General features: G+C 34.5%; 1 protein-coding gene and 1 long non-coding RNA gene across 3 annotated transcripts; both read left to right on the plus strand.

Moving 5' to 3' along the window:
* The first annotated feature begins 29,519 nt into the window (after positions 1–29,519).
* LOC149535106 (uncharacterized) lies at positions 29,520–102,827 on the plus strand. Of its 2 annotated transcripts, none has more exons than XM_089804732.1 (3): positions 29,520–30,016; positions 51,818–52,147; positions 102,220–102,827. In XM_089804732.1, exons 1-3 carry the CDS (start codon positions 29,936–29,938, stop codon positions 102,481–102,483), a joined length of 675 nt encoding a protein of 224 aa, XP_089660858.1. In that variant the 5' UTR covers positions 29,520–29,935; the 3' UTR covers positions 102,484–102,827. The 2 variants fall into 2 exon arrangements, with proteins under 2 accessions (XP_089660858.1, XP_089660857.1); XM_089804731.1 differs by having other exon boundaries at positions 29,524–30,016; positions 51,810–52,147.
* Positions 52,158–100,937, plus strand: LOC149535107 (uncharacterized). Its single transcript, XR_016357056.1, has 2 exons — positions 52,158–54,821; positions 100,484–100,937. It is a non-coding gene; the product is annotated as an uncharacterized LOC149535107 (long non-coding RNA).
* Positions 102,828–144,179: the final 41,352 nt, after the last annotated feature.

A 144,179-nucleotide genomic window follows, 5' to 3' on the forward strand; every position in this document is an offset into this window, starting at 1 on the left:
GTGCTAATAATATTGTTCTTACAAAAAGGTGTTGATTAGGAAAAGGGAAAGGAAAAAGTAGCCTATGAGGAGCCACACGATGAGCAGGATCAGTTCATTATTGATTTTGTGTCTACTATTGATCCTATGATTGCACTGCAAAAGGTGCTCATTCACTATCAAGAGCATTAATGCAAATAGCATTAATTAGACCTCAAACTCCTCAAATACAATAGAGACAGGATGAGTTGATGCACCTAGTTGAGACTTATACAGTAAGTATTAATGTAGTTTTTAATTATAACAAAAGTTCAATAATTATTTTTATAGTATACTCTGTTATTTATGTCATTAAATAAAATGCATGCATTATTTTTATAGAGGATGTTAAACAGGTTAGAGGACCATGCCCTAGATGATGATACTTCAGGTGGTTCAAGTACATCGCATGTTCTATCCTACACTTGTGTTTTGCTCGAACAATAATTTTTTTAATGGCTCTAACAATCTTGTTTTTTGTGCTCTAACAATCTTATTTTTTAGCTCCTAGCATTGATCCTATCTTCACTACGTCGCCCGCTACAAGGAATAGAAATAAAGAGGTAATGCCAACTGCAATGTGAAGAAACACATAGCATGGCCATAGATGCGATGGCAATGCCTATTGGTAAGTAGATTCCTCTTTTTATCTCTCATTTTTATGTGTTTATTTCTGTTGAACTATTATTCCTTAGGGGGCATTTTGTAAGATTGGATTCATTTTATGTCGGAGGCGATGAGGACATTCATGGATGTACCGATGTTAGATGTCTAGTAACACTAAAGAATTATGATCAATTGCTCATGATCAATAAAGATGGACTTCCCCTGAGAGTAGCCCAACTTCCAAGTACTTTAAAGATTGATCCTTTATTTTACTATACAATATTAAACTCATAATCAAATGCACTAACCTCTCGTGCAATCCCTTGCGATAACAACTAATCCCATTATTATTTTACATGGAATAATCTATTTTATGAAAAACTTAATAATGAATATTTGCGCATATTTGGGCTGACCATATGCACATAGTATCATAGTTTGATTTCATTACTAGATCAGATCTCCTTTGATCCATTTCTTGAAGTAAATTAAAAGGTAGCTTCAATTCATTTATGAGTCTAATAGTTTTTTTTTTCTTAAAAGGTGGAATTTACAAACTAAAGAGTTAAAGGATAAACTCATTGATGCTATGACAACACTTTTGGACCCAATGTCTTTCAAAGACTTAGGCTCCTTGAAAAAGTGGGCCAAGATTTGAAGTATATTAGGTACAAATACATGACCCAAATGTGAACCAACCATTATTATGAGCAACCCCCTATATTCCTATTATTGATTGGGAGAATCTTTAAAAAGATGCCACTGAGGAAAGTGCAAGACATGGTGGAGAAATAGTACCACCCGAGGAAAGAAGGTATTTCATAATTTTAAGAATGAAATTATGTACTAATTACTCTTAATACTTATGTGATCTAACAAATTTGAAACTTCCCATAGGTTGTCTGACACATCAAAGGCAACAGAAGCAAGAAAACAAAAGCACGAGCAACACAAGCTCAACTAGGGTGGATACTCAAAACTTGTTGCACAAATTGGTCACAACTTACGCTTCTCCAGTTCCTGGTTTGGTAGTAGCACCACAATTATAGTTCTAATTACAGCCATTGATCCTTATATTATAGGCCCGGATGGACCTCGTGCTGTTATTGGGTTGGTCATCCTGCATCCCTACCGATGCCCATATATTTAGAAGGGGCAAGTATAAGTAAATGAAAAAGTATATGCAAATATTTATAAATTGTAGAAAAATTGGTCTTGATGAAATTGATTACAAAAAAATCAAGATACAAGCAAAAATGTAGGCCTTGGAGTTTTAAAAAATAACTTTTGAAGAGGACAATAAATTAGCCTATAGACAAGGCTATACAGTCATGGTTGAACAACTCTGAGCAATGAGTGTGCAAGGTTCTTCTATTGGATCTATCAATGAGGTAAATAAGTCAATTGATTTTTATTTCAAATTGAATACTTTGGCAATTACTGTATTTGATATTAGGTTCCAAAAATATAAGTCGATATATTTGTTTTAAGTAAGGAAACAATTATTATATATTTGTTTAAAAATTTAAGTGAATATATTTATATGTATTAAAATGAATGATTAACATTTCTTAGTATGTTTCTTGTATTTATATGCATATATTATTGATAAATGCACTAATTATTTATATTGGATTGTAACCTCAGTGCACATTCAAATCGATGCCTCCATGGTGCTTGACTGGTGTATTAGGATTAGCAGGCTGCCAATCTAGATACACCAACCGAGCACCGTGGAGGCATCGATTCAAATGTGCATTGTAGTACTGAAGATATATATTTTCTATTCAATTTTTTATTTTTGGATTATTAATACAAGTAAACATTTTAAATTGAATTTGGTGCAGTAATACAAATTTAACTATAATGTGTGTTGGGATTAAGAAAACATCTTGTATTACAATTGCAGGGGATGTAGAGGTTGTTCCTAATGGGTGTGTTGAGGTTCAAGCCGTCAGGCAAGATGATGTGGTTGGACAAGGTAAAGAGTGCTAAAATGTTCTTTAAAGTCTTTAAAGTCTCAATTTTTTTTAATTTGACCCTTTTACTTGTTATTGCAGAGGAGCTACCTTTGCAAAGGACAACGAGATCACATCCACGGGTAAGAAGAAATGTCGATAATGACATGGATATGCCTCTACCACAATATAGGGAAGGATAAAAAAAGAAAAACACAAAAAGGAAACAATTCTCATTTATGTAACTTATTTGATAATGACTAATGTTTATGTCTAGATGTTTTAATTATGTTCTATTGAATGTTCTAATGGATCTTATGTTTTAATGTTAATGTGAATGTGGTAATGAATGTTATCATGTGATAATTCATGAATGTTACATTCTATAAATAGAATGAATGCATTTTAGATGTTAATAGAGAATTTAGATGTTAGGGGGAAGGCAAATGAGCTTCCATCTTCATGTGATTGGCCTTGATTAGTAGATAATATTAAACTATTCTCTAAACCAAGTAAAGCTCAACATTAACCTATGATTGTGATGAGAGCCATTTACAACCTATTTAATGCCATATTTTAATCCATTTCATTTAGTTTCATACTCACTTCCCTATTCCATTTCTATTATGTTTCATCCCATTTCAATATTTTATGTTGCATATGATCTAATATATAAGTAATATTTAATCTAGTTTTCAAATGGAATATGTGAATAAATAGATGAGATTTTATTTATCTCACATGTTGATTATGTGTTATGGATCTTCCTCTCACCTACTATGCATCTTCTTGTAGCCATTTCACTAATACAAAGCTCCATCAACTTTGAAATGAATTGCACTTACTTCCAAGGCAATATTAGTCGGTGAGGATTATAATATTAAAGAGGAAGGATGCAAGCCTTACTTTGTATTTCCTATTGTTTCTTGTTGGCATAGAGATACATTTTATGCAAATATCATCCACAATACATGAACACGTGGAGAGGACATCAAGGAGGTTTACGTGCCATAATATGGAAATCAAATTGGTTTGAAATCAACCATTTTTCATTGCTGAGAATTTGGCCTGTAATGAGTAAAGATTGGGTAGTTTGGATGCATTTCCATATATCATATGGATAGGAAACTCAACGATCAAATTTTTTGTATCTTTGTCTTATGTTATAACCAAAACCATGGCTCCAAAACTACGGATGAAGACAATATTATTTTGCTGTAATGATAACAATAAGATGCCTATTCTTGGCATGAAACCAATTTCTATTATATTGTTACATATTATTTATTGTTTGTATGATGTATATTATCAAAATGGTCATAAAAACTATTATAGTTATGCATATAAAAGCGGCATAAGATATAGGAAAAAGGGAGATATACATTTTTTTTTGGTAGAGGAAACTACTCTACATAGATCCAAACTGTATTATTCTACAATGAATAAAAATATCATTTTCCCATGATTGAAATAACATAAGGTTCTTTTGTTCTTTATTCATCATGTGAGTCAAGGAGTAAGGGCTCGCTCTTTGGCAAAACATGATGGTATTTGTATATAGTGTAGTTTTTGTTATGTAGTATTTAAGAGTTTTATTTCGTACTCATACATTCAGGTAAATTAGATTTTCATGTTTTAATCTTATTTCCAGATTAGTAAATACAAAAATTGTGTCAATTTAACTATGTCAATCTTGTGGTTTCAGACAATGCAGAAGGAGGCCATAGTTCAATATGCAATCTCAATTCATATGCATACGACATCAGGTGGAGTAGAAAAATGCAACAGGTTGCATTTTTGTTGAAGGTCTTTAATTAGGTTTGCACTTTTGTAGGTTTGAAAACCTTTTTTGTTATATTTTGTCACACATATCCACATGAATATTAATAATTTTAAAGAAAACTAATTTTATTCTCTAAGAATTTTAGATTTTCTAAAAGAATTAGTAAAAATTTAAACAAATGACTGTTAATGAAATTGAATACAATACATATGCACCTAATTTATATATCATCAAATATCAACACAATCCTCACTATCATAATAAATATTGCATTCTTATGATAAAACAAAACACTAAATAAAACTCATGTGAGTACTGAGTCTCTATTATAAATATCCAAAATAGTGAGCTCTTGAATCCCTAATTTTATAAGAGGGGACATATACCAAAAATAATATAACTGCCTTATTTCACAAATTTTAATGAGGCAACATAGTCAATGTAGTAGTTTTTAATCTCACCATCCTTCACATGTGTAACGTACATATCACAAGAATATTGTTGAGTAGCTAGACCCTTTTCACACTCCAAACTCTCCCCATCAAATTCTATCAAACCATCCATGTCATTCACTATATACGGACAAAAAAGAGCATCAAAATCGATAATATAAATAATCTCCTTGAGTTGAAGTATGACATAGAAAGGATTCTTCCTTAATTTCAAGGAGTCCTCTACTCTAATCACAATTTATCTTCAAGATAAAGAGATTTTATGTAAATTTTAGGGATAGGAATTCAATCCATTATCTTTCTTCTATGATGTCCATGCTCTTCCTTCGCACGGACTTGGCTTTTTATAGTGAGGATCTCTAAGTGATTAATTTTGATTTTGGTTTTATAAACATTAATTCTAAGGTGAATATCTAAATATTTTAGTGAATATGTGTTGGTTTGATTCAATCAATTAAAGTTTCAATATACCTTTCTTCCTCTTTTTGCATTAGAATCCTTTTTTTTCTTCCTTAATTCCAAGACCCAACAACAAAGGTTATAGTTGACTGATAGGCTTGAATTTGTGGCTCACCCTTACGGTCTTGGGTTTGATTCTACCTCCAAGTACAAATGGTGAGAGTGGCTTGGGCCCAACTATTCTTCACCCATGGGAGACTAGTCTTGCCCTAAGCTCACATCCATGGGTACTATCTCATCCACTATTGTAGCTAATTGGTTCTTATGTATTATCGTAGGTGTAGAAATACTAGGAGAGTCCATAGGATTATGTTATGGAAGGTTGGGTGAAAACTTACCATCTACAAAATAAGTGGAAGGCATGTACACCTCCAACAAAATTAGCAAAGTGAGACTATACGATGTTCATTAGATGACTCTCAGTGCATTCCAAAACAAAAGCATACAAGTAACAATGGGAGTCCCAAATGAGGAGCTCCCTAATAATGCATCAATCCAAGCCACTACAAGGCAATGGGTTGCAGACAACATTCAACCCCAAAATACATCTCAGTGGGGAATGAGATATTACCTGATACACCCTACACCATCCAACTTCTTCCTTGCCATGAAAAATATCTACAATGCACTCCAAGCCATCAACTTACACAACCAAATCAAGCATATTCATGTTCATATTCTTTGAAGTGAGACTTCTCTACTTTTCATTGGTTGCAATGCATTTTCTATTTACTCATAGCATCTATAACTATTCCATTGGAAATTAGATGCTCATTATATCCATTACTTTTCCATTGAATTTATTTTCCTTGAATAGTAACTGAGTTGGAAAAATACATTCTCACTATTCTGATTGATATCAAAATTGAGGTCATTGTGGATGATAGTGTAGGCCTTATATACAACTATGCCTTTGGATATATTAGTCATAGTATTGGTTGGATATTTCTATAGTAGTACAACTTTTCTTTCAGATGGAAAGTTCACCCAAGTTGAACAAAAAACATTCTCTTTTTTTTGGGTCAAACAAGTCTTTGGGTTTTCTCAATTCTAGTTAACTAGTTAGTTCTAGGAGTAGGTTTTCATGAACATGATTAAAGATGAAAAAAATTCCTTGTCTTAGATACATCCTCATCATTGCATAGTAGTGTTTTTTTACTGTGGTGATGGATGATGATCTCAAGGGATCATAATCAATCAAGAATGGTGACCATGAACATCAGGAATCTCCAAATGATCAACCTCCCCAAGACTAATGCCTTGCTCTAGTAATTCATATATCCTCACCTCACCAAAGTAGTCCTCTCTATACCTCCAAGCTACCCATACTCATAGACTCCTTGTGTGCAAAAAGAGGTAGATTTGAGTCTCTACTTCCAGAGGCATCAAGTGCTAAGAGAGGTAGATACAAGTCTCCATGGAGAGTGGTTTCCAATCCTACACAAGCAATGGTCTTTCCACCATCTTTGTCACCTTCATATTTCAATGTGAACTAGCAGAATAATCTCTCTTCACCATCACATTTCACCATGCAGCTGAACAATATCTCTCCTTCAACTTTGTCACATTCACATTACACTTTGCAACAAAACAATCCTCCTTCATCATCTCCATCAACTTAGCATCATTAGCAATCATCTTCACCATATAGCTCAACTAAATCTTAGCCACCATAGGGAGGCCAAGATAACAACAACAACAATGCAGTTGCACTGAGAGAGGGAAAATTTCCCAATTTGGAAGCCTCGTGAGATGCTATGGTTGGCGAGAGCATGGAGAATACAATACCTTGGTGACTCATCTAAACCATCATAGCAATAAGAGTCAATAGATGGTAATAACTGCCTAGCTGATACATTTACATCATCTCATTCTTGTAAATTAAACAAGTACAAATTAGTTAAAGATGGAGAGGTGGCAAAGTTTTTGAACAAGCATGGTGTTAACAGGGATGCTAAAACTATTGGAACAAAATGGGACAACATGTTGGGAGAGTTCAAGAAGGTCTATGAATGGGAAAAGGGCCCTAAAAAAGAACGAGGTAGTAAGAGCTATTTTAGACTCTCACCATATGAGAGAAAATTTCATCGTTTTCCAGTCTCCTTTGATGAGGAAGTATATGAAGAATTAGCTCAGTTCATGGGTCCGAGATATAGATCATCTCCTAGAAACGTGCAACACACAAGTAAACCAATTGCAAGAGAGCCCATAATAGTGGAGAAGAAAGAGACCCATAAACCCAAAGAAACCAAAGATGATGATACAAGTAATAATATCTAAGGCCTTATAAGCACTATTTTCCAATGATTTACACATAGTTAAAAAGATTTTTATATGCCTTTTGGGTGAAGAGTTGAACCACTCATGGTTTTTTACTTTTTGGATGAAAGTATTCATGCTCAGCTATATCAGATGCACTCCAAAATTTATTAGTTAATGTTTTTTGCGTTTTAATGTCATTTTTATGAATAAAAATTAGCTACCCAAGTATGATATAAAATGAAAAACAAAAGTTAATGATGTAAACTTTGGTGGGCATAAGAGTTTAGCTCTCTATAAATTGGTCAATATAAATAGCATTACTATGGGTGGGATTGTACCTATAAATTGGTCACTATAAATAGTATGATATAAGAATCCATGAATATGAACATGAACATGCATTACAATGACACAAAAGCAACAAAAAAATGTAATCATTCAACTAGTCCTCACAATTACAACGGTCTATTCTAACGATTAGCCATCCCTTGCACAACACATCTATTGAAACAACTTCATAACTATGATGGAAAGATTCAATGGTTAATAGTCTCTTGTATAGTGTCACTATCACATACACATCACAATTGTGATGACTGACTAAAAGTTTAAACTATCATAATTAAGATGGAGTATTGTCGCAATTGAACATCATGAACATGAACTCTTGTCCCTCCCTTCTTCGAAGTTATGACAATGTTAGTCATCGCCATTATGGTAGATGCCCTCACCATCACAACTTCCAACAAAAAAAGTTTGAAAGTCATCTGATAGGGGCCAATTCATGGTTTTGTCACAAGGGTGATGGATAGACATCGCAATTGCGAGGGCCTGCCATCACCAAATAGGTCCAAATGTAGTAGTGATTTTACCCTTCTAATTTTCTGATTGGTTAATCTGACTTTCTATGGATTAATGCCTTCTAAAAAACACATAATTAAATCCTTAACTATCTCTACAATCCATAAATGTCCTCTAGAAGCTAGCCAAAATAATTTACATAAGTGTTTGTGTCATTACAAACACATATGCCAAAACTAGTTTGCTCAACAATTGAATATTCTGATGCTTGGTCATAACTAACATTCATGTTGTTGCTTGGCTTTTATAGACTCAACACATATTGACTCACTCAATGTAAGTTATATGTACATTGCTTGATCTTTATAAGATTTTCTTGGCATGTATTATAGCTCAGTCTATACTCGGGTGCTCAACAACCTTTGACTTGCTCGACATGTAGTGAAATATAAACAAGTCCATGTACTCGACCTTCTCTAGATGGCTCAGTCACAATGATGACTGACCAATGTTGCCTAGAAAATAACTAAGTGTTGGACACTAATAGGAAACAAGGCTTAGAGATCAACAAGTCTATGGTGCCATAGCCCTATTTCAGAATCTACATCAATTGTTTGATGTTATTCCTATTTGACTGCAATAACCATTCCTAAATATTGATTTGTATTTATAACAATTAAAGTAGAAGGAACGATATGACCTTTACAAATATATAAGGTGCCTACTTTTTAAAAAAAATCTACTACTAAGGAACCTTTTGAAACCTTCCAATTTGTATCATTAAAAGTAACCAGATAACCCTTGTCACCCAATTTCCCCATAGAAATCAAATTCCTACTCAACCTTGGAACATGTCTCACCTCTTGTATTTTCTAATGATTTCCATTCTTCAACTTAATCTTAATTTTCTCCTTCCCAAAAAGCTGACAAGGTTCATTAACTCCCAAATAAACTAGCCTGAAATCTCCTTGGACATAATTAAGAAAATAGCTTTTATGGGGTGTAGCATAAAATGAAGCCTGTGAATCTATAACCCATGAATCATCAACATTTTCTAAAGGAAAGAAGAAAAGCATACTCTTTGGACTTATTACTCACCAAATTTGGCTCCTTGTTTCCTTCTTGTTTCTCTCTTTCATTGTTCTTCCAAGACCAACATATTTCTTCTTATGCCCTAGTTTCCCATTGTAATAGAAATCTCTTGGTCCTTTGAATTAATACCTACTTTCCTTTGATTTTCCTCTTGATTTCCCACAATGTCTAAAATCATTTCCTCTCTCATTGTTTGTGCCTCTACTTTGTGTGCTCTATATCCTTCCTGATGTAGATCCACCTCATCACACTAATAACATCATCAAATTTTAGGGTATTAGAACTAGAAACATAATTACTCACAACTATGACCAAGCCATTCTAGATTTCAAGAAAAGAACATAGAATTGAGAGAGACTTGATTTCTTCATCAAGATTTTCATTTACAAATAAGACAACTAACTAGTAATTGTATTAAAATTATTTAAATGATTTGCAATAGATTTTCCTTCTACCATCTTCATATTAAATAAATGCTTCATGAAAAATACCCTGTTTGAAGTGAAAGACTTTTAATACAACTTTGCTAGGGTTTAGATAAGGTCTTCAGTCATCTTTACTTTTGTATATTTAATTCCATTGATTATGTCAAGCATAAACAAATACTTCCAAGTTCCTTTTTGTCCAAAATATATTTTTCCTCTTTTGTCATATTTGCATCTTTCTAGGCCTTTCCTCCTAATGATCACCAGAAATCCTTATGATAAAGATAGTCCTCCATTTGTATTTTCTATAATTGAAATTTCTACTCATTAAACTTCTCAACCTCTATCTTACCCTCATCTTTCATTAATCCCATTCAATCATGAGACCTTCCTAGAGAGGATAACTGAAAACAACCTTATTCTAATACCATTTGTTAGGATTAAAGAGACATAAATAACAATTACATGCAAATATAACCAATATCATAAATAAATAAAGCACACAAGAGTGAACACAAGACAAAGATTTAACATGGTTCACCCAATCCTTGGGCTACATCCACCAAACAATGAGTCCAATATTCTCATTATCCAGTGATTTCAACCTAATCACGATTCCCACTCCCTTTCAAATCAATACCACTAGAAGAAGCTACTATCTCATCATCATATTAAAAAAAATTCCCTAACCCTCAGCCATTTTATAGAAGCTTGTATCAGTTACAACATGTTGCCCGCCCCCCCCTCGAAAAATTAGCTAGAAAAATAGCCCAAAATAATTTCTTCGAGGCCGCTCTAGTTCTGGTCTATCCTTGAATCCCTGATGAGGATACATGGCAAGTGTACAATACTTAATTGATCATTCACAACAAGCTAACAAGTAGGACTGATTATTTTTGGTCTCCATGTTACCATCCCAAAAAGACTCTTATGTGTATCTCTTTCATGCTTTCTGTTAGCATGAATGTTGATGGTATCCCTTTGGGGGAGTATCCTAAGCATTGAAGAGCATATGGTAGTATTGACGTGTTGCATTCATGACTATGTTTGTCATTGATGTCAACATAACAGTAATTCTGTAAAGACTTGCAGAATAGTAGACAGAGATCGTGGTCGTACGGATAGAGTTTTGATGATCAACTGATGTGAAGTTAAGGACATGTTCCATAGTATGTCTTGATGTTGATGTTAAGTTCACATAACGTAAGTTACAAACAAAGATAGTTATAAGTGATTTACAGATAACAGTGCAAAAATAAAGTACCTATGAAACAGTTTCTGATTATTGTATTATATCTTCTAATAGAGATATAATCTTGATATGAGAATTTATACAGTGACAAAGGGCAATTTGATGACGATGTCAGTAAGTGCACAAATCCTGAAGTCACACATTTGAGAAGCTATGTAAATTGTGAGCCAACAATCCTATTGTAATTGTGAAAGAATTGATAATCTTATTGTGGTCATATTATAATTAACTCGAAAAGCCTCAAGGAATTGTTTGAGGATGTGGTATAAAGGAAAGTAATTTCCTTGATTGTAAAGTATGTGTGGAATGTGAAGTGATCAAGGAATTGTGAATAAGAGTAGAGTATTTTGAAAATACAAGTAAGTGATCCAAGGGATTATAGGATGCAAAGTTTCTGATCTAGTATCGAGATCAGAAGAAGTTGAAGTCTGGTTGGCAAGACAAAGAAAGAGGAAGGAGCAATACAGTTCAATTCTATTATTCTATAAGGAATAGTATAGAGATCATTTGGACAATGGGTTCATTGGTCTTGCACCTGAAGTCGTTTAAACAATGGGTCCATCTGCCTTCTACAACTCCTAATAGGGTTGGAATCTCCTAAAATGGATTCAAAGTCTCCTAACAAGGACTACTATGTACTAAATGTTTTCATAGACTCCTAACAGGGTCCATCCTCTAACAAGGAATATTTATATTAGTACATCATCTTGTGGGTAACATCCCCACTGGAATTTTCCCTCTGATCAAGGGTTCTCTAGGTAACATATTTGGTGTTATTGTGCATGAGTATCTTGTTGTGGTTTTTTATTATATTTCTCATATGGTTAAGATTTAATAAGGTTGATAATTGTGATAATAGTTGGATAACTGATTCGCCACCCCCCTCCCCCCTCTCAGTTATATTGGTGGACTATATATTCTAACAATTATTATCAAAGCATCAGGTCCTTGGAGAGAAAGCTTAACATCTTTGGGAGATCCATGGTGAGTCATTTTAGAAAGGATAGTCCTAAGTTTGATGGGGTTAACTATGATAGCTAGAAAAAGAAAATGAAGACTCCTGTATTGTGTATGGGTCTAGGTTATTGGCTCTTGACAAAAGACAACAACAAGATTGTGGAAGAAGCCAAGATTGAAGAATGCAATGAAGCAGAAAGAAATATGTTCATGTGCAATATGAGAGCCAAAGAAGCCTTACTATCAGCTCTTCCTATAAATGAATATAGTTAGGTAAAATCACTAGATTTATCTTGTAAAATTTGGAAAGCTTTAGAATCTAATTTTGAAGGTGATACACATACAAAAAGGATAAGATTGCAGAGTTGGATATGTTTATTTCAAGATGCTAAAATGATGGAAGATGAATCTATAAGAATCTATGTTGGTAGGATATCTAAGATTGCTGCAGGAATCAAGTTATATGGTGGAACCAAGGAAGAAGATGAGGTTATGTGGAAAATTTTGAAAACTTTGACACCACCATTCAAGCAAGTAGCACAGATGATTGAAATTTTGACACCCTATATTGATAAGTTCACTAGGGAAACTTTGCTTGGAAGATTGGAAGCAACAAAAGAAGGTTTAAGACAATCTGGAGAATTGACAAGAGTGGAGACAAATTTTAGTGCCTTACGTGTTTAGTCATGTCTATCTAGTCGAAGTGCAAGCACTCATGGAGATTTCACTAGCAGTAGTAGAACCAAACTTGATGAAGATGAGGAATCTGAAAAAAGAATTTAGAGTGAAAATGATGATGAGATAGGATTTGTAGTAATCAAAGAAGATGATCTTGACATAGAAATTAGAGAGGAGAAAGCTCTAGTTTCTCAAGTTGAAAATAAATATGATTGGATAATAGATAGTGGATGTTCACATCACATGACTAGTGATATGAACAAGTTTGTTAAATTTAGGAATCATGATGGAGTTATTGTTAGAGTTGGTAACATTGTAGCCTATCACATTACTGGGATATGATCTAGTACTCTTGATGGAAAGACTAAAACTGATGATGTTTACTTTGTTGATGGTTTAAAGCATAACTTGTTGAGTGTTGGACATTTGGTGGATAAGGGTTATCAATTACAATTCATAGAAAAGACTTTAATTATCAAAGATAAAGATGGTAAGTTGATTGGAACAGGTACAAGATCCAGATGTAATGTATTTTAGTTGAATCCTACTAAGATGATATGTTTGGTTGCTAAAGTGGATAACAATTGGTTATGGCATGGAAGATTTTGTCATATAAACTTTGATAACATTATGAAGGTTAGTAGCACATTTGCAGTTAGAGATTTGCCTTAGATAATAAAGCCTACTAATATTATTTGCATAATTTGTATCATGGTTAAATAGAAGAAACTATCATTTCCCAGCAAGAAGTTCACTAATACAAAGAAGTTGGAGATTGTTCATACATATTTGAGTGGCCCTACCAAGAATAGAAGATTCTATGGAGAATATTTCATATTTTTTGTTGATGATTTCATGAGAATGATGTGGGTAGCATTTCTTAAAGAGAAATCTGAAGCATTTGAGAAGTTTAAGATATTTAAAAATAGAGTTGAGAATGAATCTGGTGTTAAGATAAAATGTTTGAGATAAGATAGAGGAGAATTTACCTCTAGAGAATTTAACATGTTTTGTGAAGAGATTGGAATTAAGAGACAATTATCTTCACCCAAGACCCTTGAGTAGAATGAGATTAAAGAAAGAAGAAATAGATCAGTATCAAAGGTAGCAAGAGCAATGATGTTTAAGAATAATGTATCTAAGACATTTTGGAGAGAAGTAGTCAATACAAAAATGTACACCATGAACAAGGTATAAATCAGAAAAGGTATGAATAAGACCCCTTATGAATTATTGTTTGGTCATTCACCTTAAGTGAAATATGTCAAAATCTTTGGAAGCAAGTGTTACATAAAGAGAGATGATGATGTTGGTAAGTTTTATCCGAGAAGAGATGAAGGTATTTACTTGGTTATTCATTGGAAATAAAAGCTTATAGATGTTTTAATAATAGAACCAAAACAATAGTTGAATGTGCAAATGTAAAATTTGATGAAAATTTTGGAATTAAGGAAAAGATGATGGATTACAATTTTGATGAAGAAGAGGATAATACTGGAATTGTTAGACAAAATGTAGAAGTTTTCTTTGAGACTAATAATGATCTGCAAAATGATGTGCAATTTTTTTAGCAAAGAGGAGAAAGATTTTAACCAAGCGAAGAGATAAGAGTTGAGATAGAAACTCCTACCTATAATAGGAACATGACAAAGAATCACCCTCTAGAGAAGATAATTGGGAGCAAAGACAAAGGAGCGATGACAAGAAACATAGTTAATGAGGAACTACGTTTGATTTCTCAAGTTGAACTTAAGAGTAAAGATGAAACATGTAAATATGATCATTGGATTTAAGAAATGAAGGAAGAATTAGATCAAATTGTGAAGAATGACACATGGGAATCAGTTCCAAGACCTAAAGATAAGAATGTTATTGGAACAAAATGGGTATTCAGAAACAAGCTGAATGAACAAGGTTAAGTTGTAAGAAACAAGGCTATACTTGTATGCAAAGGATATTCACAACAAGAAGGAATAGATTATGAGGAGACATATGCCCTTGTAGTCATAATGGAAGCAGTAAGAATGTTCTTGGCTTATGCAATGAATAAAAAGCTCAAAGTGTATCAGATGGATGTCAAATTAGCCTTCTTAAATGGAGAATTTGAAGAAGAGGTATACATTGAACAACTTGAAGGTTTCCTTCTGACAGAAGAGAAAGATATGGTGTATAGATTGAAGAAAGCTCTATATGGTCTAAAGCAAGCACCTAGAACTTGGTATGCAAGGTTGGACAAGTATTTGGGAAAGCTTGGATTTGCTGAAGGTATGACAGACAATAATTTATACTTGAAAGAAATTGAGAATATTCATTGATGACATAATTTTTGGAGGTAATGATGAAGTGAGTGATAAGTTTGTTGAAGAAATGAAGAATGAGTTTGAAATGAACATGATAGGAGAGATGAAGTTCTTTCTAGGTTTGCAAATTGTGCAAAATAGTGATGGTATTTTCATTTCACAAGCGAACTTTTTGAAGGACTTGTTGAAGAGATCTGGCTTGGAAAGTTGTAAGCCTATTAGCACACCAATAATAATTGGTCACAAGTTATCTAGCAAAGATGAGTCACCTACAATTGAGCTGGAAAAAGTATAGATCCATGATTGGAGGTTTTCAATGTCTGACTCACACTAAACCAGATATACCAAATGTAGTTGGGATTATAGCTAGATTTTAAGCTAATCCTAAGGAGTATCACTATGTAGCAATAAAGAGGATATTTAGATATTTAAAGGGAACATCTAACTATGGAATATGGTATGATAGATCAAGTGATTTCACTCTATGTGCTTATATTGATGTGGATTGGACAGGTAGTATGGATGATAGAAAAAACACCAGTAGTGGAACATTCTTTCTTGGAGGAACATTGATTTCTTGGCTAAATAAGAAACAAGATTGTATTTCATAGAGTACAATTGAGGGTAAATATGTGGCAACAACAAATAACTATAATCAAGTTATGTGGATGAAGAAGATGCTGAAAGATATTGGGATAGAATTTTTAGAACCTATTATTGACAAAACAAGTACAATAAGTATGTCTAAGAATATTGTGTTGCATTCTAATACTAAGCATATATCTATTAAGTATCATGTCTTGAGAGAGAAGGTTGCAGAAAAGGAAATTGGATTGGAGTATGTGAGAACTAAAGATCAAATTGCAAATATCTTTACAAAGCCCTTACCTAAAGATACATTTGAGTACTTGAGAGGAATGCTTGGCATTATGACACTACCTACTTCAGAGTAGATGATGCAGAGATTGCATCAGTTTAGTGGTACAAAGCACTATTGTTTGACTCGATTAAATGTTTTAGATTAAAGTAAAAGCAGGTTTTGAAGGGACCAAAAACCGTGAACAACAAAAAAAAGATATTCAACTAAGCACACTAGGAGAGTACGCTCCTAAAACCCCAAAAAAAAACACAAAATCAAGTTTTACAAGGACCTGAAACCACAAAATGTAACCAAAAAACACTACCAAGTTTTACAAGGACCTAGAACCTACAAGTTACAAAGTTTTCAAAATGAAGACACAAAACATAAATAAAAGGAAACCAGAACACTACTGCAGTTCCTTGATTATCTTAGCAACCTCCTTACCCACATCAGCTGTACTAAGAATAGTATCAGCAGGGGTAAGACCAGTACTAGCAACATCCTCAACAACATTTTTCTGTGAGCTTAATCTGGTCCTTTTACTTGGTCCTCTAGGAGATACAACCTCATTAGTCTTCTGCCTCAAACTTGTCACAGCCGCACATAGATTGGAAGTCACTTGCTCCATTTTGTTGCCACTTTCCTTGATTAGGTGCTAGAGACCTTGTTCATAGTCCTTCAATTTTCCAGGTATATTTCCCACTTGGGCTTCCAACATCATAAGTTTGGCCCGGTCATTCTCATGGTCCTTCTGCACTTTACCCAAATTTTTCTTTAGTTTCATAATCCTCATTGTAAATCTAGGAGTCACCTCAAAGAGAGGAATTGACTTTCATCTTAGTAGTATCAAGGAAGGTAATCATAGCCCCCATAGTTGGGTCATCTATCTTCTTATCCTTAGGGTGCTCCATACCCTTAGCTTCTTCTTTTCCTAAATCTTTCTCCTTACCCACCTCCTCCTCCACATTTTCCTCTCCATCAATGCCCTGGTAGTAACCTCATTACCAATATTGTATGACCCTTCATTATTATCTAGACTTTCATCCTCATCATTCTTTCCAATATCATCTTTACTAGATTAAATGTTGATTCTTCCTAAGTGGGCAAGTATTTGTAATGAATAGAGTCATTAAGGACTCTTGGTAATAAGTTTTGAACAATGTCTTTCGACACTTGAGTTAGATGAAGACTTGAAATAGTTGATTGACAATATGAGGCCTTTGCTATTGATGTCAATGGGGGAGAAATGTACATGGAAAACATCATCTAGGTGTATGGGCGAGAGACAGTTAAATGATGAGAGATGAGCACATCCTTATTCTTTATATGGGAGATTTAGTAAGATTCATATATCTATGGAGAGATATACAAAATGAAGAGTTATGATTAAGAAGATGCAGAACAGAGAAGTATTCCAGATGATTTCAAATTTGATTAATGAAGAGGATTTGGAAAGATGAGAGAAACAACAACATCAAATTATTGTTTGGTCTTCTTGGAACCAAGATGTTTTTAATCTATGTTGTCATCAATGACAAAGGGGGAGATTGTTAGCATGAATGCTGATGGTATTCCTTTGGGGGAGTATCCTGAGCATTGAAGAGCATGTGGCAGTATTGACATGTTGCATTCATGACTATGTTTTTCATTGATGTCAACATAATAGTAATTCTATAAAGATTGGCAGAATAGCAGACAGAGATAGTGGTTGTACGAACATAGTTTTGATGATCAGGTGATGTGAAGTTAAGGAAATATTCCACATTGTGTCCTAATGATGAGGTTAATTTTGCATAATGTAAGTCAAAGACATACGACAGTTATAAGTGATTTATAGAGAGCAATGTAGAAATAGAGTACTTATGAAACAATTTTTGATGATTGTATTATATCTTCTAACATAGATATAATCTGGATATGCAAATTTATACAGTCGTAGATGACAGTCTAATGATGATGTCAGTAAGTGCGTAAGTACTAAAGTTGCACATATGAGAAGTTGTGTAGATTGTGAGTCGACAGTTCTATTGTAACTATGAAATAATTAATTATCTTATTGTGGTCCTATTATAATTAACTCAGAAAGCCTCAAGGCCAACTTGAGGAATTGTTCGAGGATGTGGTATAAAGGAAACTATTTTTCTTGATTGTAAAGTGGGTGTGGAATGTGAAGTGATCAAGGAAGTCCATTTAAGAGAACGATATTTTGTAAGTGTGAGTAAGTGATCTAAGGATATTGGGTGTGAAGTTTGTGATCTGGTATCAAGATTGGAAGAAATTGAAGTCTAGTTGATAGGAAAGAGAAAGAGGAAGGAGCGGTATAGTTAAATTCTATTATTCGACAAGGAATAATACAAAGATCATTTGGATAGTGGGTTCATTGGTCTTGCCCCTGAAGCTATTTGGACAATGGGTCCATCTACCTTCTACAACTCCTAATAGGGTTGGACTCTGCTAACGAGAATTTAAAGTCTCCTAATAGGGACTGATATGTACTAAATGTTTTCATAGATTCCTAATAGGGTCCACCATCTAATAAGGAATATTTATATTAGTACATCATCTTGTGGGTACCATCTCCACTAGGGTTTTCCCTCTAATCAAGGGTTCCCCTAGTTAACATATTTGGTGTTATTGTGCATGAGTATCTTATTATGGTTTTTGATTATATTTCTCATATGGTTAAGATTTAATAAGGTTGATAATTGTGATAATAGCTGGATAACTGATTCACCCCCCCCCCCTCTTAGTTATATTGGTGGACTATATATTTTAACACTTTTTCTCTGTTGTGTTGTAATTCTACTTACTTTGGAGAAAGATGACATTTTATAATTGATATAATATTACATATTATCGTATGATCATACTAACCCCCAAATTTAGTAGATCCCTCGTGCTCTCTTTTTTTCATATGTTTTTCCCTTGAAGTTTTCTATATTGGGGGCATTTCATAGAAGAAAATTTTCTAGTGGATGCATGTATGCTTATGTTAAATTCATTTCTCACATTAAGGAATTTGAAATCTCTTTAATGTAGGGATATACAATCCCCTCACTTGTTCACATATGCATTTTGACAATTTGATTTCCTCTATTGAACTATTTATAGTTCATGGGGGATTGAAATGTGTTGCTCTTTCTGATCTCTCTTTAGACTATTACTAGTATGAGAGGATCAATTCTTACTTTTCATCCCTCTTTAGATTGCTAACAATCTGGGATTCCTGATTATTGTTTGATCCTTCTTTAGACTATTAATAATTTGGAAATCTTGATCTTGTTTACAATCCCTTAAGGACATACACATCCTTATGCCTGGGTCATTTTTTATTTCTTCTCTTGGGACATGTTGTTTCCTTGAGAATGAATATTTTTGATGGATTGAGTAGCACACCATACATACTTTCTAGACCATTGAATGCATCTTTGATGGATTGACTACCATACCAAATACACTTTCTAGACCATTCAACACTATATTTTGTCATAACACACCTTTCTTTTTTGTATAGTTGACAATGCAGAGTGCAAAACTTATTGAATCAATTGGCTATATTTTTTCTTGTTAGTGACATCTCTCTTTCTATGATTTTGGATATGATTAAGACTCAATTCTATTGGGGGCTTGATGGTTTCTTAGTCTCCTTGGTCATGATAAGATCAACTTTGCTTTTGATTTACTTTACTATGAGTTTGAGGCAACTAGTAGTTTCACCAAAGTGGGGGCTAAATGTACCATCATAAAATGGAGGCACCCATAATTTAAGGCCTTTTAACTCCTTTCCTTTAGTGACCTTATGAAACATGGATGGATTTATGCTCAATCAACTCTTTCTCCTATTTTATCTCACATCTTCCATTTTCATCAATGTTGTATCTGAGACCTTAGGGTTGGTTCCTTGTGGGTCAACCATAGAATAGATTGACACAGTTTAATCTATTTTAGACTAGGTCAACCCAGGCCAACTAATTCCTTGAGGATTTTAAATCCCATGGCCATTGTTGTCTTAGGGTTGTAAATTAGAAAATTGGGTGATGTCATCAACTTGCTTTATTTTTCCACGCAAAAACTACTATAAAAGGAAGCCTAAGCCCCTCATTTTCATATCCACAATCATTATAGAAATCACACATGCAAAGTCAAGCATGCAAGCATTCAAGCAAGACATTTTTTATCAAGCATTCAAGACATTCAAAGATTCAAGGATCCTTTGTGAGAATTTCCTCTTCAAGATCTAGCATTTTATTGGCCATCGAGAGTGGAGATATTCATTGAGGCATTCACCATCTTCTTCGTTGATTCATAGTTATATCCATTTCTCCATGATGTAGTTTTGATAGATCCATAATATTTGTGGACACTTCCTACAATCCTTATTACAAATTCAATATCTACAATATACAAGCATTGCAAATTTTTATTGGCAAGGGTTTCTACAAGCAAGGTAAATACTTACATTTAAAAAAAAAATTCCTTACATATTTTACATTCCAATTTCAAGGTTGATTCCTCAATCTAAGGCTTAACCAAGGAAATCCCTCATCAAACCATAATAAATACCAAGTTTTAAATTTTGTAGGAGAAGGATAGCCAAATTATGACCATAGATATGGAAACTACTTCCTAAAAATTTCAGAAGAAGTTAGGTCAACTTTGCTTTGTGTCCTAGGAATACGATGTTAGAAAGTAAAATTCAATGAAGTAAATAAGAGTGGGGGGCTATATCAGTTATATGCTTTAAACAACTTTCACCAACTTTAACAAGTTTGAAACATGTAAACAAGAGATATAATAACCACAAGATAATAACCATGCAAAGTGACACAAGATATGGTAACCAGGGAAACCCTTGATTTGAGGGAAAACACTTGTGGGAATGATGCCCACAAGATAATGTACTAATATAGAAAGTTCCCTGTGAAAGTGTGTGACCCTATTAGAGGTCAATTCAATATAATCAGTACATACAAGTCCTTATTAGGAGACTTTGAATCCTTGCTAAAAGATTCCAACCCTGTTAGGAGTTGTTCTAACCCTGTTGGGAGTTGTTCCAACCCTGTTAGGAGTTGATAAGAAGACAACTGAACCTACTATCCAAATTGTTTTAGAATTTTTCTTAGTACATAATTAAGGATAACCTATCCAAAAAAATTAACTGACCAAAACAAAAACTTATCTTGCCAATACAGTTCCTTTGAAGTTCATAACTTATCGTCAACATCAATCACTGCTCTAACCTTAGTAAATTCACATCCAAAGCTTGCATATAATACATATGACACACTGCCAAACTTACAACCAAGGAAACATCTTTCCTTTATACCAAGTCCTAATAACTAATTGAGTCAACTTTAAGGCTTTCCCAATGTACAATGAATAATATAGGACCATCATAAGATATTGTAATTTGGTTCCACACATCACAAATCACATTACATCAATTATAAAATCTAGTTGATATGCACTAAACATGTAACACATTTCACTTCACTGATCATCACAAAATGATCCTCTGGTTCTGCTACCTCAAACATATCTCTGACAAAAATCTAAGCTCATCGAACAAGATTCAACCTTGCTAAAATGATAGAATATGAATAACACAATTTCTTACAAACTATCCTATAACTAGTCCTTTGCAAATATTATGTAACTCACTTAAAACTTCATAACTCTTTCCACAAAAATAGACATAACATCTATTATGCATTCAAGAACACACTCCTAACCTTTCTAAAAGCAACTCAACAACCTCTGACCTCTTCAAACACAACTATCTTTGTTGCTCTACTAGAACTATCTAGAAAGATGATACATTGACATCAATGACAAAAAAAGTCATGAATACAACACATAAGCACTCAATCATCTCAAAACACTTCTTACAGTCTCCTCAACAACATTCATCAATCTCCCATAGGAATTCATGCCAATAATCTCCCCCTCTGGCATTGATGCCAATATACAATGAAAAACATCAAAGTACCATGAATACCAAATATATTTCTTGCTCATCTTCCTTTACTCCCCTATTCATGTTTCTCCCCATGAATGTATATCTCTCCTCATAATTAAGCATGTCTCTCTACCATAGATATAGATGAGTTCTAAAGAGTTTTTCATGTTCTAATCTCCCTCGTTGATCAATAATTTGTTTCATGTATGTCTCTCCCCCATTGGCATCAATGAAAAAGGTTACATTATGTCAAAAATCATTTCCAAAACAATATGAAAAAGATCACCAAGTGTCAAAAGGCACTTTTAAACAATGCTCAAAGAGTTCTTAGTAATTCTGCCAAAAGTGATTACTCCCCCAAGGAAGCATCACCAACATACAGTTCAAATGTAAGAATAGGCTCTGAATATACTAGAATGATGCAATCCTACATCAACTACTTTAAAGAGGGTTTGGGCATAACCCTAAGCATGCCTCTTAAGTACTCAAATATATCCTTAGCCAAAGGTTTTGTGATTTTTTTTTTTGCAATATGTTTCTTTGTGCTAACATACTCCAATATGATTTCCTTCACTATTACCTTCTCTCTCAAGTCATGATATTATATTGCAATGCGCTTTGTCTTTGTATGTAACACTATATTCTTTAACAAATTGACTGATTTTATGTCATCACAGTGAATGATAATAGGTTCAGTGAACTCAATACCAATATATTGTAATATTTTCTTCATCCAAATAATTTGACTAAAATTATTTGTTGTTGCTACATAATATGCTTCTGCTTTAGTTTGTGATATGTAATTTTTTTCTTACTTAGTCATGATACCAATCTTCCTGCCAAAAGAATGCTCCACCACTTGTACTTTTCCTGTCATCAACATTTCCTGCCCAGTCTACATCAACATATGCACATAAGGTCAAGTCATGTGATTTGTCATACCATAAGCCATAATCAGGTGTACCCTTCAGATATATAAATATTCTCTTTACTGTTGTAAAATTTGTCATCCTAACTACATTAGATATATTGGGTCTTGTATGAGTCAGATACTATAATCCCCCTATCACAAATCTATATCTTGCTTTTATCTGCACTAGAAGATTTGTCCTTACTTGATAATTTGCATCTTGTAACCATAGGTGTCCCAACTGTCTTACAATTTTCTAAACCAAACTCTGTCAACAAATCCTTGAGATATTTAGTCTGTGATATGAAAATGCCATCCTCATTCTGATTTATTTGCAAACCCAAGAAATCCTTCATTTCGCCATCATACTCATTTTAAATCCATTCTTTATTTCTTTTGAGAATAGCTTCATCATTTCCTCCAAAAATAATGGCATCAAAAAATGCAACAATAATTAGTAGTTCATCATCATTCTCTCATAGATATATGTTACTATTCACATTATCTTTCTTGAATCCCAAATTTTGTAAATGTTTATCCGATCTTGCATACTAAGCTCTAGGTGCTTGTTTCAATCCATACAATACTTTCTTCAATATGGAAACCATATCCTTGTCTTCTATTAGGGGAAGTCCATCAAGTTGTTCAATGTATACTTATTTCTCAAGATCTCAATCAAGAAAAGTCAACTTAACATCTATTTGATAAACCTTAAAATGATTGTTAGTTGCATATGCCAAACAAATTCTTATTGCTTCCAATCTAGAAACATGGGCAAAAGTTTCCTCAAAATCAATTCCTTCTTGTTCTAAATAACCTTTGCATACTAACTTTGATTTGTTCCTTGCCACTTCACCTTGCTCATTCATTTTTCTTGTGAATACCCACTTTGTTCCAATAACATTCTTATCTTTTGGTCGAGGGACTAATTCCCAAGTCTTATTCTTTTCAATATGCTCAAGTTCTTCTTGCATAGCCTTTATCCCAAATTCATCTTTACAAGCTTCATCTACAGTCTTAAATTCAACTTGAGATATCAAACACAGTTCTTCGCTTACCTTGTTTCTTGTTATCACTCCTTTATTTACACTTCTAATTATTTGATTCACAGGGTGATTTCTTGAAACATAACCAGGTATTGCTTTCTCTATTTTGATTTATGCTCTAGGTTCTTCTCTCTATTCTTCTCTTTGTAATTCAATTTGCAAATCAGTGTTAGTCTCATTAAATAACTTGTTCTCAACATTCTGATTATTAGTCCTTCAATTAGTATTGTCTTTAGAGTTATAATCAAGTATTCTTTGCTAAATTCTGAACTTCTTATTAACTTTCACATTAGCATTCTCAACAATATTATTCAATCTCTAACTAAAAAATTTATATGCCTTACTCTTCAATGAATATCCAATGAGCATACTTTCATCACTTCTAGAGTCAAATCTCCCAATATCACCATCTCTTTTGATATAAAACTTACTTCCAAAGATTCTAAAGTACTTCACAGAAGGTGTATGTCCAAACCAAAGTTCATAGGGTGTCTTACCAATACGTTGTCTAATCTATACTTTTCTTATTGTGTACACTATAGTGTTCACTACTTCTCTCCAAAATATATGTGAAACATTATTCTCAAACAACAATTTTCTAGCTACTTCTCCAACTGATTTGTTTCCCCTTTCTGCTATCTCATTCTGTTGTGGTATCTTAGGGGCTAAAAGTTGTCATTTTATTCCATTATCCTCACAAAATATGTTAACCTCATTTGAAATGAATTATCCTCCCCTCTCTAATATCAAAAATTTAATCTTCAATCTAGATTCATATGATCTCAACTCTATTATCAAATAACTTGAACTTCTCAAAAGATTCAAACTTTTCTCTAATAATGCTCTTGTTCTTGTAGGACCACTCAAATATGTTTGTACAATCTCCAACATCATTGATGTACTAAATAATTTTCTTGGAAATTAAGTATTCTTCTTTTTTTCCATCACACATTCCTTGAAAATCATGTTAGAGGGTTTAATAATCTTAGGCAAGTCTCTAACTGTAGGTATAGTGCTAATCTTCACAATATTATCAAAGTTAATGTGATAAAATATCTTATGCCACAACCAACTGTCATCCACTTTTACAACCAAACATGTCATCTCAATAGGATTCAATTGAAATATGTTACCTATTGTCCTTGTACGTGTACCAACCAACTTACCATCTTTATCCTTGATTACACAAGTCTTCTTTGTGAATTGCAACTGATATCCTTTGTCCACAAGTTATCCAATGCTCAAAAGACCATGTTTCAAACCATCAACAAAATAAACATCCTCAATGTTAGTCTTCCATCAAGTATAATGGATTATTTTCCTTTAATCTAACATGGTGCATTATTTCCAACTCTAACTACTACACCATCATAACTGTTAAACTCAAAATAAAATTTATTGGTATCTTTTGTAATCTAGTGAGAACAACCACTTTTGATTATCCAATCAAACTCTTTATCCTCAACATGTGCCACTAATGCTTTCTCTTTTATTACTTCTCCTTTCACTTCTATTTCAGGACTCTCTTCTTCAATGACAAAAAAACCAAGTTCATTATCCTCATCATCACTTTCTAAGAAATTTTCCACCTTAAAATTGAATTCATAATCTTCATCAACATAGGAGCAATCTTACGCAAACTTTGACTTATAAGGCTTCCTAGGTCTTGTCTTCTTTACTCTTTTAGAACACTGAGATGAAAAATGACCAAGTTACTTGCAGGTCCAACAAGAAAAGTTTCTCTTACCTTTAGGCTCTCTCTTCATAAGCAATGCAAGTCCATCATCAATCTTCTTATCTTCCTCTTGTTTGATTTTTTATTCTCTAGCATAATCTTCACTTGTGATCCCACTCCTTATAAGTTTATCTTTGTCTTTTTGTACACTAAATGTTTTCTCTTTCCTTACAACTCCTTGGTTCTACTTCAAAGCTTGTTTAAGTGCTTGCAACTTCCCAAGTAATGTATCTCTAGTGAAATCGTGTGTCATAGAAATAATTTCTTCAATGATCTCAACTTTGTGTGCATATTCAAAGATCAAAGATTTTAATATCTTCCATACTACTTCATCTTTTGTCATTGTTCCTTCACAACTCTTGATTCCTTCTACAATCTTATATATTCTACCAAAATATGCTTTGATAGATTCATCTTCCATTATTCTAGCATTACTCAAGATATTCTTCCAATTATGTATTCTAGACTTCTTTGCAAATTCATCTCCTTTAAATAAATTTTGTAACTTAATCCAAATTTCATGTGCAAGTTATATACCTTTTATGTCAACATACTCTGGTTCAGGAACAACTGATAACAATGCTTCTATAGAATACATATTGTACATGAATAGATCTTTATCTTCTTCTAAACCTGATTTTAAGCCCTTACTTCTATCAATCAATAATCTTCTCCCATGCATATCAAGTGAGTCTTCATCCTTTCCTTCCAGTTGTCATAATTCACTCCATCAAACTTCAAACTTTCTTTCCTAAATGTAGCCATTGATCTCCTCAAGCTATCAACATTTCTCTTCAAGGACCTAATGCTCTGATACCAGTTGTTAGAAGGTAAGGTCCAGCAATATAAATGACAGGGGAGTGGGGAGGGGCGGGGTGTGTGTGGAGAGTGAATTAGTTATATGCTCTAAACAACTTTTATCAACTTTAACAAATATGAAACACGTAAAGAAGAGATATAATAAACCACAAGATAATAACATGCAAACTGACACAAGATATGTTAACTAGGGAAACCCTGAGAATGGTGTGACCCTATTAGGAGTTAATTCAATATAATTAGTGCATATGAGTCCCAGTTAGGAGACTTTGAATCCCTACTAAAAGATTCCAACCCTGATATTCACACAGTTAAATCCTGATATTCACATCACGATTCCAACCCTGTTAGGAGTTGATAACAAGACAATTGAACCTAGTATCCAAATTGCTTCAGAATTGTTTTCATTAAACAATTCAAGATAATCTACCCAAGAAAATGATCTAACTAAAACAACAACTTTATTTGCCAATATAGTTCCTTTTAAGTTCATAACTTGTCTTCAACATCAATCACTGCTACAACCTTAACAAATTCACATCCAAAGCTCACATATAATACACATGACACATTGTTAAACTTACAACTGAGAAAACATATTTCCTTTATACCAAGTCCTAATAACTAATTGAATTAGCCTTGAGGCTTCCTCAATGTGTAATGAATAGTATAGGACCATCATAAGATATTACAATTTGGTTCCAAATGTTACAAACATATTACATCAATTACATAATCTAGTTGACTTGATAGTGAACATGTAACATGTTTCACTTCAATGACCATCACAAAATGATCCTCTTATTCTGCTTCCTCAAACATAGCTTCACCAACATGTCTCTAACCAAAATTCAAGCTCGCTGAACAAGATTCAACCTCGCCAAAAAGATACAACATGAATAATTCAACATATAGTTTCCTACAAACGGTTCTGCAACCAATCCCTGTGAACATAGAAATATCATCTATAAGCATTCAAGAATATACTGCCAACCCCACTAAAAACAACTCAGCAACCTTTGACCTCGCCAAACAAAATTATCTCTGTTGCATTGGCAAAACTGTCCAAAAAGCTAATATGTTGACACCAATGACAAACTAAGTCATGAATGCAACATATAAGCACTCAATAATCTCCAAAATGCTTCTTACAATCTCCTCAACAACATCCATCAATCTCCCATAGGCATTCATTCCAACACATGTCCCTCTTCTCATAAAGTGCTTGGACACTTTACCACCAAGTCAACATCTTCCTCAAGGCCTAAGAAAAATAATATTTTCTTGATTTTTTGTTGTGATCATGAATTTGCAGTTGAAAGTTTAGCCACAATCTTAGATCCATGATTTTTCAAAGTAAAAATGCATATTTCCTTGCATATTTTGAAGTAAGTACTTTATTATTCATTTCTCTTCTTAGTCTATACCTATTTCCATGTCTTAATTGGATTGATTGCATATATTTAGCACCTAGATCCATCTTACACTTCTCATTTAATCAATTAGCTCAATTTCACATTTAGATTTGCATTCTTTAATCAAATTTAACATTGCATGAGAGAGGACTTGCTTGCGTACTTTGTTGATATAATTTCGGTTCAACATTGGCATCCCTATATTCCTTTAGATTTTGCTAATCTAAGATGATTTATATTGAGACTTATGTTTGGAAGCTCCTCTTTCGAACTTGTATTTTAAATTTTAACATGGAAGTGGTAGTTAATGAATCTATCTCACATAGTTTATATTTGTTGAATTAATTATCCCTCTTTTCACCACAAAACACTTCCAAAGGTGAGTGGATAAACAAGACCAATGGTGAGGGGGTGCAGCTGGCCCACTTCGTGATAAGATTGCTCTTATATGCAGATGATCTCATAATTCTTGCTAGAACAGCTAAAGGTTTGAAAGCGCACTTGAAAGCACTAGAATTTTTTTGCCATGATGTAGGAATGCAAGTTAACACTAGCAAAACCAAAATTATGATCTTCTCACTAAAGAAGAATAGGGGCATACAAGACAAGTTCCTGTTTGAAAATAGCCCCCTTGAGATTGTGGAAGAGTACAAATACTTGGGCATCGATTTTCATAACAAACTCAACTGGGATACTTGTAGATCGAAAAGAATCCAAGGGGGCTGGAAGGCGTTATACTCTTTACAAAACAAGTGCAGGAACGCAGAATTATGGGATTGGACGACCATGAAAACTCTGTTTGGTTTGCTGGTCACTCCGGTTATTCTATACGGATGTGAAGTGTGGGGCGGTAGTATGTCCAAACAGAAATGGCGGCAAGTAGAAAGAATTCAAAAACACTTTATCACATGCAATCTTAAAGTCAAGACCACAGTTTCGTATGAAATCCTTTTGGCGGAGGTGGGTTCCTTTCCATTAGAAGCCGTCGCATTGACCCGAATGCTAAGCTATTTAAAGAAAACCCAAGGTCTAGAAACACATCGTTGGCCCAAGTTGGTAATAGAGGAAAAATTTGTGAGGCGGAAAAGCACATGGATGAAACAAAATGACAAATGGATGCAAAAATGGGATATCAACATCCAAGCTTGCCCGGATAACATTAAAGAAATAAAAAAGTTTGTCAATGAAAAATTTCGCAATATTCTGTGGACAAGACACATAGGGAGGAAAAAATCTTATTACATTAAAGAATTTAATCCCACTTCTAGTCATGATGAAAAGGCCTATATAAGGGCACCTATTAACTGGAAAGCAAAAATGTTGATGGCACAAATTAGAACTAGTTCACATCAGCTGCGATGTGAAACTGGTAGATGGCAAGTTCCAAAGGAAGAGTGGGCAGACAGAACATGTTTATTTTGCAATATGGGAACAGTGGAGACAGAGCAACACTTTGTCATGGAATGCTTGGCTTACAACGACATCAGATCTGATTATACAAAAATTCTGCAGAACAAAGACTTCAACTATTTATTTGAGGAAGATCAAGTGAAGAGAACAGCGGAGTTGATTATCAAAATTCAGAGCAGAAGAGACAAGTTAACCAAAACTTTGCAACTGACTAGTTTGGCTCCTGACTCGGGAGGGCGATTGCATGGGTCCCATAGACTACTTTAGTCTCGTGGACGTCATTAAAATCTATCATATCATATCATATCAAAGAAAGATGACACTCAACAAATCTGTGTCTTCGTCAACCGAAAAAACCAAAAAAATCATCCAATCCAAAAATATATAGCGGCACGATCCATCTCATTTGCAGAGACATTGTTTAATCCGCCACACACAGCTTCCAACAGCTTCCAACTTATCCCGTTTGACGCTTCCGTGCTCGACCTCCAATCCGTACATCACGATAGGGGTTCTGCACAGCTCTTTTCGAAAAGATTGCCGGATAGAAGCTCGCGCCCACCGTGGAGATTTGTGGCAAGGATTATTAAAACATAGCGTAGTTTCGGAAATCAAATTTTGTTTTCTATAGTAGTTCATCTCGTTCAGACCACAATGAAGTACTGAACGACCTCTCAAAGAGGTTACAAGCTAACTGCATGCTGAGTGATAGAGGCAGGGTAAAAGCTTAATTGATATGTCATGGCAAAACTCTTTCCTCAGCCTCAGGCAATTCTCCGCAACGAGGCGCGCTTCCTCCTTTCTGCTCCCTCGGCAGGTGTTATTCACATTTTTCGACATTTCTATTTCTTTTTAACATTGCAACAAAACATGTTTGTCATTCAATACAAATGCTTTGTTTAAATAGTCAATCCGTTTTGCTCATTAAAAATCGCAAGTTGGAGGAGTAATAGATAAAATTACCCTGTCCCTATGTTTTTTTCAAGGTCACTCAGAAGGATAAGTCAACTTGGCATTGGTTTATTGAAAAGAGGTTAGGCGGAGCCGGTTTCGAATCCTTTGATTTGGGATACCTATCGGATGCTCAGGGTTATTTGATGGAATTCGTTTTCAAACCGTATGTCCATGGAATAATAAACTAAGTTTGTAAATAAACAGGTCTTTGTAGATCTTACAGATCAATCTGGCCTAATTGACTTTGAAAGTGATCTTATTTTAGTGGCGTACTTTGTTGGAAATGAAACAATTAAAAACGAAAGAAGATGCTTGATTTTGAGACGAGGGCGATCGGGGCTAAAATGTTAGCCCTTACTTACTAGGATTCATGAGCTCAGGGACAGGCTGTTGAGATTTTCCAATTAGTGTTTATTTGCACTGGTCACCGAAAGTTGGGTGATCCCACTGACCCCAGATTTTATCCAATTACGAAAATTTATCACAGTTCTGCAAATGTCAAATGATGATTTTCTCACATGCTTGAATCCCAGGCTGAAGATTTGACCTATCTAAGTGGGTCTCGCTCACAACTATAATTGAAGCTTAATAAAGTGACAAAGCTTGATCGGGAAGGGGTCCGTATTTTTATTGTGATTGGTAATGAATTCAATTCATATCTAGGTGATAAACAAAAACCATCTGCACATGGTTTGAACCCATGGTAAATTGCTGGGGATCGACATCCTTAGGGATACTGCACAGTAGCAATGGGTAGACTAGAAAAACTAGGTTGGAAAAAATGGAAACTAGGAAAATGTGTAATTGCTGATGTGCCAAGCAGAAAAGAGGAATCTGCTACATTGATTACAAGTAACTACTTCATGGTCACAGCAGTGTACCCATGTCTATTTACGCACAACTTTGATTTAATTTTCCAGGAAAATAAGCAGACTCAGTTCTTGCCACTTGGTCATATTGTTGCCGAGTTTTCTTTAAAGCTAATTTTGCTAATTTTTTTTTTAGTGTTAAGTTCTTTTTGAATGCTATTTGCCTAATTTTGCCTCATGTAATCAAAATAAACACAATGAATCATATAAATTGACAAATACTATTATGTTAATGATTTGTGTACTATAACCATGATGTTGGCTTATTTAATAGATACTTTTTTTGCCCACTCTTATATCTATTTTATGGATTTTCATGGAGTAATATTTCCAGGTAGAGTCAAAGCCTAAAGGTACTTTATTAGGGCTACCAAGTGAGATATGAAATTCACTTATATGACTAGCCTTGTGTAAACCCCAAGGGGATTGCTTTTCCATTTACCTCTTTTTTCAATAAAGTTGATAACCATACCCACTTCAGAGTTTAAACACGTGCTTTGCTCTATGGAGTTCACATATCGTTGCCTTCACACTTGCATAAATATACTTCACTGGATCTGAGCTCCACAATTGCACAGGCACACATACAATGGGATGCTAGATTTAACCACCTGTGAACCAAACGTACAGGCTATATGGGCAAGGCTGAGCCTAATGTCCTAGCCTTTCTATTGGCACAAAGTTGTCAGAAAACGTAATAAAAGTGAAACTACAGTTCAAATCCTTCTCCTTAGCCATTGTTGTATTTTAACTATCCTCCTCTTTGAGCATGGGATCAATTAGTTTCCCTCTTTCCTGTTGAAGTGCATGTAAGATTTCTCTGAAGAAATCCTTAAAAATCGTCTTTGCTTCTGCAACTAGGAGCTCTTGGCTATTCTTCATCATGTATATTTCTTCTTCGATAAACTTATGAGGTTTGGGCATCCTCCAAATCTTACCCTTGAGAATCTCATTACATTGTGCTTCGACAAACTTCTAGAGATTAGGGATTTTTCTGTAGCAGCTCGCCTGACCTATAAAAAAGCACTGGCTCCTTTCTTTCCTATGTCTCTTGCAGCCTCTTTATGGATCTTTTTCTTATTTCCCAAATTAAATATTCATGCAGCTTCTCGCTTGATTTTTTTTTAATTTCCTAAAATGTTTTCATGCTGAACAAGATTGACATCCATATCATTCTCCTGTAATCGATTCTTTTACGAGACAAATGATTTTTTGTAGGATGGGCTAGAATAGAGGTTCAAAGTAGCTCATATTTTGATTAAACTACAAAAGTTCTGGGCCTAGCCTTTCCATTGCTTCCTATTTGGAATACATTTTCTTTTGGTACTCATTGCTAAACTCTGAGATTTGTGCATCCTTTCTCTACTCCCTTGCAACTGCATTCCTCGATCACTGCTGCTTTCATCTGTTCTGTTGCATTGATTCTTGTAAAGATGGGAATTCTGTCTGCCTCTTGCCTCTCCTGAAATTCCTAACATAGGCACGAACCTTGTCATTGGCTTCTGAGGGTTTGACCAGCATCTGATCTTTCTCATCTTGCCCAGGATCTGATTGTTGAATTCTCTTCTCATCAATATCTAGGGAACATTAAAGGTTGAACAGAGCGAGGCTATATTTTTCTAAGAAGCGCCATTGTCCTTATGGTATGTTTTCTCCCTTGCTTTTCCTCTGTAACACAATAATATACAAGCTTTGTTCTACAATGTTGATAAACAACTTGCTACTGGACTTTCAATTCAATATGTTGTGCTCAAAGGTGGTCTTTAAAGCAGACATACCTCTAGAAACTGGTCCTCTTCTCTCAGATTTCTAAAAGAGAGCTCTTTGAACAAGAGATCCCTCAAAACCCACATTTTTTCTCATAGCCAATCCTTGAGGTTAATGGAATTATGAAAATCTTCCAAGGTTTCTCATCATCTAGGTGCTTTTAGCGAAATCTAGTAGTTCCATTTAGATCCAGCCTCATTATAGATTCTTTAAACTAGTCTTGCACATGGAGCTATGTTAACCATTTCACAGCTTAACCTTGCCTCTAAAAATATAAGGCACAGTCTTGTTATCTCCTTAAAGATCTTCCTAGGGGCCTGCCACAAGGAAAGGCAATACATTGGAATTGATTCGAGAGACGATTTAGTCAGGTTTAAGCAACTTGCTTGCACTTCCCTTCTAAGCTTGTATATTTCTTTTGTTTCAATCAACTAAGCTTGACTACATGCTGTCCTTCCCTATGCCTGGGATCCTAAGGTATGGTCTGGGAGTTGACCTATCTTGCATCCTGAGAATTGGTCAGGCGATTTGGTCTTTTGATCTCAACATTAAAGGAAACCATAGTTTTCCTAATCAATTAACCCAAGGCAGATGCATGCGATTCTTTTCACAATTTTTCTGAGGATTGACACTTCACCTCATCCGCATCAATTAGGTCTTCAAAATACCTAACCACTTTGTCATCTTTATCTTCATTATTGTGGATGATTTCCCCTCAAGGATTCTCACATTCATGGATTTTGGCGCCTTCTCATAATGATTGTTTGATGGAAGAACCTAGTAGTCCTGACTCCTTGTCCCTCTTATAGATCTCTTCCAACATTCCCAAAGATTCTTCTTCTTTCGCTTTTGACCCTAATCTAGAATGTGGTGTTGGATGGTCATGCACTATCCTTGCTTTATTTTCAATTTTTTTCGTTGCAAGGTTTTAGATATTTCCTCTTTAATCGACTTTTTGTTTTCCTTGGAGAATTTTCCTTGCACAGCGCACACCTTTGATTCTTGATCTCCAATTGTTTGCTGTCATCATTTAATCACCAAGTCATCAAATTTTGAATGTTATAGCAACATCTTACTAAATTGGAAAACAGTGTTACTGGGCATCAGGTGATCTGCAAGGATTTGGAAAAGGCTAAGAACACCCAGTAAGATGAATCCAAAAGTGATCACCAAGAAAAGCCTTTGAGTTTTCCCTACAAAAAGAAATCACCTATTTTTGACAGTTGCAGTTATGAAACTTCCCCTACATGTGGAAACCTTTGGCTAAGGATTACTAGGAGGTGTTTTTTCGCAATTGGTGTAAACAAAAATTTAAAACAAAGAGCTGCCTCTTTGACTTCCAATTCTGTTTGAGGAATCTTCTAGTGCACAGGGAAGGTTCTTGAGTAGCTAGAAATAAGGGTTAAGTGTATGGTTTACATCATTGGAGGCTTGAGTAATTTTTGTGTCGATCAAAGGAGTTCATGCAGCCATGTCTTGAGCTTGACAATGAATGTAGAAGCAACTTTAGTTGCATCAGTTTTGTTTAAGTGTTCTTGAGCACGTAATATTTAGGTAGACAAGCAATTGCTGCTATCAAGTTGGGTTTTCCCCTTAGGGAGCTTCAAGGTTAACCTTTCCAAGGTTTTAAGTTGACTTCTTTTCTTTTCCAGCATTGTTTCTCTTTGTTTTTGGCAATGTATACTCCTCTGATCTGTCAGTTGTATAAGCAAGTTAAACAGTATTTTAATTTGTGTTCTAGTCAACTCTACATAGGATATCGAGACTTTAACCATAAAAGCCCCCGTGGGATATTTACTCCAGATTTTCCAAACATTCCACAGAAATTTAAACGAACATTTTTGCATGTAAATGATTTCTTCAAAACCAACAGATTACATTGAGAAATCATGCAATATGTTACATCCCAATTTTTGACCTAATTTAAAATATAGCTGGTGAGGTTCACATGAAGTCAATTAGTAGTTTAATTTGTTATAATCTTGCAAAATGGTAAGATGGGTAGTTGCTATAATTTCAAGTAAAGATAACAAGCTAGTTGATCATTTATTATGAATTCATGGAATTGAGAAGATGGTTAACCGTTATGATTAAAATATATAATTTAATTACGAAGAATTTCCTTGCAGAAAACACGTCGAAAGGGTGGAAGCATTGTCAGAAAAGAATTAGGCATAGGAGCATCACCATCACTGGACAGACGGGTTGAGAACCTAGTGATTTGAAACAGGATACATTTGTGGGACCCGCATGAGCTATTTAAATAAATAATTTGAGAAACATAAATAATTGAGTTAAAATATAAAACGTACCTTAAAGGATTTAATATGATCTTTCACCTTATTATTATAATAGATATATTTATATACGTGCATATAAATATAAAAATAATATGGCACCATTCTATTATAATAATTTAATAAAGTGATGTTACCCTGTTAATATATTTACATGTACATAAATAAATATAAGATTATAATAATATTCAAAATATAATAACATTTGAATTATAATCTTCCAGCTCTATTCTTTCCATTTAAATATCTTCCATTTAAATTTCTTGCTTTTAACCGATTAACACCTGGCATGAAAATCAATTTAATATTTAGCCATTCGAATTGTATTATAATCTTTCCAACTTCTCTTCCAACCTTTTTATTTTCTTTTCCCTCTCTTTTTCCAATTGATTTAATACTTGGAATTCGAATGGGCGAATAATCTTTTTGTAACCGATGGGAGCCAAGAAATCACGACTTGTTCCTTTATATGGAAGTCAAGAGAAGTGTCAGACACATTACCTCCATAGTTCCGGATTCCTTCTGCAGTTTTATTTCCAGATTTCTTTAGCCGACTTCATAGCAACATACAGTGATTTACCCTTGCAAATATCGATTAATAACTTGAAGAAACAAAGCGATATCTATTCCTTGCCGTGCGAGTAATTTCGGCTGAGATTCACGGTTGAGAGCACTAAAGGTATCGTCTCAAGCAGCTAAAGAGATTGAATAGAGTTCAATATCATCAAAACATTTTCGAATCATTGACAGGTCATGGGATTACCATTCCATTATGTTTATTTATTTCTATAGCAGCCGGCTAGGCTCAGGATTATCTTTCTTACCCATGATTATTTTATAGGCTTGCTGAATAATCCATGATATGATTAATGAATCTTCTTACTTCATAGTTTCCTGATTCATCATAAAAGAGTCAAATAGTATCTCTTATGGGAGAGTTTTCCAATGCAATAAACCTGAAATAAAAAGTACAATAACATTGAATTTCATAGCAGCAATTCTCAGCATTTATCATGATGATATCTTGTTTGAATTTATAGATTGACCTTCTTTAAATTTAACCTTGTTCATGGCAAGTGAAAGTTAAGTAACCATGGTATGGATCCATAAATTATTATGCCAATGGATATTAGAATCAATTCTGGAATCTTTAAAGAACATAATCATGTAATCATAGATTGTGAAATGCTGGATGCATGTAATCTTCTTGTATAATTGACAAAGCTGATTGCTCTGAGATCCGAACACCTAAGATTCACCGGTTGTATGGCCATGGAAAAGGGTGAAGAGGTGAGATGGAGTTTGTAATGACTTAGAAAATGAAAGTTAGATATGATACATTAATCTAAAATAATATCATTTAATAGCTCATGCATGGTCATGTTATTGTAATCTCCTGCTGTCAAGTCGAGTGGTATAGATACCAGGATTGCTTGGTAGATGACAAATGTTCCAAGTCCAATTCCAGGTAGGGAGGGCCTTTCTCATTAGAGATTGTGTGGAGAATAAAGTTATGGTTCGAGGTTGGGTGGTTAAGCCCCTGACAATTTTTCACCTCTCCTCAAGTTGTCAGACATACAACAGATGAAGATAAGCTATGCATTCAATTGTTTTCGGAAACAGGTAGTTTTACTTTTATGAAGTATATCCAAGAAGAGGGTAAGATCAATTGAGATTTCTCATCATTACAATTATTTTACATTTAGATGCGAGAGAAAGATTTATCTAATGGATTGTTATATCAATCTTTCAATTATATGAATAATAAATATGAGCATATCTTCTAATCTTATGTTATTGCCACAGTTAAGCAATTGGAAGGAAAAGAAATGATACAGTGGTATCTGAAGCCCTAATTGAATCAGTGGTATCTAAAGCACTAAGTGATACAATGGTATCTGAAGCCCTAAATAGTACAGTGGTATCTGAAATCCTAAGTGATATAGTGGTATCAAGAGCCCTAAATGATCCAGTGGTAATCGATGCCCTAATTGATACAGTGTAAAGATTTGAAATTATATCTTGAACATTTGAAATTATATCTCATAAGCTAGTATAAGCCATTGTCAAACATTTGAAATTATATCTCGAGATTTATGTTGGAAATCTATTTTTGGTTGGAGTGTATGGATTCTTCATGTACAAGGCAACCTCCTTGTCTGATGGGAGCAAGCTTCCGTTGAAAACACGTCATGGGTGGCTTGTCTCTTTCAATTCTTGGAGCTTTGCTAGACACTGTGCTTAAATTGGCATTGGGAGATTAATGCTTTGTAGCGAGTAATGATCACAGAGGTGTTGACTATAGTCTTAGACCTGGCAAGGACCATCAGTTACAACTGCCCAAGATGGTATCTACGCTGCCTATGCTCAGAAAATGACAAACTCAAATGGTTGTGTTCATTTCAATTGTCGCCTATATTTCCTAATCACTATTGGCTGCCGTTTAAGCATTATATATGTATTCCTATTCTTCCAGCAACATTGGTTCATTTTTGATTTTCATTTGCTATCTCTATCCTGGAAATAGATCAATCTTATAACTGTCGAGTTTTTTTTATCCTTTATCGGTTACATTTATATCCCATCGGTTATTCAGTACTTGGAATTGTAAAGATTTTTTTTTTATCACTATGAGTTGTATATAGAAGTTATGAGTATAGGCACGAGCAGAAAGATGGTATCTCGTTCATCTTTCCTCAAAATGTTTTGTTTAAGGCATTGGAAGTAAATGCACTTGATGGTCATCGATTATCTTTCAACGGCTCCTCTTTCTTCCTCGTTTGAATAAGCCAGAAGGCAAAAATAAGAACTACGACTGAAGGATCATTTGTTGGGCAAGTGAATTCTTGTTGTGTTTTGTTGAAATCGTTATTGAGATCGAGATTTTGCATGCCTCTTCCTGCCATGGATATGGTGCTCAAAGACTGAATCCTCAATCAATCCATTTAATAGCCAGTATATTCATCTTCGCAATGTCTGTTCACATTAATAAAAGATGATGGAAAAGTGCGGTTATGGGAAGGATGGAATATTCAAATCCTCTGACTTCCATTGGCACTTCTGAATTACGAGCATGCAAACTTAGTCTCTTTCATGTTTAGGACTTCAACAAATTATGCTCACAAAATAGCATTGATTGATTATAATTCTGGGGAGAAACTCTCTCTCAAAGATTTCTAGGACAGAGTGCACTAGGTGGGTAGTGGATTATACCAACTTGGTATCAAGAAGGGAGATGTGGTTCTCATATTTGCCCCAAATTCCATTAATTATCCCTTGTGCAATTGTAATGAGTTCAGTGGGAGTTTATAGTGAACACATAAGACTACCGTGGTGTCATGTAAGGATGCAAGATTGGCCTATGAAAAGATCAAGTTCCTTTTGTTGGATATGAAGCATAAGAATGTTTTATTGTAGACTTGAATTCTTATTCATTCAAACATCAAAGATAAGTCTTCGATTTACTTGAATTTTGATCATGAATTTTATGTTACTAGAAATAGTATGCCTTTGATATTGATATATATGTTAGATTTATCTCTCTTGGTTGCAGGATGCAACAAGATAAGGATTATAGCCCCAGAGGGAGATGTTGAGCTTTAGATGGAAATTTGAGGTTAAGAGGGAGGCTTCATAATTAAGAGGGAGTGTTTATGGAATCCCTATAATTCTCATATATGCTTGTAATGCTTGTGGTATTTGTAAAATTTGAGACTGAAATGGAACTAAGTCTTGATTTTGTTATGCCTATTTCTATTCTCATGTGAATAAGTACGATTGTAAGAATCAGCTATGACAACTCTTTTATGTTGGGAGTGATCATCATGTAGAGAGAATCCACGATGACATCACGTGGAGAGAATCTATGATGGGAGTTGGATGTCATATTGAGTAATTCCATGACAGTTCACGTGGAGAGAATCCGTGATTAAAGGCTTAGTTGGGATTCTTACAAATCTATCATGTTGAGTGATTCCATAAGTAAATTGTGCTCTTAGTGTCATAAGAGAATCTGGTTGTATTTCTTGCAAGATTTTCATGTAGAGTGATTCCGTGTAATTTTATAGGATCTATGTGAGTAGATTTAATAATTGACGTTTTGGTTGCAGCGTTGTCTGATTGCTTAGCTAAAGATTTCTCTCTCGCTAAGAGGGAGCGTTGGAGTCTGTAGCTGTGATAGAAATCTTTATCTCTAGACATTAATTCCGTTATAGTCATCTTTAGCTGAAAAGGTCGTTGATGATAATTGTCATAGTTTAAAAACTTGGTATTGACAATATCTTGGCCTACCCAAATTTTTTTGAAAAACTCAGAATTGGCAAAAACTTGACCGAAAAATTCGGCAATAAATCAACACTTTTATCGAACATTTGAAAATATAAAATTTCTTAAAATATTCTTAAAAATGCATACACACCAAATTTTTAGAATATATAATAATTTGAAAATTATAATAAAATATTATTAAATATTAAGTAGTAATACAATATTACAATTAATATTAGAAAATTATTTGCTGTTTACTCATATCCTTATCAAATTTATATTAGTATAATTTATAAATTATAATAACCAGTTTATATAAAATTAAAATTAAAATTTGTTCATCCCTAGTATATCTTCTTCGATCCTTCGTGCCGAAGACCAATACCAATCCGCGAGAGGAAATGGCCTAGTTTGCGGCTGCTGAGTAGAGTTGAGTCTTGACCATATACCTAAAACTCGTCTTTATGCGATGATGTGCACACTGCATTCTAAACCAATTTTTTTGTCATTTTGTGTTGACCGACCATTTTAATTGTTGGCTTTTGTGGTTACTCGCGATTTTAATAAAAAAACACGCCGCTATTTATTGGAAATACCATTGTTGATTTTTTCGGCGTTTAAATCTTTTTTCCTGTTGACTTGCGATAACTCGCGATTTTGGCATTATTTCGCCTTTATTTTAAACTATGATAATTGTAATATTAAAAATGAAGACGTGTCATTTAGCATGTGCTAATGCATGGAAATTTAAAGAGTTGTATTTGTGATAAGGAGTCATATTGTTGGGAATTTCAAGAGACCTTTAGTTGTAAAGTGAAGAGTCTCTCTCTGTTATATGTATCACATCTAGCGAATGACGTTGTACACTTGAACATTTTTATGATGAATAAAATGATATTTTGTTGTGTGGTTGGGTTTTTCCCTTCATTCTAAAAGGGTTTTTCCAAAGTATTTCTGGTGTTGATTTTATCTGTTTCGGTTAGTCCTTGTTGCTGTTTATCACTGATTACTGGGTTCATATCTAACATAAAGCAAGGCAAAAGTTGTAGACGGTTCTTGAAGGATGCATATTGACTATTGGAACTTGAATAAAATCATCATTAAGAATAAATATTTTCTTCCAAGGAGAGATTACTTGTTGGACACAATACAACATGCATAGTTTTCCACAAAGTTAGATCTCCGATAGAATTATTTCCGAATATGGAAGAAGAAGATATGGAAGACCAATTTCAAAACAAGGCAGGGTCTCAACAAATAGTTAGTTCTCTTTGGATTTGATATGCATCCACATTTTTCATGAGTAATTGTATATTTGGATGATATGCAAAGAACATCACATCCATATCAAGCGAGTCTTGCAAGTCTCAAAACAAGAAGAACTTGTGAAGTTATGTGAAAGAGTGAGTTTGGACGAGAGTCATTGACATACTTAGGATATGTATTTGAAGGGGAGGAGTTGAACATAGATCCTTCTAACATGGAAACTATTGTGATTTGGCCCACACCCAAGAGTACCATAGAGATAAGGGGCTTTGTAGGGAAAGCACAATACATGAGAAAGTATGTAGATGAAGTGGGATGTTTATAAAATATGTAGATGAAGTGAATGTTGATATAATATGTAGATGAATTTTAGTTTGGAGTAGTGCATAATATGTCTAGATGAAGTGGATGTTGATATAAATCCTTTTGATTTCTTTGATATAGTTTCGAGTAGACCTTGCTAATATGTTAGGGGCACAAATTGTATGAGAAGGGATAACATTAGATGGTCAAGGATGGAATTAAATACACCATATAAGGACACCAAAGAAAGACAAAAGTTGCTATAGTAATTTCCAATCACATTGCTAGATTCATTCGAGAAATTAAGTAATTTTGTCAGCAAGAGGATGAATTGAGTATTTCTATAATGACTAAAATTTAAAATGCTTGGATGAAGTTTTGTCATCTTTTCAAGAAGTGTTCCATGAATCCAAGGCATTGCTAACAACGAGAAGGAAACTAGAGCATGAGATTCAACTCCCTCTTGAATCTCATCTACCGAACATTGACTTGTATCAACAATGACTTCTAGAGAGGAAGAAGGTCAATAAGTAATTTCAAGATCGATTGAAGCAAGGGGACAATTTACTCTAGTACTACCATGTGCTTGCCTATTGTGATGGTATGCAAGAAAGATTGTTCTTTGAGAATTTGTGATTGCTATTGGGCCTTGAATAAAATCATCATTAAGAATAGATATCTTCTTACAAGGATAGATGATTTGTTGGACCGATTGCATCATGCATAATAATTCACAAAGTTAGATCCCAACAGATACTATTACCAAATCCTTAAGAAGAAGACGCTTGGAAGACCAATTTTAAAACAAAGTAGGGTCTCTATGAATAGTTAGTTCTTCTATTTGAATTTGTCACACATCCACAATTTTCATGAGGCTAGTGAATGGTGTGCTGAAGAATTTCATAGATTCATGTTTAATTGTATATTTAGATGATTTCCTAATTTAATACGAATGTCACATCAATATCAAGTGAGCCTTGCAAGTCTCAAAAGAAAAACAGTGCGTAAAGTTATATGAAAAAATGAGTTTGGAAAATTAGTCATTGGGGTACTACAAATGCTTGTAAGCAGAGAGTCAATTCTGCAAACCCAAATATATGTAAATGTGGGGAATTGAATGAAACTACTAAGCCTACTTTGATATATAGCCCTGGCATGATTTGTTGTTTGATGTGACTTTGGTTCCTCAAACTCCTCATTGCAAACATAAGAAAATCATCATTGACTGGGGGTGTAATAGGCTACTCTCCCATGGACAATGACAGTTCCTCTTTTTTTCTCCTTAGTATTGATATATTTTAAGGCTTCAACTTGATAAATTATCTAGTGTCAAAAACAACAGAAAAATTGGTAGCTTTATGAAAGACACAATATTAGTGACTTGTTCGATACAATTTTTTAAAAATTTAATCTTCAAAGATGACTACACTCCACACAAGGTAAAATCAACAGTTATTTAAATTGCTACTGAGAATGTTAATCTTATTACAACCAAAGACTCCAGTTTATACTTAGCAACCAAGAATACCTGTTCAAAGATAGTTGAGTTGTTGACAATACCTCCAAGATCTTTTATGCATTCAGTCCTTATCAAAATTTCCAGAAAGAGCAACGGTCTATGACAGTGTTGTTTCTTTGTAATCCCTGCTAGTCGTTTAAGCACCATCAGTGATTAATCGACTGGAGGATGAGTTCTCATTTACCATTTTTTCAAGTGTATTAGAGCACTGTATCCATAGTTTCTCCATCTCTCTTACTTTCAATATATCATCCTGAGCATATCTTCCAATGCTGAAGATAGGAATGCATAACAGGACTCTGTGTCTGTAGGGGTCAAGCCTATCTACCAACATGCAAATTACTCAACATAGTCTAGATTCTTCTTCCCCTTATGAAATCAATCCCTTCCCTGCTATATTCTGCTATTTTGCAACTCCACTGTCTTCTTGCCTGCTTCCTTCCCCCATGTAGACCCATTTTCGTCTTCATATATATATATATATATATATATATATATATATATATATATATATATATATATATATATATATATATATATATATATATATATATATATATATATATATATACACTATGTCACAAGGTTCGGCGGATTTCATGAATGAAATTCGAAATCTTGCGAATTTTTAAAAACCCCAAAAAATTCGTTTTTGTTCGCCATAAATTCGTCGCTGCAACAACTCGATCTGTTGTCAGTGGCTCTGGTTCTATCATTGCCCCCCTATGCAAATAATACTACCCGATAGAAGCTTAAAAATTGTTCTTTTTCGAACAGGGTTGAAAACTGGTACACCCACACCTCTGCGTATGCGGCTTTCGCTTCTGTTCCGTCAGTTTGCGACTCTGAATGTGGCGGACGCATATAGAGTTTAATTTTTAGGGTTGTTTTTCAAAAATATTTAAGAGTATATTCTATATTTATAATGATATAATTTATAATATTTTATTTATTTTGTATTAATGTTTAATATAACCATTTCATTATCAAATATTACTGTTAACATTTCATTAACAAATATTAATGTTAACATTTCATTATTAAATTTTAATATTTTGTTATATGTCTATACATTAGTTAGTAATGTATGAAATTAACAACATTTGAATTTAAATTAAAATAATTATCTAGTCAATTTATAAATATTTTAAAATTTGTTTAGTTTATTTAATTTTAAAACCGAATTTAATTTAGTAGTTTTATTTTATCCAAAATTATGTTTAATTTTAAATTTAGTTTAATTAAATATTTGTAATTGCAATTTCTTGTGTGCGTTGTGGTTTATATTTATATTCTTGTATACATGTAATGATTTCTAATCTATTTAGCTATGTTTAATTATTTGATAATTTGGTAGATATATTATTTATATTTTAAAATAAATAAATTATACAAAGGCGAATTTAGTGTCGAATTTTTTTCGAACTTCTTACCTTGTCGAACTTCATCCGAATTTTATAGTTCCCGAATTCGAACTCGAATTCGTACCTTGTGACTTAGTATAGATATATAGCTATATATATTTATATCTATATATCTGTTAATTTAAATACTTGGATACACACACACACACACACACACACCGATGCTGGTTCTGATGATGATGCTGATGTGGGTGCGGGGTGCTGATGCAGGGGTGCACATTTTTTTGTGTGGATTTTGGATGTGTTTGGGTGCTTCCACACACACACACACACACACACACATAGATACACAAATACACGCACACACGCACACACACAATAATTTATGTATGCAAAGAAATGCAAGAAATATACAAAAGCAAACCATTCCATAGCATGATATTTCACCATTTATAGTTCACATTGAAATAACTAATTAGTAAATTACTCAAGTTCAAGATTCCAATGCAATTTGAATTACAAAATCAAAACATAGTTAATGATTCAATGTTGATCAATCAAGAGTCAAGACTCAAGATTCACAAATTAAATTCAATCAATCAGAATCATAAGGATTCTCAAAAAAATCCACATTCTCATCATCTTCTGCTGCAAGACTTGCAAGTTCACTTGAACCAAACATGGTTCCGCTTGTGCTAGATGCATGTGCCATGATGTTATCAACCTCATCATGTGTTGTTATAGTAAGATCCTGAAATGTTGCGTCCAAGCTTGCACATTCAAAGGCTACATCCCAAAGCTTAGTTGACCCTTCTTGTATCCATCCCCCTTATAAACCAAGTCCTCATCTTTCTTTGAGCTCAATTGGTTGTGCTTCACTGAATGGATATAGGAGTATGTACTCGAATTCTGTTGAGCAGCAGAAGAACTTGCAACCTAGATACTGTTCATAAAATTAAACATACAAATGAAAAACAAATTAAAGAATGTTAAACACTAAATTGTAGAATACAAATTGTTAAAAAAAATAAATAAAAAACTTGTGAGAGGATCTTGATTGCAAGAGGTTGTAGAATACAATTGTTAAACAAAAATAAATGAAAAACTTGTGAGAGGATCTTAATTGCAGGAGGTTGTAGATTCTTGAATGGTTGACCATACATGTACTACCATGTGATAGCTCCCATGTCATTTTGGTTCTTTATTGCATATGGAGTAAATTTTGATCTTAAAGCAAATAAGCTTAATTCTAGCCTCACCTTTTTGTGCATTTCATTGTCTGGAAAGAGTCTTGCAAATGCATTGTAGCACCGAGTGCCAACTTCTTCATCCACATATGGTGCAACTCTATGCAGCATAGCAAGTATTCTTGGCTGTAGTACCTTGGAGATGTGGCATATGAAAGGAGGTGCAATGGGGTAGTCATCTTTTCCCAACGATGATGAATGATTGCTTCTACCTTATTGCACAAGGCTTTACATTTTGTGTGGTCATTCTCATGTGCTTGTATGGAGAACTTTACCTTTTCTACCATGGTGTCCATGCCATCGTACACATCCCCCAAGCAAGGTGCATCTGTATCAGCAAAGTGTAGCATAGTCATGATAGGCTTGGTGAAATCCAATATAAATTGCACACAAGCCCACCAAGTGTCATCCAAGGCCAAAGCCTTGACCTTTTGGGCTCTCTGAATTTGAAGCCTTCCATATAAACCCATTGACTAGAAAAAACCATTTGGATTAATGCCCCTTGCATCTTGAGGAGTTGTCTCATAACAACATAATGAGATGCAATTCTAGTCTCAACAACCTAAGCAAGTTAACAATATAACAATAAACATTAAGCAATATTACATACAAGTAATAATTTGATAATTGAACATGAATAAAAAACATATTTAAAATAAATAAATAAATGAAACTAACTAATTACAATTTTAAATTTACCTTCAACAACTCCGACTTGGAGAATGATTTGAATATGGATTGTGACATGTGGTAGTTTGTCACAAACATTTGTATCTCCTCTCCCTCTTGGTATATTTTCTTTACCCAATCTATTTGGGTGCCAATTTGGTGCATGACCAAGTTGAGAGAATATACGGTGCATGGTGTCCAAAAGATATGGTTGTATCGAAACTCGACCAAAGCACCTGCACCCTTACAATTTTTTGGCATTATCTGTGACCACCTGGAGCACATTCTCATTGTTCATGGTCTCTATTGCCTCAATTAGAATTCTAGAAATGAATTGTGAATCCTCAACTTCTCCTTCACAATCAACTGCCCTTAAAAACGTTGCCCCTTTGGGGGACATTGCAATCACATTAATCAATGGTCGGTTTTTTGTATCTTTACATCCATCAGACACTAGCTATACTGGAAGTTTTCCAAGAAGTTCTAATTGGTTGAAGAGCTTTTTCTGTAGAAATACTTTCTTTTTGCAAAAGAGTAGTATGCACCTTATCAAACCCAGGACTAGTGTAATCAGCCGACACTTTAAGAATGGCTGCGATCATTTCCTTCCAATATGGCGATCTTACCAAGTTGAAAGGAATACCATTGGCATAAAGGAAAAGTGCAATTGCTTCATCAACAAACTCTCTTGCCTCGATTTTGATTGCTTGATCCAATGGACCTCTTTTGCGGGTAATAACTTCTACTTCTTCCTCTTACTCTCCCACTTGCAAGAATGGATGTTTGGAGGATTCAACATGATTGGTGGGCACATTCACTTTGTTCTTTGTGGATGAAGGTTTATATAAACTTGGTTTTGATTTTCTCACTAAATGATCATCAACTTATTATTCTTTTACAAATCTTGTTAATTGTGCATTGCTCATCCTTTTTCCATCTTTGCTTCCCTTGCGCAATCCTATTCCTTTACGAGTAGGGCCCATAAAATGAGCTTTGACTCGAGAATATGAGCTGTTGAATGGTTTATTATGACATACATTGCATTTCCAGATGTATGACCCACCTCCTGAAACTTGTAATAATCTTGTGGTGTCTCCATGATGGAGACACTACATCAATATTGAAGTTATCACTTTGTTCATCTTGCCCTGCTGTTGAACTCTGACTACCAGCAGTGGCCATTCTTGCACAATACAAATGATGAATCTAATAAGAAAATAAAAAATTAAATTAGAAATAATTAAATAAGCTATGAACATCAAACATACAAGTGCAAAAATACGATGCAAAAATACTAAAAAAAGATAGCTAAACTTGTTCTTTCATTTCTTAAAAAAGAAAAAGATAAAAACTTGAAAAACTCATCATCTCAAAAAAAACCAGTAAAAGATCTCATGAAGGGGATTAAATGCTTGCCTTAGATGCTTAGACATCTTTTGTTAAAGCTATTAGGCACCCTACGAATGATCCTCTTCAAAAATAATGACCTTGCTTTCAAAATGCCAAAATGGAGAGCAAATGAGAGGAGAGCCTAGCTACAATCAAAATGAGAAGAATGAGCAATGAATGGCCTCTTTTAGGGCCGTTTTAGGGTTTAGGAGCAAAAATAGAATTAAAGAAATCAATTAACAAATACAAATTCTTTTTTAAGTCACTTAAGTGACTAGGCATTAAAATAGGCATGGGTGCTCTCCAGATGCGCTTGGATGTTGACTAGGTGCTCTCCGGATGCTCTTGGAAGCATCTTGAGCACATCCATAGATGCTGGGCTATAATGTTGCCCATCTTTTAGACCCTCAACGGAGTTCTTAGCTTTTCATTCTCCGAAGGCTAAGTGGAGAAATAAGGAGAAATAAGTTAAATTAAAGTCAATAAATAAATAAATCTAAAGGTGACTTTATATTTAATTAATTTAAGTGTCTAGAAGCACAACTAATTATTGTATTGGAAAGGGGGAAGCTTCTAGAGAGTGCAATTAAATAATAAATTATTTCCTTTTAGAAGGGTGAAGGAAAAAAATAAATAGAGGCGAGAGCTTCATTGTTAGGCATCCGATTATTGTCAATTGCATTTGAATATAAACTTGAGAGAAGAAACTAAGGGTTCTTGATTTTAGTTAGCCATTGGAGAGCGTCAATTCTTCAGTGTTGCAACCATTTGAGGTGGTGAAATATCCACTGAATTTGGCATTCAAGAGAGCTTCATTTTGGAGTTCTATTTGTGCTTAAATTGGAGAATACATTTATTGCTAGCTGCTACAGTGCCCTGAACAGTACCCATGCTACAGTACTTGGCTTGATTATGATTGCAATTTCATCTCCTTCATTGGGCGATTTGTATATCAGGTTCTACAATCAATTTGCATCATTTAAATTGGTCATTTGACATTGTAAAGGTGGTTGTCATAAGTAGTTGTAGATGCCCATTTTATATCAGATTTATAATGTCATTTCTACTTAGTTTTTTTTGGGGTTGTAAAGCCAAGAGCCTTGGAATATTATGTTAAGCATTGAATTAGGAAATATCTCACTGAAGGAGTGATAAGTTGCAGGTCTATATATTTGATGTAATGTGCATATTTATATCTTCCATGGTTGACATAATAGTATGCATGCCAAGTGTTTGACAAAATACCAATTGGCTGTAAGTGCACATTTTTCATTTAGAATTCATCAATATGCATTTGAAAAGCCAAAAGAGAATTGCATATGCATTTAGTTCTTTTCTTAGATATAGTAGTAATCAATTACAGGCTTTTAGATTCACTTTAATATCATTTCAAGCAAGCATAATCAGTTTGAAACTCCGAAACAACAAGCATAGAGATCGTATTGGAAGTGTTTAACAATTTTCCTTGACCTACAAATCAACAAGTTGAGGTTCGAATTGACAAGGGATATTACAGTGGTATCAAAGCTTGCTTGCAAAGTGTTTGACAAAATGTCAAACAATTGAATTTGAGAAGGATTTGGTGTTTCACGAAGTTATAACCGGTTGGGGTTACTACAATGGTATCAGAACTTGCTTGCAAAGTGTTTGACAAAATGTCAAACAATTGAATTTGAGAAGGATTTGGTATTTCATGAAGTTATAACCGGTTGGGTTTATTACATGGGCAAGCTCCCTGTGAGAACCGGTGCAACATCCTAACACACTAGGGCATCCTAATGTGCTAGCATCAACACCCGGTGATTTCTAGGATGCACTGGTACCTTTACTTCTGTGTGTGTGTGTGCGCGCGTGCATGCGTGTGCATGCGTGTGTGTGTGCGTGGGTGTGCGTGTGTGTGCGCGTGTGCATGTGCGTGTGTGCGTGTGCGTGTGCGCGCGTGTGTGTAATTTACTAAATGCCAAAGGGGAGGCATTTAATAAATTTGATTTTGAGTTTTAGATTAGGAGGGGACATTATAGTGGGATAAGCTATGGTGTAGAATGAAGGATCTTGGTATCTTTGTGCTATTTAAAGTGCTTGTGCATAGGCTCAATGAAGAGGTTCAAGTAAAAATTAGAATTCAAATGGGCATTTCAGAAAGTTTAAGGAGTGATATTGGAGCTAAGCTAGGTTGCCCATTATCCCCTACTCATTTTGGCTTATATATTAGTAAACTGGTTGAATTTGCAAAACATTGATGATGTTTTTTTGTGAGACTATGTTGGCAGACTTCTTTTGCAAGCTCATGATCTTATTCTGATTTTTAGACTCACCCAAGGATTTGCAAGTGCATTTGTATGCCCTTGAGCACTTTTACAAAGAAGTGGGTATGCGAGTCAACGACTAGGAAGACCAAGATTATGATAGTCTCTAATAATTAAAATAAGATCAGTTTGACTTTTATCTTGAAGGAAATATCCTAAAAGAACTAAAAGAATACAAATGCCTTGGGATTGATTTCAACAAGAAGCCTAGTTGGGAAACTTGTAAAGGGAACTTCGGGAGGTTGGAGATCACTCTTTGCCCTTCAAAATAGATGTAAAAATTCACAGTTATGGGATTGGAAAAATATTTAGATTCTATTTGTATTACTAGTAATTTTTGTGGTGCTTTATGGGGTGAAATATGGGTTGGCAGCACTTAAAGAATCCAAGTGGAATTATATAAATGAGAATCCAAAAAAGTGTGATCACAAGCAAATTCAAATTAAAAACTTTGGCCTTGTACGAGATTTTTCCAGCTGAAATAGGTAATTCGTGTGGATGCCATTTGTCTGAGATTCTGATGTTTCTGTTAAGATACCAAAAAAAATGTGTGAAAAAGGTTTAGGGAGAAAGTAATAATTATTAACTTGAGGAGTTTAACCCCACTTACAACCATCGTTGAAAGACCTATTTTGCAACTAATATCCCTTGGAGAGCAAAATTATCATACCTTACTTGAGAACTAACTTGCACCGTTTTTGATGTAACATGGGTAGATGGAAAATGCTAAAAGAGGTTCAAGAAGAGAGAGTTTATTTTGGAATGGTAAAGCTTACAGTGACATCTGTATTGTCTGCAAGTAATTTAGTAGCAGCTTTGTTTGCGGGAATTGTTCAAGGAGTTGTTGGTTGAGAAATGGAGGGAATTCATTAAATTGCTTAGTAGAAGATCAACACTTGAGAAAGCTAAATTTGCACGATCCTTTGTCCCATGGGCTTTCATTGGCCTCATTGACAGATATTCTGTTCTGATCTGTGTGCCAACCATGGGTACTGTTTGTAGAGCGGCTATTCTTCTCTTGTCTTGGTCAAATTGGAGATTTCCTGGGACTGTAAAGTGTATAGGAAGTAAGAGACATGTGAAATCTGTGAGTTTGGAAGAACAATGAATGCTGTTACATATCAGTTACATCCATCAAGTAATTTCCTTTCTTCATAAATGATGTTAATTATATAGACATCCAGTTTTTTAGTGACTTTCCCTCTAGGTGCCCTGTTAACTTGTTTAACCAGATAATTGTAATGCTTACCTCATCCTTGAAATCATTTTGTAGTAAGAATTTTGGCAACCTTTTTGGCCTTTTCAACTAGGCAACTGTTTCGTCCCTAAGTCTTTATGACACTATCAAATTATCATTCTACTCTTCTTCAAATGTTCCTAGGTCATCAATTTGAGTTTCTCTATATGGCTGCAAACCTAGTGCACCTTCAAAGAAATTAGGATTGAACTTGCTCACCACTTGGTCATAAAAATTAAGGATTTCTCTTCTTTCTCTGTCATAAGGATGCACACATGCCAAATCTAATTCTCCATGTTGGATAGAAAAGGGAAAAGAAGCTAACTGTACCAATTTTAAAATTTATTGTCATTCAGTCTTTTTGCAAATTTTTCTCCCTATTTTATTGAGGTATTAGATTAAGGATTTTGATATTACTCGGATATCTTTGATAAAAGGGAATTCATTCAGTAGAAGTAATCTTGGATCCAGAACATGTTTTAGGAATTCCATTTTAAAATGTCATTCCTCTAAATAGCATGCCGTTGGCCAGCACTTACTTGGAGAATTAACAAAGTAGTTTAAATTTGAGGCCAAAAATAATGCTTCTAAGTTCTTTTTCAATTGCTACGACCAATTAAATTTGAGGACAAAAATAATGCTTCTAATACCGAGGTCGATATTCAATTTCGAAAAGGATTTCTCTCCGGTCGCATATATGCCATGTTTCAATATAACCTTGTCCACCATTTAGTTTATTGAATAGAAAGGCTGCTATCTCCTATATCAAATCAACATCAATCAAGTCCAATAAATGTTTCAATTTTTTTCCGAGCAGCAGCTCATTTGCACATTATGTATAGATCCTCTATATTCTGTATGCTTCTGTATTAGATAAAAAATATGTTTCTTTTATTGATAAATGTGTGTTATCTTAATTAATATAAATGAGCTGTTTTGGCTGGACACTTCATGCTTTCAGTGAGCAGATTGCTCCGGCTGTGCTGGGTAGTTTCTGCTGAATTTGATAGTTATGTTTGTGGTATGCATTTTCAATATATAATCATGAATAGGGAAACCTATGAGTAAATTGTTTGGTAACATTTGTTTATTACCTTTAGATGCTTGAAAGCTGTGTCAATGTGCTAGTTGCTGAAATTATTTTCTGCATCTTGTAGTGGCTCAGGAATTTGCAAAAATTACAGTTAATATCATACTCAAGGGTGATGTAGCTGCACGAGGATATGCAAAAGCTGCCAAGGCATTGCAAGTGACAGTAGATGCGGTTGATCAGGGTGTCAAAATGCTCTATGACATATTTATTATTGGATCTCAATCAAATTTCTCACCTGCTGAAATGATCAAATATCTTGAAGAACTTGGATTTCACAGTGAAACAGGAGAATGTTTGGCAGCTTATTTCACGGAACAGTTGCATGAAATTAGAAGACTGGTAGCTGTTCCAAGGCTTAATGTACCATCATACAGAAAACTGGAATGGCGGCTTGATGTGCAGGTATTGGGAATAGCCCTTTTCACATGTTGCATAAATTAGAAAGATGAACAATATGCCATAATAAACAAATTTAAGCAAGTCAGTATAATTAATGCATATTCAATTAACTGGTCTAGATCTGCAAATCATTATAGGTTATAAGGCTTCTATAAAAATGAATAACCTATATTCAATTATTATGGAAGCCTTTCAATCAGTATATATATTGATACGAGTTCATATTTTTCCCTTGTCACGATGTATCAGAGACTCAATCTTGCAAAGTCACCTTGTCAAATGTAATTGCCTTGGGGTGCAAGGAAGTAGGTTTTCCTTGTGTTGTGAAATATGGTATCACCTGACCTATTAGCCACCTGACCTCTACATCACAATCACTGTCAAAGATTGACTATTTGTTGGAGAACTTTTATTCATATTGAAATTTAACTCAAAGACCTTTTGAAATGTATTTTTCCAATTCATGATGACTTTGTCTAAGAGATGCAAGCAAAAAATTAGTCATTTTTCTATCTTCCATGATATGAATGAGAACTGAAGACCACATTTTTGGTGAAGTTGAATTAAAATCACTGAACAATAACTTGAGCCGATGATTACCAACCTAAACTATTAAAAATGAATATATTTAAGAGTTGTTAAGTTACTAGAAGAAATTTGAAAATGATCTCAATTTTCAATCACACAGGATGGCTAGAAAGCCAACTCTAATACCACTATAATTAACTCTATTGATTTTTTGAGACTTGTCCATACTTAGTTGAAACTAGCATAAATTTTATCAAACAGTCTGGAAATGGTAAAATCAATCAATAAATCTGATTTGAACAGTTTTAGAACAACTGCAACTGTCAATATTGATCACATGAACAATCGCAAATAGTTGCCATACATGAAGATAATCAATGAAATTTTTACAAATACTTGGCATTCAACAATTTAATTGCTGATCAAAATTTGTGATGCAAACACACAGTTGGAAGGTAACCTTTTGCTAATTTTGAAGTTTTGAAGATTCATATGCATCAGAAATCTGATCAGTCAGTTCTTTTTTTACCTTATACATGGTTGTAAAAGTGAATTGCCTTGGTCTGAATGGCTAATTGATGGTATTTCAGGTATGATATATGCATTCAAGAGATGTCCAAGACTCCAAAGTTCAAACCATAGTTAATCTGTATTTATAACCTGTAAACTGTTTTATAGCTAACTATGGTGAATCCTCATACTATTGCCTCCCTAAAAACTTGTGACCGCCTTTCTGCTAATGCACACCCTTCATTATGTCTCCATAAGTTCCAAAGCCACTTCTATACAAGTTGTGGTTGGCTGTAATAGACACCAAACTCTCACAAATAATATTCAATGCAACACTTAATCACTTACGACATCCTCTTCAGATAGTGACCAGCATTGGAAGCATAAGAATTTAATATGGAATGACCAACACAATAAAAATAAATCTTTCCTTACAAATTTATTATTTTCATTGCAAATCCATGATAGAATTCTTCTTTACAGCTTCTAAAAGAGCTATTTGGATATTTGACAGAATACTCTTCAAAGCTCATAACCACACACTACTGAATCAAGTGGCGTAGACATTCAGGCTTTTAGCTCCTTTGTGAATCTTATGTGACTCCGCTTTGCATTGGCTAAGGAGAAATTCCTCTACTTTGTCTTGGCTAGGGAGAAATCCATAAAAGGGTTAAAATATCATAAAAAGTAGTTTGCGTTTTTAAATAAAAACAGAAAATAAAAATAATAAATCCACTATGGAGAACACATGATATACCTGCGATCTATATTCTGGGCAGCGAATTCTATCAGGCAGCGAATTCCATCAGGCAGTGATAATTTTACTCTTGATAGTGAATTCCATCAGGCAATGATAATTGTACTCTTGGCATCCAATTTCATAAGGAAGCGATACATCTCTGCTTGTTACAGCAATTGGAATATACATACTACAGATCAGGGCTGCGAATTATTAGGTCATATCTGGACACATATCTGTGAATTATACAGTGGTGATATCTATGATTTCCTTCATTGATCAGTGATCTTCAGAAAATCAATAACTGAATGTTATGTAGTTTGATTCATAAAAGGGCAATAATAGATGATCTAATTTATAAGACAAGAATGCGAAAATGGTTCTGTGCAATAAGGTGAATTTTCCCTGCGACTGTGGGTTGCAGTGTCTTTCCAAACGGGCTTTTGTTTTCCAGAAAACTAAGTATGCAATTTGCCATGCACTTCCGGCTTTTGGGATTTGGGCTCCCCCTCCTTAGGTGGTTATTGAAGATGGTGGGACTTTGGTTACCAACTTAACGACAAAAAAAGGTCATTTTCTCATAGGAGGGTTCATGATCCACCTTATAGTAGAGTGGCTCTTTCTAATCGATTTGAATCTCTGCATTATTCTGAGGAGGGTTCCCTAAAGACGGCTCCCAAATTGCCTCCTCCGTGCACAATAAGTCCTCCCGTGGTTATGGCTAACTTCTCAAATCTGGATACTTCTAAGGCTCGTAGGCTTATGGAGATTGAGGAAAGAGATAGTATGATCGAACTTTCTCAGCGAACCTGCAAAAAGTATGGGATCATCACAAGATGGTGTGGATATGGCAGATCAGTGGAGTCAGTAGTGGATTGGTTCAAAGTGGAATTTCCTAGGGTAAGCATTATTATTTTATCTGTCTGTTTCTTGTATATTTCATGACCTTATAATTTAAAAGCTACATTTCTGAATGGGTGGTTGCCTATGTTAGAGGGTTTTCCCTTTACATTTATGGATTGGAAAGAAAATTTTAGACCTAGCAATGTGAGCAATTTCAAAATTAATAGGGCTATTTGGATCCCGGACCTCCCTATAGAATTAATTAACAAAAAATTAATTAAAGAAATTGGTAACAGATTAGGAACCATTGTAGGTTGAGAAGATAGTAGGTATCCAAAATCTGATATGTTTATGCTTGTTAATACAGACTGTAGTATTAGATCCTGTAGTTTTCAGGAGAGGGGAGAAACAATTTAAGGTTTATCCTGAATTTTTCCATGGGCCATTAAGGATATATGAAGATATAGAGAAAAGAAGTCTGGCTAATGTTAGAGATGCCCCCAATGTTAAGGTGTGCTTTCGGCAGCATGAGGACGGTTTTTAATTAAGAAATATTGAGCCTTCACCCCTTGCGGATTCAAAAGAAGGATAAATCACATTGGATAAGGTGCAGAACAACCCTAATGATGGTGGTGATGGCAATGCTTTTGAGGCTCCCATGTTATTGGAGTTAAGTAGTAGAGAAGGTAAATATGTTAGTAGGGTATCTATCTCACTAGTTAGGTCTGCAATGCTTGTGATGGATTCTAAGCCTGCAATCTGTTGGTTCCCAAAACCGCAGATTGGAATCCTAGGAGTCTTGCCAACTTGATGCTGGGATATCCAACCGGTTATGGCCAACTTGACGGAACTAAATAGTGTAGTTCGAGTTCTTTGCACTTCTGGCTCTGCAAAACCAAGGCGGGTGTACCTGATCCTGGACAACAACCTTAAATCCAAGATGCTTAAAGTAGATTTGTTAGAACACAAATACAACGAAAGTTTTCCAAATGGCAAGAATTATAGAAAACTTCAAAATTTGCAAATTATGCTTTAAGAATAAAATTAAATGGTTGTATAAATGTGATAATGTTATAAATAGAGAATAATTATAGATTAATGCAACAAATGAATATATTAATTCCTCAAAGGAAAGAAATGAAATAATTGCCAGCATATGGATTGCGAATTATGAAAAATATAAAGACCAGTGCCGAAGGGCGATAGAGTCAATATTATAAGTTTAAAACATGCAACTTTATAAAATTTTATGCACATTAATTTTAAACAATTTAGTAATCAAGATCTGTTTAAATATATAGACGCAATTTTAAAATAGTCTGAGATGTATTTTAACTCCCGTGGTTCGGAGACAAACCAGACATAGATTCGGAAACAATTAAATATTTCTCAATATCTATGATGTTCAATTTTCAAATACTATAATTGATTTGTCCACTTATCTATCATATAAATTATTTATAAAATTGAAATAATAATTATAAAGGATGAAACTATATAATATTTTGACTCTAAAACTTCATGCAAAAATAAAATAAATGTTTCTTATTGATCATGCTGGAAATAAAATTGTAGTAGAGACACTCCTTACGGATGATCCATACAATGCATTTGATTCCAAAATCGCATGTAAATATCATTCAATAATCCAAATTCACGAGCTTAGTTCAAAAATTCATTCCTTTACCTATGAAAGAATATAATATATCATAGTGCATATAGTATGCAAAAATTAGGAAGAGTCTGTTTGAATTGTATGATTTTAAATCTTATGTTTATAAATGTGCAAAGGTGCCAATATGAACCGGCACATCTCCCCGCAATTCCTAATCACAACTGCCTGAAAGGTAATAATAACTTAATGATTTACAATATGAAATAAAGGCTGCTAGGAATATAGCCTATAATAAGTTTTCAGAGATTTTTCGGTGAAACAAATCCATATTTTGAGAAAGACCTCCCATGGGGTATCCAAGACATAGGAATTTATTCATTTTATTTTCTCTGTGCATTTCCAGCCCGTGGCTAATCCGAAAATGGGAGATTAACTCATGAATTCTTGGACGCAATGGTGGACTGGGCGGCATGTGGTGTGTGAAGATATTATATTCCCATCATATCTTTGTCTGAAGCTGACTTACGATATAATTGTTGGACCATGTTTCTCCTCTCCCGCATACATCTCCAGATCTGCAAGGAACACAAAACATCATCAGATATCGAATGGTGAGAAACAATGCTCCAGCGGCCCTGCAGACATAGAAACTAAAGAGTCCCTTTATCGCTGGGAGGTGCGGGAGGATAGCTGACACATCTCTGTTGACTATGACAATGCCAATAGTTTGAAGAAACCATTATATATGTACTGTTAGGTATTCTTGGTGGTTGCATACTGCCTGCTTTAAATGGAATTCTGGAGAGCCTTTTGTGTTGGCCAAGCCGATGGATGGTGAAATACTCATAACAATTTATTGTGAGGAGCTTGTGTGTGCCTTACGTCTTTGTTTTCTCCAGTATTGGTTCACATAAGCTTTCAATATGTTGTCCGTATGCCAATCTTGCTATGCTATATGCCGGCAATCTACTAGATGGAAAAAGTAAAATATTTTCAGATGGTTTTCAATGCCATTTATGATACACCTATTTTCCCTCCCTCATGCTCCACCATCTGTCAATACTGTCTAATTATTCTGAAAATGATTATGTGAAACGTGATGTCCTGATCTGAAATTTTGACCAAAGTCCATTATGATTAAATACGGGAAATGTCTGGTATTATCATTGCAGTGAGCTTAATATGAGATAAATCTGTTGCTAACAATTATGACTGGAATGCTCCACCAGTTGTGTGTCAGATATTTGTTCTGAATTAAGAGAAGCGTCCTGTAGGTAGCTGAAAATAACTGTCAGCTATGGATGTCAAGAAATCACCAATGCCACTGCTACTTAATTTTCTTAATTAGAAGTCTCTGGTTGTAGAGAACTGAACTGCTTTTGACAACATAAAAAATCCCATTATGCAGAGCAAAAAGTTTCTTTACCAAACTGATCAGAGGTGCCTGAACAACAGTCCACATTTGCAACAACATAGTGGATTTGCTGTATCAGGGCTATCCAAGTCCTGAGAATTCATATGTTCTTGATCAACAGCAATGTCAATTCCAGAATTTCGCTGCCCAACCTTATTAAACTCACTGAGTCTTCCTTCTATTAAGAGTATATCAGTCTGTAGAGAATTGATATGTCTCTGAATCTTTGTACTGAATAGAATGTTCTGCCATTTGATCACCACAAGCATAATTGTCTGCTGTCAACCCAACATCATGGTATTTGTTCCTTCAATGTGATGAATACACACCTTTCACAGAATTAGTAATAGACCTATTTGCTACACGAGGCTTGTATCAATGTAAGGCTTTGAAACATCTGTGCATCTTGGAACCAAAATGTTGGAGAGAAAATGGATAACCCTTAGCACAGCATCATTAAAAGGTTCATCATGATATGTCTGATATCAAGGTGCTTGAATAGTGGGGTAGGTGCAAGAAGTTGGGTCTCACTTTTGGGCAAAAAGTGGAAGTGTTTTTCCTATTTTTGAAATTTTTTGTCAATTGATGTCAAAATTTGATACATTTAGAGATTGAATATAAAAAAACTTCAGAAATAAAATTTTTAGTGTTTGGAATCTACTTTTTGAATATGTAATTTATTTGTGTACCCATATGATAGATTTTGTTTTTGGTATGGATCTTTAAAAACCATTTTTCCAAAATGCCTATTTGAGGACCATACCACACTCGTGTGCGGACACCATAATTTGACACAAATAAATGAATTTTCGTAAATCCTTTTAAAGGGAGTTACTTAATACACCTAAGATTGATGACAATATTTTTCTTTAATTTTTTATTGAATAATATTTTTATTATTAATTATTAATTGACTATAAAGGTAAATTTTAAAACCTCTTGTGTATGGACACCATAATTTGATCAAAATTTCTTTTTTTTAAAACCTGAAAAGAATTGCATGTAGATTGATGACATATAAATTAATTTAAGAAAAATTATAAAATAAAAAAGTTATTAAAGTTTTAGTGAACTTCACTATTTTATATTTAGGTGCCACCTTTCATTAAAAAATAATGCAAAAATGGTAAATAAAATCATAGCACTATAAAATTTATATTTCTGAAATTAGGACGGTGAGAGCTCTAATGAGTTTTTATTTCATAAAAAAAATTGATTGGGAAGACTCTCTAAAAATTATGGCAAGGCGTGAATTTGTCAGTTTAATGCCTTAGTCAAATCTTGAGAGGTCAAAGCATAGGCTTGGTCTCACCAAGCCTATCTCGAACCAAAATCCTAGGTAGGAGGAAAAAATCTCGCCCAATGTTCTAAGAAACGGGCACCTGTTATTTAAATTCAAAAAACGGGTACTTGTTTTGAAAATGTCAAATCAACACATAAAATCCCCCCCCCCCCCCCCAAAAAAAAAAAAGATTGAATTTTTAGAAATGGTTACCCGTTTTTTACTTTTCAAAAATGGGTACCCGTTTCAAAAAAATACAATTTTTTTATGTTTTCAAAAACGGGTACCCGTTTTTTGAAAATAAAAATGTGTACTTGTTTTTTGAAAATAAAAACGGGTATTCGATTGAAAAAAAACGGTTCCCCGTTTTTTAAATTTTGGATCGAGCACCCGAGCCTAAAATGGGTACCCGTTTCTAAAAGAGTGCGATCTCAATCCGCGGAATTGAGACCCAACTTCTTACTTCTACCCAGTGTTGAAATGCGAAATGTGTGCTTATATGAAACTTCCTTTTCCATAATCTTTTGATCACGACCTTTCAGTGTTATGAAGCATATTGATTGAATATAAGTAGTGTGTAAGATTTGAAAATTCTCTTTTTGCCACGGTGCTTAGGGCTCTAAAATTTGCCAAAATTTTAGAGTTCCATCACGATCCAGTGAAATAAGGATTTGACTATTTTAGAAAAGGAAGATTTGAGTCTAGAAGAAAACAAAGAACCATTACTAGGCATTCGTAGTCAGGTAGAATTGATGAAAGAGGTTGTAGATAAGGAATTATCTTTAATAGACAATAAAGTTCCATTTGAAGGTTGGGAAGAGCTTTCAAACATAAGCGCTCTTAGGAAAGATTGGGAGGATTCCAATGGAAGAGTCAAGGATCTTAACATTGAGGAGATTAGTGAATTTGTTGGCTTATACTCACTCTTTGAAAATCTAGGTTTTAGGGAGGTTGAGGTATTGCTTGAAGAGGTGATCGGAGCAGATGATGGAGATGGTAATAAGAATGCAGAAGAGGATGTTGATACTATTAGGGAAGATGTTATTTTAGATAGCACGGATTTAGGTTTAGCCTTTCTAGAACAGGGGAAGATTCAAATGCTTGTGCCAAAAGGGCTAAGCAAAGAGGTAGGAAATCTTTGATGGAGCTTAGACTTAGAGATACAGATTCTTCAGGACAAGCCAAGATATCAACATTATATGCTAGGAAGGGGAAGAGCCTTCCCAAAGCGCCATGCAAATTATCTCATGGAATATTACAAAATACGCATAATCAAGTGCATTTTAAGAAAAACCATTTATGCTGTTTTCATTATTCAAGGAACTAAGTCAGATCGAGATGGGTTAGATGGTTGGAAAAAGAAAATAGGGGGTTGGGATATTGTTGGGGTGCCAGCTAGAGGTGCCTCAATAGGACTAGGTTTCATTTGAAATCCTAGGAAAGTTCATCTTGAGATTCTAGGAAATGGTAGATTTTGGCTCAGATATACTCTCCGAATATCTAGGTTCTAGGGAGGTTGAGGTATTGCTTGAAGAGGTGACCAGAGTAGAAGACGAAGATGGTTATAAGAATGCAGAAGAGGAAGATGATACCGTTAGGGAAGATGCTATTTTAGATAGTGCGAATTTAGGTTTAGCCTTTCTAGAACAAGGGAAGATTCTAATGGACCGTGCCAAAAGGGCTAAGAGGTAGGTGTTAGCCCCAATTTCACTAGATTGCAAATTTTTTGTTGTAGTGCCAAAAATATTTCACATTTCTGTTGATTTAGCTGGCCTTTGTAGAGAACTATTACTCAGATAGGTTTATTTTCCCAAGGCTGTTTTTATGATTTTTTACAGGGTTGGGTAAATGCGGGTGATTCTTTACTTTTATTCTGAGGCAAATATCTTTGTCAGTTTCTTTGTCATGGTCGTCATTGTTAAAAGTTTATATCCATAAATCGTAATGTGCTTGAGAAAATCATCTTGCCCAAGTCCACAAAGATCAGATCAAATAGCGCTCTGTCCCTTCTCCATGTGGCAATTTCCTATTTGATAGCATGTGCCTTTGAGAAGCAGCGGACCCACCAATGCTTTGCCCCATATGCAATTTTAATTTAAGCAAATCTGACTGTGGTAGGAATGTTGCGATAAAAACTTTCATGAGCTTTATTCATTGCGGCATCACAACATAGCACCATGTGTCCCTTGGGATCTTTTGTTATGAAGATCATATTTGGTCCAATCTAAGCAGATCAATAGTTGTCCTGATCTCGCAAACAAAAGTCACATGTGCATAAATCCATTGTGGCATTGTGACTCATTACCACATGTCTCTGGTAACCTATAGTGCGAGATAAAATGTGATCGTCAGATTAGTTTTGATCCTACGGTTGTCTTGAACTCGCAAACAAAAGCTGCATGAGGAAAGTTTCATTGCGGCTTCATGATGAATTGACGTGTCCAAGGTCAGTCAGAGGATCGACAGGGGTAAAGTGTTGCGAGGAAAAAATAATAGAAAGCCATGCGTCTTATGTCAAGGAAGTCATATGAATATCAAAAGCACATAAAGATGTTCATTTCTAAGTATTGGATTGAGTACGATCTAACGACTGTCGTGATGCTGCAAACAAAAGTTGCATGTGAAAAGTTTCATTGTGGCATTGCGACTTATTGCCAAGTGTCCACGGTGGTCTCCAAAACAAAGCATAGCAAGTGTCAGATCCAATTTGATTCAACGTCAGCGCGATCTTGCAATGAAGAGATGCAAGTTTTTTATCCATCACAGCATTGCGACTTCTCGACACGTGTCCCAGGTGCTGGTATCAAACCTAATCATAGATCAAGTAGATCTAATGGTTGTCGCAATCACGCTGTTAAAAGTTGCAAGTTCTTTACTCATCGTGACATTGTGATTGATGGACATGTGTACATGATGGATCGAGAGACAAAAGGTGGGCCTGAGTGCCAGATAGAATCCAAGTGTTATGTTTTGATTGGTTGACTTCCTAGTCACCAAAGAAGGTGGACCCAATGCTTAACAGAATGAATCTGAGCCATGAAAGCATGCTTTCGTAGAAATTGATCGAAGGTTTGATTTCAAACTTAGTTCATGGTTCATTTTGCCCGTTGTTTGTTGTATCCAAGCTTGGCGAAGAATTAATTCAAGCGTGTGGCCATTGATGACATGAATTTATATCATTCTACGATAATTGTCTTTTCACAACGCATTTAGGGTTTTTCAGTGAGATTGAATTGCAAAGGTGAGTGGTTGATGCAAATTACAGAAAATTAGGGTTTTTGCGGCAAGCCTTATAGGCATTGTATGCTCAAAACAATAAGTTTTTTTGTCAACCTGTAGGCAATTTGCATTTGCTAAAAAGGGAATTGTTAATTACTGTGTGTAATTTCATTATTTTTAACCCTAGAATGGTACCTCGAAGGGATTTTACGGGAAATATCAGGAAAGGTCTGTATGTGACAACTTCTTAGAACAATTAACTATGTCTAAAAGTGACTATGCAAAGGGAAAGAAGCTTGTTCCTATTACACCTCGTGTCAAGGTTGCCGAGGGTTTGTATGATAAAGGAAATTGAGTAAGAGATGCTCAAACAAGTATGAGTGGTTTGAATTTATTTAAAATCTAGTTTTCACCTAGAAATTTTTATGCCACACATTGCAATGTTTGGGTTTTTGATTTGGGGAAATTGGTAGTGCGTGGGTTTTTTATAGATGTGGACTTGTTAACTCAAATGGCGAAGAACTATGATCTAGTGACTAGATTTGTGAGGGACATTGGTGGGAACTGTCTGGTGAGTGTTACTGCAAAAGAAATCTGCGAAGTTTTTGGGTTAGATCCACCTTCTGCTTTCCATGAAGCTATTAATTTTGAGAAATTGAAAGAAGTGTGAGGCCCGAAGGGTTTATCTCAGAAATGGCCCTTTGAAGGAGCATTTTGCAGTCGTTGGGGGTTTGACGTTGGCTGGACTACATACCCCAGAACCATTTTTAAAGAAATATTTTAATGCTCATGCCCTAGGTGTTTATATGTCTTTGTATAAGGTTTTTGGTGAGGATGAGCAAGACCCAATGCCTAGTTATTATATGTACATGATGGTTCAAATTCTTCATCATTGTGTTGGTGTAGTTTTTGATTTCGCCCCCTACATTGCTGAGTTGATACATAATGGCCTGGTAGGCATTGAGAAAGCCAAGATTGATCAACCTTTTGGGTGACAGCCTATGCATATGCATATGTTTTTATTCAAGGGATCATCATATTTTGAAAAGGAAATGGAGTTGGCAAAGTAAAAGGATGGAGAAGCATTACCTGTCCAGTTTTGGAGTGTACCATGTCATGGGACAGGGAAGATGCTAGTTTCATCAAGTTTGATAGATACTTTGCATCTAGGCTGAGATCATTGTTGTTACATGATAACCCTAGGATCTCAAAAGCACTTCTTGAGTTTATTAGACCAAAGGATTTCACTATAGATTTGAAGATTGTTCACAACTGGGTGACATTATCCCATGCCTTGTTTCTACAGTTTTTAGAGTGTATGGTTTTATCAGGACTCCCCATGTGTTATTCTACCAAGTTCCTTTCAAGATTGGTCTCGTAGAAGTCTTGTGGCAAATTGGTTATTTGCAGGAGGATGAATTAACAGGTAGACCAAGAGGTACCATTTTCCTATCTTTCCCTGTTGCACACCAATTTGTAACTACTAAGGGTGGATGGACACATTTGAATAAAGTCTTAGAACCCTACAAGATGGCAACATCTAAGGCCAGATTTTTTGATCCTGAGGGATTTTATGAGATGTTCTATAAAAGAACTAAGGCTAAAAAATTGGACCGCCAATTCTATTATCCCAAAGACATCATTAGAAATGAATTCTCTCCACAAGAACAAGAAATCGTGAAGAAGTGGAGATTTTACATGAAGGCCCTAGATTTTGTAAATTCTTTTGACAAAGATTATAATCCTTTGAAAGATGCTTAAAACTTCTGGTGACAAAATGAACATATTGATGACACTTTGAGGAGATTATAAAAGTTTTTAATGAGGAAAAGGCTGTGGTGATGAGCACAAATCCAAATCAGGCTAGAGATGTAATAGAGAAGCTTGCACCTACTCATACTATTGCGCCTAGTCAATATACCCTTCAGAAGAAGATTGGGTATAATGTTGCAAGACTTAAAGAAGATGTTGTCAAGAAAGGCAAGGGATTGGAGGACAAACCTTCACCACCCCACACAAGAGATGTTCCCCTTGCCCTAGCATACAAAAGATCTCCATCTGAGGGTTCACATTTGAAATCTTCTTCTAAAAGGCAAAGGGTGGAGGAGTCAACTTTGTCAGGTAAAGAGGTACATTCACCCTTTCAATCTCCAATGCATTTTGAGAATGAACAGGTAGTAGTAGAACAATTAGTGCAATTGGGAAGCCAAGGAGATATTATTGTCACAACAACTGAGTTAGATGAGGGAATATTGGAGGAGCTTGCAGTGCAAATCATGGACCTCACTATAGAAGATTTTAGGGGAAAGGAATTGGATGTGTTGGTTCCCAAAACCGCAGAATGAAATCCTACGAGACTTGCCTGCTCGATGTTGGGATAACAACTGGTTAAGGCCAACTTGACGGAACTAAACAATGCCGTCCGAGTTCCTTGCACTTCTAGCTCTGCAAAACCAAGGCGGGTGTACCTAATCCTAGACAACCTTCTTAAATCCAAGATGCTCAAAACAGATTGGTTAGAACGCAAATATAATGAAAGTTTCCCAAAACGGCAAGTGTTATAGAAAACTTCAAACTTGTGATTTATGAATTAAAAATGAAAGTAAATGATTGTATGAATGTGATAATGTTTTAAATAAAGAACCAATACAACAAATGAATATATTAATTTCTCAATGGAAAGAAATGAAATAGTTGCCAACATATGGATTATGAATCAAGAGTAAAAGACCAATGCTTAATTAAATGGGCAATTAGAGCCAATATTATAAGTTGAAATGTACAACTTTATAAAATTCAATATATTTAAACTATAAACAATTTTAACAATTCAGATGCGACGGATCAATTATATGAATGCAATTTTAAACCAGTCTTAGATGCATTTTAACTCCTGTAGAGACAAACTAGACATAAACACGGAAACAATAAAATATTTCACAATATCTATGTTTATCAAGTTTAAAATGCAATAATGACCCAGTCCACTTATCGAAACATTAAAATATTTATATAAAATAAATAAAAATATTTATAAAGGACACAACTTAATAATAATTTAAAACTCCGAAATATAAACTAAATAATTATGCCAGAAATAAATCACAATAAAGACACTCCTTATAGATGATCAATTTATTGCGAATTTCAATTTTGGAATTGCATATAAATTTGCTCGGTAATCCAAAATCTAAGAGCTTTGTTCAATTGCTCATTCCTTTACCAATCGAAAAATATAATACATCATAAGTGCATCATAGTATATAATAAAATAAAATAAAATATGAATTGTCTCTTGTTTGATTTTACATCTTATATTTATAAGAAGGTAAAAGGTGTTGGTTGCTTTTCTAAGCATCATACCTTTCTATAACAAATAACTATCCAAAATTAACATAAATTCCAAATATAGTTTTGGTAAAATAATTAGCGGTTTGACAACCATATTGCCTTTTACTTTCAACGATGATTTAGATTGGTTTAAAAACATTCAATCAAATATACGAATATGCTTGAGTCTACATTTCCCAAATTCGCATCGGGTTCTTCTCCAGCATACGCCATTATTAAACCTGCAATAAAGATAGAATAGAGTTAGATGCAAGTTTGTTATATATGACACAGAGCTCCTGCATTTGGGCATTTCTAGTGAGAAATTGTAAAAATTGAATGCTAGGACATGGCTCAGGATTCAGAAGATCATTTGACGACACGATATCTTTGCTTGCCCTTAGTTTCAATCTATTTTTCTTCCAATTTATATATCGATGACGTGATGGGGGCGGTGATTGAGGTCATGGCGGTTGTTTTTATCAAAATAAAGTCTTTCACATAAATATATCCATCTTGGTGCTATTTTAATTATCAGGCTTCATATTTATATTTTTGATGGCTCTTAGTAATAAGAATGGCCTCCAAGCAAACTCGCATGTCTCCAAAACATTATCGGGCCTTTGTACACCAAGATGTCTTGCCGTGTGTAAATGTGATAAATATCATCGACTTTTGACTAGGTATGATCAATATCGAATTGTTATTAATTTGTCTTCATTCATGCATGATACTTGGCCACGGGATGTGCATAGTCTGAAACAGGTCTTTGTTCAATAGCCGGTGATGAAACAAAGTCAAAACCATTCTGTTGTGTGCAGAAATGCTTCCTTGAAGACCTCTAACCACCGTGCAACTTTGAACACTAGGCTATTCGAGTGGCATGACTTCAACGCACAGCGAATGCTGTGGTGAAGAAAATACCAAAGTTTTAACTCTGTGATGCTTTTCCAATGCTTCCAAGACCATCAACGTTTCATCTCTATGCATTTTTTGACTGCCATTTCAATGTGATTCTGACTTGGATATTTGCTGTAAATTTGTATCAGGTTGATTTCATAGCAACGCACAGGTATCAACGATAATGTTAACATGGAGTCCTTTTCTAAAAATCTGAACATTCAACTTCTAGCGATTGACCTTCATCATTGGGTACCATGCCATTTGCAAAAGAAATTCATTAATCTAACGAACTTCTCCTTCATCTGGGTCTGCTGTGAAAACATAACAGAGTGGAGCAAGGACATTATTCATCCCCTGAGAATCTAATGCTGCTTCTGCAGTTGTCACCTCACATTTATTTCAACCAGGAAATCACTAAGGTTGCTGCCTATCATAACTTTAATTATTTCCTTTCTAAAATGCTATTACTTCATAAACTGCTGTATAATTTATCCAATGCTTTCCATGGGTTGTTCATGATATCCTTCTTGCTATCATATCCACTGCTCACCTATGAAGCAATTTCTTTATTTCTAGTTATGTGATACTTCAGCTACCAGCATAGTCTAACTTCTTGTTGACTTTCTTTGTATTAATGTTCCATTGTTGTCTTCCAGCAAAATAAATCTACACACTGGGTCATTATATTTATTACTCTTCTTATCGATGTGTATGCTTTCAGAAATACACCATTTCTAATTCCAAAATACTGGTTTAAGCCTTTGATTCCAGCATTATTTCTCAAATGGAGGCCTAAAAATTAGAGTTCCATCAGGACCCTGTCACCAAAAACTTGTGAAAGGATTTTGGCAGATGACAGTTTTGTCAAATCTAGGGCTTTTGTTCAATTTGTTTGGAGATTAAGTATTTCTAATTTTGAAACCAGATGTGAGAAGAGACAGTCAGAGCATCTGAATAAAGAAAACTCTGTTACTAAGGAAGAAATAAAAGAAGAAATAATGAATGAATTCAACAAGATTACCCCTGAGGAGGGGAGAGAGATGATAAAAGAAGCAGGAGTTATGATTCTTCCTGAATGGGATATTGCTGATGCCATGATCTTTGATGCCATCAGAAAAGAAACAAATACTGCATATAGAACAGAGGAAGAGGCCAAATCAGCTTCAAAGGGAGCAAGGTACAGTGAGGATCATATTGCATTGGTGATGTGGTCCATTGAAAAGAGGAATAAGTCTAGGGAATTTGAAAATTCTGATGCAGATCAAGTAGAGAGCTTAATAGTCAGAAGGGTAGGCGAGACCTCAGGGGTAGAAGCTGCCGATATAAATCTTCCAACTGCAAGCTTCGCCAAAGCTACAACTGTAAGAGAAAAACAAATGATGGATGAGATTATGCTCAAATATGAAAGGCTTATAGAAGCCTATGATGCACAGAAGAAGAGCAGTGAGCTAATGGGAAAACTTACTAAAGTTGAGAATTAACTAGTTAGACACATGCAAATTGGAGAATCCTCTCAAAGAATGATTGCATCATCACCCGCACCACCACCCCCCAACAAGTCCCACAATTGAAGTTCCTTCATCTCCAATGATTCCAGAAGTGCAATTCAATGGAGTGGAAGATGAAAAGGCCAAGCTCAAGGCCTTGCAGATAAATGTGGTGCAAAGGTATGAAGAGAAAATCAAGAAACAATATTGCACCTAATAAGCACTATAGATATCAGGCTTTTTCATTATTAGGTATCAAATCTTGTGGATATTTTGAATTCTTTCAATAAAAATGAAACTTTGTTGAGACAAATTTATGATAAGTGGATTAGTAGAGAACAGGAATTGGGTTTGATTTATTCAGCAACCAAGGAGCAATCACAGGTTGAAGAATTAATTGAACAAACATACAATCATGTGGCAGACCTATTGGAGTTGGATATCAATAGGGAATCATTACAAAGAAGGGTGGGGTTTTACTTTTCTAAGTATGTCAATATGGTTTTTGACCTTTTCCCTTGTATCATAGAAGGTGCAAATAATGTGTAAACCCATGAAGAGTGGGAAGAAGAATTGAATACCATCCTCAGCTCTAGGATCAACAACATACTGAAGAATGATGACAACTATTTGTTTACATGAACTGTTGAAGAAATTGTAAGAGCTGAAATATTATTGAATTCTTTCAAAGTTGAGATAAAACAGTTGAAGGCAAAATAGAAAGGTATTGTGATAAAAGAAAAAGAGGTTGTTAAATTTAATTGGCCTAATGATACTGTTTTTGATGAATGGTCACAGAATATGGTTCAAGAGAGGCCAATGTACATGTGGCAACTGATTTTCAGGAAGAGGAAAAAGCTGAGATGTTATGCCACCACCTGGAGACAGTAAGAGAATATTACTGGAATTGATCATGAAAGCCAAAAGAGGAAGGACAATCTATCTCAATAGGATACTTTACTTTTGCGGTTCATCCGCTATTGGTACACCTACAATGCAAATCAAAGATTGATCTTGAAGAGTCCGGGCTGCCAGATGTACTCGGGAATTGTCTCTATTTTCTTTTCTATTTGAATTTTGAAGGTTTTGATTCTAACACTTAAGTCATTTTGTAACCAATCTCTATATCCGCTTGATGTATGCCATGTGTCATTCTCTCCAGTTTAAAGCTTGTTGCAATCCTTTTCTATAAAAGGATTTCCAAGACTTGGAGAAAGGGTACGAATTTTGATTTGTTGAATGTAATGCTTTTTTTTTGGGTTCTCTAGGAGATTTTTCGATTATTAAATAAGCACCTTGGTATGAGCATAAGTCTTATTTTAATAACTTCGCAGATTTGGTATGATAATTATTTTCAAAGATGGGGATTTTAAAGCCTCTTTCTCATGATTGTACTTATTTTTTGGCGTTCCCTGAAGTTTGGGACAATCCTTTATTTACTTGACTTGTCCTTTAAGATTTTCATGCTTTAAACAATAAGCTTGTGGTTGATAGATTTCAGTTTTGTTGGTGAAATTCCGTAAGTAGTTACCATGGGCACCCCTATTTGGATGAAGCCTGGTAATAGGGAAATGTCTTTTCGGGGTGAAGTATTCGAACTTAGGTTGAGCAAAATGGTGAAGATTCGCCATGGACTAGTTTATAAGGCAATCTTGAAGGTGGTCGGGGAAGAATTTTTTGAATTTGGTGGATATGCAGAAACATAATACGAATATTGTGGCAATGTTTGTTGCGACTGTTCTCCATGTTTTCTACATTCCAAGGCGAAGGGAATATGGGATAACTAACTAACCAACTGCTCATGGTGTACCTGATTCTAGAGATTAAAAATTAGAGGGCTTTTTGTGAAAGGTACGAGGAGATCAAGCATAATTGGATGTTTCTGTTAGCCTTTATGAAGACTCGTTTTTCTGTAGATTGGAAGGGCTTAGATTGGTTTCCAAATAGTGAGGGTCTCTTGGCCTAAGGTAAGGTCTAGTATAGTCTAGGTTTTATATGAAATATGTGTTCTAAGATGTATAAGACTATTCAACCTTTTGGCTACAGATTTAATTTTTTTTGTGGTTTTGAAGTGGACTAGGTCTAGTACAAGTTTAGTTTATGTATATATTAAATATATGACTTCTAGTGGTTTAAGACAAACCCGACTTCTGGCTAAGGACTGGTTGTAAGTTTTTGTGGTTTTGTAATGATTATCCCTAACTCTATATGGACAAATTTAATATAATAAATATATTATGGGTTTGTATTAAATTTGAAGCAGTGTTGTTATAGAAAGTATTAGGACATTCTTCCTTCTTGTATCAAATTTTTATTATCTGGGTTAAAATGGAATTGTCTCTGTGAAGGTATTTAAATGGAAATGAATTGGTCTTTTAATTTGGCTTAGCGGAATTGTTAAATAATTGTAGTAAATGAGATTAACCATGGTTTCAGGTTTTAGTGTTCTCTTGATATGATTATCTGAGGTGAATAGTTTGGATACAACTTTTGCAAGCCTTTTATCTTGTTTAGTGGCAATGGTAGTTTTAGGCACATCTTGCTAGCCCTCTTTTTTATGCCAGCTCTTCGATACAAGAATTTCATTTTCCTGTTTTATTAGGTTTTCCAAATTGTTTATGATTGAAATTCTTAAAGCTTTTCCTTTTCACAGGAGGTGATGTCTTTGGCTCTTAATGCCTTTGGTTAGGGTTGAAGAGTTTTTGAGCCTATGAATTTACCTGAACAAATATCTTGGTTTAGGCCTGGTTTTATTTAGAGATCTTCCATTTGATCTCTTATAATCTGAAGATTTTGAAATCATGATTAACTTCCCCTCAGGCCTTCCTCTCTACTCAGAATTAGGTGGTCTAATGGTAGATGGTGAAGCAACCATATTTCTGGTAGATCCTCTCTTTTACCTGGTTTGATGATGGCATAGTTTCTTGAATAGCTATAGCTAAGCTTGTATCCCTCACCATTAGGGGCTCTCTTAGTAGATTTTTTTCTTTTTGTTGCTAGTTTCTCTTAGCGACCCCTCCAATTTATCCTTTCCTTGCAAATAGGTAGGAGTTTGGTCCTTTTATTATTGCTTAGAGGTTTTTCCCTTTTTGGCTCCCTTTTCCATGGTTTTTTTGTCTCTCTGGTCATTTTATTGTATGCATCTTTGGGGCCCTGTAGGAAAGTTCTGCAAGTGCTCTGGTTCTAGATTCAACTTGATCCATTGAGAAATACTAGATCATTAATTTTTAGAGATCCCTTAAATTGCCTTTTAATCTAAAGTAAAGATTCTTATTTAATGAATGATTTGCTAGATTGATATGAGGATATTTTAGGATTACTTAGTATTCTCACCTCTCTTTGGCATGGATGTATTTTTATTTTGGTTTATTCTGAAGTTCCCAATAGTATGGTCCAGTTTATGGATAATCTTTGCTTATAATTGGATGGAGCTTAAGCATTATATTCTCATTTAGAAGATTTTTGAGATATAATAACTATAAACATTTGTATCTTTATCATCATTATTCTGTATTTGATTGATAATAGGAGAATAATCAAATTTGGGCGTTCACTCTTGTCATATGCCTAATATCATATAGTTTAATTACAATCTTTCTATATAGAGAGTAAATTATAAACTGAATTAGTCCTTTTCCGTCAAGCTAAGTTGCTTGTTCAGATTTTGGTTTGGATGTGGGTTTGACATCAAAGTTCAAAATTCGCTCGGTTTTTTTTTGTTTATATATATATATATATATATATATAAATTAAAAAAATCTTATATAGACGAACCCAAAATATATATGTAGTTTAATTTTAATCTTTCTATATAGAGAGTAAAGGGTTTCATTAGAAACTAAATTAGTCCTTTTCCCTCAAGCTAAGTTGCCATAAGAATTTTTTGGTTCAGATGCGGGTTCGACATTCAGGTTTGAAATTCGCCTTTTTTTGTCTTGGGTTCAGGTTCGTTTTGGGTTTGTCTGTATAAGATTTCTTTTGTTTATATATATATATATATATATATGCAACATAAAATAAGTCCATAAACCACTATGTCGAGTCTGCTCCAAACAATCTTAAAAAAGAAAAGAAAATAGAAAACTATTTATTGATGAATCTAATCCAATATTATAAATACTTTATATATAATATAAAATTTCATTTTATTTTAATTTAATTTCTTAATTAAAAATTAGCATTTAAAATCTAATGAATATAAATTTAATATTATTAGTCTTCAATTATTAACATTTCATGGTTGAAGTTTAATAATATATATATATATATATATATATATATATATATATATATATATATATAGATATTATTTATATAATAAATTAATAAATCTAAATTTAAAAATTAAACTTTCTAATTTTTCAATTTATGAATATTTTAAAGATCATTGTAAAGAAATTTCAGGATTTTAGATAATGAATTCAATCACAGTTTTAAAGATATTTTTAAAGGTTTTGAATACATTATATTATCAAAGGTCTTTTAATTATTGGAACATATATGTGAGGCTGTCCTTGTGCGGATGACTTAAACGTAGCACACTAAGGCTTGATTCCTAAGCAAAAAGTGTTAAATAGTCAAAGTTGACCCATCTTTTCAAGCTTAATTTCTTTCTTAATGTGGGATGTTTAAAGGTGGTTGTGCTTGTGCCGTGAATACTCCAGATGATGGCGTTCATTCGGTGAGGCTATGCTTGTGTGTGAATGCCTCAAGACTCTGTTCGTCCTATGAAAATATTCTTCTGTATGGCGACTTCAATCTGAAGATAGCTGATCTTGGATTGGCAAAGCTGGTGGGCAGAGATTTGATCAGCTGTGTATTGACGACAACAAGAGGAACTCCAAAGTCAGCTCTCTAAATGGCTCTCTCACCTTCCTGTTACTTGGCCCCCGAATGGCTCTCTGGCCTTCTTGGACGTATGGAAATTATATCAGGTTGAAGAAATCCGAAGATGGTTATTTCCAAGCAATCAAGGACACCATGAATGGCCTCCAAGCAATGCTTTCAATACCAAACAATAGTGATAATTAAAAAACGATGTGTGATTACAAAATAACGTTGGGCGATAACAATCATATGCTCTTCAATAAAAATACGGCATTTCCTGGTTGGCACTTCCCAATCGCTTTGGGTTCATTTTAAATTTTCCACATTCGCTAAAATTTCATCTAAAATTGACGAGGGTCTTTAGGAGTGAATTTTGATCAAATGATACAGACATTGGATCGAATTTGAACCGAATTCAAATGACCGACTAACTGACTAGCGAATTCAGGGTTTGGGGAACGAATACGACAACTTAGCCCTCAAGCAATTAACGCTTGTTCTGAATCTTTGGATTAAAGGTAAAGTTGGCTTATGAGCTTTTGTGTACTCGGTTTAGATCTGGAGGTGGGGGGTTACACGATCGATGGGCAGGCTTTTTAAGTCAGGTTATATAGAGAATTGAATATGTTTTATCAGAATGTATTTATTTCTCTTTTAAACTAGCAATTCTAAGTATTTTAGTAATCTATATATTCTTGTATCATGTTTTTGTTTTCCTTTTGCTTGTATATTTTTTAATATATATTCATATAGACACAATCACTAAGATAGATGCATTTTAATATATATATATATATATATATAATTTTAGAATATCTCATATATATATAGTGGTATTCATTTTTTTCTTTCTTTTTTCGTATATATATCTGTGTATATATGTATATATATTCATATAGTAGGATGCTTTTATGAACTCTTAGTTGATAATATTCCTTTGTCTGCAATTTTGTTTTTCAATTTAGATATATTGTTTTAGATCTTCATAGTTCTCTTTTATCATATCTCTTCTTGTGAATTGTGTTGATAGGCTGGTTTAATCTAGGCTTGATATGTATCTTAACAAGCTCCAGCTAGAGGATAGAGTAGTTATTCTGTAGGCTCTATTTTGTTAGCTTGGTATGGTTTTAGTTTGGTTTGGTTTCATCAATTGCGAGGGTTGCAGGATGCACGAGTTTGGATAGCTTTTAACTTTTTAAGATCTTTAGGTTTCTCAGATCTTGGTTTTATTGTTTTAGTCTTCTCTTATTCGTTTATAAGGTTTGTCATGAATAGTCAATTATCTGTGGTTCTTTATATTGGCATTGAGTTTTTGGGTGATTAGTTTCTCTACTTATTCTGTTAAGGATTTATCTATTCTTTTATATATATTGTTTCTTTCCTCTGTCACTATCTTTTCATGAACATTCAGTATCTACTGGCTCATAGATATTAGAGGTATGAAATTGCTGGATCTGGCTATCTTTAGTAGTGTTCATGGTTGGATTGTATTCAAAAGCACATGTGCCGATGCTATGTTTGTTTGGCTTTATTTTGATATAGTATGATAGTTTTAACAAGTTTTTGTAGAATAGAACTTGGTTGTTGGTGGATGGACAAAGGCATCTTATGATCAAGGCCTAATGAAGATGTTTTTATAGGACCAGAATCCTGAGAATTACGAGGATTTTGTGTTCATTTCTATTGAGTCAACAAATTTGGTTCTTCATGATGATGAAGGATTATTGTTTATTTTTCCTGTATTTTGATGGGGCTAGGCCGGAGGTTTTCTCCTCCCAGCCCTTTCCTACCGGCACCTTATTGAGCTGGGAAATGTAATAAAATTTGTGATATTAATGAAAAGTTTGACCATCAGGCCATCTACTGATAAAAAATTATAAAAATAAATAAATCCATTATGGAACAAGGAAAAAAGAGGGGAAAATGAATTCTCTTTATTTTTCTGTTTTTTGTTTCTCATTCCATGAGTCTGAAAATGTAAAAGTCTAAACAAACATAGAAAACATACCTAATAAACATATAAGCAATAAGTAAACATTCCGAATAGAATGAGAGTACAACTTAGTCCCATATTGATGTGGGCTGACTTTTTTGAATACATACAAGATGCCTTCAGATGCACCAAGGGCTACTATAAACCTTTTCAAGTTTAATTCGATCAGCATTTGCTGCTGATATATTTCTGGTTTTTGATTCAATGCATCAATTTTTAGCTTCAATGCTATTTTTCTCTCCTTGTGGGTGCTTTCAAATCAAAAGTATTTAGAGCTGTTAAATGGTCCTTTTGAGTGTTTTAGTCAGGATTCATTCTTTTTAATTTTTCTTCTTTTATTCCACTACAGGTTAACAACCCAGTCTTGCAGATAGGATCCAGCAAGTCTTGTGAGTATTGTAGACCTGGTGATTTTGACCAGGCTTGCCAGGAACCTGGTCTAAGTCCATAGGACTTGTTTAGCCCTGCTTACCTCAAGAATTCCTTATTCTGACAAGTTTCTGGGACTCCTGTGAGCATATAATAGGACAACGCTTACATTGGCAATATGCACAAAGAAAGAGGGCCCATTTTGACACAAGCAGTAAAGTGGGTCATATTGTGCAAAGTTGAAAAACTTGGATTCAGCAATACCTCGGCTGACCCAAAATTTTTGAAAAACTCAGAATTGCCAATAAATTGGCACTTTTATCGAACATTTTAAAATATAGAATTTCTTAATATACACATATATACACCAAATTTGTAGAATATATACTAATTTAAGATTTCGATCTCATAAAAATAAAACTTTTGAGTTAAATTCATAGCAACTCAAACTTAGTAAATTAATACCGGTAGTCCTAATGTTAGCTACTTATTATTTATATTTATAATTTAAATAATAAATATATTTTAATTTTATGTACAAATATTTATTTCATGTAAATATATTAAATATTCATGTAAGTATATTTCAAATATGAGTGAACTATATAAATTTATGTGTTAGACAATATGAAAAATATTGTAAGTCAAGTTTATTGGTAAAAAAAGCCCTTGTAAAATTTATTATAAAATTCTTTAGCTATATTAGTATAAGAGTTTTATAATAATTAAAAAAATAAACTTAACACTATTACAGAGTAATTGGAAAATATTTTGTTATTGATAGTGATCAAGAGATCAATTTATACAAGAGACTGAACAATGTTTCCTTAAGAAACAATCGTAAAGAATAGAAACATTCTATTCTATAAATAGAAAACTAATTAGAAACATTCTAATATTTACAGAAGGTTACAATAAATAACCATTAGATATTAAATAGAGATAATAGAAACTATCTATTATCATAATACCCTCCTTTAATGGTTAATCTATCCAGAGTACAAAGCTGTCAAAAAGCGTAAAAGACAGATTCTGTCTGCTCAAGGTGCTCCGCATTGTTTGCTGTGGGCTGCGAACTAGATTGCTTAGAGAAGGCAGCTAAGCGTTTCCGAGATTCAACCTTCATGTGCCCAAACTTGTGGCAATAGTTGCATTGAATGTTTTTCTTTCAGGAGCTTCTGAATTTGGAGTAGAGGATGTCTGCTGAGAAGACTGCTGATGGTACTTTGGATAATGCTCCAAAACTTTGTAGATGAGTATAATGCTCCAAAACAAACTTCAAAAGCCATGATTTTTAGGAGAAAATTGAAAAAACTGAACACGATTTTTGGGGTGAAAAATCAATCAAAACCTAACATGATTCTTGAGGTGAAAAATCATTCAAAACCCAACATGATTTTTGAGGTGAGGTGAAAAGTCAATCAAAACCCAACATGATTTTTGAGGTGAAAAATCAATCAAAACCCAACATGATTTTTGAGTTGAAAAGACAATCAAACCCTGACAATACAAAGCTTCATTTTTTTAGGAAAAATGGTAAAACCCAACAAATAATTTATGAGAAAAGAATTACAAACCCAACAGAGGAATCCCACACAACTTTGCGAATTACAGAATCAAAAAATTTTAAGGAAAATTTATAGAAACCCATAAGATTTTTTTTTTGAGGGAAAAAAATAAAAACCCATTAGAATTTTTTTTTTATGAAAACCCACTAGAATTTTTAAGGGAGGCAAAACACGAGACCTTGCATGGTAAAGCAACACATGCAAATAACATGCAAGCACATGCAACCCTCAAAAAGTAGACTTAGAAAATTTGAAGGGTGGCCCAAAAGAGAGCTCAAAAATCTCAGAAAGAATATGTTATTGGTTTCTGGATTAGTTGACTTGAAAATTGAGGCACAAAATTCAAGACACCCAAAAAAATAGACAATGCAGTTGAGATCTCAAAAAACCCACCAAGAATCTGTAAATTGTTTTTTGAACCATACAAAAAATTAGGATTTTGAACAAAAATGACTCTGTTGCAAAAAAAAACCACAAAAATGGCAAAAATGTGCAGAAAAAATAGATGAATTTAGATAGAAATGGGTTGTAGAACCGAACCAGAAGTTGGCAGATTCAGATCTCTCAGAACGGAAACCCTAGTCGGATTATTGAGAGTTGGAAGCGAATATGTCTGTAAATAATATCGAAAATAAAAGACAGATAATTTCAACCAAGAAATTCTAATTGTTTTCGATAAAATTTAGAGTATTGGCTCTGATACCATATTACGAAGTAATTGAAAAATATTTGCTTGTTATTAACTGTAATCGAGAGACCAATTTATACAAGAGATTGAATGATGTTTCCTTGAGAAACAATCATAAAGAATAGAAACATTCTATTCTAGAAATAGAAAACCAAATATTAGAAACATTCTAATATTAACAAAAGATTACAATAGATAACCATTAGATATTAAACAGAGATAATAGAAACTATCTATTATCGTAATACCCTCCCTTAATGGTTAATATTTCCAGAGCATGAAACTGTCAAAAGTGTAAAAGACAGATTTTGTCTGCTCAAGGTGCTCCGCATTGTTTGCTGTGGGTTGCGAACCAGATTGCTTAGATAGGGCAACTAAGCGATTCTGACTTTCAACCTTCATGTGCCCAAACTTGTGGCAATAGTTGCATTAAATGTTTTTCTTCCAAGAGCCTTTTGAATCTGGAGTAGAGGATGTCTGTTGAGAAGACTGCTGATGGTACTTTGGATAATGCTCCAAAACTTTGTAGATGAGCATAATGCTCCAAAACTTTGTAAATGAGCATAATGCTCCAAATGAAATTGCAAAAGTCATGATTTTTAGGAGAAAATCAAAAAAACTGAACATAATTTTTGGGGTGAAAAATCAATCAAAACCCAACATGATTTTTGAGGTGAAAAATCAATCAAAACCCAACATAATTTTTGAGGTGAAAAATCAATCAAAACCTGACAATACAAAGCTTCATTTTTTAGGAAAAACGGTAAAACCCAATAGATAATTTTTGAGGAAAATATTACAAACCCAATAGAGGAATCTCACACAACTTTGCGAATTATATAATCAAAAAATTTTAATGGAAAATTTATAGAAACCCATAAGAATTTTTTTTAGGGAAAAAGAAATGAAAACCTATCATAATTTGATTTTTTGAGAACAAAAAATATGAAAACCCACCAAAATTTTTAAGGGAGGCAAAACACGAGACTTTGCATGGTAAAACAACACATGCAAACAACATGCAACCCTCAAAATGTAGAGACCTAGAAAATTTGAAGGGTGACCTAGAAGAGAGCTTAAAAAACCTAGAAAGAATATGTTGTTTCTAGATCGGCTGGTTTGAAAATCGAGGCATGAAAATTGAGGCACCCAAAAAAACAAACAACCTAGTTGAGATCTCAAAAAACCCATCAAGAATCTGTAATCTTTTTGATTTGGTACGAAAAATTAGGGTTTTGAATAAAAATGACCCTTCTGCAAAAAAAACCACAAAAATGGTGGAAATGTGCAGAAAAAATAGATGGATCTAGACAGAAATGGGCTGCAGAACCAAACAAGAAATCTGTGGATTCAGATCTCTTTGAACGGAAACCCTTGTCGGATTATAGAAAGTTTGAAGCAAATATGCATGTAAATAATTTCAAAAATAAAAGACAAATAATTTCAACCAAGAAACTATAATTATTTTTAAAACAATTTAGAGTATTGGCTCTGATAGATACCATATTATGAAGTAATTGGAAAATATTTGCTTGTTATTAACAGTAATCAAGAGATCAATTTATACAAGAGACTGAACGATGTTTCCTTAAGAAACAATTGTAAAGAATAGAAACATTCTATTCTAAAAATAGAAAGCTAAATATTAGAAACATTCTAATATTTATAGAAGATTACAATAGATAACCATTAGATATTAAAGAGAGATAATAGAAACTATCTTTTATTGTAATAAACACGAGTTTTATAGTAAAAAAAATTAACAAGAGTTTAATTTTACCATAATTTATAAAATCATTGCTAAACAAAAAATGAATTAAAACATAACATTTACAAATACAATTATAAATAAAAATCTAAATTTCCTAATTTATAATGTCATAAAAAATAAACTATTAACTATATTATAAAATAAAAAACCCTTAATGCCATCAAGTGTCGATGAAGGAAGCAATGCCGTCGGGTGCGACAAATGCTGTCTTCTCAATCTGCATAAATTAATGGTGTCAACCCAAGTAGTCTTCCATTTGTGTAGTAACCTTGGACTTTTAATCAAACGATGGAAACAAAACCTAAAACATGTTTGTTGTTTCCGTACGCCGAATTTTGATAGCCAAATGCGTGGTGTTTCGCAAGATTTTCTGAAAAAAAAAATGCAGCGATATTTTAAGAAACATGTCATCGATATATGCTGTGTTTTAATTGGTTGCCCATTTGACCTTGCGATATATCGCTATTTTGGCGATATACCGCTGTTTTTTTCAACTTTGATATTGTGTAATGGATCACCCAACTATTCTAGTTTGTTTCAGACCTGTGCCTTATTGCCAAAACTGTTTCACAAATTTCTAGTATTTTTTTTTTGTTCCCCGCTAATGCTCCTATGTCTATAGTGCAGTGTCTTTTCCCTTATCGACATGTTAGTTCATGTGATGTTTTGTAGTTAATGTTTGTAGAGGACCATGTAATTGACAATGTAATGGAATAATAATAGTAAATTGACAATGTTCCATACACCAACCCGTTACAATCATTGATTCCTGTGACTGTGGCAAGGATGTGCAGTAGTTAATCCTTGACCTATTCTCCAGCTTACTCATACTGATGATTGCTCCATCGGTACCCCTTTTAATGTGTGAAGTATAGCCTCCGTGGGTTCCAGTATAGTCATCAATAACCTCTAGTATCATGGCCGTAAGAGAACGAAACAATGCTGCTATGCATGATATAACTCGGACTAGTCTCTGGTAATGCCAAGATTGAAACGGTAGCAACTTGCAATATCTATGGTCAACCATAAGAAGCCCAACCCGTTATGCCCGTATACATCTTTTCGGCACCAGCATCATTAAGTGTGGCCTCAAGGTGACTTTGATTCTAGCACATGACCAGTCGGGTCATGTCCACAGGAACAACTTCAATCACTTCTAACACAAACACAAAAGCCCCAAGGCCAAAACTGTTGGCGTTGAGACTGTTGGTAGGAAGGGTAGACATCCCTCAAGGCCCTGAAAAAACCAATTTATCTCCAGCAAATCACTGGAATGGCGAATTCCTTCTTCCCTGTTCTTCATTCACTTTCTTTCCCCATGTCCTTCCCTCTGCCCCAAATTGCATATATTTCCTCTCCACTTCCACAAATGGATCTTCAAATTCTGTAATGCCCGACCCATGCAATGCTTGGTAATGCCAAATCTAGGAATATAATTTCTGCTAGTTTGCTTCCTGTTATTCCATATCTTGTCACGACTTAGGTATATGCAATCAAGTTTATTTTAATTCATTTGTAACATCTCACTTTCACAACACATGGATTAGATATCCAAGGCAATTTAATAGGAAAGCCATATGTGCCATATACTTATGAAGTTAATAAATGACCTTAGATAGATTGAAAGAAATGAAACTTAAGTGTTCACTAAATGGGCACAAAGTCCTCCATTTAAAAGTCATAGCAAATGAACTTTGTTTGACCTGTAATCAAGTTTGTCCAGGTCAAACACCACTAGAATTCCTTTGCTAGTTCTAGTTAGCTTCCTTGGACCACACATAGTGGGTAACGACCAATTGCCATGTCTTGCTCAAGTGGGGGTGATTATAGTCCACCCCTCTTGAAATTGCTTGACCTCAAGCAACCTCAAAGTTAGATGTTGTAAGATGGCCTCACTCTCCCATGTGGCATCTTCCCTCGGTAGATCCTTCCACTGAACCGAGTACTCTCTAATAGTCCTCCGCCGAAGCATACGCTCTCTAGCATCTAGGATTGCCTTGGGAACCAATACTAACTTTTGTTAGAATATATAGTCCAATATATCTGAGAGTGGGGGGGGGGGGGGGGGGGGGGGGGTGGGAGGGGTGAATCAATTAGACAACTAATATCACAAATATCAACTTTATTAAACTTTAACCATATAAGCAATATAATCTGAAAGCACAACAAGATATTCATACACAATAACACCAGATATGTTAACAAGGGGAAACCCTTGATCAGAGGGGAAACCCCGGTGGGGATGTTACCCACAAGATAATGTACTAATATAAATATTCCTTGTTAGAGGATGGACCTTGTTAGGAGTCAATAACAACATTCAGTACATATCAATCTCTGTTAGGAGACTTTGAATCCCTGTTAGGAGATTTCAACCCTGTTAGGAGTTGCGGAAGACAGCTAGACCCACTGCCCAAACAACTTCAAGGGCAAGATCAATGAACCTACTGTTTAAATGATCTTTGTATTATTCCTTGCAGAATAATAGAAATGAATAGTACTGCTCCTTCCTCTTTCTATCCTGTCAACCGGACTTCTGCTCCTTCTGATCTTGTAATTAGATCACAATTTTTGCATCCAATAATCCCTTGGATTGCTTACTCGCATTTAGTAAACACTACTTTTTTCCGCACTTTGTACACACTTCAATCTTTCAATCATATTATAAGCAAGGAAAACATCTTTCCTTTATATCATATCTTCAAAATAATTCCTTGAGTCGACCTTGAGGCTTTCTCAATTAATTATAATAAGCTAATAAATTAATTTACAATTACAATAGCACTGTTGGCTCACAGTCTATACAACTTCTCACATGTTGCGCATTCGCTGGCGTCATCATCAGACTGTCATAAGTCATTGGTTGACCATGCATCAACAGATTATATCACTGCCAAAGGATATGATGCAAACATTAGAAACTGCTTCTTAGGTACTCTGTCTTTGTATTGCTCTCTATAAATTAGGTATAACTTCTGTATGTCTTCGACTAACGTGCTGTGCATTGAACCTTTGCATCGGGACACTGTATGGAGCATGTCCATGAACGCTTGTCACTAGAGAATCAAAACATTGTCCGTACAATTGAGATCTTTGTTTGCTACTTTGTTATTCGTCACAGACTTACTGCTATGTTGACATCAATGACAAATATAGTCATGAAGGCAACATGTCAATACTCTCCAATGCTTAGGATACTTCCCCAAAGGAATATCATCAACATTCATGCTAACAATCTCCCCCTTTGGCATTGATGGCAACATAGATGAAAAACATCTAAGCTCCAAGAATACCAAATAGTACTCTGCTCTTTTGCATTTTCTTAGGATCGGCAACAATTGTTCATAGTAAAGAACTCACCATACATTAGAATTCCTCATGCTGCATAACTCCCCTATAGAGATATTCCTCCTTTCTTACACAAATCTTTCTAAATCTCCCTAATAAAGTAGAGGTTTCTCACCCATTCATACATTTATTATGCATTCTCTCCCTCATTCAACTAGAGGGTGTTTTTCATGTACATATCTCCTCCATTGATATCAATGACAAAGGCTTCATTATGTCAATTTACTGCTCCAAGTCTTTAACCAGGTCAAGTGTCCAAAGACACTGTTCAAGACCAAATACCAAGAGTCCTCAATGACTCAGCGCATAACAGATACTTCCCATACAAGAAGCATCAGCATTCAATCTAGTCTAACAATAGTGCTCTGTACCACTAGACTAATGCAATCTTTGCATCATCTACTAAAATATTTCTAACCGAAAATTTACTCGTTTTTCCTTTTACAATATATTCAGAACTAAACATATGCAAAAGTATCACAGAATACAATAAAAACCAATAGAACTCCAATAGATATTAACCGTTCTTTCTCAATTGATAATCAAGATTCAAGCATATGAGCATGTGTTACGAACCAGTAATATGAAAACCAGAAAACTCTTATAACTCCTTAAAATATGTTATTGCATTATACAACAGCAATACAATAACCAACACTAAAAATCCAATCTTAAATACAGTTTAACAATCAAATTGGAATGCTAAAATAAGAGCCTGTAAGCGCATATGAAACACCTGAATTGATGTCTCCATGGACAATGGGTTTGCATCCATTGTCTACCAGCACGAGGGGCTATGTCCTCACATTGGCTGAAAGCTGAAGCTTTCATATTACTCTCCCAAGAGAGAAACTGAAATTTGAATAATAAAACCAAGCATATCCATGAATGAGCCTCTTTCCCTTTTTAATACACAAATTGAAACTCTTCGACTCCCCTCTAGCTTTTGTCTTATTCCTCTGTGACTCTTCAACTTCCCTCTAACTTTTTGTCTTATTCCTCCTTGACCTTTAGCCCCCCCCCAAAAAAAAAAAAAAATATTAAATTGCTCCATTTTATTCCATCTCCCATAGATAAATTATAATATTATAAGGGTATATCTGAAAATCCTCTAATGACCCAAAAAGGGACATTACATCTATTTAGAAGTAGGCAGGGGCATAACCTCAAGCATGCCTCTCAAGTACTCAAATGTATCTTTAGGTAAGGGCTTCATAAAGATAACTTCAATCTAATCTTTAGTACTCACATATTCCAATCTAATCTCTTTTTCTACTGCCTTTTCTCTCAAGACATGATACTTAATAGATATATGCTTAGTCTTAGAATGCAATACAAGATTCTTAGACATACTTACAGTACTTGTGTTAACACTATATATGATAATAGGTTCTGTAAAATCAATTCCAATATCTTTCAGCCTCTGCTTCATCCACATAACTTGATTACAGTTATTTGTTGCTGCTACATACTCTACTTCTGCTATACTCTGTGAAATACAATCTTGTTTCTTGCTCAGCCAAGAAACTAATCTTCCTCCAAGAAAAAATGCTTTACCATTGGTGCTCTTTCTGTCATCCATACTGCTTGCCCAGTCCGCATCAGTATATGCACATGGAGTGAAATCACTCGATTTGTCATACCATATTCCATAATGTTCCTTTCAAATATCTGAATATCTTCTTTATTGCTGCATAACGATACTTTTTAGGATTAGCTTGAAATCTAGCTACAATCCCAACTGCATTTGCTATATCTGGTCTGGTGTGAGTTAGATATTGCAAACCTCCAATCATGGTTCTGTATTTCTTCTGCGCAACTATAGGTGTCTCATCTTTGCTAGATAACTTGTGACCAGTTATCATAGGTGTATCAACATGCTTACAACTTTCCAATCCAAATCTCTTCAACAAGTCTTTCAAGTACTTGGCTTGTGAAATGAAAATACCATCACTGTTCTGCACAATCTACAACCCTAGGAAAAACTTCATTTCTCCTATCATGCTCATCTCAAATTCATTTTTCAATTCTTCAGCAAACTTGTCACTTGCTTCATCATTACCTCCAAATATTATGTCATCAACAAATATTACTATTATCAATAAACCATTCTCAGTTTCTTTCAAATACAAGTTACTATCTGCCATACCTTTAACAAATTCAAATTTTTCCAAATAGTTGTCCAACCTTGCATACCAAGTATTAAGTGCTTGCTTTAGTCCATTTAGAGCTTTCTTAAGTTTGCATACCATATCTTTGTCTTCTGTCAGAGGAAAACCTTTAGGTTGTTCAATATATACCTCTTTTTCAAGTTCTTCATTCAGGAAAGTTGATTTAACATCCATCAGATATACTTTGAACTTTTTATTTGCTTCATAAGCCAAGAACATTCTTACTGCTTCCATTTTGGCTACATGGGCATATGTCTTCTCATAGTCTATGCCTTCGTACTGTGAGTAGCCTTTGCATACAAGTTTGGCCTTATTTCTCACAACTTCACCTTGGTCATTCATCTTATTTCTGAATACCTATTTGGTTGCTATTACATTCTTGTCTTTAGGTCTACGCACTAACTCCCATATTTCATTCTTCATAATGTGATCCAGTTCTTTCATTGCTTGAATCCAATTACCATCTTTACATACTTCATCTGCACTTTTAGGTTCAACTTGAGAAATCAGAGATAATTCCTCATTAACTTTGTTTCTTGTCATCACACCTTTTTGTTACTCACAATTATTTGCTCTGGGGGGCGATTCGTTGTCATGTTCCTGTTAGCGGTAGGAGTTGACATCTCAACTCTTATTTCATCTCTAAGTTCAGACCTATGTTCTCCTCTTTGCTCAATAGTTTGACATCATTCTGCAGATCATTGTTAGTCTCAATCAAAACTTCAATATTCTTTCTAACAATTCTAGAGTTATCTTCTTTTTCATCATATTGTAATCTAACATCCTTTCCTTAGTTCCAAAATTTTCATCAATATTTACATTTGCGCACTCAACTATTGTCTTGGTTTTGTGATTAAAACATCTATATGCCTTACTTTTCAATGAATAGCCAAGAAACATAGCTTCATCACTTTTTAGATCAAACTTACCAATATCATCATCTCTCTTAATATAACTCTTGCTTCCAAATATTCTGAAATATTTAACTGATGGTGAATGACCAAACCATAATTCATACGGGGTCTTGCTCATACCTTTTTTGATCTGTACTCTGTTCATAGTGTACACTACTGTATTGACTTCTTCTCTCCAAAATGTTTTGGAAAAATCATTCTCAAACAACATCACTTTTTCTGCCTTTGCTATTGATCTATTTCTTCTTTCTGCAATCCTATTCTGTTCAGGTGTCCTAGGTGAAGATAACTCTCTTGATTCCATTCTCTTCACAAAACATATTAAACTCTCTAGAGGTGAATTCTCCTCTATTTGATCTCAAACATTTTATCTTAACACCAAATTCATTTTGAACTCTATTCTTAAATACCTAAAACTTCTCAAAAGCTTCTGACTTCTATTTAAGAAATGCTAACCACATCATTCTAGTGAAATCATCAACAAAAATCATGAAACACCTTTCACCTTAGAATCCTCTTGTTCTAGAGGGACCTCTTAGATCAATGTGAACAATCTCCAGCTTCTCTGTAACATCTCGTTTTCCCGGGTCTAAATTAACAATTAACATTCTCATAGAATACAATTATTACCTCAATTTCATAGAAAGACAGTGTAACATCAAGTTATTCTACAACTATAAATCAGCTGAATTTAATATTCTAATTATCAGATGAGATATATCTAAACTAATACTAAAGTTAATCTAAAATTTTTAAATCTAAAATACTGAATATCAAATTTATTCTAATGATTGAGACTATTGAATTTTAACCCTAATCTAAATTATTGTAAGAGAAAAAAAATGCATTTAATATACTTAAAAGAATCATTTTATGATACATCTAATTACTGGAAAAGAATCTTTCAGTGACATTCATATATTGCATAAAAGAAATAAAGAAACAAAGATACGTACTGATTACTTGTAAGACTTTTCCAATTTATTTGACCAAGCTCTAACCTTTGTGAGAGGAGAAGCATTAATGTAGGCTTAACCTCCCAACCGCGGACCTTTTTACTTATCTCCACAAGTTCTAAATAAATAGAACAGCCCTCCCTACTCTGAGGTCAGGCTTGGGATGTTCATCGATCCAGTCATCGGAGTACTCAGGTGGGTTGAGGTCCCAACAGCTATTCGATTGAATGGCTGAAGTATCAGGACAACAACGCGATCTTTTTGTTGTGGTATGAATGCCCTTTTTATCGCCCTGGCGAGGGATTTCAAAGGTGGGTTTTTATAACCCGATCTCCACCGCTCAGCTTGACAATTAATTATCAAAGTGGATTTACATGAGCTAATCAGATTATCTTGATTATAATTAATTATTGATATCTTTCTTTCTTTTTTTCTTGTGTCAGGTTCATCTACACCTCCACCATTAATAGATCTTTAGATCGGTGATTCCTCGGTGCCTGAACTCATTAAATTTTATTCATAAGATTATGATTTTGCATTCTCAGAGTTTCCTTGTTTTTTTCAAAGTTAATCATATTACTGATTTTGGTTGATTGGAATAGTCCATGACACAATGCTACAGATTTAGGATACGACTACTATTGGTATAGTTCTATATTCAAAAGTATTATTGATTGAAGTGGTAATATCAGACAAATAAAAGAAGATCAGAAGTCTTAATGCTAGCCTAAGCATCATCTACTTTAATTGCTAAACAACGTTTACAACTCGGTTTTTCTACAATTATGATGAGCACAAATGTGATAATATAACTCAGTATTCAATCTGTTCCAACCTGACTCAGAAAGAAAGAAGACATAAAAGATGGAACCCCGTGAGCAAGGAAATGAGAACGTTTTTAATACACCTTACTTGTCTACAGTTACTGAGCGCTCTGCTTGTGAAGTCTTCTATATAGGCTGAATCTCGACTCTTAGGAAATGGCTTCACATTTCCTTCAAATGAATAATTTCGTGATTCCTCAAAACAAGGCTGCAACGATGATATTTAGCAGGAAGTTCAAGAGATCTTTAATGGAAAAACCAGAACTAATAGCTCACGGTAGAGAGAGTTGCTTTCACTTATCCCACTCGGATTCTTGATAGATAATATAGAAAAACCATGGAGAAAATGCGAACAGGCGGAAGCATTTGTTATTGTCCTTCAAAGACTACAAAGGCAGTGTATAAAAGATGTTGATTGACCTTTCGTCTCCTGTCGTTACAAGATTGAATGCGATTTGGAATTCCATCGGTTGGGAATATGAATCGATGTAACAAGATGGAAAAAGTTTTATTAATATAATTTAATGTTGTATCGTTATTTTGGTTAAATTATAATTAAATAAATTACAAGATGACATTGTTGTATTATAGATCTTAATATAATAGTGCCATTTTGCAAGTATTTAATTGTGGTTTAATCAAAGTAATGATATAATATTAAATTAACAATTAGAGGTAAGAATTTCTTTATTTAAATTTAAAATCGCATATTATTTTTAGCTCATGTGACTTTACACTTTGAATTTTAATTGTCAAGCTTGAAAACCTTGCCATGGCGTCTTTTTGATCAAACCTGATATTCCTAATAACTAGATCGCATGATAGTCCCATCTCCGGATGACCTCATTTTGTAATGCTTCCCCTCTTTCTCGAGTCTTTATCCTGCAACCTTCAAAACAATCATTCTCGCCAAAAACATCAATTTCATAATTCATAATATTGTTAGGAATTTCATTATAAATAATAACTAATTGAACAACGTTTATACAAAAACTATATTCGTTATGAACGAAACGGCTATAAACTATATTCATTTCACATGAACATAACGGCTATAAACTATATTCATTTCACATGAACACAACGGCTATAAACTATATTCATTTCACATGAACACAACGGCTATAACTAGCATGATGGAATGACTAACTTCACATGAATATGAAAATTTATTCTGGTTCAACGGTTATTTTTAACTAAAGAGAAATTAGATCAAAAATTGGGATGTAACAGACAGTTATATCAGTCATGTTCATGTGAATGAGATTTACTATTAAAATTAGTTAGACAAAATTTTTCTTCACTAAGAACATAAAACATCATCAATGAATTTACCATAAAAATTAAAATCCACATACCGTAAAATTTGAACCGATAAATCATTGTAAGAAGGCTTCTACAATCAACCAGATTAGTCCACAAATACCACTATAACAATGTCATATGATGACTACCATCCAATACCGCTATATCAAAATCAAATGATACATTAAATCAAATGACGATTACTATTAAAAACCACTATATAAAATTAGGGCATCACAAACCACAGTATCAATTAGGGCATCAATTACCATTGGATTATTTAGGGCTTCTGATACCATTGTATCACTTAGGGCTTCCGATAACACTGATTCAATTAGGGCTTCCGATAGGACTGTATCATTCCTTTCCTTCTGATTTCTTAATTGTTTTCGTTAAACAATTGAATGCATAGCTTATCTCTGTCTGACGCACGTCTGACATCTTGGGGTGAGGTGAAACATTGTCAGAGGCTTAACCACCCAACCTCGGACCTCAACTTTATCCCCACACAATCTCTAACAAGAAAGGCCCTCCCTACTCGAAATAGACAGGGACCATCTTGTCATCAGCTGAGCAACCTAGTATCAACCATACCCCTCGACTTGACAGCAGGAGATTACATTAAACGGAATCATGCATGAGCTATTAAATAATTCATATTAAAATGATAAGCATTGATATGTCATAACTGATTACTGTTTCATGTTATTGCATATTCTTTCTCTCACCTCATCACCCATTTCCTTGGCTACACAGTCGGGTGAGACCCAGGTGTTTGGAATTCTCAAAACAACCGGTTCTGTCAATTATACAAGAAGATTACATGCATCCAACATTTCACAATCTGTGATTACATGATTATGTTCTTTAGAGATTCTAGAATCTGATTGTTTAGGTCTAATATCCATCGGTATAATGGTTATGGATCCATACTATGTTTTTCTTGGCTTCAACAAAGATTCATAATACTTGTCTTTCATAAGAGTACAGAAACAATTTTATATTCACAACCAATATAGTGTGCCCGACCTGGGTCTATGGCTTAGCAAAGATTGAAATTGCTTTGTAAATTATTTACTGGTTCTTCTTGAGAGTTAATGGTGATAACACAGGTATGATTATTGATTCATGAAATTCAATTAAGTTTTCCATCTTTTGAATCCATAATTGAAACAATCTCAAGGTTACTTGATAGAAAAATCAGAAGGCAAGATATCAGGCCGTATGCACATTCTATTCGGTCTAGTATTTAAATTATACAGCAGCAACAAAATCATGAATGGTAGACATACCAATCAGAGCACGTACTTCTTGGTTTAATACTCAGGAAAGAAAGAAAAGAAAGCCGACTAAAATCAGTTTGGACTTAGTAAGAAATCACATGACCTACAATAAAACGATATCTTCCTCCCGCAGCCGGAATTACAGATCACTGCTGTATATTCTTTGCACTGTATTCTTGTTGTTGATAGATTAAAGGGAGAAGGGAATGAATCAGGATTTAGAACTTTGGTTGGTTATCGATCTGAGAATGTTCTCACTTTGCTTGTTATGAAGATGTAGCAGATAAAAAGAGAGATAGAGGCAATGCAAAAGGAAAAGAGAGTTGTGTCCAAAATGATTCATGATATTCTTTTTAATGGCTGGCCTTGATTTCTTGGCTACCTTCGGTTATGAAGAAGGCCATTCGAATGCATCACAAATTCAAATTATAAAGGAGAGAAATAAAGAGGAAAAAAAGAATAAGGAGTTGAAGAGGTTTAAATTTTATTTTATTATCATTATACGCTCTTATATACGTTCACGTGTATATATTGATGAGGTGACATCATTAGATTATAAAATTATAATTTATTGGTGCCACTTCATTTTTATATATATGTGTTCGTATTTAAGGGTTTATAATAATGATTAAATAAGAAAATTCAATAATAAATCTTCAAAGGTATGAATTATATTTAATTTAGATTATTTTAAGTTTTTATTATATTGTTTTCCTAATAGCTCATGCGGTTCCACATATGTATCTTGTTTCAAGTCGCTAGGTCCTCAACCCATTTTTCCGGTGATGGCAATGCTCCTGCACCTAATTCCTTTCTGACAATGCGTCCACCCCTTCGACGTGTTTCCTGCAAGGAAGTTCACTGCAATTAAATTATATTATCATAATAAATTATTTAATCATAATTAATCATAATGGTTAACCATCTTCTCAATTTCATGAATTCGTGATTAACGATCAACTAGCATGTTATCTTCACTTGGAATCATAATGACTATCTATCTTACCATTTCGCCAGATTATAACAAATTAAACTGCCAACTGACTTCATGTGAACCTCAACGGCTATATTTCAAATTAGGTCAAAAATTGGGATGTAACATTCTCTGTGGTTGTGAACTTCTTGCTGGGAAATGGTACCTTCTTATGCTTAGCCAAAATACATTCTTTGCAAACAACATTAGTATGCTTTATTATCTTAGGCAAATTTTTGACTGCAACCGTGCTACTAACTTTTACAATATTATCAAAGTTTATATGGCAAAATCTCCTATGCTATAACCAACTATTATCCACTTTAGCAACCAAACATGTCATTTCAGTGGGATTCAACTGAAATACATTACCTCTGGATCTAGTACCAATTCCAATCATTCTACCATCTTTATCCTTGATAGTGCAAGTCTTTTCTGTGAATTGCAATTGATACCCTTTGTCCACCAATTGTCCAACACTCAACAAGTTATGCTTTAATCCATCAACAAAATAAACATCGTCAATGTTAGTTCTTCCATCTAAAATAATATATCCAATCCCTGTAATATGATAGGTTGCATTGTTACCAACTCTCACAATACCTCCATCATAGTTCTTGAATTTAACAAATTTATTCATATCACCAGTCATGTGATGTGAACAACCACTATCTATTATCCAATTAGATTTCTTTTCAACTTGAGAGACTAAAGTCTTTTCTTCTCTAATTTCTCTATCAAGATCATCTTCCTTAATAGTTACAAATCCTAGCTCATCATCATTTTCACTCTAAACTTTTTCATCAGATTCTTCTTCTTCATTAGCATGCAAACGATTCCTAGGTCTTCTAGGGTTGAACTTTCCTTTATACTTTCTCTCTTTTAGGACATTTAGATGCATAATGACCAATCTCATTACATGTCCAACATTTAAAGATATTCTTACCATCTTTTTCTCTTCTCACAAGTGCTATACCTTCTTCAATCTTCTTGTCTTCATCAGATTTGGTTCTGCTACTACTAGCAAAATCTCCATGTGTACTTGCGCTTCTAGACAAGCTTGGCTGAACATTTAGGGCATTGAAGGCTGTCTCAACTCTAGTCAGATCTCCAGATTGTCTCAGATCTACTTTTGTTGCTTCCAATTTCCCAAGCAATGTCTCTCTGGAAAACTCTTTAGTGCAAGGGATTAGTAGTTCAATCATCTGAGTTGCTTGAATGGTGGTGTTAAAGTTTTCAAAATCTTCCACACCACTTCATCTTCTTCCTTGGTTCCACCATATGACTTGATTCCTGCTACAATTTCCGATATCCTACCAATACAGCTTCTTACAAATTCATCTTCCATCATTTTAGCATCTTGAAATGCACATATCCAATTCTGCAATCCTACTCTTTTTGTGTGTATCACCTTCAAAAATAGATTCTAAAGTTATCCAAATCTTATGAGATGTTTGAAATGACTTTACTTGACTGTAATTGTTCTTTGGAAGAGCTCATAGTAAAGCTTCTCTAGCTCTCATTTTGCACATAAACAAATCTCTCTCTGCTTCATTGCATTCTTCAAGTTTCCCTCTTCGACAATTGTCTTTTCACTTTTAGTCAAAGGCTAATAACTCGGACCCATACATAGGAGACGAGTCTTCATCTTTTCCTTCCAACTGTCATATTTGGCCCCATCAAATCTAGGACTATCCTTTTTGAAAGGATTCATTGTTGATCTCCCAAAGCTATTAAGCTTATTCCCTTCAAGGACTTGATGCTCTGATGCCAATTGTTAGAATATATAGTCCACCAATATATCTGAGAGGGAGGGGGGTGAATCAGTTATACAACTAATATCACAAATATCAACCTTATTAAACTTTAACCATATAAGAAATATAATCTGAAACCACAACAAGATACTATACACAATAACACCATATATGCTAACTAGGGAAGACCCTTGATGAGAGGGAAAACCCCGGTGGGGATGGTACCCACAAGATGATGTACTAATATAAATATTCCTTGTTAGAGGATGGACCCTATTAGGAGTCAATAACAACATTCAGGTCATATCAGTCCTTGTTGGGAGACTTTGAATCCCTGTTAGGAGATTCCAACCTTGTTAGGGGTTGTGACAACCCTGTTAGTAGTTGTGACTTCATACTCTAATAATCATGGTGACCCAACTGCCGATGCCCCAGGATCGAGCGTACGATATATAGAACTGTTGGGGAAGAATTGGACCTACTGCCCAAACAACTTCAAGAGCAAGATCAATGAACCCACTTTCCAAATTATCTCTATATTATTCCTTGCAGAATAATAGAAATGAATAGTACTGTTCCTTCCTCTTTCTATCCTGTCAACCAAACTTCTGCTCTTGATCTTGTAATCATATCACAAATCTCGCATCCAATAATCCCTTGGATTGCTTACTCGCATTTAGTAAACACTCTTCTTTTTCTGCACTTTGCATACATTTCAATCTTTCAATCATATTATAAACAAGGAAAACATATTCCCTTTATAACATATCTTCAAAATAATTCCTTAAGTCGGGCTTGAAGCTTTCCCAATTAATTGTAATAAGATAATTAATTAATTTACAATTGCAATAGCACTGTCGACTCGTAGTCTATACAACTTCTAACATGTGCAACACTAGGGCTTTTCGCATCCGCTGATGTCATCATCAGAGTGTCATAAGTCACTGGCTGACCACGCGTCAACAGATTATATCATTGCCAAAGGATATAATGCAAACATCAAAAACCATTTCTCAAGTGCTCTGTCTTTGTACTTCTCTCTGTTAATTAGGTACAACTTCCGTACGTCTTCGGCGTATGTGTTGCACATTGAACCTTCACATCAGGACATTGTATGGAACATGTTCATGAACGCCCATCACCAGACAATCAAAACATTGCCCGTACAACTAAGATCTTTGTCTACTACTTTGTTAGTCTTCATAGACTTACTGCTATGTTGACATCAATGACAAACATAGTCATGAATGCAACATGTCAATACTCTCCATTGCTTAGTATACTCCCCCAAAGGAATATCATCAACATTCATGCTAACAACTTCCCCTCATCAAGTGAAGGTAACTTTGTTGATGGTGTCACGCGGTGTCCCAGTGCATTCTTACAACATGATACATGAAATACGTTGTGTACCTTACTTCTTGTAGGTAGCTCCAACTCGTAAGCCACCTCTCCAATCCTCCTAGTTACTTTGAAGGGACCATAATAACATGACTTCAAACTTTGCTCCACTCCTCTTAAGAGAGGACTGTCTGTAAGGTTGTAACATAAGGTAGACCATATCACCTATTTCAAATGTTTGCTTGATACTATGCTGGTTTGCATACTATTTTTGCTGATTTTGTGTGCCTTTTGCATGGTCTCGTGATATCTTGACTTTCCTGCGACAAGTCTTTCACTCTGGGCACTTTGTTGTCACTAAAGATCAAGTTTATGTAATTCGGGGCAACATACCCGAAGACAACTATGAAGGGTGTTGTTTGAATAGACATGTGATCTCTAGTATTATAACATTACTCGCCACGGTGCATCCACTTCACCCATGCCTTTTTTTGCCCCACAATGTACTTATGTATATATCCCTCAACCCATTTATTTACTATCTCTGTCTAACTGTCCATTTGAAGGTGGTAACTAGTGCTCAGGGTAAGCTCAGTCCCGCATAATCTAAATAGCTCCTGCCAGAAGTGACTCATGATCTTGCTGTCCCAATCACTAACAATGATCCGTGGCAAGCCATGCATTCTAAAAACCTCTATAGAAAATAACTCGACCACTTTTACCGTTGTATGTGTAGATGGATTAGCAAAGAAATGTGCAAATTTTGTCAACCGATCCACTGCCACATAAATGCAATCCTCGCCCTTGACCTTAGGTAGGCCCGTAATGAAATCCATTAACACATTGCCCCATTTCCACTTAGGAATGGGCAAAGGCTGCAATAGACCCCCACAAAAGGAGTGCTCGTGTTTGTGTTGTTGGCAAACCCTGCACTCCCTCACATGCTGCAAAACATCTAACTTGAGGCCCCTCCATGCAAAGCGCTTCCTCACTTGTCTATATGTTTTGAAGTATCCCTAATGCCCTGTCATAGGTGAGTCATGTAAAGCTCTCAAAATCTTCTCCTTAACTGCAGATCTTGACACCAACCATATCTTGTTTTTACGCATAATCAAATCATTTACCACTCTATACCTCTCATCCTGTATGGTTCCATCGACAATGCTTGTAGCCCATTGATCCTTAACATACTCTCCTAAAATCAGCTCTCTCCAATCTTTTGATATGATGCCAATGACACACAAATGTGGTATCCCAAGATAAGATGTCAACAATGATGTTTTTCTTTCCCTTTACAAAAATGATATTAAAGTCATATGCTTGAAGTTTTCTGACCCACTTCTATTGTCTGTCACTTAGCTCTTTTTGTCCAAGGAAATGTTTCAAGCTATTGTGATCTGTTTAACTGTAAATCTGCTGCCCACTAAATATTGGCCGAACTTAGCTAGCATATGCATGATTGCTTGTCATAAATACTATAATTCTGCTCGACACTTTTCAACTCCCCACTCTCAAAAGCAATGGGGTGCCTATCTTGCATTGATAATTCCCCAACACCCTCCCCTGAAGCATCGCAATGAAACTCAAATGGTCTGTTAAAATCTGGAGTGGCTAAAACAGGGCAAGAACTCATCAACACCTTAAACCTGTCAAAATGCTATTACAATCTATCAGTCCATTCAAAAGCATCCTTCTGAGTCAAATCTGTGAGGAGCAGCATATTGCGAATACCCTTTCACAAAGCGGTGGTATAAACCACATAAACCCATACATCCCTTAAGGTGTGAAAGATTCTTGGGTGGAGGCCAATCCATATGGCTTAGATATTCTTTGGATCTACTTCTACTCCCACAACAGTAATGATGTGTCCCAAATATAATAACTTGGTCATCCCAAACTCACACTTAGACATTTTGGCATATAGTGATTCCTGCTGTAGGATACTCAACAATATCCAGGTTTCGGATGCTCCTCCCAAGTCCTATAAATCAATATATCTTTAAAAGCTATCAATACAAATCTGCTTAGCCAATCTTTGAGTATTCTATTCATACTTGATTGGAAAGTAGCTGGTGCATTAGTCAACTCAAAGGGCATGACTAAGAATTCGAAATGCCCAAAATGACACCTGAAAGCTGTGCCCTCTGCATCATCCTCCCTGACACGAATCTGATGATAACCTGACCTCAAATCTATCTTTGAAAAGAAGCAGGCCCCATCCAACTCATCAATAATCTCATCTATATGGGGAATCAGTACCTGTTTTTGATTGTTCTCCTATTTAACTGCTTGTAATCTATTCACATCCGGAAAGTCCCATCCTTCTTCTTAACTAAGACAACTGCTGAAGCAAAAGGGCTTTTGCTAGGCCTAATATGTCCCATTTGTAGTAGCTCCTTAATGGCCTTCTCAAACTCATCTTTATACCTCTTCGGATGCCTATAAGGGGTGATTATGACCGGTTTAGCTCCCTCCTCGAGCTCTATCACATGCTCCATTCCCTTGTCTGGTGGTCTCCTTGCTGGAATTTCCTCGAAACGCTTTAGAGTGTTTGGTCAAAAACTCCTGAATTTTTGGAGGATAATCATGCTTCTGCTGCGTATTCTCAACTGGCATTATAACAACCCTTGTGGCCCACTGCACCTAGTTATGCTGGATTAATCTCTCCATCCTCCTAAGTAATACCACTTGTAGGCCTCCATCTGAAAGTGCTCTCAAAACTACCTTCCTACCCTCATGTTCAAACTTAATATCCATCCTGTCTAAATAAAAGGTGACCTCATGAAGTGATTTCATCCATGTCATGCCCAATATATAATCGTAGTCGTTCATGCCAAAAAAAAAATTTCTCCCACCATATTATAATCTCCTATCCTTATACATATCTTACTAACCATACGGGTGTTGTGAAACTTATGACCACTAGCTACAATCATCTTGAAACCCTCGTGCTCCTTGATCTGCAGCTCTGCTCTCTTAACCAGCCTTTCTGATATAAAATTCTGCATAGCAGCTGTATCTTTCAAAGTGATAACCCGCTTCCCCTGAATCACACTTCTCACATGGAAAGTTATGGCTTGGTCATCACCAGAGAGTTGTGCAATAGTCTTACCAGAAACTCCTCATTTTCTGGTTTAACCTCTTCGCTGCCCTCTACATCAGATTGCAATTCCTTACCTTCCGAAATTGATTATTCAGCTGAAAAGTACTCCATTTGGGCAGTCTTACCCTTCAAAGGACATTTATGTGAAAGATCCCATGGTTCTCTACATTGGAAGCATAGGTGCTTCTTTCTTAACTCATTGAGCTGATCATTGTTTAAGTGTTTTGTTTCATTTTTAGGTGGCTGATCTTTCTGAAATTTCTTCTTATCTTTGTCAAATCTTGAAGAAGATCCCCTAGAATAAGATTCATCCTTAGAGGATGAATGCGCTATATCCCTCACCTTCTTATGGTCTTCTTGCAAGATGGCTAGATTTAGGCCTTGAGTCCATCCTCTTAATGGCTCAACAAGTCCATCCATGAATAAAACGAGAAGGCTCCTCGTAGATATATATAACCAAAACTGAGAGCCTGTAAAACTCTTCTATGTAAGCATCTACTGCACCCCACTGTTTAAGTTGAGCGAACTCCATGAAGTGCAATTCAGGATCTTTCTTATCAAAATGTTCTATCAACATCTCTGTGAAGTCGATATAAGAAGTAATCTGATTATGGCCGATAGTGACCATACCATGATGCCACCACTGGTGCTAATCCATCCAAGTGTAATGCAGTGTATTTAATGGCATCCTCGTTTGGCATTGGGTTCAGTTGAAATGTGAAAGTACATGTCTACCTTTTGTACCCATGTTCTAGCGGTGGTCTTTCTGGATCCATCGAAATAAAGCAAATAAAGTTTACTAACTTATTTTTGTAGATCAATATGCTGTCCTCTCCCTCCTGTAAGAGGCATGTGTTTCAGCCTCACATCCATGTATTCCCTAAAGGTGATAGAGGCCATGAACTCTTCTCCTCCACTCTCCCAATATCTCCTAAATTGGGTCTACAACTTGGTGATATTTGGCTCCTGTCCCCGCTGTGCTGAAAATCTAGGGGAAAAGTGGGTACAATAAGTTTTGAACAAATTGTTCTTGCTGGCCTAGGTACTTGCTCAAAGTTATCACCCACCCGTGCTCTCCCACCATTTTTGTCCATTTTGTTCCCTATTATTATCATCATTGTTTGCTGCATCATTTCTTCCATTGTTCCCTTCATTCTTTGCCCCATTGTTTTCAACGCCATTTCCATTATTTTTCACATTGATTCCCAACTGTCTAGCCATCATTTGTATCATCATGTCCATACGCTGATTCTGTTCTTGTGCCCTTTGTTCATCTAATCGCTGCCCCTTTGCTATGGTATCAAGCAACTGTAGAAATCTCTTCTCCAGTCTCCTTGGCATTCCTGTCACCCATATTGTCAAAAACCACTGCAGCTGAAACAAATTGTTCTTCCTGGTTTTCCTCTTCCTGGCTTGCATTTAAACTTTAAACACACTCTAGTTCTCCTCAAATTACAATGGTGTGTCAATGGCTGTACACTCCAATCTGTCACATCATTTCCTGATTATTTGCATCAATTACCCACGAGGATGGCAATATACACTTGTTCTGAATCCACTGTAATGGATCATCGAGCTATTGTAGTTTGTTTCAGACCTCTGCATTATAGCCAGAACTGTACCGCAACTTACTAGGATGTTTTTCTTTCTGTTCCCTTCGAGTTCTCCTATGTTTACAGTGCAGTGTGTCTCTTCCCTTATCAATGTTTTAGTTCATGTGACGTTTTCAGTTAACTTTTGTAGAGGACCATGTAATTGACAATGTAATGGAATAATAACAGTAACTGACAATGTTCCTCAACAACTAGGCGACTTCAAGGAAAAGTAAATATTAAATAACATTAACTGTTATTGAGTTAAACAGCACTGACCTGTTACTATCATTGATTCCTGTAACTGTGGCAAGGATGTGCAGCAGCTAATCCTTGGCCTATTCTCCAGCTCTTCACTTATGCGGAAGATTCCTCACTCGGTACCCCCGTCAATGTTGTGTAGGAACTATAGCCTCCATGGGTTCCAGTATAGTCATCAATAACCTGCCATAGAGTATGAAACAATGCTGCTATGCATGATATAACTCAGACTAGCCTGCGGTAATGCTCAGATTGAGATTGAAGCAGTCTGCAATATCTACGGTCAACCATAAGAAGGCCAACTCATTATGCCGGTATACATCTTCTTTTCAGCACCAGCATCATTAAGCATGGCCTCCCAGTGATGTTGATTCTGGCACATGACCAGTCGGGTTGTGTCCATGGCAACAACTTCATCAACTTTGATCACTTCTAACACAAACGCAGAAGTCCCAAGGCCAAAACTGTTAGTGTCGAAACTGTTGGCAGGAAGGGTAGACATCCCTCAAGCTCCTGAAAATACTGATAATCTCCAGCAAATCACTGCAATAGCAAATTCCTTCTTCCCGGTTCTTCATTCACTTTCTTTCCCCATGTCCTTTCCCTCTGCCCCAATGCGCATATATTTTCTCTCCACCTACACAAACGGCTCTTCAAGTTCTGTAATACCTGACCTGAGCAATGCTTGGTAACAAAAAAATCCAGGATTATAATTGCCACTAGTTCCATTCCTGTTATTCCAAATCTCGTTGTGACTTAGGTATATGGATATTTTTTTTACACATTTTTAATATCTCCCTTTCATGAAAAATGAATTATATATCCAAGGCAATTTAATAGGAAAGCCATATTTTCCATATACTTATAAAATTAGCAAATGACCTTAGATAGATTGAAAGAAATGAAACTTAAGTGGTCACTTAATATCCACAACACCCTCCATTTAAACGTCTTAGCAAATGAACTTTGTTTGACCTGTAATTAAGTTTGTTTAGGTCAAACACCACCAGGATCCCTCTGCTAGTCCTAGTTAGCCTCCTGGGACCGCACAGTATGGGCTAGTGACCAATTGTCATGTCTTGCTCAAGTGGGGGACATTACATATTGATTTTAAAAGTAAATTAAAATGTGGAGGCATACACAAGCAGTAAAGTGGGTCATATTGATGTAAATAGTAAATGAAAATGTAAGGCATAAGGTGTAGGGGAAGGTTTAAATAAAAAATAAAGAAAACATCAAATGGGTGCCAATGCTGTCGGTTTTAGCTTTTTGTTGATTTAGCCAGCTAGATTAAAGACCTTTTTCTTGTGATTGAAATATAGTTGATATAGTAGCTCACAAATAATATTAAATTACAGGAGTGTAGTATTGCATTGGCTTAAGCAATTTTGATTTCATTTTCATGTTTGTATCCTGGTGTTTCAGTTGCGTATCAGTGAGATGCATCTGTTCTAAGCTGTAGGGAAATCGCATGTTCCATGGTGGTATGTCTTTGATACTGCATGCCACCAGCTAAATGTGAGGAAAAGGTAAAGGCATCACGTCAATGCTGTCATATAGCTACAATGCTAAGAAAATGAGGGTAATATAAAATGATACTACCATTTATCACTTTTTTTTGTGACCCTTGTTGGTAGCTTAGGAGCTGTCTTGAAAGTGGTGTACAGAGTGATGAAGTTACTCTGCCGTGTTAAAAATACTACTGTACACTTAGAAAATATGTATTATTGTGAACCCTTAGAAAATGTATATTATTGTGAAAGGCAGTATAATTGCAAATTTTTCTTGTTTGTTTCCTGTACAAATACTCGCTTTGGTGACAATGTAATATTTTACAATTTTAATCACCATTGAAGAGGATTCCTTATCATTCGCAGAAGGTTTTAGAAAGATTCCAAAGGGCCAATGGGCTCAGCAGCTTCCATTTCTTTGTATTTATCATTCAAATCAAACTACTTGATATGTTGCCGACAAAATATCCTTGATGCAAATGCCTAAAGTGCTATGCTATTTGATTAAGGATGTGGACACAAGACTCAAAAAGTACTTGAATCGGCCCTTGAATTAAGAATAATCATTTGAAATCATTTATAAACCAGTGAAATAGTCATACTGTTTTATACAGAGTTACCGGAAACTCCTCTGTCCTTCCTTGGGCGCACATATCCCCGTATCCAACTTGGAAATGCATCCAATACTGCCTAGATACACGTTGAATATTGTACCCATCTTTGCCTTAAAAAAGTAATCTTCTAATGCAACTCTACAATTTTTGCATATTGTGAAGTGTAAAATTTAGTTATAAATATATATGTAGCATTTATGTGTCAATATTGGTTTTGAAGTATTGAAAATCTCCTCTAATAACTTAGAAAATTGTGTTCAATATGTGTATGTGATATTTATTAATGTCGTATCCAGCCGTATCCATATTTGAGGATCTTAAAAAATGGTCGTATCCGTACCCAATACCGTATCTGTATTTCTATCCGTATCCGTATCCATGTAACTTTGGTTTTATATTAAATGCCGAGAGGAAGTTACCATAAATCAGATGACAGATAGCTACCTGAATTTCAGGCTAGGTGCCAAATGAGAGAATAATTGTGAGAAGGAGAAACACTTCTCTCATGACAATCTTAGAAAGCGAGAGTTTGGCAGGGTTGATTGGCTAGGTTATGCGATACAAGTAAGAGCCTAAAGTGCATACGTCTACGGGTAAACCATGTTCACAAGTCTGTTTATAAAGTATTACACTTGTTACTCTAGAAATTCACTTCATTAGTTCGAGATGAAAGATACAGAATTAATTTGGAAGCAGTCATCCTACTATGCTAGTTTTGGAAGATAAGATATATTACTGGTGGCAGTTGCTTTTTATTTTCATCAAACAAATATCTTGAATTTATTAAAAATAACTCTCTAATGTCTATACGGCTTATGAATTCCTTGCTGCCAAGTTTGAACAAATTGAGGCCTCAAATTTTAACGAATGAATAATTATTGATTTAATATAATATGATCGTCTTTCTTTAATAGTCATTTAAATGCCAGTTTTGGCTAGTGACTTAGATTGTTTGGTTTCTAGCTGTGATTGCACAGTTCACTAGGTTTTGTACTTTCTATTGCATTTGGACCCTAAATTGCTGTTTGTGCCTTAGCTTGCTAGCAGGAGTCTCTTGAATCAGGCAGAACCATCTTTTCTTCTGAAGCTTTCTCTAAATCCAGTACATGTGGGAGGTATGCCCATACTTACGAACAGAAAAAGTCAGTCCAAAGTACAAATTGGTGAAAAAGCAGAAAAAGAAGATATTTTAATGGAAGCAAACTATGCAACTCTGAAAAAAATATGTAACCAGTTAGAACAAGCTCTTGCCGAGCGCCGAAGCAGGCACAGCCGTCGAATACTTCTCCAATTGCAGTAATCACACTTTTTCATTTTATTACTCTTGTCCAATTACAGCTGTTTGTTCAGGTTAATATCCTATGTAAAACTCATTTTTGTGTTTTTCTAAAGGCATTGTGAATGATGTGATGGCTTATAGGTGTGAGGATATTAATAGAAAATGGTCTTTGCAGCTTGAGTTATACAATGCTCAATAAAATTGTCAATGTTCATATGATCCACAAGATAATTTTGGAGACGCGTATTTGTAAGATTGTAAATATCTATGTTTGTTAGAGAGAGATTTTGTTAAATTGTAAAATGTAAAATCATAAATGTAAATGAAGGCTTGAGAGTTTAATAGATTTTTTCTTTCACATAAAAGCAATCATGTTGCATCTTGTCAGAATTTATAAAGATTAATATGCAAGACTGTAACAGGTAGCAATGTTACAAATATCAGCAGTTGTGCTAGCAAATTGCTATTCTTTCATATCGTATATTTGGAAATTAGGCAAGCTACATTGCAATGCCTGCAGCTTGAGTTTTTTAAGTAGACAGGACAGCAGCAGCAGCATTATGCGTAGGGGAACATTTCTTTTGGTAAGTAATATTATTAATTTCTACTAAATGCCATATAAAATAATTAAGATTTAAAAATGAATCATTGTTTATATATGCTATAACTGGCAAGAGTTATTATGATCTTGAGCTTGGTTATGATAAAATTTTAAGGGTATAAAAGTTGAGCAAAATATACAAGGTAATAATGGAAGTATTGATGTTTCCACGATGAATCTAATATGCTGGCTTCAGTGAGACGTAAAAAATCATCTTACCTTCATCTTTATTTTAATGAAAATGTGGTATCATTGAGGGAAAATAGCCAGTGAGCGTTTTATTCTCTCTGTTCAAGTTCTTCCAATTCCAAAACAGCGCTGGCATTCAATTGTTTAATATACAACTGTAAAAAGTTGAAAACCTCCTTCATATACACCATTTATTTTTCTCAATGGGCAACCATCATATCAAAGAATCAGGGATTCACTTTATCAATTTTTGAAAACTTGGTTATTAAGGTGGTTTTCAGGGAAGTATTGATGTTTCCACAATGAGTCTAATATGCTGGCTTCAGTGAGACGTAAAAAATCATCTTACCTTCATCTTTACTTCTAATGAGAATGTGGTATCATTGAGGGAAAATAGCCAGTGAGCGTTTTATTTTCTCTGTTCAAGTTCTTCCAATTCCAAAACAGCGCTGGCATTCAATTGTTTAATATACAACTGTAAAAAGTTGAAAACCTCCTTCATATACACCATTTATTTTTCTCAATGGGCAACCATAATATCAAAGAATCAGCGATTCACTTTATCAATTTTTGAAAACTTGGTTATTAAGGTGGTTTTCAGTAGTGACAAGATTTGCTGGAACATAAATGTAAATTCAATTAAAGCAGCGATTCAATAACACAGTAAAAATGGTATAACAATGTGGAGTCTATTTTTAAAGCCTGAAGGAGAGGGCCATAGTATAAGTATTTGCAACATCTATGATAGGCAACTCTTGTTATCTCTTTGTAGGATTCCAATAGTACAAAGATTAACAAGCATGGTTAGATGTGCTAGATGATTAATGAGAGCTCTAATTAGCAAATACAAGAACGGTTTGCCAATGATTGCATGTGGAAATTATTGTCTGTCCTTACGAGATTTGATCCTATCATTGTCAAAAAATGTGACTTGAGTTATAACAAGCAGCTTCAAGAGCATGGAAATTTAGTTTTCTCAACTTACATACTTGACAGCTGCTTTGTGTGTGTGTGTGAGAGAGAGAGAGAGAGACTTTGCAGGAGCCTCCTTTGGAGTATTGAATACCCTTCCAGATGTTTCAGTAGGAGACTAGCTCTTTTCGAAGGGGTTTTTTGTAGATTGTTGTGCTTCCAATATCTATCTAGGCAGTGCTTAGTTAGCTTTGATGCAGCAGCATCTTGGGTCTTTGAGCAATCTTGCATCAACAACAAATATTTCTTGTCTTCTATACCAGTCTGCCGTTCGTAAAGTAGCCATTGCTGCTTTTGGTTTCAGGTTGTGCGAAGTTCATATTATGTTGAGGACCTACCCTAGATCCTTGTCCTAAGTGCACACATCCTGATGTTTCATATTCTTTGAGTTTTGTGCCGTTCTTTGTGGTCTTTGTTTCTTGCAGTTTTCATCCAACAAGGCACATTATTTCCTTTGGGGTAGTTCCCTACGATGACGTGACATCTTGTGCAGTCGGGAGCCGACTACTAACCCATGTTTGGACCTATTCCTAAGAGCGCATGATCTTTTGTTGCCCTTTGCTTGGGTTTTGGTTTACTCTTCTAAGATTGGACCTATAATATAATTAAGTGCTTGACTAGCTGACTTGTGGCTTAGCTGGCTATATAAGAAGCTTGGTTAGATGTAGAAAGTAATCATCTTAGAGCGAAGAAGATAGAAGATGCGAGCTTGGACTCTGATTTTGTAATTCTTATTGTATATGGCCGCAACTCGAAATACCTCACAACTGGGCATATTGCTTTCTGTATATGCGAAGCGAAATAATTACACCCATTGTAATGTTGCATATGACCTCTTGTTCCTTGTTGTTTGTCTGATTAAAGCATCCGTGTGTAACTCTTAGCAAGAGTAACTCAGGTTTGCCTCCTTCGACATCTTGGACTTGCATCAAGTGCTATCAGAGCTTAGTTCTTTCTTGTGGCTTGGATCGCAAAGAACCTCATTGGTTTGGTTGTAGAGTGATAGATATGAAATTTGACCTATAACTTGCAGAAGGTTATGATCCTGCATGAACTATTGTTAAGATGGTTTGTGGTAGAGGGAATGCATATAATGTCATTATGGATATGTTGAGAGAGATTGTAGTGAGATTTGAAGCTATTGAGATAGCCTAGAGAAGAGGTGTACATCTTCAAGATGTTAGCGATGATGAAGCGATACCTAATTCTAATCCTAAACCTAAGGTTGAACAAGATGAAGAAAGATTTTTTGAGAGTTTTGTCTAGGGCTAATGCTAGACCTATGGTTGAAGTTGCTTGTTATGATGGAAAACTTGAGACTAATGCAGTGTTGGATTAGATCTCTGAGATGGACAAGTACTTTGAGTATGAAGGTACTCCTAATAACAAAAAGGTCAAGATAACAACCACAAAGTTAAGGGTCATGCTTCACTTTGGTGGGATCATTTGCAAATTGAAAGACAAAAGAGAGGAAAAGAAAAGATCAAGACATGGACGAAAATAATTGGAAAGATGAAGAAGTTTGTCCCTGCAGATTACCAAGCTAATTTGTTGAGGAAATTGTAGAATTTGAGGCAAAAAGACATGAGTGTGAAAGAATATACAAAGGAATTGTACAAGTTGGATATCAGATCAGGGCATGTAGGTGATGAAGTTGACAAAGTGGCTAGATACATGAATGGTTTGAGGATACCAATTTAAGATGAGATCAACTATGTTAAGATGGATAGTGTGGAAGAAGCATATCAACATGCTTTGAAAGCTGGAGAAAGGTTGGCGAAGAAACATGATCAAAGACAGAGGTAGAGGGGACAGATTTCAAAAAAGAATGGGCAGAACCTATAGAGAAGGTAGAAAATTTGACAATGCAATGCACGATAAAGGAAAGACAAAATGGATAAGAAGTGCCTATTGGGAAAAGAGGCAATTCCACTAGAGGTAGCTACACTGGTTACCCTAGGAATAATAATGGTGGTAAGAGAGAATAAAGATCTTGGTTTAAGGGTACTTGTTTCAAGTGTGAAGATGAAGGACATAGAGCTTTTGAATGACTAACTTTGGAAAGAAGATAGGAGTAGTAGCAGAAACACTATGTCTTGTGAAGAAGTTGAAACACCTAATGAACTTGAAATTGGTGAGAACCTAATGTTGCGAAGGATCTTGTGGAATGAAGAAGTTAGTGAAGAACTTGTTTTGAGAAGAAGTTTGTTCAAGAACAGATGTAAGATCACTAGAAAATGTTGATAAGTACTCATTGATAGTGGGAGTTTTGATAATTTGGCTTCTAAAGAGCTAGTGAATAAGTTGCAGTTACAAAGATTAAGACATCCCCAACCTTACCATGTTGTTTGGATCTGAAAGGAGTATAATTTACTTGCAAGTGAACAATGCCTTGTTAAATTCAAAATTGGGAATTATCATGATGAAGTCTTATGTGATATTATGCCTATGGATTCTTGTTATATTCTTTTAGGTAAACCTTGACAATATAATAGACAAGCTTTGCATGATGGTAGATTGAAACAATATACTAATTGGGTCGATGGAAAGAAACAAGTATTGTTGCCTTTGGTTGAAAAGCTTGAGGAGAATCACTGTACCACAATCAAAGTATGTTTGGTTGATGGGAAACAATTTACTAAGGATATGAAGAAACAAAATGTTTGTTTTGCTTTGATTTCTAGAAAGATCGAGAAACAAGATGAACTAGAACATGCATCTAAGATTGAAACTTTGTTGGTGAAGTTTTCAGACATTATTTCTGATAATGTACTTGATGGTTTACCTCATGTGAGAAGTATTAGTCATTGTATGTATTTGATTCCTAGAGCTAGTTTGCCTAATATAACACCACATAGGTTGGCACCTGTTAAAAATGCTGACTTGAATAGACAAGTGCAAAAAATGCTTGAGAAGGGTATGATTAGAGAAAGTTTGAGTCTTTGTGCAATACTTGTTGTGTTAGCACCTAAAAAGAATGGAGAATGGAGATTGTGCATTGATTCTAGAGCTCTAAACAAGATAACAGTGAAGTATAGATATCATTTGCCTAGGATGGATGACATAATGGATTGTTTGAGTGGAGTGAAATATTTTACTAAAATTAATTTGAAAAGTGGCTATCATCAAATCAGAATTATAGGAGATGAATAGAAAACTGCTTTTAAGACCATTGAGGGTATGTATGAGGGGTTGGTTATGCGTTTTGGTTTAACTAATGCACCTAGTACTTTTATGAGGTTGATGAATGAAGTTTTTAATAAAGTCTTGGGTAAAATTGTGATTGTATACCTTGATGACATTATTATATTCAATAAGACTAAAGAACTCCTTAAGCATATGAGACAAGTGTTGCAGAAATTAAAGGAGGAGAAATTGTTGATTAACTTGAAGAAATGTTCATTCATGAAGATACAGATGGTGTACCTTGGTTTTGTTATTTCAACTGATGGTTTAAAGATGGATCTTGAAAAGGTAAAAACTATTCTTGATTGGCATACACCTGAGAATGTTGGAGAAGTTAGAGCATTTCATGGATTGGCAAGTTTCTATACGAAGTTTATTAGAAATTTCAATTTAGTATGTAACGCTATAACTGAGACTATGAAAGGGTATAAAAGGGATTTCAAGTGGACACATGGAGCACATAAAAGCTTTGAGACATTAAAACAAAAAGTTGCAAAATTACCTACATTTTCTTTGCTTGATTTCAGTAAAGTTTTTCAAGTTGAATGTGTCGATGCTAGTGAAAGTGCCATTGGAGCTGTTTTGAGTCAAGAAGGAAAACCTATAGCTTTCTTTAGTGAGAATTTGAATAATGCTAAGAGAAAATATTCAATTTATGCTATTGATCAAGCTTTGAAGAAATGAAGACATTATTTGATGCCTAAAGATTTTGTGTTGTACACTAGCCATAAAACTTTGCAGTATTTGAGAAGTCATAATAAGTTGAATCAGAGACATGAAGTGGGTTGAATATTTACAAAACTTTTCCCTTTCATTGAAGCATAAGAGTGGACAATCAATTAAAGTTTCTGATGCTTTGAGCCAAAGAAGGAATTTGCTGATTGAGATGAGAGTTGAGGTACTTGGTTGTGATGATTTAAAGTACTTGTGTGAAATTGATCCTGATTTTGCAAAACCTTGGAAAGCTTGTAAAGGTCAGATGGTAAGAGATAACTAAATCGATTATTTCATTCAGGAAGACATGTTGTTTAAAGGAGTTCTATTGTGCATACCTAGAGGATCTATGAGGAATAACATCATGAAGGAAAAGCATAGTGGCAAACTTGCATGACACTTTGGGATTGATAAGAAAGTGAAGTTTATTTTTGATAGGTGCTTTTGGCCACAAATTTACAAGGATGTACAAAGATTGGTTAGAAGTTGCAAAATTTGTCAAATAGCAAAAGGAACTAGTTAGAATTTGGGATTGTTTCACCATTGCTTGTACTTAATAAAGCTTGGGAAAATATCAGTATGGACTTTGTTCTTGGTTTTCCTAGAACTTAGAGAGATAGGCATACTAAGTTTATTGGTTATTTCTGGAGGACACTTTGGAAGAAGTTGAATACAGAATTGAATTTTAGTTGTACATTTCATTTACAAATAGATGGACAAACTGAGGTTGTGGACAAAAGTTTGGGTAACTTGTTAAGATGTTTGGTTGGGAATAAGCTTGTTGATTGGGAATAAGCTTGTTGATTGGGATTTGGTTTTGGCACAAATAGAGTTTGCATATAACAATCCTGTGAATAGGAGCACTAGGAAAGCACCTTTTGGTACTATTACTGGAATGAATCCTAAATAAACTATTGAATTAAGGGATTTGGCTATTGATGTTAAAAGAAGTGCTGAAAGTGAGGAATTTGCAAGTCTCATGAAGACTTTGAATGAAGTAAGAAATAATTTGAAGAATAGTAACCTTGGATATACACAAAGAGCAGGTAAAGGGAGAAGACATAAATCTTTTGAGATTGGAGATAAAGTGACGATTCATTTGAAGAAGATCAAATTTCCAATTGGTACCTACAACAAGTTGAAAATGAAGAAACTTGGTCCTTGTAATATTTTGAGAAAGTCTGACATTGGAAATGTTATTGAATTTGAATTACCAGAAGATATGAATATTTCACCTATATTCAATATTCCAGATATCTTTGAGTATTTTGAATTAGATGATGAATTGAAAAAGAACCTAGATTATCCTAAGAAGAAGACAAACAACATCAATAGAATATTGAATAATAGGATAAGCAAGAGTACTAGAGGAAAAGACTACATGGAATACCTAGTTCAATGAAAGAACAATCTGGTGTAAGATAGTTCATGGATTACACAAGACGAGTTGGATCTTTATGATTTAGGTCAGAATGTCAAGAATGGCTGATATGGACATCAATTCTTAATTAATCCTAGGTGTTTGATGTAGGAGCATCTTGGGTCTTTGAGCAACCTTGCATCAACGAAAAATATTTCTTGTTTTCTATACTAGTCTTCTTTTTGCGAAGTAGTTGTTGTTTCTTTTGGTTTTAGGTTGTGCGCAATTGATATCATCTCGAGGACCTACCCTAGATCCTTGTCCTAGTTGCATGTTTCTTGATGTTTCCTATTCTTTGAGTTCTGTGTCATTCATTGCAATCTTTGTTTCCTGTAGCTTTTATCTAGCAAGGCACACTATTTCCTTTGGTGTAGTTCCCTACGATGATGTGGTGTCTTGCATAGTTGGGAGTCAATTCCTAACCTATGTTTGAACCGATTCCTAAGAGTGCATGATCTTTTGGTGTCCTTTGCTTGGGTTTTGGTTTACACTTCGAAGACTAGACCTATAATGTAATTAAGTGCTTGACTAGCTGACTTTTGAGGTTGGAGATAAAGTGATGATTCATTTGAAAAAGATTAAATTTCCAATTGGTACCTACAACAAGTTGAAAATGAAGAAACTTGGTCCTTGTAATATTATGAGAAAGTTTGACATTGGAAATGCTATTGAATTTGAATTACTAGAAGATATGGATATTTCACCTATATTCAATATTCCAAATATCTTTGAGTATTTTGAATCAGATGATGAATTGAAAGAGAACCTAGATTATCCTAAGAAGAAGACAAACAATAGCAAGAGAATATTGAATAACAGGATAAGTGAGAGTACTAGAGGAAAAGACTACATGGAATACCTAGTTCAATGAAAGAACAATCTAGTGTAAGATAGTTCATGGATTACACAAGACGAGTTGGATATTTATGATTTAGGTCGAAATGTCAAGAATGCCTAATGTGGACATCATTTCTTAATTAACCCTAGGTGTCTGATGTAGGAGCATCTTGGGTCTTTGAGAAATCTTTCATCAACGAAAAATATTTCTTGTTTTCTATACTAGTCTTCTTTTTGCAAAGTAGTTGTTTCTTTTGATTTTAGGTTGTGTGCAATTGATATCATCTCGAGGACATTACCTAGATCCTTGTCCTAGTTGCACATTTTTTAATGTTTCATATTCTTTGAGTTCTATGTCGTTCATTGCATTCTTTGTTTCCTGTAGCTTTCATCTAGCGAGGTACACTATTTCCTTTGGTGTAGTTCCCTACGATGATGTGGTGTCTTGCGTAGTTGGGAGCCAATTCCTAACCTGTGTTTGAACCGATTCCTAAAAGTGCATGATCATTTGTTGTCCTTTGCTTGGGTTTTGGTTTACTCTTCCAAGACTAAACTTATAATGTAATTAAGTGCTTGACTAGCTGACTTTTGACTTAGCTCGCTATATAAGAAGCTTGGTTAGATGTAGAAAGTAATTAGCGAAGAAGATAGAAGATGCAATCTTGGACTTTGATTTTGTAATTCTCATTGTATATGGTCGTAACCCAAAAGGCCTCACAATTGGGCGTATTGCTTTCTTTATATGTGAAGTGAAATAATTACATCTATTGTGATGTTGCATATGACCTCTTGTCTTGTTCCTTGTTTGTCTAATTAAAGCTTCAGTGTGTAACTCTTAGCAAGGGTAACTTAGGTTTGCCTCCTTTGACATCTTTGTGTGCAACTAACTTGTTGACATGAGGTTAGGTACAATGGTATGTCATTTTTCTGCCCTCAGATGGATATGGGCACAACTACTCCCACACTTTAAAATTACAGTTATCAGAAGAGTGATACTTGTAATGCATAATTGTCAATAAATATGTTTTTAAACACCTCACACCATGTTCAATATTTAATATTCATATTCATCTTCGTTAGAAGCATCAAGGTCAACATTGTTAGAGTAATTATTTGTTTACACTTATTAATTAAATCACTTTGATTTAATTAAATAAGTTGCCTATTACTCTAGTTTTCTTAAGCTATCTCGTAGGTGCATATAAATAATATTTTTATATTAATTATAATGTGCAACCTAGCTTTTTTAGGCTTTAGGTTACCCTTTTCGATTTTCGATCTCCTTTATAAGGATTGATCTCTTTGTAATTCTTTGAATCCGTTGAATAATATTTTTGTTCATCTATATACAATTTTGCATATTTTTTAGATCAAACCCTTATCTCTTCTTGTCTTTTTCTTCTCCGTGACAAGTTTTGTACATACAAGTATTCTTGGGCTTCGTGGATTTGATTGGCATATTTGCTCAAATCCTACATGGTATCAGAGCCAGATCTGCTGTAGCTTGTTCAGTATTTGGAGAAAAATGGAGAACAAGGGTTTGGCAGATCAGATCTAGTGTTTTTTCAAATTTTTCTAAGAAAATAGGGGGTCATTGATTTTTGGAGCAGTTTGAGGCCAAACAGACCTCACAGATGGATTCAGAAGGCATCAAAACCCTTCTTTCCATATAAAATTTGTCCGATTTGGACAACGTTGATTTGGGAGGCAATTTTTTTGGCCGGGCAGGGCTGTACAACCTCTGCACGCAATCCAAGAAGCAAAAAATAAAAATAATTCCAAAAAAAATTAACGTAGGCAGTTTTTAGCCCGCGGCAGTTAGCTAACCGCAGTAGAACCGCTAGCGGTTATCGCTGCGATCACCGTTGGCAGCCACCGTTAGCGGTTATCGTTGCGATCACCGTTGGCAGCCACCGTTAGCGGTTATTGCTGGCGGTCAGCCAGTGGCCCGTAGCAGCTCCTGCTGCAAGTTCACCCTACAGTGGCCCTCCACCCTCTCGCCGCTAGGCCATCGCTCCGCCGACGGTGGAGAGGTTTTGTTTATTTTTTATTAAAAAAATAATTTTTCATGCATTCCAGGGGCCCTGTAGGTTTTTTCTTCGTAACTTGAGCATATGGACGTATTTTTTTGATCCGAAAAATGTGCCGAAAAGTTGGTTTCGAGACAAAGATATTTGTGTAGGCTTTTTTGGGTTTTGATGTAGTTTGATTGCTTGTTTTGGCAGTCAAAGTCAGATGTTCTGTTTTGCACTCCAAGAGGCATATCTTGAGCATCCGATCTTTGATTTGTGACTTCTTTATATCATTGGAAATATGTTTCTGCGCTCTTTTCAGTGATGCTAGTTGTTGTTCCAGATTTTTCTCTAGGCACATTCTATTCAGTCTTCTGCATTTTTACATTCTGGTGGATATCCTGGCTGTTTCAGGTCTGGGGATCGATTTTTTTGCTTCAGTTTGGGCTGTACTATCTTTTGTATCAGTCTTATGTCTCTTTTGATCATTTTTGATATCATTTGTAAGTATCTTTATGCAAACGCACTGAGATAAAGTGCCACTCCATGCGTTTTGGGATCCTTTTCATTATTATGATTTGTTGTACTCGTACTATTTTATAAAGTGCCATGGGGGGATAGTTGATTGCTGTTTAGGCCCTCTTCCTTTGTCAAGTGAGTGCCCCTTCCATGATATTGGCCCCATGATGTGTCGGTGACACGTGCCTTTATAGGTGTCTGTACCTCACTCTCAATGTGCCTAGTTCCGGTGTTGTAAGAGTTTTTTGGCCCATCTTTTCTATTGCCTATCACCTCACCCCATCTGCATTAAGGGGGGGTTATTATGTTGTTCTAATGCTTCCTTGGTTCGTTAGTGTGAGCTATGTATTTAGTAACTGATCCTATATACTAGGCAATTGCAGTGGCTAGCTACCTATGCGTTTCGGTGAGATGGATCATCTACCATATAGAAACTCTCAGTTCGTGCCTTCTATTTCCATGGAGGTTCTACAGATGAGCATTTTCTTTTTGACAGAGTTTGCGACTTCTTCATGCTTCAGTGGTTCTCTTCATGATCTCTCTTTGTTCCTATCTTCTGGAACATTCTTTGCTATCTCTTTTTTGGAGTAGGGTTTTTCCCATGTGGTTTTCTCTATTTCTCCATTTCATAGAGATTTTTTTGTGTTTGGGTACTTGATCAGGCCTTGTTGCCGAGACCCATTTTCTTGCTTTCATAGCTGTGCTAGGTTAGCTTACCTCCCAAGCTTTGCTTAAGGGGGGTGTTAGAGTAATTATTTGTTTACACTTATTAATTAAATCACTTTGATTTAATTAAATAAGATGCCTATTACTCTAGTTTTCTTAAGCTATCTCGTAGGTGCATATAATTAATATTTTATATTAATTATAATGTGCAACCTAACTTTTTTAGGCTTTAGATTACCCTTTTCAGGTTTCAATGTCTTTTATAAGGATTGATCTCTTTGTAATTCTTTGAATCCGTTGAATAATATTTTTCTTCATCTGAATACAATTTTGTATGTTTTTCAAATCAAACCCTTGCCTCTTATTGTCTTTTTCTTCTCCGTGACAAGTTTTGTACATGCAAGTATTCTTGGGCTTTGTGGCTTTGATTGGCATATTTTCTCAAATCTTGTAAACATTTGGCTCAACTTTGTTTGAACCACAATTCATTTGATTGCCACTCCCACTAACTGCCTATGTGTCAAGTGCAAAGAGCTCCCTCATCTATAAAGACTTGGACAAGTTGTGAAATTGTAGCATGTAAATCAACACACTTAATGACTAGATACAAATCACTTGTCACACATTTCTTGTAGTCAAGGTTTTTATACGACATTAGAAAAGTTCAGAGTGCATGTTCAACGATTTCTCTACTTTTCTGTTTTGCACTCAAATAGTTGCACTTGGCCAAGTGGATGAATGAGTTTGTATTCCAATTCGGTTCAACTAAAGAATTTGCAACTTGTTGAGTTTGCATACAATATTGGGCATTTAATTTTATAATTCAAGCATCATAATCTAAAGCATAAATTAAAATGTGTGTGTGTGTGTGTGTGCGCGCGCGCACGAGTGTGTGTGAATCTATAACATAAATTAAAATTAAAATGTGTGTTAGAATCTAAAACATTCATTAAATTGTGTGTGTGTGAGTGTGTGTGTGTGTGTGTGAGAGAGAGAGAGAGAGAGAGAGAGAGAGAGAGAGAGATAGATAGAGAGAGAGAGAGAGAGAGAGAGAGAGAGAGAGAGAGAGAGAGAGAGATTACTTTAGTGGTGAATCTTCTCCTTTTGGCGATCTCGTTTGACGGGTCAATCATCATTTGGCAAATAGTGCATGCAATGCAGGTCAACCGCGTCGTCGAATATTTATCGAATTTGGGTCCAACGCCCGGGGTAGTCGCCCATTAGTTATTGCATGACTGGTCAAAAATATTGGTCCAATCACCAGTGTAATATACATTTTGGATACATTTATTTTAAACATATTGCCAACCTTTGCATGCTGTTTCTTATTGGCCCACGTTCTTTCGCCATTACTACAACCAAATAATTTTCCCTTGGGTTGGGTGTCGCCAACCATTTTCCCAACGTGTGTCAACCACCAGCCCTGTTTAGCCAACTGTTTCCTACTGTGGGCTTGCATAGGAAGGTGTGTTTCGCTTGCATTTGACATTCTTGCTTGTTAATCTTGCCTAATTTGCCAACCTAGATTGGACTATAAGATATTATTATTCTACACAATTCGCTGTTTTCTGACTTAGAGACTGACATTTCTTATTGTTGCTAAACTTTTAGAGTGCTGAGCGCATTGGCCATTGACTCATGGACCTTGGTTTTTGTAAAAGGCAAGTGATTTTTAATTTATTTTTATGTCAACAATGGTACTGGACCACTGGTACAGTGGTACTGGTTATTTTTTAGTTTTATAGTCCAGTGTCCACTGGTGACTAGACATCTCACATGCTAATATAGCCTATAGGTTTGCGAATTATATTGGGTAGTACCGTAGATTGTAGTACCATAGCAGTAGTACCTATATTTTGAGAATGAATCATTTTATTGTTATTATATGTAGTCTAAGTAGTTGAGCCTTTTGTTCAACAACTAAGTTGATATATTTTTTGCAGCCTTTATCGATTTGCCATGTCAAACAAGAGGGGTAACAGGGGTTCCAGTAGGATCCCTGAAAGCCAAGAGAGGCCACCATTACCAAAATGCAGAACCATAGCGACATATTTTGGTGGTGGAAATGTTGGCAACCTACAAGATTCACAAGTTAGATCTCCAGTGCTTATTGAAAAAGGAGATTCATCACAAGTTGGACCCTTAGACCGTATTGAAGTTCAAGTTGGTGAACTTGATATCTTAGTTGAAGACGAACTTAAACACGATTTGGAGGCACTTCCCTTGAGTAGGGAGTCACAAACTGAGATTATAGAGTTGGAGTCAATCTTGGACCAGTTGGGTGAGAAAACCAAAATTGATTCCATAAATCATGTTCATGCACAAAAGGGGAAAAGAAAATTGGAATTTACAAAAGATTGATATTCCTAGGATCTATCCAAAAGGAATTTTTAGTTAGAATGGGTGGAAAAGTGCTGGTTCATTGAACTAGTGCCCAATCCAATTGATGGTGAGCCTCCTGCAGAATGCAAATGTAAGATTTGCACAGAGATAACAAAGAAGGAGAAGAGGTTGCAGCTTAAAATTGATACTATAGAAAAGCATGTCGGTAAAGTTAACAAGGAAACTATAGATGGAGTTGAAAAATCCATGCTAACTTGGAAAAAAAAGGACAACTATCTACATATTAGGAATGCTGAAATATACGAGTTACACCAGCAATTACGGGAGAAGTGTTCTGCAGTAAAAGGTTCTATTGAAGATTTCATTGGGAAAGCAACGAAAGTGCAAAATATAAAAAAAAATAGTTCAATTAAGTGTGGTCTTTTATATATTGAGTAGAGGATGTCCTATGACAGACTACCCTTCAATTCTTGCCTTATTGCGCTTTTTGAAAACTTGAAACTATCCAAATAGTCACTGGTCAGTAAATAGTGGGTGGGAATGGGCTAGATGTCTTGCACAGGTTGAAAAAGAAGATATGAAGGAAAAAATTAAAGACTCTAATTTCATTGCATTGTATTTAGATGAAGTTATAGAAATTGATAATACTTCCTAGGTGTGCATGCATGTTTATATTGTAAACAATCTTTGTTGTCAACCATTTCTACTATCTGTTGCTAAATTGAATCGTAGTGCGACAACTGAAAATTTATATAAATTATTAAAGACTACTCTAATTGAATCTGGAGGTTTGGAGATTGCCAAAAAGTTGGTGTGTGTTGGAGCGAATGGAGCTTCGGTTATACAAGGTCATAAAGGCGGTCTTTGCAAAAAGATCACGAATGATTTGGCACCCTACGCTATTCCCATTCACTGTATGGACCATCAAATGAATCTAGCTTTTGGAATTGTCAGCAATTTTGGTTGTGTAAGTAAAGTGGAATCTCTAATCAAAAAGATTTACCAATACTTCTGTTGAAGTCCAAAACGAGTCCAGAAATTTCAACACTTTGTTGAAGGACTTACTGATGGGAGGAAGCTTCTTAAAGACAATGATACCAGATGGATCTCTTTGGATGGACTGGTGTATCGAGTAATGTCTGAATACCCATCATTGCTTGGACTAATCCACTCTATGTGAGACAAATTTCCTCGGCTATATTCAAGCCTAACTAATGTTAAGGTACTCTTAACTTTAATAGCTATTCTCCCCATGCTACAGGACATGAGAAATATTATAAGAAAGGTTCAACAAAGAGCTATGTACATTGTAGAATATATTAAGCTGCGTAAAATGACATGTAGTAGCCTAGATACTCTATACCAATTACTACCATTAGATGAAACAAAGTTTGCAAAGTGGTTAGAAATCTTAGATTTGAACACTCCTGAAATTTTTTACATATTGGTGCAAACGATGAGGTATATGCCAAGGTACGTGGAGTTGACATACCAATGTAGTACTATGCCCGCGTCAACCCTGACTCCAACCCCAACGAAGGAAGAAGCGAAGTTGAATTAGTACCAGAGAAGGTACTTTCACGTGTTACAAGTGAAGACTTCAAGAAGATCAAAGACTCTGTGCTTGCCTCTGTCAAGCGAGTTTGCTACAATCTTTTGTTAGAAATCAGATTCAGATTCCCTCCAGAGGAACTACTTGAAGCAATGCCAATTGTTTTTCCACAATATTGGTCTCTAAACTATGTGACTAATTTTCGAAGAAGGATGACAACTTTGATTCAACATTTTTGCAAACCTAAAGTAATCAATGGAGTCACTATAAATGGAATTTTAAATGAATCTCGACCGAGAGATCAATCATATTCTTTTGCTAACATAATGAGGGAACAATATGCTCTTATGGAGAACCCAAATGAAGAGGGAGCGGTAACAAAGCTTTGGAAAAATCTTGGTGAGAGCAATCAGCTGAGAGAGGCAATACCAGAATATTTCAAGCTTACCAATTCATATTTGACAATGATATTGGGTTCAGTGGAGGATGAAAGAGTTTTCAGTACTTTGGGCTTTTTGAAGTCAAAGGTTAGAAACAAATTAAACAAAAAATTGGATAATTGTCTAAGGCTCTATAATTCTAGGTATGAGGTAGACAATTTTCCTTATGATAGGGCTGTCAGCATTTGGAGAAACCAATGTCAAAGAAGAGAGATTGGCAACATTTCAAACCCAAGTGGTAGTGGTTCATATCCTGATATTGGAAGCAATGAAGATGATGTTGACTTTGGCATGCATAGTGAGTCTGACGTTGACATTGAATCTGAATAAAACACAACAGACAATGAAATATTGTATGCAATAAATGAGGAGGATTCTGATGATAGTGATGCTGAGCCAGTCCAGGTGGAATGGCAACTATAGCAGTGTCTCAACCTCAAGTTCTAACTTCTGCGTGTGTCAAGTAGTAGGCTAGTAGCTCTGATATAAGACTCTACCTACTAATTAATTATGTAATATGTTTGTAGAAGTTAATTTACAGCCTTCATTCACTGTCCCTTTGTAGATGCTTAAATTATTATTTTTTGAACATGTTGATGTTACAAACTTACATGTTGAGATTTTCATTGATTGTATTTTTTTAATATGTTGAGATTTTCATTGATTGTATTTTTTTAATATGTTGAGATTTTCATTGATTCTAGTTTCTTTAAGAAATTGTAACATAATGCATTTAACATAATAAGATTTATTTAAAAAAAATTGTATTATAATTTATAATTATAAATCAGCCTGTAACATAATACATTTAACAATTGTCAATTACAAACAATTACAACCCTTTGCAAATGACTCAATGTCAAATTGAAATGATCCTGAATTCCCTTTTGCAGATACAAGGGAGCAACAATAGCTATAGGTCGGTTTGTAATTGTATATATAATCAGATTATTACTACATAATACATTATGTGTGTAAATCATATTGCCAATTGTACAATTTTTTCAAGTAGTAGAATTTTTTTTCCATTTGCTCTGTGTAGTAATAGTATGCCAGTGCTTGGCTGCTCAACTATCCTGATATGTTGGCTCTTGATTCCTGTAACAATTAACATTAAAAAATGTTGAAATTAAATCCAAAATTTGAAATTAAAGAGCAACAACTAAAAAAATGATTATAGTACGATCACTTACTAAGTTGTTACTTCTTAGTGCTATTAGCTATGACTAACATTGACAGCAATAGTAATAGCTTCAGTTTGAGAAGATGACCCAGCTTCAAAGAATTTCTTTAGGGCACTCCATTTTGCATCATTTGGAAGCTCCACTTGTTTGAGGTTGTAGCTAAATAGTTGTAACCTCATCAACAATAAATACTTCTGAGATATATTTTTACATGAATCGAGGAATTTATCTATAACTTCATTCATTGTTGATAGTGATTTGATGCAACTTACAATTCTTTTTGGAGTGGTTTCCTCAGGCAAGTTGCCTAAATCAGAATTCATGCTGTACTGCAACCTTTTCATGTAATTTTATTTTCCAATGGATCTGTCATTTGAGCTAGCTAGATTTGGTAATCCAACAGTCAACAAGTTCAGTATGATGTTATTCATCTTCATCAATTCTTTGGAAGCAGATTTGAGAGCTTCACCTATTTCTGTTACTTGTTCACAATGGTGACCGACTTCAATGGTCATTATAAAGGCATCTAAGCAATTGTTTATTCCATGGTTTGCCAAATCCCTGTCACTGGATGTCTTTACTTTATTCAAAATTTGGTCAGAAATATTTTTTAAAGAATTGGTGAAGATTTTTCTTTTACACACAATATCACTTTTAACATTTTCAAAGACAAGTCTGAGATTGCTATTTAAATTAAGCCATTCAAATAAACTATCACTGTTCTTCATTATTTTGTCCCAATTTTCTTGTTTGATAAGCTTAACCATGTTTATTATAGCATCCTTTACATGATGGTCTTCAAAAGAGGTCGTTCTATTTTCTGCCATTACATTCTCCATCTTTTTCTTCATTTTAGACATCTCTTTTTCACTCTTTTTCTATATTTCCTCTAGTTGCCCTTGCCAATTAGTTGCTATCTTCCTCTCATCCTCCAATTTCTTCTTCAAATCTTTGATTGTAATTGCAGTAGTTACCTCTTTTTTCTTCTCATCCTCGAGTTCCCTTTTCAAATCATGGATTGTCTTTGCAATGGACTCCTCCTTTTTCTTCACATTGTCCAATTCCTTCTTCAAATCATGGAGTCTTTGAGTAGACTCCTCTTTCTTCGCATTCTCCAATTCGTTTATGAAATCTAAGATTTTCTTTGTAGCTGACTCCTCTTTTTTGTTTGCATTCTCCAATTCCCTCCTCATGTGGTGGATTGTGTTAGTGCTTGTAGTAGCACTAGACTCTGTTTTCTTGCATTCTCCAATTCCTTCTTCAAATCACTGATAGTTTTTGCAGTTGACTCCTCTTTTTGTTTCATATTCTCCAATTGCTGATTCAAATTGTGGATTGTGTTTGCACTAGACTCCACTTTTTTCTTCTCATTCCCCAATTCATTTTGCAAATTAAAAACCATCTTTTCCCTAGACTCCGAATGTTTCTTTTCATTCTTCAATTTAGTCTTCAAAATATTATTTTCCTTGACAGCATAGTCCAGGTCAGTTTTCAATTTATTGTTGACTTGTGCACTACTCTCTATAGACTTGAACGACTATGCAATAGAGGCTTGTTCATGCTGTAGTTTTTTTTGGCACTCATCCAATTCTTTAGTCAATTTTTGCACTTGTTCATTCATCTTTTCTTGCTGGACAATTTCCTATGTAGGAGAAGATTTCTTTATCCTATTTTGCAATTCTTTGAACCTATTGTCTGCTGCTTTCTCCTTTACCTTCACATTATCAAGGTTTTCCTTTAACTTTTTTATTTTCTTTGTAAGCCTTTTGTTTTCCCTCTCTGCCTTCAGAAGTGTAGAGTAGACCATTTTGTTGCTATCTTTTGATATATTGATTTTGTCAATATTTTTCACTTTTGACAAATCTATTTGAAGATTGGTAACTTGTATATCGTTATGATTTATTACATTTTGTGGTGGATTATTATCTCTACCCAGGGGCATAACAGCCATGAAGTTCATCATTTCATTGTTTGGATCATATGTTGGAAATATTTTGTTAGTAGATCCCTAACATTCAACAACTGCATCACTTTTCAAAGTCTTCATTATTTGCCTATTTCTTTCGTTTGTCTGTTCAAACTTTGATGGAAACTCATTCAAACTAAAATCTGGGTTTGCTAACACAATTGAGTGTTTGAAAGGTAAATTATCAGTTGTATTGCTGTACGCTCCTCCAACTCTAATTAAACTTACTCTATCTACAATTGTATTTTGAGGATTGCCAACAGATTGAAGATGGCCCATTCCAAATCCTGGCATTTTAGGACTATTTTATGGGTTTTGTACAGAAGCTACTATGCATACATTGGTGAAGCAACCGTTGACATTGCTGGTGGTGTAATTGTCATAACTTTTTGCTTTTTTGCACAAGGTTCATCCATGCTAGTGCCAGTGCTAGTGCTAGTGGGATCAACTACAACTGGATTTTAAGATTTAACAAATAATGTTTTGGGATGACCTTCATAAGCAGAGGCATAATGTTTTTTTCCCTTTCTAGATGAATCATCTTCATTCTCAGAGAGTCCAATGATTGGTTTACATCCTCTTTTGAGTGGGTCTGGTACTAGAACTGGATTCCAAATCCCTTCACCAGTTGCACCAATGGGCCCTATACCTGCATAACCCATTTTTGTATCATAGTTGCCCCTTTACTATACGTTTTTTTAACATAATCACTCATTTGAAGTTTAACAATATCTCTGCCCCTGGTTGACCTAGAATTCTGAATACCTTGAATGTCAACATTAGACTTGAGGTCCTTCTGTCTTTCATTATCACTATCACTACCAAAATCATATAGTACAGTTGGATGCTCTTTATTCCAATAATTGTTGAAAAGTTCATCCTCCTCAATTTCATCAAAACCAGTTGATGTCATTGGTTCACCCAAATTTTGCCTCATTTTCCAAAAATCAATCATCTTGGTTTGACACCACAATTCAGCTGCACATGCTTCTTTAATTTCTTTCAGCATAGACCTCTTAGAAGGTTCATATACTTTCTTGTAAAAATTTAAGTATGTCAGAGGCTTTGATTTGTGCAATGTCGTAATTTGGGATGACAATTCTTGCATTGAAATATTATTCTCTATTGCATGTTTCTCCATCTCTTTAACCTCATCCCACGAATCCTTGTTTTCTAACTTTTTTATCAATGACATCTCCTAATGTTGATATTTGCTTGCAGAGTTTCCATTGGCAATAAGTCTCACTTTTATTATGTTTAGTGGATCATAATTCCAATGACTGACAAAATCAAAGCCAAAAAAAGTTACCAATTCATTTGCCACTTTAAAAGCCTCTCTCTCAAATGTGAGGCCTCCAATTGCGAAAGGCAAGGAAGGAAATATCATTTTATTTTGTTGTCCACTAAAAAGTTCATTTGTGCTCTCCATCTACTATACATATTCCAGTGCAAAAACCCTTACTGTAACATGCATTGGAAGTTTGCAGGGTTCAACCACTGAACTGCAAAACCTTATGATAGTGTACTCTTCCATGAAGAACCAGTCAGCCAATTGAATCTGACTTCTCAGTTGAATGCAATCTTTACAAGACATAGGCAATCTAGGCATCAAAGTGCTTGCGATTTTTTGGTAAATAGGTGCCAAAAAGAAGTCTACAAAATGGTTGTAAGTTTTATTTGCAGCAGTCATCCTCATCTTATGTGTCCACTCATATACTGGACTTGGAGTCTCTGATTTCTTCTGGGTTTTCTCATCAAACTTATAGACCTCAATATCAAGCTTGTTGTTCTCTGTCTCAAATATTGGGCAATGCTTTGCTGAAAGAAGATAGCACAAGTAACTTGTGAACCTAAATGTCTTCATCTTGCCTGTAGTTGTACTTTGTTTAATCATTAGTAATTGTTGTTGCATAGATTCAACAATGTGTTGAACAAAATTATATCTTACATCTACCTTCTCAACTGCCTGACCTCGACAATGGATATTATAAATCATTTCTAGAACACTGGCCCCCATTACCTTGTTACTATCCAATCCTAGACAAATTGATAACAAAGAAATAGTATTTTGAACCCCTAGCACAAAAATATCATAGTGATAAGGGGGCTTATGGTCTATGTCCAATCTAACACAGAGGACTCTGAGTTTATTAAACCCTTAATAAATGAATCTTGAAAAACTCTTTCCAGTTTATCATAAGCCTGTGCTAGTTTATTCAAGTCAATGCGCTCGTTAGAGCTTTCTAATTTAAACCCTAGCCCTAGGTTTAACAAAGTGAAAAATTCACTCTTAGTTATGGATAAAATTTCCTCTTGAGTGTTTTGGTTTACAATTGCCTTTCTATTTTCATCATAATTCTGAGCGCATAGCATTACAATTTCAGGGCAAGGGAATACTTCGAGTACAATGAGGTTTGCTAATCCAATAACCAGAGCAACTAGTTTATTTGTATTTGCACGAATACTGTTGTTATATTTGTAATAAATTCTCCCCTTCTATGGATCTTTCCACTTATTAAAAAATGAATGTCTAATTTCCATGATTCCTAAATCTCCATAGACAATAGGATAAAAAATATCATGACATTCATCGATGAAACTTGGGGTTTGTAGCACTTGTTTAAGTTCTATAATGTGTTTCTTTTCCTCTATGCTTGCACTCGTATGGGAGGTTTTTGAATTTGTTTTTCCCATGCCTGCTACTGGTTATTACACAAAATTCTTCTTTAGGCCCTATTTAAAATAATTGTAAAGTGTAAACCTAAGACAATTAAAATCAAGATTTCTATTACTGCAAATTGCAATGAATTTAAAAAAAAAAAAATTAAATATCTAGAATCGAGATTGGATAATTATTAATTGGTGTTGTCGTCTGATACTCAAGTTTCACACTTTCATTCTTCAGAACACAAAATGGAATTCTGCCAGTTTGAAAAAATTTGAAATTTGAAAACCCTATCGTATCGGACTCTAAAAACAATGAACATATAGGGTAGGGTTAATAGTTAAAAATTAAAAAAGAAAGTATTAAGTAATTAATAGTTTTAGATACTTAATTAATAGTATGTACAATGTACATGTAAACAACATAAAGAGTCAAGACTCAATAATTTAGTAATGTACATAACAATAATAAAAATTTAAGAAAAGCAAAAGTTTATTACATTGATATACATTTGAATAAATTTGTTTATTTTAAATAAATAAATTAATAAAAATAAAACTTAATTATTGATGATTCGATATGATTTTTGAATGAATTTGTGGAGTGATATCGTTGTTGTCAAGAGTCATCTGGAATTGTGACATGTGTCCATCAATCATGATACTTGTCAAGGACATGTGTCACAATTTCAAATGAATCTAGGCACTTGGGAAAGCATTCCCTAAATTGGCCCGAAATTCATCTCGAGCCGTCGATCTTTCTTTTAGTCAACGGTCAAGATCTCAATTTTTGGATAGAATCTTGTAGTACACGTGTCCCAATTTTGAGTTAATTTAATTATTGATATACAATGAAGATATATTAAATTTTATAAAATAAAATTGGTGCAAGATATGAAACACATGCCACTACTACTTGCCTTAGCCCTTTAATTTTTATATAAATCTAATTTAAATTTAATAAATTTATTATAATATATAAAATATTTTAATTAATAAAAATGTAATATAATTATATTTTTCTGTAATGATGTTAATTTAAATTTAAATTTTATTCATAAATATATTATATAATCATTGATATATATGTACTAGAACATATATATCATATGGTTATAATTATATTATATTATAAATAATTATATTATATATTCTATTGTATAATAAATAATTATAAATATAAATAATAATATTTTTATAATAATAATAAATCTTAAATGATTATATAATATAAGTAATATTATTTTTAATTGAATGACAAAAAACATATTATAATTTATAAAAACTACAATATTACAATATAAAATATAAACCAATGCACTTACCTTAAAAAAATAAAAATATTAACGTTAATGAATCACATTGAAAATGAAATATTTAGCTCTTAGCCCTAAGCCTAGTAGCTACCAACAAGTACTAATAATTATTAATAAATTATAATGACAATAGTTTAATTTAAATAAAATAAATAAAAATATAATTACAAATGTTATATTTTTATTCATATTTATTATTTAGTTTCAAAATAAAAATGTAATATACTTTAATTATCTATAAATTATTAACATATATTGATAATTGTGATAATTGTTTATAAACATAATTATTACTAATATTAACCAAGTCTTCCAATTGGCAATTACCGAACACATGTCAGGATTTCAGATGAATCTAGGGACATGGGAAAGCATTCCCCAAATCGGCCTAAAATTTATTTCGGGTCGTTGATCCTTCTTTTATGCAACGATTGAGATTTCGAAAAAAATCTTTGAGTACACGTGTCCCGCTTTCGGGTAGAAATAGACTTTATCTTCAATCTTTTAAAATTTGGCCCGAAATTGAGCTGCAGACTGCAATCATTGAAAAGAATTTACATAGCATATTAATTAATATAGAGAAAAATAAGAGAAATTGTTATTATTATTTTTGATCAATAAATGTCAAAAGCCTTAATTTTATTTATTAATATAAGTTTTTTACATATCCACCATTCAAATGGGCACTGGTAGGAAAGAACGGGGAAGAAAACCTCCAGTCTTGCCTGGGACAATGTCCTTTATTTTACATGTATCTTAGGGGAATACCCCAGCAATTACATCATGCTTTAATCCTTCTCAGGATATTGATCCTTTTACAATTATCAATTTAAACCATTTATCATACAATTTACAAATATGGTAGTTTCCAAGGGATTTCATGACCCACTGTTATAAAAGGGCGAGCACCAAGAAGATTATCTTTGACAATTGTTGCTTAATTTGCTTTTACCTATTTGCTTCAACACAAAACCAAACAAGAGATACTTCCAAAGAGAGGGAATTAATATTGTTAGTACTCAATATAATGTTTTGGTTAATTCCTCATGATAATATCACAATCATTCGATTTTGGGACATTTTATATTTATTATTTTTGTATGAATTAATTAATCATCTAGGCTTCAGATTGAGATCCATTAGATGTTACTGGATCAGAGAAAGAGGTACCAATTTATATTGAAAATTTGTAATTACTTCACATCCTATATTTAGCAGAATATCCGTTTGTCTATGTTGACACTCATATATACATGCTTACTCATATTGACATATATATATCAATGCCCCACATATAATTACATATGTTCCTCTTTTATAGACTGCAAAGTTAGTACCAATTCCTTACCATTTTGTTATACATTGAAAACCATATCAAGTAACGACTAAGTATTGAGAGAAGGGCTAGATGGTATTAACAAATAAAGACAAGGAAGGGCTAGTATAAACTGAGAGTGAATTTTCAGAGACATAGCATTATTGTCTGCATAGAAACCTTCCTACAATTATTGACAGCATGAAAGTAAAATAGGGAGTGAAAAAAAACTTATGCAGGAAACAAGATGATTAGCAACTTGGTCATAATATGCCTCATTGGTTCAGATAAAGACATAATATTAGAGTCAATTAATCATACTGTGTTATATTTATCCCATAAGATAGTTTTTCTATAATATGGAGCAAAGAAAGTTGCCACAAAAGAGAATTGACCAGCTCCTGCATATACTATTAACCTATATAGATTTATCCATATTCATATATTTAAACGCTATTTCCATCAGCCTTTATTCTACAGAGTTTCAAAGAGCTGTTACTTATGGAAAACCTACTGCATTTAATCAAAATTTGCTCTTATCTAACCTGTTCTGAGAGATTCAAATTGTGAGAGCAAACAAAATTACTCTGTTTCTACAATTTTCTCTGTGAACACCATGATAACTTCTGAAATATCCATTGGATCCTCTGACTGGAAGTTGGGGGGAAACACATATGCTTTTCTGGCTTTACTAGATTTGTCCAAATTGGGAGTGCAGAAGGAGAGTGAAGGAAGATTATCAAAATTTGAACCCGGTTCTATGTAAGCTCTGGTGGACGTGAGATAATTAAGAAGCCATTCCTGGCTATCATCTTCAAGGATTCCTCTCCATCGCAACAGAAAGTGGATTCTTGCCTCCATGTTTGCCCACTCCTTGTTGAAGGTGGGAGGGTCACGAATAAGGATAATAGGGCGAGTGGGGTGTAAAGTGGTATCAAGAATTCCTGGGGGTAGGGCCATGTAAAGTTCAGGGAGAGGAATGCAATTTTTTTTGTCAATACTCATTATTGCCTCTTCCAACCCTATTAGCCATACAGGATTGAAAATATTGTAACAGAGATGAATAGTATCCAATTTATCAATTTTGGCCCTTATCATGCAGCCTATGAATGATCCTATAATATCACCGTTTGTTCTCCATGTATATTCATACCTGAAAATGCCTTCTCCTACTGCCCTACTAATTGTAACTCTTGTCATGTCATCAACTGGATTAAGGATCTAAGTCCATCGTTTCGGTGTTATATTCCCCCTGAAAGCCATAGTCTGGTTTTCATTTGCATGATACAAGCTGATGAACGCTTCCATTGTTTTGGTTGAGGTGAGGTGGACAAAATAGGGGATGAAGATTCAGCTAAGTATAGAAGGCCGATGGTTCTAGAGAATTTGAGGAGCTTCTAGAAGTTCTAGAAGGTTCCATTCAAGCTTCCTAAGAATTTGAATGCCTAGTTTTGCTCTATTTGATAAGAAGTTCCAAATATTCAATGTTATTCGAAGGGTTAAAATCAAATAACCTTATACAAATATTTATTCTTGAATTTATTTGTTCTGAATACAATACGCCATCCCTTCCATTTAAAGTTATTATTTTAGCGGGTAAGGACTAATCTATGGTTTAAGTGTTTTAACGAAAGGGGCGTGAGGATCTATGTAGTCCAGACCATATTTATATTTTCATATAGCCTGCTATACATAAATATAATAATTTATCTATATATAATTACCTTATATGAATCTATGCTTATATGTCCTGAAGTACATGGAACTTGAATATTTCTATTTGGGTTCTTAAAAATATTAATTTGTTAGTTTATTATTTGATTAAGTAAATAGATGTCGTTGCCATTCGCTCCTTCATTAGCCAACTTATCAGCCTCACAATTTCCTTCATGGTAGATATGTTAAATAATAACTTCTTCTATTTTGTCTAATTTTTTATTTACTTCTTCTAATTTAGAGTTGATTTTCTAATTCGGAGTAGATCTTTTCCTTAGAGCATTTAGGATGATTTGTGAATCTCCTTCAATTATTAATTTTTTAATTTTATGTTTATTACAGTATGAAAGTCCTTCGTTTACTGCTTCTAACTCTGCCAAGTTATTGGTTGTAATACCTAGGGGTTTTGCTTTTTTGACAAGCCATTGTCCCAGTTGATCTCTTAGGATAAACCCTATTCTAGATACCCCTAGGTTTCCACAAGAGGCTCCATCAAAATTAAGTTTTTTCCACCCTTGAGGGGGCAGTTCCCATTTGCATTCTTTGCGTGCTACGGTATTCTTAGAATTGTAATATAATGAAGGATTAATTAACTGAGGCCAGTGTTTTTTAATTTCTGCATCCAAGTTGTAAAAGTGCCTTCCTGTTTTGGAGTAATTCTGAGGTAATTATTTAAGACTTCAATTATGGCTATTTCCATTTTATTGACTAATTGAGAGATTGACATTTCAGTGTTATTGAATATTCTTCTATTTCTCTCTTTCCATAATTCCCAAGTTACAATTGCAGGAGTGACATTCCAAATTTTATCATAAATGTTTATCTCTCTGCTTTTAGGCCATCCATTGATATGATCCTTCCAAGTCTCAGGAAGGGGCGATGTCCAGCTGAGTTTTCTCTTGATCCTATGCCAACATTCATTGGAGAAGTTGCATTGGTAAAGTATATGATTAATTGTTTCATTGTCATTGTTGCATGGAGAGCATCTAGAGGGACCTTGGAATCCCATTTTAATTATTCTATTAGCAGTGAGAATACGGTTTTGGAAAGCTGCCAATAGGAAGATTCCTGCTTTGGGAAAAATGAAAAGATCCCAACAGAGATTCATAAGGATATTGATTTCCTCCCATCTTTGAGAGTTGAGGATCACATTGTATCCTTCTTTAACTTTATATGTTCCGTCATTAGATAGAGCCCATCTTAAGTTGTTGTCTCTGTTAGTAAGATGGGATTTTCGGTCTTGGAGGATAGCTTCTAGCTTGGATTGGTCAATTAAAGATATGTTAGTGTTGGATAGGGGTTTCCATTTCTACGGAGTATCCTCATTTGATGAATCATGATCCACATAGTCTCTTACTTTTGTCCCCCATCTCTCTTTGAGGAGGTTTACAGTTTGATTGGAAATGTTATACGTTTCAAGACGAGGAAGCCCATTCCAGGAATCTTCCCAAAAGAGGGCTTTATTACCATTTCCAATGTCCCAAGTTGCATGTTTTGAAATGATATGACAACATTTTGTCAGAAAATTCCAAAAAATTGATCCTCGGGGAGGGTTTTTAATTCTAAATAAGGAGGTTGGATCATTAGGATTTAGGTATTTATTGTATAGGATTTTGGACCATTTACTATCCTTGTCCTGAAACATGCGCCGTGCCAATTTAGCCCCTAATGCTTCGTTTTGCCATTCTAGGTTTTTTATACCTAATCCTTCCATCTTCTTTGGTCGACATATATTTTCCCATTTAATTAAGGCTGCTTTCTTTTTATTTTCAGTCCCGTTCCAAAAGAAGTTTCTAAGTTTGGCTTCAATTTTTTTGTTGGTATTTTTAGGGATTTGTAGACAGGATAACTGATATGTTGGAAGTGCTGATAGGGCTGCTTTAATTTTGGTAGTTATGCCGGCTTTTGTTAACCATCTCCCATTCCAACTGTCTGTGTGTTTGTTAATTTTGGAGAGGACATCTTGCCAACCTGGATTTTGTTTTTGTTCATCTCCTATGTATATCCCTAGGTATTTACATGGAAATTTTCCTTTTTTATACCCTAGTAAATTGCATATTTGATCTTCCTGATTATTTCCTGTGTTCAAAAAGAAAATTTCCAATTTTTCTGCATTAATTTTTTGTCCTGATGCTTTGGTGTAATTATCTATGATGGTTTTGTAATTTCTTGCTTCACTTATAGTGCTAAGACCAACCATAATAATATCATCTGCAAATTGCTCATGAGTTGTGTTTTCAACATTTTCTATTATCGAAATGCCTTGAATTTTGGATTGGATTTGAGCTTGTTTGATTGTTCTACCCAAGGTTTTAGCCATTATTATAAAAAGAAAGGGTGAAATTGGGTCACCCTGTCGTATGCCTCTTGAAGCACTGAAGAAACCTTCAGGGGTTCCATTGATGAGTATTGAAAATTTTGGTGTAGCTATACATTGGTAGATGAGGTTTATCCATCTTTTTGAGAATCCAAATTTCTCCATAGTCTTACATAAGAATAGCCAGTCTACTTTATCATATGCTTTTTGAATATCTAGTTTGAGGATTATGCATGTTTCTTTGTTTGTCTTTGCTGAGTGAATTGTTTCCTATATAATAGATATTTTGTCAATTATGAATTTTCCAGGCATAAAGCCAATTTTTTCTTCCGATATAATTTTAGATAAAAGAGTCTTGAGCCAGGCGGCAAGGGCTTTTGATAGGATTTTGTATATAGTATTATAGAGAGCTATAGGTCTGTAGTCCCCAGGGGTTTCAGTATTACTATTTTTTGGTATTAGTGTCAAGAAAGTATGATTAATTTATTTGAGTATGTGTCCATAGCTCTTCCCCATAATATCCCAACATTTTTGATAAAAGAAGGCTTGGAATCCATCCGGGCCAGGGGATTTATCCGGGTTCATGCTGAAGAGGGCTGTCCTAATTTCCTCCAAAGTGAATGGTTTATTTAAGAATTTGTTGTCATCATTTGAGATAATTTTGGGGATATTACTGAGCATTTCCTGCTAGGCAGTAATGTGAGATGTTTCATAATTATTGAGACAGTCTTGAAAATACTTGATTATTTCCTCAGAGATCTTAGGAGGTTCCGAGGTTAGGTTTCCTTCAGAGTTTTTGATATGAGTTATGAGTCTAAGATTACGGTTATGGAGAGTATTTTATGAAAGTATTTTGTATTTCTGTCCCCTTCTTCTAGCCATTTTTCTCTTGATTTCTGGCGCGAGAAGATTTCTTCTTTTGCTAATATTTCTTCTTGTTTAATCATTAATTCTTTTTCTTTTATGTATTTGTTATTATCCATGCCTTCCCTAATTACTTCATTATTGAGGTTTTTTAGTTCTTCTATTTCAAGTTTTGTTAAGAAAATATTTTTGAAGTGCTCTTTATTCCATTATTTTATTTTATTTTTTAGGTTTTTCATTTTTGTTATCAAGCAGAACATTTTTTATCCTTGCGGCTTATCTATTTTCCACCATTTCTTAATTTGAATCATAAATGTTGGATCTAGGAAGCACATTTTTTCACATTTAAAGGCATTTCTTATTGGTTTTTTGGGTTCTAAGATATTAAGAGTAATAGGAAAATGATCAGATCTTGATATTGGGAGAATTTTTGCCATAATATCCATGCCAAAGTTTCTTAAATCTCCTGTAACTAGGAATCTGTCTAATCTCTCTGCAATGTAATTGAAATCTTTTCTTCTATTATTCCATGTGAATATTCCATTTTTTGTTGGTATATCTGTCAGCATATTTTTTTCTGCCCAGCTTTTAAAGTCCCTGTTTATCTATGATAACATTTTCTTTCCACCATACTTTTCTTCCTTTTTCATTATTGCATTGAAGTCTCCTCCTAGAAATATTGTCATATCTGGATGATTAGAGAGAAAGCCACTGATCTCTTACCATACTGTAACTTTGTCCCTAGAGGGAATGGGACCATAGATATTAATTAGTAGAAATTTAACATTGTTTTTGAGGCTTGTCACTCTGCTACTTATCCAATTAGAATTTTTATTTATTATAGAGAGATTGACCTTTCGAGGATTCCAAATTATTCCTAGACCTCCTGATGCTCCCATAGATTCTTTGAAGTCTGACTGCCATTGTTTTAATCTTTTCCCCAGTTTAATGCTTTTTGCAATATCTAATTTAGTTTCCTGAATGATTATAATTTCTGACTCAAAAGCTATTAAATTTTGTTTTAATAGCCTTTTTTGGGTAGGGGCATTTAGCCCTCTAGCATTCCAGGAAGTGATCTTCATTGCTCATTGGGAAGGTTCTTCCCCTTCCCTGCATTTAATAAATCATTGATTTTTTGCTGTTTTCTAGCTTGTCCTGCTACTTCTCTTAATTCTTTAAGAGACTTCCTCCCCCTTTTGCTTTTAATTTTGCCACATTTGGGGTGTTTATAGCCTTCTTCATTGGTAGCTATTCCCAGAATCTCTGGAGTGATCTATTTGTTTTCTTCTTCATTGCTTTCTGGTTCATCCATTAGTAGGTCATTAATGAGAAAATTAGTTAAATCCTCCTCCTTTGTTTCAGTGTTGCAATATCCTTGTTCTATTTCTTCTTTTCCTTCTAGAATAGGAGTATGATTGGTTTCCGTATTATCCATTCCTTCCTTCACTAGTGTATTGGGTTTAAGTCCCTTTTTTATTTCATTTACCTCTCTTTCTGATAGGCCTGCTTCTTTTAAAATCTCAGTTATTTCAGGTAATTGTATTGTCGTTTGCATTTCAATGCCTGTTGTTTGACTTTTCCCCAATTCTTCAAATATATCTGAGCCATCCATTGGAGTTTGCTAGAATTTATAACTCTTTTTCTTATTCTTTTTGCGAATTTTTATATTGTTCCATTGTTCATCATCCGCTGCTGGGATTTTAGCTGAATTCTGAATAGGGGTATCTTTGCTTTTTAGAGATTCTATGTAATCTTCTATTTCTGCTTGCATGTCCTCAATATCCAATGGTTCCTGACTATCCTCTTTTTGATTTAGGGGGTTTATAATCTAAGTATCCTCCCCAATTGTGCAATGTTCTTTGTGCATTTTCTCTGAGATGACTAACAAGTCTTCAATATCGCTTTGAGTGATTGCAATTTCATAATTTAGTGCCTTGAGTTTATTCTTATTAGTCTCCAATTCCTCAACATTATTTCTGCATTTAGTGCATTGATTTATAGATAAGAGAAATTGCTATCAATTATTATTATTTTACTTTTAAGCTTGAGCAATGAGCATGTCAAAATCATGATGTTAATTTAATTATTTATATAAAATATTATATATAATAATAATAATTATAATAGTTTTAATACATATAAATAAAGGATTTTTTTTTTCTATTATCGAATTGATTTTCTTTTCTATCATAAGCTTTTTATTGTAAAAATGATATGAGAAATTCAATGAAGATATATTAAATTTTATAAAATAAAATTGTTGCAAGCTATCATGAAATAATAATAATGAAAATAGTTTAATGTAAATAAAATAATTACAATTTAAAAATATAATTGAAAATGCTATATTTTTATTCATATTTATTATTTAGTTTCAAAATTAAAATATAATATAGTTAAAATATCTATAAATTATTAAAATTTAATGTATATTGAAAATTGTGATAATTGTTTATAAACTATTCTTCATCATTTAAAAGATTTCATAATGAAAAAAAAGTTAGGAATAGGTGATAAGATAGGTATGAAATAAAAATTTGACACACAAATTATAAAAATTATATTTAACTTTGTTAAGGTTATAATCTATTAATCTTTAGTTTTCCTTGAAGCTCCATTTGTTTTAACCAATCAGATTAAACAAAAATAGTTAATTATTAATACTTAACTATTTTAAACAAAGTTGCAGACTAACAATAACATTTCAACAGTGCATTGAGAATCAAGATGCCAAAAAGAAACTTATGAAGTCGTAGACTAACAAGAACAACGATTTGAGAAGCCAAAAATTATTATTTTCATTGATAATATTTTAGACTGTACAATGTACATAGTACTGATTCATAGCATAGATATTCAAAATAGTTGATTAAATCAGCCTTGTTTTACTATTTCGTGATTTACAAAAAAGGGAATTGGGCAAGGCCCAATCCAAAGAAAAATACAGATATCTTTAAAACATTTTTTTTTCCCTAAGGGAAATGAGTAAGGAAACAATATTCAGAAATAAGGAACAAGGAACTAGGGAACTAGGGAGGCTGGAAGCATGAGCGGGCTGAGGGCTTGAAGCCTTTAATCAGAAAGATCTTCAAGTTTGTCCACAAGGATTCTGTTTGATAAGATGATGTCACTAAACTCGTCCAACCATGTGAAGTTGGTCTTGCTGATGTCGTCCAACAACAATCATTTCTGTAGTAAATCCCTTCCCATCCGCACCCACTTCTGATGACGAGTCAATTGCTATTCATTTATGCTGAGCAAGAAAGGATGCTTATGTATAATGCACCCTATACTTTCCTCCCAACACTTGTTTGCTGCATTTGTAAAAGAGATACTAATGCTCGACTCTGGTACCTACTTAGCCAATACAATAATTTTGACATCATCTTCTAAAAAATGTTTCCTTAAAAACATTATGTAGAAGCATTAACATGTCTATTTGACTACCTCCAAGGTCAAGAAGAGATGCGAGGAAGCAGGAGGTAATATCTGTGGACACACGATACCTCTTATCATTTCTTAATAATTCATGGCTGAGTACCATGAATATAGCATGGTAGATAAAAGGACTTCAGGCATCTACCTTGCAAACTATGGCAAGGACATCATCAGGAACCCTACCCAGAAAGGGCTTTTGCAGAGCCATTGTAGTGCATTTTAGGCGAATTGGCGTATCCTTGACTAATATTCAAAAAACTCTACAAACTGCAACTGCAAACCGAATTCAGATTGAAGAATATGAGAAATGATAATGAAAGAGGAATTGAAGAGGCTATTTAATGGTAGTTGCATTTGATTCTTTGGCATTCGTGATCTTTCATATCTTATTTTTTCATATTCCTATTAATTTTGAAGTGTGTGAAACGCTGAAATGTACTGGCATTAATGTCAGACAGTTGATAGTGCTTGACATTGAGTAATTATTTGCATGCAAACCTTTCCACATGTCTCCATTCTAGAGAATTACGTGCGACTCTAGGTCTTTTCAACCAAGTGGCCCCAAGATGCATCTTCTATCGTTGATCTCTAACTAATCAACGATCAATAAAACTATTGTATTTACTATTAACAATACGGAAGTGATGGTAGCCAACTTGGTAATACTGACACTGACAGAATGATGTTACAACATTATTAATAACACACCTGAGACAGTACACAAGTTGAAACTTGAGGTGACTACTCAGCAGTCACTACAATCTCTAGCCAATACATGTGCAAATTTCACTTTCAGATTAAACAATTTTTCAGTTTACTACTGAAGATTAGCCAAGACCATTATTATTCAGTTTCCTAGAAAACAAGTAATTTTCCTCTGACATTATTAATTCATTTTTGGCAAGGGAAAAAATAGCCATCATTTATTTATCCGTCAGCAAAAAAAAATTTAACTTGCCACATTTAAAATGATTTTTTCTAGGGCAAGAAAAAAATCGGCAACATATAATATTTTATTTCCCTATATGGGAAAAAAAATCACCCTCGACATTAAAATTTTTCCTGCCCACAAAATGTTGGATTCGCTAGCATGTTAGGCTTTTTTTTAGGAGGGGTTTCTTAAAGTTATCATTTGGGCGGGGGGGGGGGGGGGGAGAGAGAGAAAGAGAGAGAGTAAAACATAAGTTATTATATAAATGTGTGTGCATGATCACATTAAATGAAAAGTAAAATAAATTAAACACATGAGAGAATTTTAACTACAAGAGACTGCAAGAAAATGGATCCTTGACCATGTAAAAAAATGGAGTCTTGACCATGTACATACCACCACTCATCAACACAAATTAGCCATTTTGACTTGACAAATTTTCACTATTTCAAATTTCTTCATTTGTATATATGTTTCTAAATTCATCTTTACAACCAATAGCAATCTCCCCATTCCTATCTGGTGCCATCCTCCTTGACAACATCAAAAATATTTGCTATAATGCTTTGGAGACAAAGAAAACACTAAGAGATGTTAGAGCGTAGTCATCTTCTCTAACAATCAATGACAATTTGTTGCACAATTTTGATTATTTTTTGTTGGGTAATGTTCCATGGACTCTACTATTGTTCTTATTGACTCCACCATGGAGTCCATGCCATCATAAATCTCACCCAAACATGGGTGATCAGTATTAGTAAACATGTAAGGAGGCGATCATCTTATCCAACAATCAACAAAAATTTGTTGCATAATTTTGAAAAATATTTCCATTGGGTCAAAGTTTTGTGGCCTCCATTATTGTTATTATCTCGAACATGAAGTTCATGCCATCATACATTTCACCCAAACACGGCTGATCAATATCAACATACTTAATCATGGTCATGATGAGCTTAATGAAAGTCAAAATCATATGCCACATGAGCACACCACTCATCATCAAGGATTCATTCTTTTACTTTTTGGGTTCTTTCTATGTTTAATTGTTTCCATACAAAAGACAAGGTATTAATGACCAAAGAAGTTGGGGCCTCTCACACCTTCACAAGTCATCTTAAAATGGCCATGTAAGATGCAAATTGTGTTTCAAGAACCTAACATAACATAAGAAAACATAGGCAATATATAAAATATAGAAAAGAGTAAATAAATTGGAGAAGTTCTTAAATACAGTTTGTGACATGTGATGATTACTCACAAACATTTGAATCTTCTGAGCTTTTGTGTAGACTAATTTGACCTATTCAATTTGCATGCCAATCTTTTACAAGATTAAATTATGTAGATTGTGCATGGTGTCCAATTTTTTTGAGTATATGTACATTCACTATAGACCCAATTGCCCCATAATTTTTAGAATTGTCTGTTATGACTTGGATGACATTTTAAGGCCCAACCATATCAACGGGTTTTATGAGAACAGTGACAATGAGAAACACATCTTTTACTTGCCCCTTATAATCCATTGCCTTGAAAAACATAACCACTTTAGGAGACATTGCTATACCATAGATAAATGGTCTATTTTTGTAGTCTTTTTATCCATAAAAATGCACACACCTGTTTCTAGCCATGTATCCTTAATCACTCAACTTTGTATCTTCTAAAGCTTTCCATTTTTACAATAAGTTGGTTTGCATGTCTTCACAACTAAGAGTAACATAATCAAGTTTATTGCAATTTTTTTTCACCATCTCCTACCAATAAAGTAGTTTAAAAATGTTGAAAGTAAGTCCATTTCCATAAATGCAGTGAGAAATGATCTAATCTACAATCTCTTTGATTTCATTTTTGAAGACTCTATCCAATGACCCTTATTTTTGTATAATCAAGACATTTTCTAGTTTAGAAGATAGTAATGTTGGCATGAAAATACTGTGGGATAGCTAGTTGTGTCAAGACACTACTATTATGAGGTTTCTCCAATCTTTTCTTGGGAAAAGGATGAACATTATTCTTTAACTTGTTGCTTCTCATGTCAACGTCATTTAAAACATCGACATCACACGCCATACTTATATTATGTAGTAGCCCTTTTTTATTGGCCCCAACAAGCTTTTATTCCATGTGCAATGTTGACACATAAGTGAGCTTTCACCCAGTCATAGGAGTTCATATACCCTTTGTTGCAATGTTTACACTACCAAAGAAAACTCCCCCCACCAAACATTTGTTTAATTATTCTGTATTTCCAAAGAGGTGCATGAATTCTAAAAGTACTATCTTTAATTTGGCCTTGGTAAACTAAAGTAGAAGCTCCAACCATCATACATGAGCCTAAAATGGAAAACATTATTGAAAAATTTAAAAAACTATATTATGACCCCTTATTATGCATAAAAAGGATAAAAATAATTAAAAATTATTAATTAAAGATTTTTTTTTTTTTTTGGTTTGTTGGGGCACTTTTGGATGGCCTTGCTAATGGGATAGGGTATGGACCAGACAAAGCTATAGTTGTACCATAGTTGAACCCACACCCATTTCTAACCTCTATGAGTCCAATTTGGTAAGCTAGGTGTGTAGTATTAATTAGATGAAGGGATGACATCCCTTGCTTTTTGAAGTCTTATATCATCATTGAGATTGTTATGGCAATTGGATGTAATAATCTAGATATGGGTTAGACCCATACAAACCACTTATGAGGATTGAAGACTCACATACAATAAGAAATGCTCTTGTTTAGATGAGGTCCATAAGATCACAGTGATATCAAATATTCATGTCCCAAGCCAAGCCAATATGTTACTAGAGAATAGTTCACAAATAAAAAACTAGATATGAGTTAGACCAAAATGACCCACATACCACTTACACGAGTGGAAGACACATTAGACAATAATAAATACACTTGTTTATAGTAGACCCATTTTTATTTGATCATCTTAGATGATTATATCCTAAGATGAGATATAATGTTACTAGAGATTTTCCCACACACAACAAACAAGTGTTTTTTCCCCATAATCAATCTTATGTTCAAAGACTTCCTTGAGCAATGCATAATGCACAATTTTGACTAGGGGCTTACAACAAGAAACTCAAATGTCCACGTTGACCTAGAAAAGCTTGTAGATGAATATGAAAGAGTCAGTGAAGATGAGAAAGATAAGTTTATTAGAGATATAACAATGAATGCTGAAAATTTGGATCACAAGCATAAACCTCCTTATAAAGTTTATACTTGTTCCATGGGTTAAGGAGACTCTTGCTCTACTAACATTATTCCTTGGATTGGAAAGTAATAGGGAAATGGGTGCAAAGTTTCCTCAAATGATATGTAATATCCATTGTATTCATTAGATATAATTTTGTTGAGCACATTGTTTAATCCATGCATAATCAATTTGTAACAATTAAATAAGGCCTCTCTAAGAAAATTAGGTTCGCAACCTACTTGTGTCATCTTCTACTAGAAAATATCATGGAGTGTTCTAGAACAACAAGCATGAGATTCAAGCCTATAAAATGACGAGAAGCCTTGGATCAGAATAGAGTATCCCATATATTGATGGACACCTAAGATAATGATGCATGATAAAATAAATAACTAAAACCATTTTGGCTCCAATGTATCATGAAATTATAGACATTGCAATGCCTAGATTTCTTGTGTCTTGTAGAGATTGCATTCAACTCATTTCTTAGATAGAATTGGTGGATTGGTTTCTCGTGAAAGAATATATTATGTTAAGGTTTTATGGATTAGGAGTACAACCGCACAAACTTCTATATGTGTGTCAAAGGTTTTTTTTTTTTGCATTGGAATATGTATGGAAGATGGATAGTACAAATATACTCATCTATGGCTAGCAAAAGAAGACCATATTTCCTTCATTACATTTCTCATGTGGAGAATTCACATTTGAGAGAAAAAAATTCAGAGTGACACATTAATTTTTTGAATTTTAAAAATTGCGATGTCTATTACTAGCAATATAACCCATGCAAAGTCATTTAGAAAGGTTCAAGGATAATATAAACTATGTAATAAAATGTGTACATGAAAGTAAACCATTGCTAGAGTTGATGAAAAAATAGTAACTTCTTGGATGAGGTCAAAAACATGGAGGAAATTGTTACTGACATAAATATTTCAATAGAAGAATTATCATAACAAATTATAACATTGCAGTCACAGGGAACAATAGAGAAGGGCACCCAAAATTAAAATGCAAAAAAGAGGTGCAACACTTTGTAGCAAAAAGCTATTGAGCCATCTACAAAAGCTATCCCACAAAATATAAATAAACAATGTTATGACAAAATGTGGAATTCATGGATTTTTGGACAATGAGGAAGAATCTCGATGAACCAAAGACCAATGCCAATCTCAACGAAATCTTGGAGGATATTGAATATAGCCTATTGATGAATAAATAACATCTAAATGAAGCAGATGATAGTAGTGATGAGGGTGAGGATGATGAAGATGAGGATGAGGATGGGGTTGATGAGAATCCCACAACCATTCCAATAACTATAAACTATGTTGAAAAATTGATTGAGGACATGAAACAAACTTATAGTAGAGAGGTAGATATTATAGAAAAAATGGGTTTTCCAGGTTTTGGTGGTGTGGGTCCCAAAAGAGAAGGCCCTTGGTGTCCAATTTTACATACTGCATCCAACAAGACATGGTGAGAAATCAATCATTATAGTTGAATAATCAAATTCATCAAAGAAAGGTACTATTCATACACAGGGGTCTCCATTTGTTAGAGCTTTGAATCCACCTTGTGGAGACACTCAGATTCAATCACAACTAGTAGGAGAACATGGTGTTCCTATTGATGTTGAATCAAGTACCACTGCCACTACTGCTTATAGGAAATCTATGGAAAATATTCCTATTAGTGTTTAATAAAGTACCAATTCCATTGGTGGGGATGACATTTTTACTAATACTAGTTTTGTTAGACAAGGAGGACAACAAAATATCTCTCCCAAGTGGCTAATTGTAGTAGATACTATACAAAATCCTAGGGATCAAGGCATTACCAAGAAGAAAAAGGTTATGCCAATAATAAAAAGTACAAATCCAAGTCTATAAATTGTAACTCTAACTTTATCAAGTTTTCCAAACCTATTATTTGTAGCTTCAAAACAAACCCCTCAAAATCCACCCAAAACTCCACTTCTTAATTCTCAAAATTCTTTAATTACACTCTCAAGCATAGGTGGAGCTCAATGCATTTCTTCAAGTGTGATTTCACCTTCAAATGTTCAACTGAATCAATGACCCAAATTTTCATTATAATGCTTTCCTTGATCAATTTAGGAAAGAACAAAAATGAATAAAGAAAATACAAAGATGTTGAAGAAGGGTCTGTTACATCACTATTTTTGCTTAAATTTTTTTTTTTTTTTTTATATCCAATGTGAACTTCATGTGAAGTAAGTTTATTTGGTTAAGATAGTTAATCATTATGATTAATGTGAAATGGAAGTGTTGATCATTTGTTATAAGTTCATGGGATTTGGAATATAGTTAATCATTATGTTGTCATATGAATTGGAAAATGATAGTTAATATGAATACTTGGCAAAATAAATTTGATTTGATTGAATGATAAGAAGTATGTTATTATGATGCAAGAGCATCCTAGGAAACTCAACAATCCTGTATGCAGGGGCTTCATGCTTGAGTTTGTGGAGTTATGGTTTGGCAATTACGAATGTATTTGAGGCATATTGGGAAACCTTGTCCTAAGCACATATAGAATTTGGAGTCATCATCTTGGACTTAGAGCCATTTTAGTGGAACTGCTGGTAATGTGTTCTTATTTACTAATAGACTTTGGAGATTGCATTCGTGAGTTTTGATCTAAGGGAGTTGGCGTGTGTGCTATTGGATTTTAATAGTGGGGTGGCACATGGACCTATGAATAAGTGCACATATTCTTATGTGGTCTTATGATTTAGTTATGCATTATAAACTTGGGGCCTATCCTAAGTATTTAATTCATGTTATGTACTTAATGTTTGTAGCCAAGCTAACTTGTGGCTTGATGGGTATATTTGATGTCGGTGTATTTAATTAATGTAATTAGCTAGGCCAACTGGTGGCTTGGTTTGGTATAAGTAGAGCGTCTTGTGAAGTCTAGAGTTGATGTCATTCAACATGGAGAATATAACTAAGAGAAGCGAAGTTTGAGTAGATCTAGTAGCTAAGAGTGGCTTGGAAAATAATAAGGTTTCTTGGTGGCTTGAAAGAATGAGTTGAGATTCTTCTTGGAGTTCTCTACTAGGTTGCGGATCTAGGCTAGCTAGTGGATTGGATCTTGCAAGCTCTTGTTGAACTTTTATTGTAATTGTTGACAAATTTTTCCATAACTTGGAAGGCCTTACAACTGGGCATGTTGGATGGAAATATTATTATGAAATTGGCATTGTGTGGATCTAAATCTCTGTGTTATCATTTATAGTCTACTGTGTGGTCATTTGCTGGGGGTTAGGACATCTCCTTTGGGAATTCTCCTACCTTGCACTATGTCATATTATCTTGGTTCAAATTTCTTCTTGTAGGAACATGACAAGGGTGGGGCGGTGGGGGAGGTGGGGAGCGAAGCATGAGGGCACCAAATACCATTGAGCTAACAAATATGGGTCCTAAACCACCTTGCTCAAGGGAAAAACCAAACTATGCAACAAGGGGGTACCAGGTGATCACCATGAGCTAAGTTGGTCTACGTATTTAACAAGATGATAAAATAACTAAATTAATTTTTTTTAAATTGTTATATATTGATATGAAATTATAATAAAGGGTGGTCCCCTTAATAGCACAACTACATAATAGAAATAAATAAATAACAACAAATTATGAAAACAAAATATGGGCTTCTTATTATTGTTTCAAATGCAAAACTACATTATTTTTAAATACAATATGCAAATCCACATGGTTTCCTTCATTACAATAATTTGTGAGATAGTGATACAAACTATCACCCTGAGCTTATACACTAAGAACTTTCACCAATAGATCTTCCACAAAGAAGAGCTTACAACTAAAGAGCTTTCACCAAGAAGAGCCTTAAGATCTTCTACCACAAAGAGATTACACCTTGAGATCTTGAATACAAATGCTCATATGCCTTGCTTATATAGGCACTAACCACCCAAGATATTAGAAACAAAACCAATGTGGGATGAAAGGTAAATGTATCTACCTTACAAAAAATATCAGACTCCCACCCAATTAGAATGAAGCACCACCATGTGGGCCAATTAGAAAATTACAGTTCCTTTGTGGATCATAACAAATATTAAATGCATGATTTAAGGAACTTTCCACAAACTTATTATCCACACACACACACAAACACACACACACATACACACACACACATGTACATACATAGATACATACACAAATATATATACATAGACATATACGCATACACAATAAATAAATAAATAAATAAATAAATAAATATGCATGATTCAAATGAGATATATATGAGCTTATACACTGACTTAATATTAATATGTATCCCCAAGATAGATATGCTTAAAATATCACATACATATACATATACCTATGCACATGCACATATGAGTATAGATAGATATAGGGTGGTATCCTTATATTAACACCTTGTGAGTGGAATTATTATTTTCCAATGTTTAGCTATGTTTTAAATTATATTTCATGTCATCGACGATCTTTATTTTCTACCAGCCTATTTTAATATTTACTTTCTTTTTTGGAAATAGCCACATGTGCTATCAACCTCTTTAGAGGCTCTTGAATGTAACTCTTAATGTTTCCACCTTCCTCATCTTTATCTTAACTGAGCATGCTTGTGAGAGCAAGTAAAAACAATCTTTCTTTTATGCATTTGATATTTATTAGTAGAGACATTCACCTATGTTACCATTTTTCAAATTCCCTACCTCTGAAAACTTCATACTTGTATGCTCCATATCTACAAAAATATTCATATTTCTCTGCAAGAAATTATTCACTCAGTGTCATGCATATATATGCTAGATTGTTTTATACATCATGACAATTTTTACATCCCGTGCCATGCTCTGATTGCAAAAAATAATTTTGCACTTCAACTCTATTGAGATTGAATCTATTGTGTTGTGAAGATTACATTTTTTATTCTTGCACACTCAATGTACTACTCAACAAAAAATATGTTTATATATGTGTTATTGGATAAAACAAGCAATGAGCCATATCAAGAAATCCACTTTTCCTTTCTCTTGAGGTTGATAATACCTTTTCAGGTTGTGCATTTTATCTTAGCATTTTCGTATATTAGAAGGACTCTAAAAGTTCTAGTTTTGAAAATTTAAAAAGAAATAATGTTAAGTATTATATAGAGCTAGACAATCATATCTAAAATGAATGCCTTATTTGCATGAGATTGTATCATGAAGCTTGTGAAAGGATCATATTCAAGTGTATGTAAGGATCATTTTCAAATACAAAATATTGTTATGTTAGTTAATATTTGAGCTTAAATTAG

The sequence above is a fragment of the Cupressus sempervirens genome, chromosome 10 (assembly GCF_028749045.1).
Source record: "Cupressus sempervirens isolate cs-2001-9-10 chromosome 10, ASM2874904v1, whole genome shotgun sequence".
Taxonomy (NCBI): Eukaryota; Viridiplantae; Streptophyta; class Pinopsida; order Cupressales; family Cupressaceae; genus Cupressus; species Cupressus sempervirens.

Bases quoted from the DNA above. Each gene is read 5' to 3' on its own strand.
- LOC149535106 (XM_089804731.1), top strand. From the start codon at position 29,941: ATGGCAAAACTCTTTCCTCAGCCTCAGGCAATTCTCCGCAACGAGGCG. The intron at 30,017-51,809 runs GTGTTATTCACA...TGCATCTTGTAG, and splicing joins CCTTTCTGCTCCCTCGGCAG to TGGCTCAGGAATTTGCAAAA. The intron at 52,148-102,219 runs GTATTGGGAATA...TTTGTGCCTTAG, and splicing joins AATGGCGGCTTGATGTGCAG to CTTGCTAGCAGGAGTCTCTT.